At 45.4% G+C, this 144,179-nt stretch overlaps 4 protein-coding genes and 2 pseudogenes across 7 annotated transcripts; 4 read left to right on the forward strand and 2 right to left on the reverse strand.

The window, feature by feature from the left end:
• Positions 1–76,791: 76,791 nt before the first annotated feature.
• On the forward strand, positions 76,792–84,329 carry LOC123450384 (probable E3 ubiquitin-protein ligase ZFP1). Of its 4 annotated transcripts, XM_045127673.1 has the most exons (8): positions 76,795–77,065; positions 77,855–77,921; positions 81,143–81,968; positions 82,199–82,444; positions 82,544–82,578; positions 83,243–83,341; positions 83,447–83,602; positions 83,885–84,329. In XM_045127673.1, exons 3-8 carry the CDS (start codon positions 81,200–81,202, stop codon positions 84,041–84,043), a joined length of 1,464 nt encoding a protein of 487 aa, XP_044983608.1. In that variant the 5' UTR covers positions 76,795–77,065; positions 77,855–77,921; positions 81,143–81,199; the 3' UTR covers positions 84,044–84,329. The 4 variants fall into 4 exon arrangements, with proteins under 4 accessions (XP_044983616.1, XP_044983610.1, XP_044983608.1 ...); XM_045127681.1 differs by lacking the exon at positions 83,243–83,341 and having other exon boundaries at positions 76,792–77,065; XM_045127669.1 differs by having other exon boundaries at positions 76,796–77,065; positions 82,199–82,578.
• A 377-nt stretch (positions 84,330–84,706) lies between these two features.
• LOC123450422 (ras-related protein RABA1f-like) lies at positions 84,707–86,309 on the reverse strand. The gene is made up of 2 exons (XM_045127683.1): positions 85,942–86,309; positions 84,707–85,427 (listed from the first exon to the last, which is right to left on the reverse strand). Exons 1-2 carry the CDS (start codon positions 86,157–86,159, stop codon positions 84,995–84,997), a joined length of 651 nt encoding a protein of 216 aa, XP_044983618.1. The 5' UTR covers positions 86,160–86,309; the 3' UTR covers positions 84,707–84,994.
• A 738-nt stretch (positions 86,310–87,047) lies between these two features.
• LOC123450414 lies at positions 87,048–88,563 on the forward strand (annotated as a pseudogene).
• Positions 88,564–97,705: 9,142 nt separating this feature from the next.
• LOC123419637 (F-box protein At2g26160-like) lies at positions 97,706–99,509 on the forward strand. Its single transcript, XM_045107204.1, has 2 exons — positions 97,706–97,784; positions 97,975–99,509. Exon 2 carries the CDS (start codon positions 97,980–97,982, stop codon positions 99,192–99,194), a length of 1,215 nt encoding a protein of 404 aa, XP_044963139.1. The 5' UTR covers positions 97,706–97,784; positions 97,975–97,979; the 3' UTR covers positions 99,195–99,509.
• A 7,147-nt stretch (positions 99,510–106,656) lies between these two features.
• Positions 106,657–107,629, reverse strand: LOC123402256 (annotated as a pseudogene).
• Positions 107,630–134,328: 26,699 nt separating this feature from the next.
• Positions 134,329–135,571, forward strand: LOC123402261 (putative protein Brevis radix-like 5). Its single transcript, XM_045096165.1, has 4 exons — positions 134,329–134,409; positions 134,507–135,013; positions 135,101–135,411; positions 135,490–135,571. Exons 1-4 carry the CDS (start codon positions 134,329–134,331, stop codon positions 135,569–135,571), a joined length of 981 nt encoding a protein of 326 aa, XP_044952100.1.
• Positions 135,572–144,179: the final 8,608 nt, after the last annotated feature.

Raw genomic sequence — 144,179 nt, forward strand, 5'->3', positions numbered from 1 at the left:
AGTGACAATAGCCGATACCACTCCCGGAGATGACCATAGTATGAGGAGTTCATGTATTCACTTTATGCTAATGCTTTGTTTCGGTTCTCTATTAAAAGGAGACCTTAATATCCCTTAGTTTCCATGAGGACCCCGCTGCCACGGGAGGGATGGACAATAGATGTCATGCAAGTTCTTTTCCATAAGCACGTATGACTATATATGGAATGCGTGCCTACATTATATTGACGAACTGGAGCTAGTTACAAATCACCCCATGTTGTAACTGTTACATGATGAATGTCATCCGACATAATTATCCATCACCGATCCAATGCCTACGAGTCTTTTCCTACTGGTCCTTGCTAACTTACTTTACCGCTACTGCTGTCACTGTTGCTACTGTTACCGCTATTGTTGTCACTGTTGCTACTGTTACCGTTGCTACCATTGCTATCACACTACTTTGCTACTGAAACTTTGCTGCAGATACTAAGTCTTTCAGGTGTGGTTGAATTGACAACTCAACTGCTAATACTCGAGAATATTCTTTGGCTTCCCCTTGTGTCGAATCAACAAATTTGGGTTGAATACTCTACCCTCGAAAATTGTTGCGATCCCCTATACTAGTGGGTTATCAATCACTACTGTACTTTGGGTTTAATGTGATGATGAACTTGTATTAATTTGGTCATTTCTCTATTCATGATGTTCTGCAATGGTTTTTGATATACTTAATTTCATAATACAGATGAAGCGCCAATGGATGTACGGTGAACGATACACTTCGGAGTAGCTACTGCCGAGTTCCTTGTTTATCAGTAGCGCATATTATGAGGCCTGCGCTACTGCTAAGGACATTAGCAGTAGCGCTGGGAGGCATCCAGCGCTACTGCTTAATAGTAGCAGCGCTTTCTACTTTCCAGCGCTACTAATAGGCTCCTACCTATAAGGTTCTTCCTAGTAGTGCTTATCTCTATTGTGTTCCATCTCCTCTCCTCTTCATGGAAAAACTCAATGCAGTTTACGAGTAGCATGCTGGCACATCTTTACCATCTCCACATAAGTGCCCTTCACCCACACCGCTTTCAAGAGTTTGATGATCATCGCCTCGCCGTATTCAGCGAGAGGTCACCACCTCCGCCGCGGCCACTGCCACCACTCTAGAATGTGTCTTGCTGCTCGAAGGTCGTTGATGGTAGACAGGCCTACCTTTGAAGGGCCTCATCGCCCCTTCAGATCTGCATCTGCCATTGAAGTGGAAAAGCTCGAGCGGGGTGGTCTGTGCCGCTGGAAGTAGAGGATGTTTTGATGCAGGAGAAGAAAGGAAGCATGGCAGAGAAGGTATTAACCACCCTGGGTCTTTACAGGCTGGTGGAAACATGAATGGTCCACTTAACCGCTCCGTTAAGATCTTCATGTTTCGGCTCAATCGAGCCGTTGTGGACATGTGGGGTCTAACACTCAATTAATGGTGTCCCGCGAAATGCGGGGCACGATCTTTGTTTTGATAAGACATGCCAAGAGTTTCCTCAAATCGTTGTTCGAGTAAGTTATGACCGATATGCACAATGTCATTAACATGACGATTCGGGAAAAGTTATCAATACCTTGTTTCAGGATTGGTCTATGGTTTAGTCCTCGGTGCTCAGGTAACCACTTTGGGCAAAAGAAGGTGCCACACAGATGACTAGAGAACTGTTCAACTCATTTGTCGAGCCGAAGTCTGAAGAAGATTGTCCGATAAAGAACCTTATGCTCGGCATCGAAGACTAGTTCAAGGGATACTCAAGGAGTCCTGGACTAAGGGGTCCCACTTGAGGTGGACTAGTCCCTAGGCTGAGCTCGAGGCCCACCGTGGAGGAAGGATTTCAGAGGTCCACTAAAGGATTGTGAGCATATCAGATTCTACCAAAGACTTGGCGTGCACTCCAGGGAAAGGATGATTCGTTCGACATGTAATCCATAGATGGTATCCAACATTCATGTAACCCTAGATACTACTGGTGCCTACATAAACCGTGGGGTTTAGCCCATAGACGACACCCATATACACAACATCATAACCCCTAGGGTTTAGCCCACAAACTCACAATCTCGAGGTAGATCAACTCCGTAATTGCTACATCATCAATACAAAAAAGAGCATGACATAGGGTTTTACCTTCATTGAGAGGGCCCGAATCTAGGTAAAAACCTCATGTTCTTTGTCTCGTGTTACCGTCGATCCAATCTCATAGCTCGGGCCCCCCTACCCGAGATCTGCCGGTTTTGACATCAACACTGGGCGTGGCCCGTTTCATTTGGTGTTGTATCCGAGACGATCATTGTTCTAGCTAAAAGCGAGTGAAATACCTATTTGTCGTATTTTGCGTCAAACTGTTAACGAATTGCACATCACAAGCGCGCGAGCAAGCGATTCGGCAGGCCCATCTAGAGTTGTACATGTACATCTTTCACGTTCTAGTTTTGGGAATCTAGGGTTCACAGTGTTTTATCGTTTTTGGGAACCTTCTAGAAGGTTCACCTGTTTTTATATTTTCCTTTTTCCCTTTCTTGTTTTGTTTTTGTATCTATTTATTTTCCTTTTTCTTTTTAATTTTTAATTTTTGTTTTTTGTTTTAATTTCAGTTTTTCTCTTTCTTTTTGTCACTTCCATGTTTTTTATTTTTCATGTTTCTTTTTCTTGAAAATTTCAAATTATCTTTGGAATTTAAAAAATCTCACTTTCAAATTTGTTAGCACTTTGAAAAAAAAAATTGTTTCAGAATTTATTTAGGAATTTCAAAACATTTAGCCACTTTCTAAATTTGTTCACAATTTTCAATAAAAATCATGTTTACAAAAATGTTCAAGACTTTCAAAAAATGTTCTTGCTTTCAAAAACTGTTCATAGTTTCAAAAACGTTCAAGCTTCAATAATTTTTCAGGAATTTCAGAAAAGTTCTAGTCTTCAAATTTTGTGTACAATTTCTGAAGATGGTCTTGTTTCAATAAAGGTTTGGAAATTTCAAAAAATCTTGTTTTAAAAACTTGTTCGGAGCTTCTGAAAAATGTTCGTGTTTCCAAAAATGTGTAGAAATTTCACAAAGAAAATAACTGTTTCAACATTTCGTTCATAATTTAGTAAAATGTTCACATGTTCCATATTTCGCCCGAATTTTAAGAAAACTTAAAAACACATTTTGTTCGCATTTTCTGTATATATATTTTTTGCTCAAATATTAAAAAGTTCCTTTTTCCAAAAAAAAATCAAAATTCAAAAAATGTTCGTGATCTTAGAAAATATTCAAAAATTTCAAAAAATGATTGTGTTTTAGAAAAAAAACGTATTCAATAAAAAAATTCATATATTTATAAAAACAATGTGTCATGTTTTGAAGAAATATTCGTAAATTTGGTAAAAATGTTCGCAAAATTCATTCAAAATTCAAAATAAAAATAAGTTTTGCATATTTGAAAAAAAATGCCCGTGTTTGCATTAAAGGTTCAAATCTGGGAAAAAACTTTCATTTTTTAATGTTTACATTTATTAAAACCATTTCGAAATTTGAAAAATGTTCGTTTAAAAAATGCATTAGGTACCGTAACTATGTCGGTCACTATAGTATGTCCCTTTGAGGTTATAGTTCTTAAAACATCGGCCATGTGGGTGCCACGAGAGCTGATCGGGTTTGTTGGCAAGCAACGTGCTCACAACCGCGCGAGGTCACGGATTTGATGCCTAGCAAGCACATGACTTTTTTTTATTTTTGATCCCATGCTGGAATGCATGTTCATTATTGGACCGTCTCAGGGTGGACTCCCCCCGTGCGTTTGCTCGATAATATGCCGCAGAACGCGATATATAGGAGGTCCCGAAAGCGAGACATAGACGCGTCCATCATAGATAAGAAATTACATAGAGGTAAAGGAAGACTCAACTTAGCCCAATATTCATTTGGAAATTGACTAATAGCCCACTTATCTCAAAATATTGGGCCGCAACTAATTGCATGAGTGAGAAGAACTTTTTTTCGATTGAAGTGGCATCCGGCGTAAGTGAGATGTGGGACAGTGATCGTGGCAAAGTAGATTTGAGCTAGAGGTGGAGTGCACTATCAAACATCACATCCGATGTCACGTTGTTTCTCGAGTGCCGCTCCGATTTGGTTCCTCCTTCCTCACTATCCCCGTCCTTCCTTACAAAGGAGGCATGCACGCGCGTATGTGGGGGAAGGGAAGAAAGCTTCGGGTCGTTCCATCGATTTGCTGCCTCGAGCCAAATTTAATTATTACCCCACCTTGGCCCAAGAACTTGGGCCTGCAACTAATCGGGGGAGTGATAAGAACTTTTTTTGTTCAATTAAAGTGACACATGACAGTCCCTAATCGTGTGCAATGTAGTGGTGCCTAGGAAAAGCAATCCATACACGTAAGCGCGCGTACAACGCTGATATCTTAACAGTGCACGTAAGATGAATGTTGAGGTGGAGAAAAAAAGAAAGCAGAAAAAATAAAACATACATCTTCCCTTAATTAAGAGATGGTCTCTTAGCAACAAAGCTCTCATCAAATTTTTAGAAACTAACACATATGCCCATACAATGCATTGAGAGGGAAACCCGTTGGTTACATGCGAGCACAATGTCTTGTAGCAAATCCGCTATGGAGAAAATGGTATTTGTCTAGTTCACCAAAACAATTAATATTGCAACATCCAAGTGGTATGACCCGGTGACAGAGAGGTGTATCAGACATACATGAATCATATATGCATGTGCCTTCCAAAGGGGGAGAAATTGATTACGTGGAAGCACAACGTCACTATAAATATGCCCATGTGATGAAACGAATATAAGGGCATTTCTAATTGAACCCCAATAAATAGAGGAGTATACGATGGAGTAAACCCTTAGTGGAGTATTTTATATCATTAAGATTTGACCAGACCTAGCCGATCCCCTATATTTAACGGAGTAAATGTCTGCTTTTTTCTAAACTTTGCAATTCTAGTAGACATTGCAACTACATATTAGTAGACAAATAAAAATTAAACATAAATTTGAATGTTCAAGCAAATAACGAATAGAGTTTGCAAAACAAATTTAAAGTTTAAAAACCAAATTATTCAAATTTAAACACGCCGAATGGTCCAAATTTAGCAAATAGCATGTGATAGAACAACTAGGACTCGCTATGACATTTGCTAGTGATGCTCAATAAAATATTCTTGAAGTTGAGCATGAACTTTTCGATTCTCGATCTCGCAAAGCTCTTCAAAGAATGCCAGGATCCTATTCGGATCATACTCTAGCTCAACCGGAGCCCCGTTGGCCATGTACCGAAAGTACTCATGCATATCACTCTCGTCTTTAATGATCATGGTATGCAATATGATGCAACAAATCATGATCCTCCATTTAACCTTGGAGCTCCAATACTCGACAAGGTCACGAACAATTGCAAAGCGCCTCTATAGCACACTGAAAGCTCTCTCCACATCTTTCCTAGCAGCTTCTTCAGATTGGGCAAAGTAATATTTTTGTTAACTTTTGGAAGTAGAATTGTTTTGACCAAGATGGCCCATTGTGGATAGACGCCATCCCCAAGGTAGTAACACATCAAGTAGTTGTGCCCATTGACCGAGTTGTTGCAAGAAGGAGCATATCATGTAATAAGCCTAGAAAACAATGGTAATCTCGACAACACATTCAAGTCATTGTGACTTGTGAGAGCCAGGCAAACAAAAGAATGAATGTCATATCCAAAGATCCTTCGTTGCAACTGCCTCAAGAATGATCATTGGATTGTTGGTGTGGCTTTTGTACTAACCCTTCCACCCTGTAGGACAGTTCTTCCATCTCTAGTGCATACAGTTAAGTGATCCAAGCATCCCTGCCATCCTCTTGCGTCAGTCTATGTCATCAGCATCTGGGTATCTTCCTCTGTGGGTGCTCTCAAGTACTCGGGGCCAAAGACATCGATCCCTACTTTCGTGAACCTTTGAATGGCTTCCAAGATTGTGTATTCACCAATGCAGACATAGTCATCAATTGCATCGACAGAACACCCATATGCCAAGAATCGAACAGCCGCAATGCACCTCATTAATGGGCTTTCACTTATCTGTCCACTTGCATTTCTCCAGAGCTTGAACTAGTTATCATACCTCTCAACGACTTTTGCAATGGTCAAAGAAAGACTTGTGTGCATCCGAAAGCATCGATAAAAGTACTTCTCCAGATAGGTTATATTTGGATCAAAGGAATCTCTCATGATCTTGGCATGACCCTCCGCTCTATGATGGGTGATGTGTATGCAGCTAAACTAGGGTCATTTCTTAGGCAGCCGAATATCATAATTGAAAACCATGTATAAAACGGTTTCAAAGTCATCATCGTCTTCTTCCACTTCGAATGACGACGAGTCCTCGAAGACTATCTCCCTCAACATCTTGGTATACAATTCAAACGGCTACATTCAAACCGAACGGCTTGGTTAAAAAAGAAACAGAAAAAAAACTAACCTAGGGAATTCGTCAAAGACTTGCAGTGGGGTGGTGGTGCACCAGCCGATCGGTGTGGTTTACACCTAAACGGAAGGTGGTAACGCGTGTGATGACCTATAGCGGTGTGGAAGCAAGGTGAGATGCAGCGGCTGGCAGAATAGGAAGAAGCTTTAAGCAATTTGACGAATCAACAATGGCGACGGCAACAACGTTTCACCTTGATTCCAGCGAAGGCGACGGGGCTGAACAAGCTCAAGGCAACGAGGTAGTGACGGGGCCGGCGAGTAGTCGCCGGGAGGCGCACCGGCGAAGATAGAATGGTACCGGGGGCGGGGGGTGGGGGCGCGAGGGAGAGGCACGAATTTTACTCAGCCGCTAAGCAGTGAAGTATATTTAGGAAAAGGATCGGCAAGGTGCCGGTTAAAGGAGTGAAACCGAATTTTTACTCCTCCAACCGGTTATAGGGCATCGGTTAAAAATGACTTGAATAAATTATGCATGCTTAAATTTAATATGAATACACAAGCATCACATAATCGATAATTTGTTGTTTCCCTGCAGGTCATCGGCGCTTATGTAGGATATTTAGGCTGGTGAACCATAACCACGTTTGTATTTTTTCAAGCGAGGAGTAATCATTCGTTTCAAGCCGGCAGTATCAATCACTAATAGTTTGTTAGGTCTATGAACAACACGACCCAGTGCCCATATATTTGAACAACACTTGGAAGTCTTGGGCGCCTCTCAGGGTCAAGATTTTCCTATGGCTGGCGCTGGCAGATGTTGGACGGCCGACAGCTTGGCGCGTTGTGGCCTTCCCCACGCGCCTTTCTGCTTGTTCTGCGACCAGGAACCGGCCGGAGAGGATATGCAACACCTGCTGGCCGGTTGCTCCTTCTCGCAACAAGTTTGACATGAGATCCTCTCTCGGTGCCATGCCATAGTCACCCTGCCCAACTCGGACTGCGATTTTCGCGAGTGGTTTTCCGCCTCCATACATGACTTGCCGATCGCTCTTCGCCGTGGGCTTGCCACAATCATCGTCCTCGCTACTTGGAGACTCTAGAAGTTGTGCAATGATTGTGTGTTCAACGTCGACAGCCCTTCCGTCAACAGACTCTCTGACAGGTGCTCCTTGATTACATCAAGGAAGACCCCCGCGCTTGGGTGCACGCCGGGGCCAAGGGCCTTGGCCAACTGATTGACGAGACGTAGAGTTTTTCATTTTGGGTGCGCCCTTGTTCATCTCGTTCACAGCATCTCATTTGCGCATATCCTCACGAGATCAACCCTGTAACCATTTTATTCGTTTCCATCTATCAATGCAATGATACGCATATTTTTTGTGTATTCTCCAAGAAAAATATTTGCACTTACACTTTCAAAGAATCTCCAATCATATAGACGCACACACATGAGCACATAACCTTTCTTAGCTTCTTTGCATCAAATTCAACCAACAATTCGAATGTGATATCATGGAGCCTGCAAAGCACCTCCACTTTATATGCGAAGGATCCCGCTTAATTAGCTCACACCCGGAAATGATGTTGATGTATATAAATTGGTGAGAATTTGTTAAAAGGAGCCATGTGAGACTTTTCAACACGAAATATGCATACGCATTAATACCGCAATGTGTCACTCCTCGAAAGCATAGTTAGCTTTGTCTGGGGAAGGCCTTTCGAGATCAGCATATGGTCATTTGATGGCAGAGATAAAGTTCATTATGCAACAGTGAGAGTTTATTCTCATCAAAATCAAGGGTGAGCAAAATAGGGTGGTAGATTGATTGATGCCGTATGGTCGAGTAGAAAGTGGTATTATTGTATGGCTATGTAGCGCATCATCGTGTATAGAGGATCTTTTACCTCTCAATTGTAACCCTAATACGATGAAATAAAACTCTTTTCAGTAAAAGAAAATACTGCAATGTGTTAATTTTTCTTTTTACGTTGATGGTGCATGCGCACGCTGGTCAAACTGGCCCAACAGTTGGAGTGCAGGCCGAAGCACAATCCCCTTTATTTTTGGACGCCCCTATGTACGCGAGACAGAGGCAAGCCTCACGCCAGGGGAGCTCTATATTGGCCAGCCCAGCTGCGCGGGAGGCTACAACCTCATTTTCCTGTTTTTTATGTCTTTTGTTTTATTTATTTATTTATTAAATTTTGTTTATACTTCAAAAAATAGTATGAAAAAATTACAAAAAAAACATTTGAAAAATGTTAAGCAACCTTTAAAAAATGTCAAATGTGTATAGAGAAAATATTTACCAATTATATGAAAAATGTATTATAAAATTTAACATGTATTTAAAATATTAATCAAGCACTTGAAAACACATTTGAAAAATGTTAATCAAGCATTTTTTAAATGTCAAATGTGTATAGAAAAAATGCTGACCATGTATTAAAAATTAATGAAATGTTTGGATAATGTATATAAAATGTTTAAGCAAGCATTTGAAAAAATGTTGAAGAAGTATTTGAAAAATATTAATCAAGCATATGGAAAATGTTTAAAATGTGTATAGAAAAAATGTTGACCATGAAAATGATGATTGTTTTTATCATGTATATAAAAATATTAATCAAGCATTTGAAAAAATATCAGACATGTATTTGAAAATGTTAATCAAGCTTTTGAAAAGTGTTAAAAGTGTATAGAAAAAATGTTGAGCATGTATTAAAAAATGGTGAAAAAAGTTGATCATGTATATAAAAATATTAGTAAAGAATTTAAGAAACATGTTGAACAAGTATTTGAAAATATTAATCAAGTATTCTAAAAAAATTAAATGCGTATAGGAAAAATGTTTACCATGGGTTAAAATATTGTAAACTTGTATTGAACAAGTTAATCAAGAGTTTCAAAAACAATACGGAATGTGTATAGAAAAATGTTGACCATGTATTTAAGAAATGTTAATCTGGTATCTGAAGAAAACCAAAAAAACAAGAAAGAAAGAAAGAAGACCGAAAAAACAATGAAAAGAAAAGAGAAGACAGAGTGAAAACTGAGAAAGGATATGAAGAAAATCAAAGAAAGATAATGAAAAAATAAAGAAAAGGAAACCAATAAGAATTGAGAAAGTGGAGAAAATAATAAATAAAACTAAAAAACCCTGAAAAACCAGTGAAACCCTAGATGTTTTCTCGTCAAGTATGCTCATGCCTCGATGCCTAAAGCATCTCCAACAGCCGCGCTAAACTAGCGCCGCGCCGCAAAATAGCCCGTTTTAGCGCGCGCGCAACGCGGCGGGTAGCTCCAGCGGGCGCGCAAAAACGGCGCGCGCGGCATATGCAGTTCACCGCGCTGGTCGAAACGCAATCGCGCGCCGCTTATTTACTGCAACAGCTCCCGCGCGCTGGACTCTCCCGCGCTCGCTCCTTCACTCTCGCGCGCTCGCTCCTCCACTCTCTTGCGCTCGCTCCCCACTTCCACCCCCATCCGGTCGCGCCGCCGCCGCCGCTAGCGCCCCCCGGCGACCGTTCAGGCGCTTCCCCGGCCTATCCCCGTGCCGCCGTCGCCGCCCGCGCCCCCCGACGACCGTTCAGGCGCTTCCCCGGCCTATCCCCGTGCCGTCGTCGCCGCCCGCGCCCCCCGGCAACCGTTCAGGCGCTTCCCCGACTATCTCCGCTGTCGCCGCCGGCCGCGCCCCCCGGCGATCGTTTAGGCGCTTCCCCGGCCTCCCCGCGCCGTCGCGCTTCCGCCCCACCCCCTCCTAGTCCCGCCGGCCCTCGCGCGCCCCCGTCGTCCGAGGAACAGCGCCCGAGCGCTCGCTGCCGCAGCGCGCCCGCAAGGTGTTCGACAAAACGCCTACAAGGTATGTATTGCTCAAACTTATGAATTTGGTGCATGTTTTGAATTGTAGTTTTTATAGTATAGTATTGAACATTGTAGATGAGTTCGTCGTATGATTCTTCCGAAGAAGAATTTGATATGGAAGAGGAGGAGGATCTTGCAATGATCCTAGCTATGCATATCAATAAAAAACCGAAGCACGGTGGTTCGGTTATGGGTTGGGAGAAAATTTGGAGAGATAGGATTGATGCCCATAACAGATTGATGAAGAACTATTTTGTGGAGAATCCCACATACCCGGAGTCGTATTTTCGTCGCCGGTTTAGGATGAGCACTCACTTGTTCAAGCGCATTGCAGAGAAACTAGCGAGCCATGACCGGTTTTTCCAGCAAAGGAGGAATGCCGCCGGAGAGCTCAGGCATAGCACCTTTCTGAAGGTGACAGCCGCTTTGCGTATGTTGGCATACGGTATCCCGGCTGATCTAGTTGATGATCACTTGGCTATGGGTGAGGGCCAAGCCATCATGTGTGTCAAGCGCTTTGCAGTGGGAATTGTGCAAGTGTTTGGCGAGGAGTATTTGAGATCTCCCACTGCTGAAGACGTCACAAGGCTATTGGCGATGAACAAGGCTCGCGGCTTTCCTGGCATGCTTGGCTCAATAGATTGCATGTATTGGAGTTGGAAGAATTGTCCAAAGGCATGGCATGGGCAATTCCACGACCAAAAAAGGGTTACACTATAATCCTTGAAGCGGTGGCCGATTAGGAGACTTGGATTTGGCATGCATTCTTTGGAATGCATGGATCTTTGAATGATATCAATGTTGTCAACCGGTCACCACTGATGAATAAGATTGCAGATGGTGAGTTGCCACCGGTGCAGTTTGTAGCAAATGGTCGTACGTACAACTATGGCTATTATCTAGCGGATGGCATCTATCCAAAGTGGCAAACCTTTGTGAAGCCGTTGAAAAAGCCGGAGGGTAAGAAAAATCTTGATTTCCACAATGTTCAGGCGGCGGCTAGAAAAGATGTGGAGAGAGCATTTTGGATTTTGCAAGCCCAATTTGCTATTGTGAGAGGACCGGCTAGATTTTGGGATCAAAAATGCTTTGGTACATCATGCACGCTTGTGTGATCATGCACAACATGATCATCAAGAATGAGCGTGGCCAAGATTTAGACTACTCACAGTATGAGCTCTTGGGACATCCCGTGCGAGTGCGACGGAGGGCTAAAAGGGTAGCCCGTTTTGTTGCCTCCTATGATGCCATTCGGCGCCCCACAACGCACAATAAACTTTAGAAGGATCTGATTGAAGAGTGGTGGGCATGGCATGGACGAGAAAGAGCATGATTTCTGCATTCGACATTGTATTGTTCATGAACTATTGGTTGTGTTTATTGCATTATTTGTTGTACTAAACGATAAACTATTAGTTTGAGTTGTAATGACTATTTATTGTTGATTTATTTTGTTTATTTGATCATTTTTGCATCTATTTTTTGAAATGTATATGTGGTTTGTGCGTGCTGCGCGCGCTGTATTTTTGGGCGCTGCTGGAGCGGCGCGCGCGCTGCATTATAGCGCGGCCGTTGGAGCCAGCGCCTATCCCCGCGCTAAATCAGCCGAAGCGCGCGCGGCAAACACATTTTTTGGGCGCAGCGCGAAGCGCGGCTGTTGGAGATGCTCGAGGCATGGTCACTACTACGTCCACCATGCTAGAGCGGCGGGCTAGCCGTGTCGGTGGTTGGCCATGGTACGGACTCTATGGATATGGGGCTCCTGATTGAATGCGTCCGGCAAAACGGAGCTCGTCGGGACCTAAAGAGGAGGAGATGCCGCTGGTGGAAGCGGAGGGAGTGTGGCGTATGGGGGTCAGGGAGGTCTCGCTGCTGGGTCACGGCTGCTGCAACACGAGGAGGAAAGAATGTTTCGACGCACGGAGGCCCGCGGAAGTGGCGGCTGTTGCACCCTTGCTTGAGGATCAGGTGAAGTCAAGGTCGTTCTCCCTCATCCAGATAGCCAGTACCATCGGATCCGCTCGCCGGGTTGGATCACCCCCGGATGTGCACATGGAGTTGCGAGGGGTCTGTCGTCGCTGGCCTCGCCGCCGTCGCTTGCCTAGCGTGAGGCTTTCCCTCTGCTAGGGTTGGTCGCATGGAGGGTTGTGGGCCGTTTGTTCTAGGTTTTCATCGGAGGGAGCCCGGGGTGTTGGATGGGAGGCCCAACCAAGTTTTGGTTTTTGTTTCATGGACTTAGCGGCTCGGCCTGCCTTGATGACCCGTGAAGCGCAGCCAACGGTGGCTGATGCCACCGATCGCTTCCTTAAGTGGTGGTGGGTGTCTAGGGATGGCCCATCCACTCACTTATGGTTTGAAGCCGCAATCAGAGACATCGGGAGAGGAGCTAACACCGCTCACAAGATCCACTGTTCTCGCGCGCTCATCCTCGAGGCCTCGCTCGCGGCCATGGATGTGATAGGGCGGCTGGCAAGCATGCGTTCGAGGAGCATCATGCTGATTACGTGACCTACACATGGAGAGGGATATGTTGAATTAGATGTTGGGGGTAGAGGGCAGCCGCAAGAGGGGTCGAGAGGACGTGTTCCCCTTCTTCCAGGTGATCAATGCCCATGGGATCCCGAGGACAACGGTTGCTTCCTGGTGCCCTCCTTGCGCCACTTCAGGCGGTTGAGGTGTCCAGAGAGGGGCGACAATGACTCGCGTTGGTCGGACTAGGCCCAATAAAGAGATGCCGGGGACACTGCTTGGGATAGGGATAAAGGGAGCCTTGAGGACGACCAGTGTGGGAAGGGGGATTTGGATACTCCAAATGTGCTTCCCCTCACGACGACACATTGTTGGAAATATGCCCTAGAGGCAATAATAAATTAGTTATTATTATATTTCTTAGTTCATGATAATCGTTTATTATCCATGCTATAATTGTATTGATTGGAAACACAATACTTGTGTGGATACATAGACAAAACACTGTCCCTAGTAAGCCTCTAGTTGACTAGCTCGTTGATCAAAGATGGTCAAGGTTTCCTGGCCATAGGCAAGTGTTGTCACTTGATAACGGGATCACATCATTAGGAGAATCATGTGATGGACTAGACCCAAACTAATAGACGTAGCATGTTGATCGTGTCATTTTGTTGCTACTGTTTTCTGCGTGTCAAGTATTTGTTCCTATGACCATGACATCATATAACTCACGGACACCGGAGGAATGCTTTGTGTGTATCAAACGTCACAACGTAACTGGGTGACTATAAAGATGCTCTACAGGTATCTCCGAAGGTGTTCGTTGAGTTAGTATGGATCAATACTGGGATTTGTCACTCCGTATGACGGAGAGGTATCTCGGGGCCCACTCGGTAATACAACATCACACACAAGCCTTGCAAGCAATGTAACTTAGTGTAAGTTGCGGGATCTTGTATTACGGAACGAGTAAAGAGACTTGCCGGTAAACGAGATTGAAATAGGTATGCGGATACTGACGATCAAATCTCGGGCAAGTAACATACCGAAGGACAAAGGGAATGACATACGGGATTATACGAATCCTTGGCACTGAGGTTCAAACGATAAGATCTTCGTAGAATATGTAGGATCCAATATGGGCATCCAGGTCCCGCTATTGGATATTGACCGAGGAGTCTCTCGGGTCATGTCTACATAGTTCTCGAACCCGCAGGGTCTGCACACTTAAGGTTCGACGTTGTTTTATGCGTATTTGAGTTATATGGTTGGTTACCGAATGTTGTTCGGAGTCCCGGATGAGATCACGGACGTCACGAGGGTTTCCGGAATGGTCCGTAAATGAAGATTGATATATAAGATGACCTCATTTGATTACCGGAAGGTTTTCGGAGTTACCGGGAATGACGAATGGGTTCCGGGAGTTCACCGGGGGGGGGGGGCAACCCACCCCGGGGAAGCCCATAGGCATTGGGGGAGCCACACCAGCCCTTAGTGGGCTGGTGGGACAGCCCACAAGTGCCCAATGCGCCAAGAGAAGAAAAATCAAGAGGAAAGAAAAAAAAAAGAGGAAGGAGGTGGGAAGGAAGGGGGACTCCTCCCACCAAACCAAGTCCAACTCGGTTTGGGGGGGGAGTCCTCCCCCCCTTGGCTCGGCCGACTCCTTGGGGGTCCTTGGACCCCAAGGCAAGGCCCCCCCTCCCTCCTCCTATATATATGGAGCAATTAGGGCTGATTTGAGACGACTTTCTCACGGTTGCCCGACCACATACCTCCATAGTTTTTCCTCTAGATCGCGTTTCTGCGGAGCTCGGGCGGAGCCCTGCTGAGACAAGATCATCACCAACCTCCGGAGCGCCGTCACGCTGCCGGAGAACTCTTCTACCTCTCCGTCTCTCTTGCTGGATCAAGAAGGCCGAGATCATCGTCGAGCTGTACGTGTGCTGAACGCGGAGGTGCCGTCCGTTCGGTACTAGATCGTGGGACTGATCGCGGGATTGTTCGCGGAGCGGATCGAGGGACGTGAGGACGTTCTACTACATCAACCGCGTTCACGAACGCTTCTGCTGTACGATCTACAAAGGTACGTAGATCACTCATCGCCTCTCGTAGATGGACATCACCATGATAGGTCTTCGTGCGCGTAGGAAAAATTTTGTTTCCCATGCGACGTTCCCCAATAGTGGCATCATGAGCTAGGTTCATGCGTAGATGTCTTCTCGAGTAGAACACAAAAGTTTTTGTGGGCGGTGATGTGCGTTTTGCTGCCCTCCTTAGTTTTTTCTTGATTCCGCGGTATTGTTGGATTGAAGCGGCTTGGACCGACATTACTCGTACGCTTACGAGAGACTGGTTTCATCGTTACGAGTAACCCCCTTTGCTCAAAGATGACTGGCAAGTGACGGTTTCTCCAACTTTAGTTGAATCGGATTTGACCGAGGAGGTCCTTGGATGAGGTTAAATAGCAACTCATATATCTCTGTTGTGGTGTTTGCGTAAGTAAGATGCGATCCTACTAGATACCCTTGGTCACCACGTAAAACATGCAACAACAAAATTAGAGGACGTCTAACTTGTTTTTGCAGGGTATGATTGTGATGTGATATGGCCAATGATGTGATGTGATATATTGGATGTATGAGATGATCATGTTGTAATAGAAATATCGACTTGCACGTCGATGGTACGGCAACCGGCAGGAGCCATAGGGTTGTCTTTATACTAACGTTTGTGCTTGCAGATGCGTTTACTATTTTGCTAGGATGTAGCTTTAGTAGTAATAGCATAAGTAGCACGACAACCCCGAGGGCAACACGTTGATGGATGATCATGGTGTGGCGCCGGTGACAAGAAGATCGTGCCGGTGCTTTGGTGATGGAGATCAAGAAGCACGTGATGATGGCCATATCATGTCACTTATGAATTGCATGTGATGTTAATCCTTTTATGCACCTTATTTTGCTTAGAACGACGGTAGCATTATGAGGTGATCTCTCACTAAAATTTCAAGACGAAATTGTGTTCTCCCCGACTGTGCACCGTTGCTACAGTTCGTCGTTTCGAGACACCACGTGATGATCGGGTGTGATAGACTCAACGTTCACATACAACGGGTGCAAAACAGTTGCGCACGCGGAACACTCGGGTTAAGCTTGACGAGCCTAGCATGTGCAGACATGGCCTCGGAACACATGAGACCGAAAGGTCGAGCATGAATCGTATAGTTGATATGATTAGCATAGAGATGCTTACCACTGAAACTATTCTCGACTCACGTGATGATCGGACTTGAGATAGTGGATTTGGATCATGTACCACTCAAATGACTAGAGAGATGTACTTTTTGAGTGGGAGTTCTTAAGTAATATGATTAATTGAACTAATTGTCATGAACATAGTCTAATGGTCTTTGCGATTTACGATGTAGCTTGCGCTATAGCTCTACTGTTTTTATATGTTCCTAGAGAAAATTTAGTTGAAAGTTGATAGTAGCAAACTTTGCAGACTGAGTCTGTAAAACCGAGGATTGTCCTCGTTGATACACAGAAGGCTTATGTCCTTAATGCACCACTCGGTGTGCTGCACCTCGAGCATCGTCTGTGGATGCTGTGAACATCCGACATACACGTTTCTGATGACTACACGATAGTTCAGTACAAAATACTTAATGGCTTAGAAGCAAGGCGCCGAAAATGTTGTAAAACGTCACAGAACATAAGTGATGTTCTAAAGAGATGAAATTGTGATTTCATGCTTGTGCCCTTGTTAAGAGGTACGAGACCTCCGACAAGATTCTTTGTCCACAAAGTAAAGGAGAAAGGCTCAATCGTTGAGCATGTGCTCAGATTGTCTCAGTACGACAATCGCTTGAATCAAGTGGGAGTTAATCTTCCAGATGAGATAGTGATAGTTCTCCAAAGTCACTGCCACCAAGCTGTGAGAGCTTCGTGATGAACTATAACATATCAAGGATACATACAATGATCTTTGAGCAATTCGCGATGTTTGACACTGCGAAAGTAGAAATCAAGAAGGAGCATCAATGGTTGATGGTTTGTAAAACCACTAAGTTTCAAGAAAGGCAAGGGCTAGAAGGGATACTTCGTGAAACGGCAAAACAGTTGCTGCACTAATGAAGAGACCCAAGATTAAACCCAAACCCGAGACTAAGTGCTTCTGTAATGAGGGGAACAGTCACTGAGGCGGAGCAACTCTAGATACTTGGTAGATAAGAAGGCTGGCGAAAGTCGAAATAAGTGTATTTGATATACATGATGTTGATGTGTACTTTACTAGTACTCCTAGTAGCATGAGGGTATTGGATACCGGTTCGGTTGCTAAGTGATTAGTAACACGAAATGAAATCTACGACATAAACGGAGACTAGCTAAAGGCGAGGTGATGATACGTGTTGGAAGTGTTTCCAAGGTTGATATGATCAAACGTCGCACGCTCCCTCTACCATCGGGATTGGTGTTAAACCTAAATAATTGTTATTTGGTGCTTGCGTTAAGCATGAACATGATTGGATCGTGTTTATTGCAATACGATTATTCATTTAAAGAGAATAATGGTTACTCTATTTTCTTGAATAATCACCTTCAATGGTTTATTGAATCTCGATCGTAGTGTTACACATGTTCATGATATTGGAGCCACAAGATACGAGTTGATGATGATAGTACCACTTACTTGTGCCACTGCCGCTTGAGTCATATTAGTATAAATTGCATGAAGAGACTCCATGCTGATGGATCTTTGTACTCACCTGATTTCGAATCACTAGTGACATGCAAATCATACCACATGAGCAAGGCCTTGTTTTTCATTGAGATGAAATAAGATAGTAACTTGTTGGAAGTGATACATTTTGATGTATGCAGTCCAATGGGTGCTGAGGCACGCAGTGGATATCATTATGTTCTTACTTCATTGACGATTTGAGTAGATACAGGAGTATTTACTTAATGAATCACAAGTCTGAAATGTTGAAAAGTTCAATTCCGTTTCAGAGTGAAGTTCGTCGTAACAAGAGGATAAACTGTCTATGATATGATCATGGAAATGAATATCTGAGTTACAAGTTTTGGTACACAGTTAAGACAATGTGGAAATTGTTTCGCAGTTCATGCCACCTGGAACATCATAGTGTGATGATGTGTCTGAACGTCATAGCCACGCACTATTTGGTATGGTGCATACTATGATATCTCTTATCGAATTACCACTATCGTTTATGGGTTATGCATTAGAGACAACCGCACTCACTTTAAATAGGGCACCGCGTATTTCCGTTGAGATGACACAGTATAGACTGAGGTTTAGAGAAACCTAAATTGTCGTTTCTTGAAAGTTTGGGGTTTCGACACTTATGTGAAAAAGTTTCAGTCTGATAAGCTCGAACCCAAAGCGGATAAATGCATCTTCATAGGATATCCAAAACAGTTGGGTACATCTCCTATCTCAGATCCGAAAGCAAAGTGATTGTTTCTAGAAACGGATCCTTTCTCGAGGAAAGGTTTCTCTCGAAAGAATTGAGTGGGAGGGTAGTAGAAATTGATGAGGTTATTGAACCATCACTTCAACCAGTGTGTAGCAGGGCGCAGGAAGTTGTTCATGTGGCGCCTACACCAAATTGAAGTGGAAGTTGATGATAATGATCATTAAGCTTCAAATCAAGTTACTACAGACCTCGTAGGTCGACAAGGTCGCGTACTGCTGCAGAGTAGTACGGTAACCCTGTCTTGGAGGTCATGTTGTTGAGCAACAGTGAACCTACGAGTTATGGAGAAAGCGATGGTGGGCCCAGATTCCGACAAATGGCTGGAAGCCATGAAATCCGAGAGAGGATCCATGTGTAAAAACAAAGTGTAGACTTTGGTAGAACTACTTGATGGTCATAGGACTATTGAGTAAAATGGATCTTTAAAAGAAGACAGACGATGATGGTGATAAGTCACTATTAAGAAAAGCTCGACTTGTCGCAAAGATGTTTTCGACAAGATCAAACAGTTGACTATGATGAGACTTTCTCACTCGTAGCGATGCTAAAGGTCTGTTAGAATTATGTTAGTTTTTGATGCATTATTTATGAAATATTGCACGTAGGATGTCAAAACATTGTTTTCTCGACGGTTTCCTTGAGCAAACATTGTATGTGATACAACCAGAAGGTTTTGTCGATCCTAAAGATACTAGCAAGTATGCAAGCTCCAGTGATCTTTCAATGGACTGGTGCAAGCATCTCGGAGTTGGAATATACACTTTGATGAGATGATCAAAGATTTTGGGTTTGTACAAGGTTTATGAGAAACTTGTATTTCCAAAGAAGTGAGTGGGAGCACTATAGAATTTCTGATAAGTATATGTGATTGACATATTGTGGATCAGAAGTAATGTAGAATTTCTGTAAAGCATACAAGGTTGTTTGAAAGGAGTTTTCAAAGGAATACCTGGATTGAGCTACTTGAACGTTGAGCATCAAAGATCTATGGAGATAGATCGAAAGCGCTTAATGGAAGTTTCAACAAGATGCATGCCTTGACAAGTTTTGAAGGAGTTCAAAATAGATCAGCAAAGAAGGAGTTCTTGGTTGCGTTGTGAGGTGTGAATTTGAGTAAGACTCAAAACCCGACCCCGGCAGAATAAAGAGAATAGACGAAGGTCGTCTTCTATGCCTTAGCCGTAGAATCTAAAGTATGCCATGCTGTGTACCGCACCTGATGTGTGCCTTGACTCAAGGTATGTTGAGAGGTACAGAGAGTGATCCATGATTGAATCACTAGCAGCGGTCAAAATTTATCCTTAGTAACTAATGGACTAAGGAATTTTTCTCGATTATGGAGGTGGTTAAAGGGTTCGTCGTAAAGGGTTACGTCGATGCAAGCTTTGACACTAATCCGAATAATTATGAGTAGTGAAACGGATTCGTATAGTAGAGTAGATATTTGGAGCATTTCCGAATAGCACATAGTAGCAGCATCTATAAGATGACATAAAGATTTGTAAAGAACGCACGGATCTGAAAGTTTCAGAACAGTTGACTAAAACCTCTCTCACGAACAAAACGTGATCAGACCCCATAACTATATGGGTGTTGGATTCGTTGGAATCACATGGTGATGTGAACTAGATTATTGACTCTAGTGCAAGTGGGAGACTGTTGGAAATATGCCCTAGAGGCAATAATAAATTGGTTATTATTATATTTCTTAGTTCATGATAATCGTTTATTATCCATGCTATAATTGTATTGATTGGAAACACAATACTAGTGTGGATACATAGACAAAACACTGTCCCTAGTAAGCCTCTAGTTGACTAGCTCGTTGATCAAAGATGGTCAAGGTTTCCTGGCCATAGGCAAGTGTTGTCACTTGATAACGGGATCACATCATTAGGAGAATCATGTGATGGACTAGACCCAAACTAATAGACGTAGCATGTTGATCGTGTCATTTTGTTGCTACTGTTTTCTGCGTGTCAAGTATTTGTTCCTATGACCATGAGATCATATAACTCACGGACACCGGAGGAATGCTTTGTGTGTATCAAACATCGCAACGTAACTGGGTGACTATAAAGATGCTCTACAGGTATCTCCGAAGGTGTTCGTTGAGTTAGTATGGATCAATACTGGGATTTGTCACTCCGTATGACGGAGAGGTATCTCGGGGCCCACTCGGTAATACAACATCACACACAAACCTTGCAAGCAATGTAACTTAGTGTAAGTTGCGGGATCTTGTATTACGGAACGAGTAAAGAGACTTGCCGGTAAACGAGATTGAAATAGGTATGCGGATACTGACGATCGAATCTCGGGCAAGTAACATGCCGAAGGACAAAGGGAATGACATACGGGATTATACGAATCCTTGGCACTGAGGTTCAAACGATAAGATCTTCGTAGAATATGTAGGATCCAATATGGGCATCCAGGTCCCGCTATTGGATATTGACCGAGGAGTCTCTCGGGTCATGTCTACATAGTTCTCGAACCCGCAGGGTCTGCACACTTAAGGTTCGGCGTTGTTTTATGCGTATTTGAGTTATATGGTTGGTTACCGAATGTTGTTCGGAGTCCCGGATGAGATCACGGACGTCACGAGGGTTTCCGGAATGGTCCGGAAACGAAGATTGATATATAGGATGACCTCATTTGATTACCGGAAGGTTTTCGGAGTTACCGGGAATGACGAATGGGTTCCGGGAGTTCACCGGGGGGGCAACCCACCCCGGGGAAGCCCATAGGCATTGGGGGAGCCACACCAGCCCTTAGTGGGCTGGTGGGACAGCCCACAAGTGCCCAATGCGCCAAGAGAAGAAAAATCAAGAGGAAAGAAAAAAAAGAGGAAGGAGGTGGGAAGGAAGGGGGACTCCTCCCACCAAACCAAGTCCAACTCGGTTTGGGGGGGGAGTCCTCCCCCCCCTTGGCTCGGCCGACTCCTTGGGGGTCCTTGGACCCCAAGGCAAGGCCCCCCCTCCCTCCTCCTATATATATGGAGCAATTAGGGCTGATTTGAGACGACTTTCTCACGGTTGCCCGACCACATACCTCCATAGTTTTTCCTCTAGATCGCGTTTCTGCGGAGCTCGGGCGGAGCCCTGCTGAGACAAGATCATCACCAACCTCCGGAGCGCCGTCACGCTGCCGGAGAACTCTTCTACCTCTCCGTCTCTCTTGCTGGATCAAGAAGGCCGAGATCATCATCGAGCTGTACGTGTGCTGAACGCGGAGGTGTCGTCCGTTCGGTACTAGATCGTGGGACTGATCGCGGAATTGTTCGCGGGGCGGATCGAGGGACGTGAGGACGTTCCACTACATCAACCGCGTTCACTAACGCTTCTGCTGTACGATCTACAAAGGTACGTAGATCACTCATCCCCTCTCGTAGATGGACATCACCATGATAGGTCTTCGTGCGCGTAGGAAAATTTTTGTTTCCCATGCGACGTTCCCCAACACACATGCTACAACTATGGAGGAACGAGCATTACCAAGCGAGGTGCCACTTCCTGGCGATCTGCTTCACCTGTAAGGAGGGCCACACCTTATCCGTGTACCGCAAAAGGATCCAGAAACCAAAGCTTTTTATGTACGGTTTTGGCACGAGAGAGTTGGGGGTTTACCTTCTAGAAGGGGGCTCGGACGTGGCGGAGGTCACAATTCCAAATGTGGCCTCAATCACCATCTTCAAGGGGACGGCTTCACTGGAATCATTAGCGTTGGACCTGGTTGGCCTCGACGAAAGCTAGTACTGGCACATTAAGAGGGTGAAGCCGAATATGTTCATGGTCGTCTTCCCTTCCAAGGAATTCTTCAGGATCACCAGGAATAGTGGGACCATAACCACGTCGTGAGCAAGTTGAAATCCATGGTGCGTTACCCGCTCGCTAAGCCTTTGGTCACCTCTAGGCTAAAGGAAACCTAGATCCACATCTTTGTCGTTCCTTAAAGGGTCTGCAGTGTTCCGCTGAACTCCGAGTTCAGCAAGAATGTTGATGGCTTGAGAATTTGCGATGTTTTCATAGTAATTCCCATTTAGTTTTGTTGTTTTTTTTATTCTTCGAATACTTATAATGCTAATCCAACAAAAGAGGGGAAATTTTGCTTTGTTCTTTGGATGGCAGGAAATAACATATTTGGAAGGAAACCACAGGAGATTGCTTCAAATCAATCCAATTGGAGCAACTTTCCTGAAGAGAGTTTGTCAATAGGCACACCAGAGTGAAAGACGACGTTCCATACGACCGCACGCGCTCACTTGAGCGATCATTTAGAGTGCCCAGAACTCCTCCTCGTTTATAGAAGCAACTTTCGTGAAGGGACCACAGGGAGAAGAGAACCCTAGCCGCCGCCATACGATCTAGAACAGGAGAAGACAGGATGTGAAGAACTCACGAGGGTCATCATAGTCTTTAGTCCTTTCATCCCCATCATCATCAACACTTCCTTTGCTATTATAAGAGGGATTGGAACTTGTAATCTATACTCCATCTCATATGAGATCAAGACTATTTGAGTACTGATACGTCTCCATCGTATCTACTTTTCCAAACTCTTTTGCCCTTGTTTTGGACTCTAATTTGCATGTTTTGAATGGAACTAACCTGGACTCACGCTGTTTTCAGCAGAATTGCCTTGGTGTTATTTTTGTGCAGAAACCAAAGTTCTCCAAACGTCCTGAAAATTTACGGGGATCAGTTTTGGAAAATAAGAAAAATATCTGCGCCAAATTCCACCTGAGGGGGTGGGCCAATGGGCCACGAGCCCTGGCTCCACCACCACCCCCTGGTGGCGGTGGGCAGGCTTGTGGGGCCCACACGGCTCTGCCGCCCCCAACGTCAGGTCTATAAGTCCCCTTTCATCCCAAAAAAAATAAAAAGAGAAGTTTTCATCGCATTTTCGATACGGAGGCGCCGCCACCACCTGTTCTTCATCTGGAGGGCAGATCTGGAGTCCGTCTTGGGCTACGGAGAGGGGAAATCGTCGCCATCGTCATCATCAACCTTCTTCCCTCTCCAATTCCATGAAGCTCTTCGTCGTTCGTGAGTAATCTATTCGTAGGCGCGCTGGGCGGTGATGAGTAGGATGAGATCTATCATGTAATCGAGTTAGTTTTGATGGGGATTGATCCCTAGTATCCACTATGTTCTGAGATTGATGTTGCTACTAGTTTGCCATGCTTAATGCTTGTCACTAGGGCCCGAGTGCCATGATTTCAGATCTGAAATTATTATGTTGTCACCAATATATGTGTGTTTTAGATCCGATCTTGCAAGTTGTAGTTACCTACTATGTGTTATGATCCGGCAACCCCGGAGTGACAATAACCGGAACCACTCCCGGTGATGACCATAGTTTGAGGAGTTCATGTGTTCACCAAGTGTCGTGGTTTTGTCACGGCAGATGTCCTCGTGAAAGGACTTAGTACTGGAGCCATCGCACCTTGGTGGCGACTCAAAGGGGTTAAGCGGGAGAGACACGGCGATTTACCCAGGTTCGGCCCCTCGTGAGGAGGTAAAAGCCTACGTCCTGCTTTGGTTTGTATTGATGTGGTTTCGATTACAAGGAGGGTGTAACTCGCCGAACCTAGCACTCGATGATTTCTAACTTGCCCTCTCCTTCCCTGGGACTCGCCTTTATATACAGGTCAAACCCTTAAGGTTTACAAGGATACTTTCCTTCCTACAAATCGTGACCCCTGTAGTCTCTAAGTCGCCCTCTTTCAAAGCTTGGAGACCTTCCAGAAATCATAAACCGCCATACGGCCTTGATCCGGCCAGGCCAAGGCCCAAATCACTGTTTAGGTGAATCGCCTGATTGGTGACCCGGCCCAACTAGGGCGGGTTATTAACAGGTAATATCCCCAACATTAGGCCCCAGATTGACTTGAACTCTCTTCATGCCAATACTTCTGCTCAGTTGAAGGCGATTCATTCTTCAGTTTTCTCCATACGTCAAAAATTGTAACCCGCCATCTGGCACCGAAAAATCTTTAAGTCGCCGAACCATTTCCTGTTGGCATCTTCTTATCCCTCGATTTTCGGGAAGACTGACATAATCCCAACGGATCCTGGTGCATCGTTATCCCAAAATCTTCGGAACGCTATTATGGCGAATCTTTTCATTCCCCGGCGGTTCCTGCTCACGGCGCCTCGATTCCAGCGCCCGCCCTGTTAAATAGATGGGAGGGGACAGGACTGGTGCTTCCCACCTACCAGTCTCGTCAATCTCCTCCCCATTATCACAGCGAGGAAGTCTCATCGCCTCCCGAGAGCTCCGCCGCTGACCGCACGTTCCTTCTTCATCCGAGAGGCTTTGGCGTCGCCCATAGATCTTCGCCGTCGTCAAGCTTCGCACCGCGCCCGATCCGTCCACCGCCATTGACCACCGCATCGTCGTCGACCGTCTCGTCGCTCGCCAAGAACTCCGCCGTCGTCGAAGATCTCTTCGCTCGACGGGACCTCCGTGCTTCTCCAACAACCTCCGTCACTGTCGGCCTTTTCCGACCGAAAGCATCAGGTTAGGCCACCGCCCATTTAAGAGCAGATCTAATCTCCGTTCGAAGCTCCAGTACTGCCATGTTCTTGATGTTCTTCACGAGCATTTGTTGCCTATCCTGGACTGATTAGCACAAATGTCGACGAGATAGCCAATGCTTTGAATACCTTCATTTATCCGCTCTTACTTGCGAATCTAGAGTAATGTTTCATCAAGCGAAGGGCATCACCTTGCCCTAGTAATAAATTGCTGCATCGAGCCACTTTTCTCATGTTTTTTCATCTGTCTAGTAGATCCATAATTTACCTACTGTTTTGCAAAAAGTTGTTTGTAGTCTTCACATTTTGATGTTTTGAACGAACGTCTCCATCATCTTTAGAACGCAGCTCTCTTAAATAACCAAATTTCGTAAGTCGCCATAGCAACCCAACTCGGCTCTTGATATGGCGGGTCAAGTTTTTCCCTCAGTCCGTGGACAAATTACTTGGCGAGTTAAATGAACTTATTTCACCCCTTACAGTAGATGTTCGAGGCGTGTAAATTCATCCATACTTCACTTCTTTGTAGCATGGGCGCCGTCTTCAAAAGTGACTGGCTTCCTACCAAAGTCAACGACACCATACTAGCAGACTATGTGAAAACGGGCAACTTGGACCCTCAGAATGTTATCGGCTGGCGTACCGGGTTCGAAGAGGATCTCCCCAACCCCAAAGAAGGGGAGATAGTCGTTTTCGTTGAACACCTGGAGCGAGGTTTTAAGCTGCCCGGACCGAAGTTTCTTAGAGACGCCATGGCTTTCATGAACGTCCGCCTCCAGGATCTGGGACCTAACTCGATAAGTAACCTATGTCAATTCCAAGTGTTCTGTGAGGCTTATCTGCGGATTGAACCCTCTGTCCCCTTATTCTGGCACTTTTTCCATCTGAATCGCCAAACGGAATTTCACAATGGCCCCAGCCTGGAACTCGGCGGTGTCAACGTCCAGCGCCGCAGGGATAGCCCATTTCCCTCACTCGCCATGCCCAGCCATCCCAAAGGTTGGGGCGAGTCTTGGTTCTATTGTCAAGAGACCTCACCTGCAGGCGAAAACAAGCCTCTGGGCTATAGAAAAGATCGCCTTCCAATGAACTTCAAGCTTCCAGACAAGCTCACCGAGGAGGAGGAATCAGAATTCATCCCAGTATTGTCCGAGTTAAGATCTTTGACAAACAATGGCCTTACTGGGGTTGACCTGATCCGCTGCTGGGTCGAATGGCGCATCCTCCCTCTGAGTCGCCGGGACGGGCTAATGTGCGAATTTGATGGCACCTTAGATCATCCTCAATGTTATTTCCATACGGCTTTAACAGAAAAGGATATCGTCACCATCATCAAGAAACTGACTGGCGAGCCTCCGGGAAAATGCGGCCAAATCGGCCTCAAGCCTTTCTGCAAAATTAATCCGGTGCCCAAGGTGAGCAAATCTAACCCGCCTTTTGTCTTTACTTCTTATGTTTCACTTGTATTGTGGTTTTTGTAACATATGCTATTTCAGAAAGGCGATAAATTTTGGTCCAAGAAACCCAAAAGGCCAGCCATGAGAAATGTTAAGCCGCCCTTAAAGAAAACCAAGGGCAAGGGCAAAGCTGCTGCGGCTGAGCCATCCGAAGTCGATGAGTCTCAAGTCGGCGATGCACTTTCGGAGGTAAAAACCTATCCTATTTTCACTCGCCATCCACAACTTGTTAACTTTGTATTTATATCTCTGCCTCTCTTGAATAGAATGAAGACAACGAAAGCCAGGAGGACTCTGTTGAGGTAATTTCTGTTTCCTCCGATTCATCTCCTTCTCCACCTAAGCCGGCCAGGAGAATTTGTGGGGAAGTTCCCTTCTCACACCCAAATGCTTGTTTGGACCCAAATTTCCTACTGAAGAAAGCACAGCATACTTCAAATCGGAAAACCCGAAGTCATTCCGGTGATCTGGTGTCCGGCTTACCACCAACGAACAAGAGGAAACCAAACGAGGTACTTTATGAATAACAATTCTTCCTGTTTCTTTGGATCACGTCTGTAACCTGCCTATATTTTTGATGTATAATTCTTGCAGAACTCTCCTCCTACATCTGGCGACTCAGTGATGTCGACACTTCCGCCAATGATTCGAGTCCCTGGGTAAGTCTTTTGATAATCTTACTCTGAACCTGAGGGTAATAAACTTTAGTTTCCTTAATGCGCTTCTCCCTTCTTTTAGGGCACAGGCCAAGAAAAGGAAAACCAGCGGACCCACTCCTGTCGCAACTTCAGAGCCCATCAAAGAGTCAGTGCCGATTCAGGACAACCCGGACCAAGGCGAGCCCGAAAATCAAATGGATCTTCCCAACTCGCCCAAGGAAACAATGGATGCCCCTAAGCCGCCAAGTCCATTGATGACAACAGAAGACCCGGATGCTGTAGTTATTACTGGTACCGGCTTCTCCAAACCGGCGGCAACGGTTTTGTCAAGGCATGTGGCATCCTCCTCTCAAACCATTCCTGAGTCTGGACTCTCCAAGGATAAGCTTTCTGAATATGAAAATCTGGAGTTCAAGGAGCTCTGCTCTGGTTTTGCAAGTCGCCTGGAGGTGAGTTATGAGATGGAGAAAAGCCTGCTGCGGATGCTAAAAAACAAACATGAGGTAAGTTTTGTTATATTATATTACTCCCATTAACCCCCAAGGGCCGGGTCATCAGTAAAAAGATGAGTCAGGTCTTGATACATTTAGAAAAAACTTTCGACCAGTAACCCCCAAGGGCCGGGTCATCAGTAAAAAGATGAGCCGGGTCTTGATAAATTTAGAAAAAACTTTCGACCAGTAACCCCCAAGGGCCGGGTCATCAGTAAAAAGATGAGCCGGGTCTTGATATTGTATAATTTCATCTGAAAAGAAAAAATTATACATTAGCCCCCAAGTGTCAGGGATATTGCTTGCAATAGTTCTGAGACTTGCCCCTTTGTTTGTACTTTCAACAGGAAACTCTTGCTCAGACTGAATCGGCGCTTGGCGAATTAAAGAAAAACTTATATGGTGAGCAAGATGCTCGAGCTAAGTCAGAGGAGAAGTATCAATTGGTCCTGGCTGAGCTGGAAAAACTCAAAGCCGGTTTGAAAAGAGCTCAAGCTGACCAAGATGCTGCCACAAAAAGAGCAGAGAAGGCTGAAGCCAGGCTGGCTACTGTGCAACAAGAATTGTCCGGCTTGAAGCATCATATCTCAAACATGACGCAAGCCGTCTTTGGTAAACTTACTCAAACTTTTGATCTTTTCTCCCTTTTTTTATATAAATAACTCTTATTGTAAGTCGCTGATTATCATGACCCCTTACACAGGTCCGAGAGCCGCCAACCTTCAGGAAGACTGTGTGCTGATGCTAAAGGCGATTTACACGCTGACAGAGCAACTGTACACCGGCAGTGTTTTAACTGTTAAAGCTGTGATGGGTGCCAAAGAGCCTATAACTTCCGTAAAGAAGGTGCTTGGCTGCCTATCCACGCTTCCCCCTCAGATTGGCGAGCTAACTCGGTCAGCCGCCCGAAAGGGGGTTCTGACTGCCTTGAGTCGCTGCTTGGCGTATGCTCCAGAGATCAACCCGGAAGAGGTAGCGGCAGGCTTTCCTCAACTCAAAGATGATGGTTCAGAATTCGTTGAAGAGGACTATCAACGTGTTGTCATGGACTCCCGACTGGCAGCAACCCAACTCGCAGCAAGTCTGGATTTATCAAAGTATCAGGCTGCTTATGATAGCAAGAACAAGAAAGTCAACCCGCCAACCTTTGTGACGACCAGTTTAACTCCTCGGCGACCCAAGAACCCTTTTGACTTGGAAGCAGACCTGGCATCAATCCTGACTGATGAAGATGACTTCGCAGCTCTGGCCAAGTTTAACTGGGTACTGGGCGACTTGCAAATTGAGGTCGACCAGAGCTCGCAGCAAAATGATCCGAAGGCGCCAACAGAATAAACCTCATCGATTTGGCCTGAGAGCCATGTAATAGGTCTTTTTCATAAGTCGATACTGTTTTTGTGATACTCTCGAAAGAATCTTTATATCGCCCTTAAGGCGATTTGAAATATTTGACCCGTCATTTGAGAATCCTTTATAATGCTTAATCCGCCATGGATGAAGTGATTCTGATCATCAACCTGATTTAGGCTTTGAAAACATCATATGTGAAACCAAATAAATGATAACAAATATTTTCAAGAGGAATCAAAATAGAAGGTTTTGAAAACCCTCGAGGCTATGCCACGAAGGATAATACAAAACAGCAATCTCGTCGGCTCATAAGGTCGCGACAGGATGGGGCGAGTCAGAAAGCTCGAGCACACACCCACAATGATGGTTTCGTCGGCTCATAAGGTCGCGACAGGATGGGGCGAGTCAGAAAGCTCGAGCACACACCCTAAATGATGATGGTTTCGTTGGCTCATAAGGTCGTGACAGGATGGGGCGAGTCAGAAAGCTCGACCACACACCCTAAATGCTGGTTTCGTCGGCTCATAAGGTCACGACAGGATGAGGCGAGTAAGAAAACTCGAGCACACACCCTAAAATGCTGATGGTTTCGTCGGCTCATAAGGTCGCGACAGGATGGGGCGAGTCAGAAAGCTCGAGCACACACCCTAAGATGCTGATGGTTTCGTCGGCTCATAAGGTCACAACAGGATGGGGCGAGTCAGAAAGCTCGAGCACACACCCTAAGATGATGATGATTTCGTCGGCTCATAAGGTCGCGATAGGATGGGGCGAGTCAAAAAGCTCGAGCACACACCCTAAGATGATGATGATTTCGTCGGCTCATAAGGTCGCAACAGGATGGGGCGAGTCAGAAAGCTCAAGCGCCACCCTAAAATGCTGGTTTCGTTGGCTCATAAGGTCGCAACAGGATGAGGCGAGTCAGAAAGCTCGAGCACACACCCTAAGATGATGATGATTTCGTTGGCTCATAAGGTCGCGACAGGATGGGGCGAGTCAGAAAGCTCGAGCACACACCCTAAGATGATGATGATTTCGTCGGCTCATAAGGTCGCGACAGGATGGGGCGAGTCGGAAAGCTCAAGCGCCACCCTAAAATGCTGGTTTCGTCGTCTCATAAGGTCGCGACAGGATGAGGCGAGTCAGAAAGCTCGAGCACACACCCTAAGATGATGATGATTTTGTCGGCTCATAAGGTCGCGACAGGATGGGGCGAGTCAGAAAGCTCAAGCGCCACCCTAAAATGCTGATTCTGTCGGCTCATAAGGTCGCAACAGGATGACAAAATTGTTCTTTTAAAGAAGAAGCCCCCAAGTCGGGGAGTATTTTTAACTTTATTACTTCATAATGAAACTGAAAAACTTACAAAATGCAGAGCTTAAGAGCTCAAGTGTAATAAGGCCGCAGGTGGGTAATATTCCAGGAGCGAGTTGACTCAGCCTCCGTGGTTGGCCGGTCAGGCCGGAGATCCACCAAATAATAAGAGCCATTGCGGAGATTCTTGCTGACGACGAACGGCCCTTCCCAAGGTGGTGACAACTTATGCATGGCTGCACGATCTTGTATCAACCGAAGAACCAAGTCGCCTTCCTGAAAGGTCCGACTCTTAACCCGGCGGTTGTGATAACACCGTAGATCCTGCTGGTAGATAGCTGAACGGGCCGCAGCCAGGTCACGTGCCTCCTCTAAGGCGTCCAAAGAGTCTTGACGCGCCAGCTCATTGTCTTGTTCCACATATGCGGCTACTCTAGGTGAGTCATGCCTTATATTAGTAGGAAGGACAGCTTCTGCTCCGTAGACCAGAAAGAAAGGGGTGAAACCCGTGGACCGGTTCGGGGTAGTCCGAATACTCCATAGTACTGAAGGTAATTCTTCAACCCAACACCCTGGGGTTTTTTCCAGGGGAACCATGAGTCGGGGCTTAATTCCTCGCAAAACCTCCTGATTCGCCCGCTCCGCCTGCCCATTAGATTGTGGGTGAGCGACTACAGAAACATCAAGCCGGATATGTTCTCGACGACAAAACTCCTGCATCGCCCCTTGGGACAAGTTAGTACCATTATCAGTAATGATACTGTGCGGATATCCAAACCGTAAAATCAACTTCTTCAAGAATTTGACCGCTGTTTCCGCATCGCAAGCTCCAATAGGTTCCGCCTCAACCCACTTGGTGAACTTATCAACCGCCACCAGCAGATGGGCCTTCTTGTTAGAGGACATTTTAAAGGGGGCGACCATGTCAAGCCCCCAGACCGCAAAAGGCCAAGTGATGGGGATCATTCTTAATTCTTGAGCCGGCACATGAGCCTGTCGCCCATAACGCTGGCATCCTTCACACCGGCGAACTATATCTTCTGCATCTACATGAGCCGTCAGCAAAAGAAACCATGACGGAAAGCCTTTGACACCAAAGACCGTGACCCGGCATGATGCCCACAGTCTCTGGAATGAATGTCATTTAAGATTATGCATCCTTCTTTGGAGGAAACGCATCGCTGAAAAACTCCAGAGGCGCTCCGCTTATATAACTCGCCATTGATGATGACCATGGATTTGCTGCGACGAATGATTTGACGAGCTGAAACTTCGTCTGCTGGTAACTCGCCCCGAGCGAGATAAGCCAGATAAGGAAGAACCCAATCCAGCATGACGTGGAGAGCCGCCACGAGCTGAGACTCAGGATCTGGTATTGCCAATTCCTCCTCCGATGGTAGAATCACGGATGGTTTATGCAAGATATCCAGAAAAACATTGGGAGGAACTGGCTTTCGCTGGGAGCTAAGTCGTGAGAGGGCGTCAGCTGCCTCGTTGAGGCGCCGATCAATGTGGTCCACCTGATAACCATGAAAATGACCCGCCACATCAGACACAGCTCTTCTGTAAGCCGCCATCATGGGGTCCCGAGAATCCCAGGTACCTGAAACTTGTTGTGCCACCAAATCAGAGTCGCCAAAGCATCTGACTCGCGTTAGATTCATCTCCTTGGTGAGTCGCAAGTCATGAAGCAAAGCTTCGTATTCCGCCGCATTGTTAGTGCACGGAAACATGAGTCGGAGAACGTAACAGAATTTATCTCCTTGAGGGGATACCAACACCACACCAGCCCCCGAGCCTTCCAGCTGCCTAGATCCATCAAAGTAAATAGTCCAGTAAGTGAGATGAGGCCTATCTTCCGGAGCCTGCAACTCCGTCCAGTCGTTGACGAAATCAACTAAAGCCTGAGACTTGATGGCTGTACGGGGGGTATATTGTATGTGATGCGGCCCAAGTTCTATTGCCCACTTGGCAATCCGCCCTGTTGCCTCCCGATTCTGGATGATGTCCCCAAGGGCGGCAGAGCTAACCACTGTGATAGGGTGTTCTTGGAAAGAATGCTTAAGTTTTCGACTCGCCATAAACACCCCATATACCAACTTCTGCCAGTGTGGGTACCGCTGCTTGGAAAGAGTTAACACCTTGCTGATAAAATATACCGGGCATTGCACTGGGTATTCCTTCCCTTCCTCCTTTCTTTCAACGACCACTGCCACACTTACTGCTTTGGAATTTGCCGTGATATACAGAAGCATGGGCTCTTTTTCAGTCGGGGCGGCCAGGACCGGCGGGTTAACCAATTGGCGTTTCAGGGCTTCGAGCGCCTCGTCTGCCTCATTCGTCCAAACAAACCGATCAGATTTCCTTAATAACTGATAAAGAGGAATCGCCTTCTCACCCAGGCGACTCACAAAACGACTTAGGGCCGCAATGCGACCCGCCAGTCGTTGAACTTGATTAACGTTCGCCGGCTTTCCAAGGGATGTAACTGCTTCGATCTTGTCCGGGTTAGCTTCAATGCCGCGCTCCGATACCAGGAAACCCAGCAATTTCCCTGCAGGCACACCAAAAACATACTTGGTGGGATTTAGCTTCATCTGATATACCCGTAGATTATCGAACGTTTCCTTGAGATCCTCCAGTAGTGTCTCCCCCTGGCGGGTTTTGATCACAATATCGTCGACATAGGCATGGACGTTGCGACCGATTTGGTTGCGGAGGCAATTCTGGATGCAGCACTGATAAGTCGCCCCCGCACTCTTGAGTCCAAAGGGCATGGACACATAACAAAAAGCCCCGAAGGGGGTTATAAAGGCTGTTTTCTCTTGATCCTTGACGGCCATCTTGATTTGGTGATATCCTGAGTAGGCGTCCAAAAAGCACAATCGTTCGCATCCCGCCACCGAGTCAATGATATGGTCGATGCGGGGAAGAGCGAAGGGATCTTTTGGACAAGCTCTGTTGAGGTCTCTGTAGTCAATGCACATACGAAAGGTACCGTTCTTCTTGAGTACCAAAACCGGGTTAGCCAACCATTTGGGGTGAAAAACTTCCACGATGAATCCGGCGGCTAAAAGACGGGCAACCTCTTCCCCAATCGCCTTGCGTCGCTCCTCGTTAAATCTGCGAAGGTACTGCTGGATGGGTTTGCTCTTTGGGTCAACATTAAGATGGTGCTCAGCGAATTCTCTCGGCACACCAGGCATGTCAGAAGGTTTCCATGCGAAGATGTCCCGATTCTCACGGATGAATTCGATGAGCGCGCTTTCCTATTTGGGGTCCAGACCTGTCCCAATGGTGAACTGCTTGGATGAATCGCCAGGAACGAAATCGATTGTCTTAGTGTCATCCGTTGGCTTGAACTTGAGGGGCGACTCAGAATCTGTAGTCGGCTTCTTTAAGGGTGACATGTCCGCTGGGTCAACATTGGCCCGATGGTGTTTGAGCTCTTCCGCAGTGCAGGCGACTTCCGCACAAGCCGCGTCCCCTTCTTCACATTCCTTTGCAATCCTTCTATCTCCATCAACCGTGATAGGTCCTTTGGGACCAGGCATTTTGAGCTTGAGGTAAACATAGCACGGGCGAGCCATGAAGTGGGCATAACCCGGCCGCCCAAACAACGCATGGTAGGGGCTTTTCAATTTGACCACCTCGAAAATCAGCGACTCCGACCTGTAATTTTGCGCAGTTCCAAACGCCACTGTGAGCCTGACCCGGCCTATGGGGTAGGCCGACTTGCCCGGTACGATTCCGTGGAAAACCGTGGTTGAAGGCATCAGGTCCTTTTCCAATAGGTTCATCCTTTGGAAAGTGTCAAAATATAAGATATTGATGTTGCTGCCACTATCCATTAGCACTTTGGATAGGGTGTAACCCCCAACTTGGGGAGCCACGACCAACGCTAAATCGCCTGGGTTGTCAACTCTCGGCGGGTGATCCTCCCTGCTCCATGTTATGGTTTGCTCAGACCAATGGAGGTATCTCGGAAGCGCCGGTTCAGATACACTGTACGCCCGGTGACACACCTTCTTATCGCGCCTGCAAGCATTGGTGGTGAAAACATGATATTGCCCATTACTTAACTGTTTGGGGTTGCTGCGGAAACCCCCATTATCGTCCTGACCCTGCGGAGCCCCCTGTGGGGGTGGCTGCTGAAAGGCTCCTGGCGGGTTATACCGCCGCTGGTGGTGCACCGGGTATTGGCCGCCGCCTGGCTGTGGGCCTCCCTGAGCCCCCTATTCGGGAAAGCCGCCGAAGGGATTCTGTCGTTGGTTGGGTGCGGTGAATTTCTCCTGGCGCTGGTCCGGATCATCGTTTTGACTTTTCTTGATCGCCTCCGCCCGAAACTCCCGCATTACGAAGCAGTTCTCCCAGGAGTGAGTCGCCGGACCGTCTGCCGTGGCATGGTGCGGGCAAGGGCCTTTGAGTAGCTCTTCATAGTTACCCGGCCTCTTCCCGCTAAACCCCCTATTTTTCTTCTGGCGTTGGTTGCCGTTGTTGGCGTTGGTATTGGCGACTAAGTCTGAGGGCTCTTCTTGCGGTCTTCGCTTGCCATTGGCCCCTTGATTGTGGCGGTTACGTCCCTGGAACCGGGTATGATTTTTGGATGACTCGCCCTTTTTGGGCGAATTAGCCTTACCGTCCTCACCAGGATCTTTGGTGTCATCTGCCTCAGCGTACCTAGTGAGGGTGTCCATCAGCTCTCCCATGTCTTGGACCTTTCGCTTGAGTCGCCCCCATTTTTGCACCAAGGGTTCGTAATGGCAATTCTGCTCGAGGATCAGCACAGCTTGAGCCGCCGTAATACCATCTGACGAATGGATAATTTCTGCAACCCGTCGTGACCAATGGTGAGCCGACTCATCCGGGCGCTGAACACAATGCTGTAGATCGACGATCGTCATCGGACGTTTGCAAGTTCCTCGGAAGTTTTTGATGAAACGCTCTTTTAACTCGGCCCAGGTCTGGATGGAGTTGGCAGGTAAGTTTTTCAACCAAGTGCGTGCTAACCCCTCGAGCATCATCGTGAAGTATCTGGCGCAAACCGCCTCGTTCACGTCAAGCATGTCCATGGCGATTTCATAACTCTCGATCCACGATGCCGGCTCAAGGTCCGGGGTGTAATTAGGCACCTTTCTTGGTCCCTTAAAATCTTTGGGCATCCTTTCGTTATGAAGAGCGAGGGCCAAGCATGGTACCCCTACTCGCCCTCCGCCCCCGACGAGGGGGACCGGGGCGTCTTGGGTGTTCGGGAGATCCCGGCCCGGCGGGTTCTGTTCAGGCGGGTTGTCATGTGGGACGTGTCGCGGACCGCTGTTTACGGCGGGCTGGTCCTCTGGACGGCTCCTGGTGTAACTTTCCTAGGGGGTGGAATGCAACCTCTCGAGGCTATGGGGGAACTGGGTGTTTTGAACCACCGCCGTCTTCAACATCTCGATGGCATTCCTTGCTTCTATCTCGGCAGGAGTGTTGCCATGAATCGGAAGAGATTCCAGATGGCGAGTTGCGGCAAGGACATTGTCCACCAAGTTGGAAAAGTGGCCTTGAGGCGTCCGGAATCGGGGAATGCGATCCTCAGCCGGCTGAACCGGCGGGTTAGGTGGGCGACCCGGCCCTCCCCCCGGGGCGGCTCCCGACCCAGGGGTTCATGGAGTGTCGAACAGGCAGGTCGGGTTAAGGTCATGGGGCAGGCGACCCTGGTGTCTCCGTTGATGGACGGCGTCAGATGCGCGCTGCTGTCTCTCGAGCCGCCAGTTGTTAATGTTTAAACGCATCCTTTCGGCCGTAATTTGAGCTTGCCGAGTCTCGATCCTGGCGGTCTCCACCTCGGCGTCCCGATGAGCCTTTGCCACTGCCTCTTTGAGTTTCGCCAACTCCGTGTTTATCTCCTCCTGGTTTTCTGGTGTAAGGGGAGTCGCCATCAGCCTTGTGATCTCCGCCGCTAAATCCACCAGGACTGCGGCCGGGCTTCTGGACGTCTCGCCGGCTCCCTTGCCTCCGGTAGGGTTTTGTGTGGGTTGAGTCGCCCCTGCCATGTAGATGGCGATCTGGCGGCGGGTTCGGTCAAGGACTTCGGGGTCCATGGCCAGCGACAAGCCCCCAAGACAATCCCCATGCAGAGACCGGATTGAATCTGAATCGCCCATGGATGATTCGTCATCAGAGTTGACCGGTGTAGTTTCCTGAGTCGCTGAGCGCTCTGGCTTGTCCGATCCCTGCGTGAACCCCACAAAGACCGGGCGAGTCAGATTTTGCGTTATCACTGGGTGGACGTACCTGGCCGGCTCGACGATGTCGGTGGAGATGTCCGGCTCACGCACGGATGATCCGATCATGCCGATGAAGATGTTGATCTTGCCGAAGAGGACCCTGTAACCAGATTCAATTGAATCCGCTTCAGGCCCCCATCGCTGGTTGTCGATGTAGGTTTTCCCGCGGCGGCTCCGTGTCATGAGTCCCATCACGTAACTCCCAAACCCTGGTAGAGCTCCCTTTGAGAACTCAACTCCACCGTGTGTAGGCCCCACGGTGGGCGCCAACTGTCGTGGTTTTGTCACGGCAGATGTCCTCGTGAAAGGACTTAGTACTGGAGCCATCGCACCTTGGTGGCGACTCAAAGGGGTTAAGCGGGAGAGACACGACGATTTACCCAGGTTCGGCCCCTCGTGAGGAGGTAAAAGCCTACGTCCTGCTTTGGTTTGTATTGATGTGGTTTCGATTACAAGGAGGGCGTAACTCGCTGAACCTAGCACTCGATGATTTCTAACTTGCCCTCTCCTGCCCTAGGACTCGCCTTTATATACAGGTCGAACCCTTAGGGTTTACAAGGATACTTTCCTTCCTGCAAATCGTGACCCCTGTGGTCTCTAAGTCGCCCTCTTTCAAAGCTTGGAGACCTTCCAGAAATCATAAACAGCCATACGGCCTTGATCCCGCCAGGCCAAGGCCCAAACCACTGTTTAGGTGAATCGCCTGATTGGTGACCCGGCCCAACTAGGGCGGGTTATTAACAGGTAATATCCCCAACACCAAGTGCTAATGCGTTGGTCCAGTTCTTTATTAAAAGGAGAACCTTAATATCCCGTAGTTTACTTTTGGACCCCGCTGCCACGGGAGGGATGGATAATAGATGTCATGCAAGTTCTTTTCCCTAAGCACGTATGACGACACACAGAATGCATGCCTACATCACATTGACGAACGGGAGCTAGCCACATATCTCTCCATGTTATAACTGTTGCATGATGAATATCATCCAAACAAATCACCGACCCATTGCCTACGAGTTTGTCCTGCTGCTGCTACTACTGTTGCTACTGTTGTTACTTGTCTTGCTCTGCTGCTGCTACTACTGTTGCTACTGTTGTTACTTGTCTTGCTCTGCTGCTGCTACTACTGTTGCTATTGCTGTTACTTGTCTTGCTCTGCTGCTACTGTTGCTACTACTGTCGCTTGCTACTGTTGCTACTTGCTACTACTATCACTACTGCTTTTCCTTGCCGCTGCTATTGCTCGTTAGACCGTCGTTACTCGCTACTTTGTTGTTACTACTTTGCTTGCAGATACTAATCTTTCAGGTGTGGTTGAATCTGAAAATTCAACTGCTAATACTTGAGAGTATTCTCCCACCTCCCGTCGTGCGAATCAACAAATTTGGGTCGAATAATCTACCCTCGAAAACTGCTGCGACCCCATGCGCTTGTGGGCCGTCAACAACATTCTTCTAGTTTCGATTGCCAGGGAGTGCTAGCAGCAGTCTTCTGGTGTCGTTGCAAAGGGGAAGAACAGTTGGCATCAAGCATTTTTCTGGCGCCGTTACCGGGGAGGTATTGCTATATTCTCTGAGTCACTTGGGATTTATATCTGCTGATTACTATGAAGAATCTGAAGGATCCGAAGACCAAAGTCTTGCCCTCAACTACGAGGGGAGGTAAGGAATTGCCATCTAGCTCTGCACTTGATTCACCTTCAGTTATGAGTAAGTTTGCGACATCACCTCCTGCTAGAAATCTTGATATGTCGCATGTGCTTGATGATGATTATGATGCTACTGCTAGAGATGCTATGCTTGATACTATGCCTGATGATACTATGCTTGATACTATGCCTGATGATACTATGCTTGATACTATGCCTGATACTACTAGAGATGCTATGCTTGATACTATGCCTGATGATACTATGCTTGATACTATGCCTGATGATACTATGCTTGATACTATGCCTGATACTACTAGAGATGCTATGCTTGATACTGCTAGAGATACTATGCTTGATACTGCTTTGCCTGATGATGCTAGAGATGCTATTTTGCCTGATGATGTTATGCTTGATACTGCTAGAGATGCTACTTTGCCTGATGTTCCACTAGGAGTGTTCCTTGATGCTCATATTGCTAGAGTTACTGCCAATGCTCGTGATGCATCTGATACTGTCGATACTATTGAGATAGAACCTCCTTTTGCTCCTGCTAGATCTAGCTCTCCTAGATATGAATTGCCTAATATACCTGAGGCTTACGTTATGGAGGGAGAGATAGCTGAGGATTTTCTTGCGTGTAAGGATGCCTATGATGCTGAGAAATTACTTCTCAAGTGGAAGGAAAAATCTCGGGAAGCTAAGATGAAATATCACCCGAAGTTTGCCACTTCACCTATCTTTATCACCGATAAGGATTATGAATTTTGTGTCGATCCTGAGATAATCTCTCTAGTCGAATCTGATCCTTTTCACGGTTATGAGTCTGAGATGGTCATAGCCCATCTTGCCAAACTACACGATATAGCCAACCTTTTCACTAATGAGGAGAAGATCCGCCACTACTATATCCTTAAGTTGTTTCCTTTCTCTCTAAAGGATGATGCTAAAGCCAGGTTCACCTCTCTTGCTCCTGGATGTGTGTGTAGTCCCCAGGAGATGGTCTATTACTTCTGTGAGAAATATTTCCCTGCCCATAAGAAGCAAGCTGCCTTGCAGGAAATATACAACTTTGCTCAACTCCAAGAAGAGAGTCTTCCACAAGCTTGGGGAGGCTCGTCCAGCTACAGAATGCTTTGCCTGATCACCCTCTTAAGAAGAACGAGATACTTGATATCCTCTATAACGGACTTACCGATGCCTCTAGAGACCACCTAGATAGTTGTGTCGGTTGTGTTTTTAGGGGACGAACTGTAGAACAAGCTAAGACCCTACTCAATAACATCTTGATCAACGATAATGCTTAGACTATTCCCGAACCACCTCCTAAGCCAACTCCTAAGAAAAGAGGTATTCTATTCCTCAGTCCCAAAGATATGCAAGAAGCCAAGAAATCTATGCAAGAGAAAGGCATTAGATCTGAAGATGTCAAAATCTACCACCTATCGAAGAGATCCATGGTCTCGATAACCCGATACAGGTAGTAGAAGTGAATTCTCTGTGTAGGTTTGATGAGAGTGATATTCCTTTTGATAAACCTGCTAGCCTATGCTTTGATGAATTTGACAACTTTGTTGCCAAACAACAGAGTTTCAATGATTAGTTTAGCAGACATTTGGAACAAAGTACTCGTATTCTTAGCCATTTAAGTGCTTGTGTAGACAGAAATGTCAATGATCTGAAGCTTCTGAGTAAACATGCCTCTATGATTACTACTCAGGTAGAACAAGTACTTAAAGCTCAGAATGACTTGCTCAATGAATTAAATGACAACTCTGTTAGAGTCATTACTAGAGGAGGCAAAATGACTCAGGAACCTTTGTATCCTGAAGGTCATCCTAAGAGAATTGATCAAGATTCTCAAGGAATCAATGCTGATACACCCAGTCATCCTAAGGAGAAGAAGAAGGATGATAGAAACCTACATGTCAGTTCACCAAATATTGTCACACCTGAAGAACCTAATGATATTTCTGCGTCTGATGCAGAAACACAATCTGGTGATGAACATGAACCTGGTGACAATCTGGACAACGATGTTCATAATAATGCTCAACCTAGCAATGATGAGGATGTGGAGATTGAACCTACGGTTAATCCTGATAACCCACAACCTAAGAAATACGATAAGAATGACTTCACTACTAGGAAGCATGGTAAAGAAAGGGAGCCATGGGTTCAGAGACCTATGCCCTTTCCTCCTAAGCTGTCCAAGAAAAAGGATGATGAGGATTTCGAGCGCTTCGTTGAGATGATAAGACCCATCTTTCTGCAGATGCGGTTAACTGATATGCTCAAGATGTCTCCGTATGCCAAGTACATGAACGATATCGTGACTAATAAACGGAAGATACCAGATCTTGAGATCTCCACCATGCTTGCCAACTACACTTTCAAGGGTGGAACTCCTAAGAAACTTGGTGATCCCGGAGTGCCCACTATACCTTATTCCATTAAAGGAAACTACGTAAGAACCGCCTTATGTGACCTTGGAGCCGGTGTTAGTGTTATGCCGCTCTCTCTTTATCGTAGACTTGGGTTGGATAAGTTGACACCCACTGAAATTTCTCTGCAAATGGCCGACAAATCAACTGCTTTCCCTATCGGCATTTGCGAGGATGTGCCTATTGTGGTTGCTAACACCACTATCTTAACAGACTTTGTTATCTTGGATATTCCCGAGGACGATGCCATGGCTGTCATCCTCGGAAGACCCTTTTTAAACACTGCAGGGGCTGTTATAGATTGCAACAAAGGCAATGTCACTTTCCATGTCAACGGTAATGAGCACACAGTGCACTTTCCAAAGAAACGATATCCAGTACATTGCATTAATGCTATAGAAAAGACTTCATCGATTCTCATTGTGAGCTTTGAATGCCCTCTTCCTCGTGTCGAGATGAAGTATGATTTGCTTGTTGGGGAGATACATATCCCCATTGAGGTGACTTAGTGGCTATTAGAAAATTCTCTGTTCTCCCTTGCGATTCGAGAAGGTTTTGTCATAAGGACTTGATCAACCCCATTGACGGATTTCTTGCGATGACCATGAAATGGATGAATCAAAGGGTCACACACCTCTGTTTTAAAGCTTTCATTTTCTTTTGCTTGGAAGAAAAATGATAGAATTAGTTTAGTTTTTCCTGTTTCCTGTTTTAGCGTCCCGGAGAAAAATACCTGGGAAATAAAAGTTCTCTGATGGTCCTGAAAATTTAGTATGATTTTTTCTGGAATTTTTGAAAATTTCTGGGCCTCAGAGCTGTTGGGTAACGTAGCATAAATTCAAAATTTTCCTACGCATATTCAGATCTTCCTATGGAGAGACCAGCAATGAGAGAGGGGTAAGAGCATCTTCATACCTATGAAGATCGCTAAGCGGAAGCGTTGCTAGAACGCGGTTGATGGAGTCGTACTCGCAGCGATTCCGATCTAGTGCCGAACTACGGCACCTCCGCGTTCAACACACGTGCAGCCCGGTGACGTCTCCCGCACCTTGATCCAGCAAGGAGGAGGGAGAGGATGGGGAAGAACTCCAGCAGCACGACGGCATGGTGTCGATGGAGAGACGAGGTCTCCCGGCAGGGCTTCGCCAAGCACCGGCAGAGAGGAGGAGAAAGAAGGGCAGGGTTGCGCCGAGGGAGAGGGAAAAGGCTAATCTCCAATGGCCAAAAGTGCCCACTATATATAGGGGGAGGGAGAGGCTGCGCCCCCTTGAGGGTTTCCCTCTTCAGGGGGGGAAGCCCTAGATGGGGGCTGGTGCGGCGGCCAAGGGGGGGAGGAGGGGTGTGGCGCACCCCTGGTGGGCCTTAGGCCCACCTGGCTTAGGGTTTGCCCCCCCCCCCTTTTCTCTTCCCCACGCATTGGGCTGAGTGGGGAGGCGCACCAGCCCACCTAGGGGCTGGTTCCCTTCCCCACTTGGCCCACCTTACCTCCCAGGGTCGTTGCCCCCCTTCGGTGGACCCCCGGGGCCACCTCCGATGGTCCCGGTTGTCCCGGTACGTTACCGGTGATGCCCGAAACACTTCCGGTATCCGAAACCATCCGTCCTATATATCAATCTTTACCTCCAGACCATTCCAGAGCTCCTCGTGACGTTCGGGATCTCATCCGGGACTCCGAACAACTTTCAGTAACCTCGTATAACAATTCCAGATAACCCTAGCGTCATCAAACCTTAAGTGTGTAGACCCTACGGGTTCGGGAGACAGGCACACATGACCGAGACGCCTCTCTGGCCAATAACCATCAGCGGGGTCTGGATACCCATGGTGGCTCCCACTTTCTCCATGATGATCTCATCGGATGAACCACGATGTCAAGGATTCAATCAATCCTGTATACGATTCCCTTTGTCTGTCGGTATAGAACTTGCCCGAGATTCGATCGTCGGTATACCTATACCTTGTTCAATCTCGTTACCGGTAAGTCTCTTTACTCGTTCCGTAGCACGTCATCGTGTGATTAACTCCTTAGTCACATTGAGCTCATGATGATGTTCTACCGAGTGGGCCCAGAGATACCTCTCCGTCACAAGGAGTGACAAATCCCGATCTCGATTCGTACCAACCCAACAGACACTTTCGGAGGTACCTGTAGTGCACCTTTATAGTCACCCAGTTACGTTGTGACGTTTGATACACCCAAAGCACTCCTACGGTATCCGGGAGTTGCACAATCTCACGGTCGAAGGAAAAGATACTTGACATTAGAAAAGCTTTAGCATACGAACAATACGATCTAGTGCTATGCTTAGGATTGGGTCTTGTCCATCACATCATTCTCCCGATGATGTGATCCCGTTATCAATGACATATAATGCCCATGATCAGGAAACCATGATCATCTATTGACTAACGAGCTAGCCAACTAGAGGCTTGCTAGGGACACATTGTGATCTATTTATTCACACATGTATTACTGTTTCCTGTTAATACAATTATAGCATGAACAATAGACGATTATCATGAACAAGGAAATATGATAATAACCATTTTATCATTGCCTCTAGGGCATATTTCCAACAGTCTCCCACTTGCACTAGAGTCAATAATCTAGTTATATTGTGATGTATCGAACACCCATAGCATTATGGTGTTGATCATGTTTTGCTCGTGGAAGAGGTTTAGTCAACGGGTCTGCAATATTAAGATCCGTGTGTACTTTACAAATATCTATCACTCCACTCTGGACATGGTGCTGGATGGAGTTGTAGCGGCGTTTGATGTGCTTCGTCTTCTGGTTAAACCTGGGCTCCTTGGCTATGGCAATGGCCCAAGTGTTATCACAGAAGAGTGTCATTGGACCCGACGCGCTTGGAACCACTCCAAGGTCGGTGATGAGCTCCTTCATCCAAATTCCTTCATGAGTTGCTTCTGAAGCAGCTATGTACTCCGCTTCACATGTAGATGCTGTCGCGACTTCTTGCTTGCTGCTGCACCAGCTCAATGCCCCACCATTCAACACATATACGTATCCGGTCTGTGACTTAGAGTCATCCGGATCTGTGTCGAAGCTAGAATCGACGTAACCCTTTACGACGAGCTCTTCGTCACCTCCATAAACGAGAAACATTTCCTTAGTCCTTTTCAGGTACTTGAGGATATTCTTGACCGCTGTCCAGTGTTCCATATCGGGATCACTTTGGTACCGCCCTGCCAAGCTTATGGCAAGGTTTATCTCACGTCTGATACACAGCATGGCATACATTAGAGAGCCCACGGCTGATGCGTAGGGGACAGAACTCATCTTCTCTCTATCTACTGCCGTGGTCGGCGACTGAGTCTTACTCAATCTCACACCTTGCAAAGCTGGCAAGAACCCTTTCTTTGAGTTTTCCATATTGAACTTCTTCAATATCTTGTCAAGGTATGTACTTTGCGAAAGACCTATGAGGCATCTTGATCTATCTCTATAGATCTTGATGCCTAATATGTATGCAGCTTCTCCAAGGTCCTTCATTGAAAAACTTTTGTTCAAATAGGCCTTTATGCTCTCCAACATCTCTATATTATTCCCCATCAATAATATGCCATCCACATACAGTATGAGGAAAGCTACAGAGCTCCCACTCACTTTCTTGTACAGACATGCTTCTCTGTAAACCTGTATGAACCCAAATGCTTTAATCACCTCATTAAAGCGAATGTTCCAACTCCGAGATGCTTGCACCAGCCCATAGATGGAGCGCTGGAGCTTGCACACTTTGTTAGCACCCTTAGGGTCGACAAAACCTTCTGGTTGCATCATATACAACTCTTCCTTAAGGTTCCCGTTAAGGAACGCTGTTTTGACGTCCATTTGCCAAATTTCATAATCATAAAAGGTGGCAATTGCTAACATGATTCGGACTGATTTCAGCTTCGCTACGGGAGAGAAAGTCTCTTTGTAGTCAATCCTTGAATTTGTCGAAAACCCTTTGCGACAAGTCGAGCTTTGTAAACGGTTACATTACCGTTTGCATCAGTCTTCTTCTTGAAGATCCATTTATTTTCTATGGCTCGCCGGTCATCGGGAAAGTCCACCAAAGTCCATACTTTGTTCTCATACATGGATCCTATCTCGGATTTCATGGCTTCAAGCCATTTGTTGGAATCCTGGCCCGCCATCACTTCTTCATAGTTCGAAGGTTCACCGTTGTATAACAACATGATTTCCATCACAGGGTTGTCGTACCACTCTGGTGCGGAGCGTGCCCTTGTGGACCTTCGCGGTTCAGTAGTAACTTGATCCGAAGCTTCATGATCATCATCATTAACTTGCTCTTCAGTCGGTGTAGGCGCAACAGGAACAACTTCCCGCGCTGCGCTACTATCCTATTCGAGAGGGGGTGTAATTACCTCATCAAGTTCTACCTTCCTCCCACTTACTTCTTTCGAGAGAAACTCTTTCTCTAGAAAGGATCCGTTCTTGGCAACAAAGGTTTTACCTTCGGATCTAAGATAGAAGGTATACCCAATTGTTTCCTTAGGGTATCCGATGAATACGCATTTCTCCGCTTTGGGTTCGAGCTTTTCTGGTTGAAGTTTCTTCACATAAGCATCGCAGCCCCAAACTTTAAGAAACGACAACTTAGGTTTCTTGCCAAACCATAGTTCATACGGTGTCGTCTCAACGGATTTAGACGGTGCCCTATTTAAAGTGAATGCTGCAGTTTCTAATGCGTATCCCCAAAATGATAGCGGTAAGTCGGTGAGAGACATCATAGATCGTACCATATCTAATAAAGTGCGATTACAACGTTCAGACACTCCGTTGCGCTGCGGTGTGCCGGGCGGCGTCAGTTGTGAAACGATTCCACACTTCCTTAGGTGTGTGCCAAACTCGTGACTCAAATATTCTCCTCCACGATCGGATCGTAGACATTTAATTTTTCTGTCATGTTGATTCTCAACCTCACTCTGAAATTCCTTGAACTTTTCAAACGTCTCAGATTTGTGCTTCATCAAGTAGATATACCCATACCTACTCAAATCATCGGTGAGAGTGAGAACATAACGATAACCACCGCGAGCTTCAACGTTCATTGGACCACACACATCAGTATGTATTATTTCCAATAAGTCGGTTGCTCTCTCCATTATTCCTGAGAATGGAGTCTTAGTCATCTTGCCCATGAGGCACGGTTCGCATGTGTCAAATGATTCAAAGTCAAGAGACTCTAATAGTCCATCAGTATGGAGCTTCTTCATGCGTTTAACGCCGATATGACCAAGGCGGCAGTGCCACAAGTATGTGGGACTATCATTATCAACTTTGCATCTTTTGGTACTCACACTATGAATATGTGTAACGTCACGATCGAGTTTCATCAAGAATAAACCATTCACCAGCGGAGCATGACCATAAAACATATCACTCATATAAATGGAACAACCATTATTCTCTGACTTAAATGAGTAGCCGTCTCGCATTAAGCAAGACCCTGATACAATGTTCATGCTTAAAGCTGGTACTAAATAACAATTATTAAGGTTTAAAACTAATCCCGACGGTAGATGTAGAGGTAGCGTGCCGACGGCGATCACATCGACCTTTGAACCATTCCCGACGCGCATCGTCACCTCGTCCTTGGCCAGTCTCCGCTTATTCCGCAGTTCCTGCTTTGAGTTGCAAATGTGAGCAACAGCACCGGTATCAAATACCCAGGAGCTACTACGAGCGCTGGTAAGGTACACATCCTGATCAGCCGTAGCGGGTGGTTCATCTCCTAGCGCAGCATTAAGGACATAATCCTTCTTTCCAGCTTGTAAGATTAGCTTAAGATTACGAGCCCAGTCTACAAAGTTGCTTCCATCATCTTTCAACTTAGCTTTCTCTAGGAACGTATTAAAATTGAGGATGACACTAGCGTGAGCCATGATCTACAACACAAATATATTCAAAGTGGACTTTAGACTATGTTCAAGATAATTAGAGTTCAACTTAATCAAATTATATGCTAAACTCCCACTCAAAAAGTACATCTCTCTAGTCATTTGAGTGGTTCATGATCCACTTACACTATCCCAAGTCCGATCATCACGTGAGTCGAGAGTAGTTTCAGTGGTAAGCATCCCTATGCTAATCATATCAACTATATGATTCATGATCGACCTTTCGGTCTCATGTGTTCCGAGGCCATGTCTGCACATGCTAGGCTCGTCAAGCTTAACCCGAGTGTTCCGCGTGCGCAACTGTTTTGCACCCGTTGTATGTGAACGTTGAGTCTATCACACCCGATCATCACGTGGTGTCTCGAAACGACGAACTGTAGCAACGGTGCACAGTCGGGGAGAACACAATTTCGTCTTGAAATTTTAGTGAGAGATCACCTCATAATGCTACCGTCGTTCTAAGCAAAATAAGGTGCATAAAAGGATTAACATCACATGCAATTCATAAGTGACATGATATGGCCATCATCACGTGCTTCTTGATCTCCATCACCAAAGCACCGGCACGATCTTCTTGTCACCGGCGCCACACCATGATCTCCATCATCATGATCTCCATCAATGTGTCGCCATCGGGGTTGTCGTGCTACTTATGCTATCACTACTAAAGCTACATCCTAGCAAAATAGTAAACGCATCTGCAAGCACATATGTTAGTATAAAGACAACCCTATGGCTCCTGCCGGTTGCCGTACCATCGACATGCAAGTCGATATTTCTATTACAACATGATCATCTCATACATCCAATATATCACATCACATCGTTTGGCCATATCACATCACAATCATACCCTGCAAAAACAAGTTAGACGTCCTCTAATTTTGTTGTTGCATGTTTTACGTGGTGACCAAGGGTATCTAGTAGGATCGCATCTTACTTACGCAAACACCACAACGGAGATATATGAGTTGCTATTTAACCTCATCCAAGGACCTCCTCGGTCAAATCCGATTCAACTAAAGTTGGAGAAACCGTCACTTGCCAGTCATCTTTGAGCAAAGGGGGTTACTCGTAACGATGAAACCAGTCTCTCGTAAGCGTACGAGTAATGTCGGTCCAAGCCGCTTCAATCCAACAATACCGCGGAATCAAGAAAAGACTAAGGAGGGCAGCAAAACGCACATCACCGCCCACAAAACCTTTTGTGTTCTACTCGAGAAGACATCTACGCATGAACCTAGCTCATGATGCCACTGTTGGGGAACGTCGCATGGGAAACAAAAATTTTCCTACGCGCACGAAGACCTATCATGGTGATGTCCATCTACGAGAGGGGATGAGTGATCTACGTACCCTTGTAGATCGTACAGCAGAAGCGATTAGAGATCGCGGTTGATGTAGTGGAACGTCCTCACGTCCCTCGATCCGCCCCGCGAACAATCCCGCGATCAGTCCCACGATCTAGTACCGAACGGACGGCACCTCCGCGTTCAGCACACGTACAGCTCGACGATGATCTCGGCCTTCTTGATCCAGCAAGAGAGACGGAGAGGTAGAAGAGTTCTCCGGCAGCGTGACGGCGCTCCGGAGGTTGGTGATGATCTTGTCTCAGCAGGGCTCCGCCCGAGCTCCGCAAAAACACGATCTAGAGGAAAAACTATGGAGGTATGTGGTCGGGCAGCCGTGAGAAAGTCGTCTCAAATCTGCCCTAAAAGCCCCATATATATAGGACGAGGGAGGGGGACCTTGCCTTGGGGTCCAAGGGAACCCCAAGGGGTCGGCCGAGCCAGGGGGGAGGACTCTCCCCCCCCCCCAAACCGAGTCCTACTTGGTTTGGTGGGAGGGAGTCCTTCCCCCTTCCCACTTCTTCCCCTTTTTTTTTCTTCCTTTGATTTTTCTTCCTTGGCGCATAGGATTTGGTGGGCTGTCCCACCAGCCCACTAAGGGCTGGTGTGACCCCCAAAAATACCTATGGGCTTCCCCGGAGTGGGTTGCCCCCCTCCGGTGAACCCCCGGAACCCATTCGTCATTCCCGGTACATTCCCGGTAACTCCGAAAACCTTCCGGTAATCAAATGAGGTCATCCTATATATCAATCTTCGTTTCCGGACCATTCCGGAAACCCTCGTGACGTCCGTGATCTCATCCAGGACTCCGAACAACATTCGGTAACCAACCATATAACTCAAATACGCATAAAACAACGTCGAACCTTAAGTGTGCAGACCCTGCGGGTTCGAGAACTATGTAGACATGACCCGAGAGACTCCTCGATCAATATCCAATAGCGGGACCTGGATGCCCATATTGGATCCTACATATTCTACGAAGATCTTATCGTTTGAACCTCAGTGCCAAGGATTCGTATAATCCCGTATGTCATTCCCTTTGTCCTTCGGTATGTTACTTGCCCGAGATTTGATCGTTAGTATCCGCATACCTATTTCAATCTCGTTTACCGGCAAGTCTCTTTACTCGTTCCGTAATACAAGATCCCGCAACTTACACTAAGTTACATTGCTTGCAAGGCTTGTGTGTGATGTTGTATTACCGAGTGGGCCCCGAGATACCTCTCCGTCACACGGAGTGACAAATCCCAGTCTTGATCCATACTAACTCAACTAACACCTTCGGAGATACCTGTAGAGCATCTTTATAGTCATCCAGTTACGTTGCGACGTTTGATACACACAAAGCATTCCTCCGGTGTCAGTGAGTTATATGATCTCATGGTCATAGGAATAAATACTTGACACGCAGAAAACAGTAGCAACAAAATGACACGATCAACATGCTACGTCTATTAGTTTGGGTCTAGTCCATCACGTGATTCTCCCAATGACGTGATCCAGTTATCAAGCAACAACACTTTGTTCATAATCAGAAGACACTGACTATCATCGATCAACTGGCTAGCCAACTAGAGGCATGCTAGGGACGGTGTTTCGTCTATGTATCCACACATGTAAATGAGTCTTTATTCAATACAATTATAGCATGGATAATAAACTATTATCTTGATACAGGAATTATAATAATAACTACACATTTATTATTGCCTCTAGGGCATAATTCCAACAGTAAGGTACACATCAATAACATGTATATCACATATACCTTTAACGTTGCCGGCCTTCTTGTCCGCTAAGTATTTGGGGCAGTTCCGCTTCCAGTGACCTTTTCCCTTGCAGTAGAAGCACTCAGTCTCAGGCTTGGGTCCGTTCTTTTTCTTCTTCCCGGCATCTGGCTTACTGGGCGCGGCAACAGCTTTGCCGTCTTTCTCGAAGTTCTTCTTACCCCTGCCTTTCTTGAAACTAGTGGTCTTGTTGACCATCAACACTTGATGCTCCTTCTTGATTTCTACTTCTGCAGACTTGAGCATCGAGTACAACTCGGGAATGGTTTTCTCCATCCCTTGCATGTTGTAGTTAAGCACAAAGCCTTTGTAGCTTGGTGGGAGAGACTGGAGGATTCTGTCAATGATGGCATCATCCGGAAGTTCGACTCCAAGCGAAGTCAGACGACCGTGTAACCCAGACATATTGAGTATGTGCTCACTGACAGAACTGTTCTCCTCCATCTTACAGCTGAAGAACTTGTCGGAGACTTCATATCTCTCGACACGGGCATGAGCTTGAAAAACTAGCTTCAGCTCTTGGAACATCTCATATGCCCCGTGTTTCTCAAAACGTCTTTGGAGCCCCGTTTCTAAACTGTATAACATGCCACACCTGACCAGAGAGTAGTCATCACTCCGCGCTTGCCAGACGTTCAGAATGTCCTGGGCTGCTGCGGGAGCGGGAGGGTCACCTAGTGGCGCATTAAGGACATAAGCCTTTTTAGCTGCTTCAAGGATGAGCTTCAGGTTGCGAACCCAGTCCGCATAGTTGCTACCATCATCTTTCAGCTTGTTTTTCTCTAGGAATGCGTTGAAGTTGAGGTTGACGTTGGACATCTACAATATTTGTAAAGACAACTTTTAGACTAAGTTCATGACAATTAAGTTCATTTAATCAAATTAAGTATGAACTCCCACTTAAATCGACATCCCTCTAGTCATCTAAGTGATACATGATCCATGTTGACTAACCCGTGTCCGATCATCACGTGAGACGGACTAGTCACCATGGTGAGCAACTTCATGCTGATCGTATTCAACCATACGACTCATGTTCGACCTTTCGGTCTCTTGTATTCGAGGTCATGTCTGTACATGCTAAGCTCGTCGAGTCAACCTAGGTGTTTCACGTGTGTAAATCTGGCTTACACCCGTTGTATGCGAACGTTAGAATCTATCACACCCGATCATCACGTGGTGCTTCGAGACAACGAACCTTCGCAACGGTGCACACTTAGGGGAATACGTTCTCGAAATTTTAAGAGGGATCATCTTATTATGCTACCGCCGTTTTAAGCAATAAGATGTAAAACATGATAAACATCACAATGCAATCATATAGTGACATGATATGGCCATTATCATCTTTGCTCTTTCGATCTCCATCTTCAGGCATCGCATGATCATCATCGTCACCGGCGTGACACCATGATCTCCATCATCATGATCTCCATCATCGTGTCTCCGTGAAGTCGTCACGCCAACTACTACTATCACTACTACTATGGCTAACTGTTAGCAATGAAGTAAAATAGTAAGCACAAGGCGTTGCATCTCATACAATAAATTAAGACAACTCCTATGGCTCCTGCCGGTTGTCATACTCATCGACATGCAAGTCGTGAAACCTATTACAATAACATGATCATCTCATACATCATACATGCAACATCACAACTTTGGCCATATCACATCACATGTCAAACCCTGCAAAAACAAGTTAGACGTCCTCTAATTGTTGTTGCAAGATTTACGTGGCTGATTTGGGTTTCTAGCAAGAACGCCTTCTTACCTACGTGACAGCCACAACGATGATATGCCAAAGCTATTTACCCTTCATAAGGACCCTTTTCATCAAATCTAATCTGACTAGAGTAGGAGAGACCGACACCCGCTAGCCACCTTTATGCACGGTGTGCATGTCTGTCGGTGGAACCAGTCTCACGTAAGCGTACGTGTAAAGTCGGTCCGGGCCGCTTCATCCCACAATACCGCCGGAAAAGAATAAGACTAGTAGCGGCAAGCAAATTGAAAAATCATCGCCCACAACTTTTGTGTTCTACTCGTGCATAGAATCTACGCATAGAAAACCTGGGTTTGATACCACTGTTGGGTAACGTAGCATAAATTCAAAATTTTCCTACGCATATTCAGATCTTCCTATAGAGAGACCAGCAACGAGAGAGGGGTAAGAGCATCTTCATACCTTTGAAGTTCTCTAAGCGGAAGTGTTGCTAGAACGCGGTTGATGGAGTCGTACTCGCAGCGATTCCGATCTAGTGCCGAACTACGGCACCTCCGCGTTCAACACACGTGCAGCCCGGTCGTGTCTCCCGCACCTTGATCCAGCAAGGAGGACGGAGAGGTTGGGGAAGAACTCCAGCAGCACGACGGCGTGGTGTGCATGGAGAGACGAGGTCTCCCGGCAGGGCTTCGCCAAGCACCGGCAGAGAGGAGGAGAAAGAAGGGCAGGGCTGCGCCGAGGGAGAGGGAAAAGTCTAATCTCCAATGGCCAAAAGTGCCCACTATATATAGGGGGGAGGGGCTGCGCCCCCTTGAGGGTTTCCCTCTCCTGGGGGGGAAGCCCTAGATGGGGGCTGGTGCGGCGGCCAAGGGGGGGAGGAGGGGTGTGGCGCACCCCTGGTGGGCCTTAGGCCCACTTGGCTTAGGGTTTGCCCCCCCTTTTCTCTTCCCCACGCATTGGGCTGAGTGGGGAAGCGCACCAGCCCACCTAGGGGCTAGTTCCCTTCCCCACTTGGCCCACCTTACCTCCCGGGGTCGTTGCCCCCTTTCGGTGGACCTTCGGGGCCACCTCCGGTGGTCCCGGTGGTCCCGGTACGTTACCGGTGATGCCCGAAACACTTCCGGTATCCGAAACCATCCGTCCTATATATCAATATTTACCTCCGGACCATCCCAGAGCTCCTCGTGACGTCCGGGATCTCATCTGGGACTCCGAACAACTTTCGTTAACCTCGTATAACAATTCCCTATAACCCTAGCGTCATCGAACCTTAAGTGTGTAGACCCTACGGGTTCGGGAGACAGGCAGACATGACCGAGACGCCTCTCCGGCCAATAACCATCAGCGGGGTCTGGATACCCATGGTGGCTCCCACTTGCTCCACGATGATCTCATCGGATGAACCACGCTGTCAAGGATTCAATCAATCCCGTATACGATTCCCTTTGTCTGTCGGTATAGAACTTGCCCGAGATTCGATCGTCGGTATACCTATACCTTGTTCAATCTCGTTACCGGTAAGTCTCTTTACTCGTTCCGTAGCATGTCATCGTGTGACTAACTCCTTAGTCACATTGAGCTCATGATGATGTTCTACCGAGTGGGCCCAAAGATACCTCTCCGTCACACAGAGTGACAAATCCCGATCGATCTCGATTCATACCAACCCAACAGACACTTTCGGAGGTACCCGTAGTGCACCTTTATAGTCACCCAGTTACGTTGTGACGTTTGATACACCCAAAGCACTCCTACGGTATCCGGGAGTTGCACAATCTCACGGTCGAAGGAAAAGATACTTGACATTAGAAAAGCTTTAGCATACGAACAATACGATCTAATGCTATGCTTAGGATTGGGTCTTGTCCATCACATCATTCTCCCAATGATGTGATCCCGTTATCAATGACATCTAATGCCCATGATCAGGAAACCATGATCATCTATTGACTAACGAGCTAGCCAACTAGAGGCTTGCTAGGGACACATTGTGATCTATTTATTCACACATGTATTACTGTTTCCTGTTAATACAATTATAGCATGAACAATAGACGATTATCATGAACAAGGAAATATGATAATAACCATTTTATCATTGCCTCTAGGGCATATTTCCAACAAGAGCTGGCCTGGGGACCTGACCAGTGGGCCACAAGCCCTGCCACCGCCACCTACCCCCCTAGTGGCGGGGTGCAAGCTTGTGGGGCCCACAGGCACCCCTCCACTCATTCCAGCTCTCAACCTCTTCTTCCACCTCCAGAAAAAATTGTTTCGTAGCTCAAACCCGTGTTCTTGCTCATTTGGCTGTGATTTTCGATCTCCTTGCTCAAAGCACCATTCTCCGAACCGTTTTGGGGAAATTACTCCTTGGTAAGTGACTCATCCATTGGTCCAATTAGTTTTTGCTCTAGTGCTTTATCCTTCGCGTATTCTTGCTACCTTGGTGACCCTGTTCTTGAGCTAGAAATGTTGATTTTAGCTGGTCCCAAGTAGTTTTAGCGCGTGATACGGTCTCTAGGCACTAGTAGGAGTAGTTGCTACAAGGTATGGTGGGTCTTTATTCACTTATTCTCTTAAACTTCAAAAAATTTAGCAAAAGGAAATTATGTTCAGGAGGAAGTTTCATGGTGGTTCCTCAAGTAAGAAGGGTCCTCGTCTTTCCTTTCGGGAGCCCAAACCTTTTTCAACTAAGGGACGCACCGGTACAACCATGTGAATGGCCTTCCGATGAGTTCATGATCGAAGCAGGTTTCAAGGATGAGTTTGATACACTTGTCCACAATGTCAGGTTAGAAGAATTCCTCTCAGATAAATGTGAACAGTATGCTATGCTCACTGCCTCTTTCGTGCGTAGATTTAAATTTTCGGTTGGCCGTGACTCATCCATACTGTTTGATCTGTACGATAAATCCTATACCATGGATTTGGAGGATTTCAATAGGATTTGCAAGATACCCGATGGGGGTAGTATTAATGATCCTTCTGTTGGAATTATGCCCTAGAGGCAATAATAAATATAGTTATTATTATAATTCTTGTATCAATATAATCGTTTATTATCCATGCTATAATTGTATTGAATGAAGACTCATTTACATGTGTGGATACATAGACAAAACACTGTCCCTAGCAAGCCTCTAGTTGGCTAGCCAGTTGATCAAAGATAGTCAGTGTCTTCTGATTATGAACAAGGTGTTGTTGCTTGATAACTGGATCACGTCATTAGGAGAATCACGTGATGGACTAGACCCAAACTAATAGACGTAGCATGTTGATCGTGTCATTTGTTGCTACTGTTTTCTGCGTGTCAAGTATTTGTTCCTATGACCATGAGATCATATAACTCACTGACACCGGAGGAATACTTTGTGTGTATCAAACATCACAACGTAACTGGATGACTATAAAGATGTTGTACAGGTATCTCCGAAGGTGTTAGTTGAGTTAGTATGGATCAAGACTGGGATTTGTCACTCCGTGTGACGGAGAGGTATCTCGGGGCCCACTCGGTAATACAACATCACACACAAGCCTTGCAAGCAATGTGACTTAGTGTAAGTTGCGGGATCCTGTATTACGGAACGAGTAAAGAGACTTGCCAGTAAACGAGATTGAAATAGGTATGCGGATACTGACGATCGAATCTCGGGCAAGTAACATACCGAAGGACAAAGGGAATGACATACGGGATTATATGAATCCTTGACACTGAGGTTCAAACGATAATATCTTCGTAGAATATGTAGGATCCAATATGGGCATCCAGGTCCCGCTATTGGATATTGACCGAGAAGTCTCTCGGGTCATGTCTACATAGTTCTCGAACCCGCAGGGTCTGCACACTTAAGGTTCGACGTTGTTTTATGCGTATTTGAGTTATATGGTTGGTTACCAAATGTTGTTCGGAGTCCCCGATGAGATCACGGACGTCACGAGGGTTTCCGGAATGGTCCGGAAACGAAGATTGATATATAGGATGAGCTCATTTGATTACCGGAAGGTTTTCGGAGTTTCCGGGAATGTACCGGGAATGACGAATGGGTTCCGGGAGTTCACCGGGGGGGCAACCCACCCCGGGGAAGCCCATAGGCCTTGAGGGTGGCGCACCAGCCCTTAGTGGTCTGGTGGGACAGCCCAAAAGGGCCCTATGCGCATTGGAAGAAAAATCAAAGAGAAAGAAAAAAAAAGGAAGAGGTGGGAAGGGAAGGAAGGACTCCCACCCACCAAACCAAGTCCAACTCGGTTTGGGGGGGAGACCTTCCCCCCTTGGCTCGGACGACCCCCTTAGGGCTCCTTGAGCCCCAAGGCAAGGCCCCCCCTCTCCCACCTATATATACGGAGGTTTTAGGGCTGATTAGAGACGACTTTTCCACGGCAGCCCGACCACATACCTCCACGGTTTTTCCTCTAGATCGCATTTCTGCGGAGCTCGGGCGGAGCCCTGCTGAGACAAGGTCATCACCAACCTCCGGAGCGCCGTCACGCTGCTGGAGAACTCTTCTACCTCTCCGTCTCTCTTGCTGGATCAAGAAGGCTGAGATCATCGTCGAGCTGTACGTGTGCTGAACGCGGAGGTGCTGTCCGTTCGGTACTAGATCGTGGGACTGATCGCGGGATTGTTCGCGGGGCGGATCGAGGGACGTGAGGACGTTCCACTACATCAACCGCGTTCACTAACGCTTATGCCGTACGGTCTACAAGGGTACGTAGATCACTCATCCCCTCTCGTAGATGGACATCACCATGATAGGTCTTCGTGCGCGTAGGAAAAATTTTGTTTCCCATGCGACGTTCCCCAACAGTGGCATCATGAGCTAGGTTCATGCGTAGATGTCTTCTCGAGTAGAACACAAAAGTTTTTGTGGGCGGTGATGTGCGTTTTGCTGCCCTCCTTATTCTTTTCTTGATTCCGCGGTATTGTTGGATTGAAGCGGCTTGGACCGACATTACTCGTACGCTTACGAGAGACTGGTTTCATCGCTACGAGTAACCCCGTTGCTCAAAGATGACTGGCAAGTGTCGGTTTCTCCAACTTTAGTTGAATCGGATTTGACCGAGGAGGTCCTTGGATGAGGTTAAATAGCAACTCATATATCTCCGTTGTGGTGTTTGCGTAAGTAAGATGCGATCCTACTAGATACCCATGGTCACCACGTAAAACATGAACAACAAAATTAGAGGACGTCTAACTTGTTTTTGCAGGGTATGCTTGTGATGTGATATGGCCAACGATGTGATGTGATATATTGGATGTATGAGATGATCATGTTGTAATAGATAATATCGACTTGCACGTCGATGGTACGGCAACCGGCAGGAGCCATAGGGTTGTCTTTATACTAATGTTTGTGCTTGCAGATGCGTTTACTATTTTGCTAGGATGTAGCTTTAGTAGTAATAGCATGAGTAGCACGACAACCCCGATGGCGACAAGTTGATGGATATCATGGTGGGGCTCCTGTGACAAGAAGATCGTGCCGGTGCTTTGGTGATGGAGATCAAGAAGCACATGATGATGGTCATATCATGTCACTTATGAATTGCATGTGATGTTAATCCTTTTATGCACCTTATTTTGCTTAAAACGACGGTAGCATTATGAGGTGATCTCTCACTAAAATTTCAAGACGAAATTGTGTTCTCCCCGACTGTGCACCATTGCTATAGTTCATCGTTTCGAGACACCACGTGATGATCGGGTGTGATAGACTCAACGTTCACATACAACGGGTGCAAAACAGTTGCGCACGCGGAACACTTGGGTTAAGCTTGACGAGCCTAGCATGTGCAGACATGGCCTCGGAACACATGAGACCGAAAGGTCAATCATGAATCATATAGATGATATGATTAGCATAGGGATGCTTACCACTGAAACTATACTCAACTCACGTGATGATCGGACTTGAGCTAGTGTAAGTGGATCATGAACCACTCAAATGACTAGAGAGATGTACTTTTTGAGTGGGAGTTTAGCGAATAATTTGATTAGGTTACACTCTAATTATCTTGAACATAGTCTAAATCCACTTTGAATATATTTGTGTTGTAGATCATGGCTCACGCGACAGTCACACTGAATTTTAATACGTTCCTAGAGAAAGCTAAGTTGAAAGATGATGGAAGCAACTTTGTAGACTGGGCTCGTAATCTTAAGCTAATCTTACAAGCTGGGAAGAAGGATTATGTCCTTAATGCTGCGCTAGGAGATGAACCACCTGCTACGGCTGATCAGGATGTTAAGAATGCTTGGTTAGCACGTAAGGAGGACTACTCAGTAGTTCAATGTGCAGTCTTGTATGGCTTAGAACCGGGACTTCAACGTCGCTTTGAGCGTCATGGAGCATTTGAGATGTTCCAGGAGTTGAAGTTTATCTTTCAGAAGAACGCCCGGATCGAGAGGTATGAGACCTCCGATAAATTCTATGCTTGCAAGATGGAGGAAAACTCGTCTCTCAGTGAACATGTGCTCAAAATGTCTGGGTACTCAAACCGTCTAGCTGAGCTGGGGATTGAACTCCCGTAGGAGGCTATCACTGACAGAATCCTTCAATCACTGCCGCCAAGCTATAAAAGCTTTGTGTTGAACTACAACATGCAAGGGATGAACAAGTCTCCCGGCGAGTTGTTTGCGATGCTGAAAGTCGCAGAGTCTGAACTCCGTAAAGAGCATCAAGTGTTGATGGTGAATAAGACCACTAGTTTCAAGAGAAACGGCAAAGGCAAGAAGGGTAATTCAAAGAAGAGCGGCAAGCCTGTTGCCAATCCGACGAAGAAACCCAAAGCTGGACCTAAGCCTGAAACGGAGTGTTACTATTGCAAGGGTATGGGTCACTGGAAGCGCAATTGCCCCAAGTATCTGGCAGATAAGAAGGCGGCCAAAGAAAAATCAGGTATATTTGATATACAAGTTATTGATGTGTACTTAACCGGCTCTCGTAGTAGTGCCTGGGTATTCGATACCGGTTCTGTTGCTCATATTTGCAACTCGAAACAGGAACTGCGGAATAGACGAAGGCTGGCAAAAGATGAAGTGACGATGCGCGTAGGAAATGGTTCCAAGGTTGATGCAATCGCCGTCGGCACAGTTTCACTTCAGTTACCATCAGGATTAGTTATGAACTTAAATCATTGTTATTTAGTGCCTGCGTTGAGCATGAACATTATATCTGGATCTTGTTTATTGCGAGACGGTTACTCTTTTAAGTCAGAGAATAATGGTTGTTCTATTTCTATGAGTAACATCTTTTATGGTCATGCGCCCAATGTGAGAGGATTGTTCATATTGAATCTTGATAGCGATACACACATACATAACATTGAGACCAAAAGAGTTAGAGTTAACAATGATAGCGCCATATTTTTGTGGCACTGCCGCTTAGGTCATATTGGTGTAAAGCGCATGAAGAAACTCCATGCTGATGGACTTTTGGAGTCACTTGACTTTGATTCACTTGACACGTGCGAACCATGCCTCATGGGCAAGATGACTAAGACTCCGTTCTCCGGAACAATGGAGCGTGCAAGTGACTTGTTGGAAATCATACATACCGATGTGTGTGGTCCGATGAGCGTGGAGGCACGCGGCGGATATCGTTATTTTCTCACCTTCACTGACGATTTGAGTAGATATGGTTATGTCTACTTGATGAAGCACAAGTCTGAAACATTTGAAAAGTTCAAGCAATTTCAGAGTGAAGTTGAAAATCATCGTAACAAGAAGATCAAGCTCCTATGGTCTGATCGTGGGGGTGAATATCTGAGTTTCGAGTTTGGTGCTCACTTAAGACAATGTGGAATTGTTTCACAGTTGACACCGCCTGGAACACCACAGCGTAATGGTGTGTCCGAACGTCGTAATCGTACTTTATTAGAGATGGTGCGATCTATGATGTCTCTTACCGATTTGTCGTTATCGTTTTGGGGTTATGCATTAGAAACAGCTGGATTCACTTTAAATAGGGCACCATCAAAATCCGTTGAGACGACACCATACGAACTGTGGTATGGCAAAAGGCCAAAGTTGTCGTTTCTTAAAGTTTGGGGATGTGATGCTTATGTCAAAAAGCTTCAGCCTGAAAAGCTGGAACCCAAAGCGGAAAAGTGCGTCTTCATAGGTTACCCAAAAGAGACAGTTGGGTACACCTTCTATCTCAAATTCGAGGGCAAAGTGTTTGTTGCTAAAAACGGAGCTTTTCTCGAGAAGGAGTTTCTCTCGAGAGAATTGAGTGGGAGGAAGATAGAACTTGACGAGGTTGTCGAACCTCTCATCCCTCTGGATGGTGGCGCAGGGCAAGGGGAAACCTCTGTCGTTGTGATGCCGGTTGAGGAGGAAGTTAATGATGATGATCATGAAACTCCGGTTCAAGTTTCTGTCGAACCATGCAGGTCGACGAGACCACGTGCTGCTCCAGAGTGGTACGGTAATCCCGTCTTATCAATCATGTTGTTGGACAACAATGAACGTGCAAATTATGAAGAAGCAATGGTGGGCCCAGACTCCAACAAATGGCTAGAAGCCATGAAGTCCGAGATAGGATCCATGTATGAGAACAAAGTGTGGACTTTGTAGGTACTGCCTGAGGGCCGCAAGGCTATTCAGAACAAATGGATCTTTAAGAGGAAGACGGACGCTGACAGCAATGTGACCATTTATAAAGCTTGAGTTGTGGCAAAGGGTTTTTCACAAGTTCAAGGAGTTGACTACGATGAGACATTCTCACCCGTAGCGATGCTTAAGTCCGTCAGAATCATGTTAGCAATAGCTGCATTTTTCGATTATGAAATCTGGCAGATCGATGTCAAAACGGTGTTCCTTAACGGTTTCCTTAAGGAAGAATTGTATATGATGCAACCCGAAGGTTTTGTCGATCCTAAGAATGCTAACAAGGTGTGCAAGCTCCAGCGATCCATTTATGGACTGGTGCAAGCATCTCGGAGTTGGAACAAACGCTTTGATGAGGTGATCAAAGCATTTGGGTTTATACAAGTGGTTGGAGAATCTTGTATTTACAAGAAAGTGAGTGGGAGCTCTGTGGCGTTTCTAATATTATATGTGGATGACATATTGCTGATTGGAAACAACGTAGAGTTTTTGGAGAGCATAAAGGATTACTTGAATAAAAGTTTCTCTATGAAGGACCTAGGAGAAGCTGCTTACATTCTAGGCATTAAGATCTATAGGGATAGATCAAAATGCCTGATAGGACTTTCACAAAGCACATACCTTGATAAAGTTTTGAAGAGGTTCAAAATGGAATAGTCCAAGAAGGGGTTCTTGCCAGTTTTACAAGGTACGAGATTGAGTAAGACTCAGTGCCCAGCAACTGATGAGGATAGAGAGCATATGCGCTCCGTCCCCTATGCTTCAGCCATAGGCTCTATCATGTATGCAATGCTGTGCACTAGACCGGACGTTAGCCTGGCCATAAGTATGGCAGGTAGGTTCCAGAGTAATCCAGGAGTGGATCACTGGACAGCGGTCAAGAATATCCTGAAGTACCTGAAAAGGACTAAGGAGATGTTTCTCGTGTATGGAGGTGACGAAGAGCTCGCCGTAAAAGGTTACGCCGATGCAAGCTTTGGCACAGATCCGGACGACTCTAAGTCGCAAACCGGATACGTATTTATTCTTAATGGGGGTGCGGTAAGCTGGTGCAGTTCCAAGCAAAGCGTCGTAGCAGATTCTACATGTGAAGCGGAGTACATGGCTGCCTCGGAGGCGGCTAAGGAGGGTGTCTGGATGGAGCAGTTCATGACGGATCTTGGAGTGGTGCCAAGCGCACTGAATCCAATAACCTTGTTCTGTGACAACACGGGTGCCATTGCCTTAGCAAAGGAACCACGGTTTCACAAGAAGTCCAGACACGAGGGCTAGATTATTGACTCTAGTGCAAGTGGGAGACTGTTGGAATTATGCCCTAGAGGCAATAATAAATATAGTTATTATTATAATTCATGTATCAAGATAATCGTTTATTATCCATGCTATAATTGTATTGAATGAAGACTCATTTACATGTGTGGATACATAGACAAAACACTGTCCCTAGCAAGCCTCTAGTTGGCTAGCCAGTTGATCAAAGATAGTCAGTGTCTTCTGATTAGGAACAAGGTGTTGTTGCTTGATAACTGGATCACGTCATTAGGAGAATCATGTGATGGACTAGACCCAAACTAATAGACGTAGCATGTTGATCGTGTCATTTTGTTGCTACTGTTTTCTGTGTGTCAAGTATTTGTTCCTATGACCATGAGATCATATAACTCACTGACACCGGAGGAATACTTTGTGTGTATCAAACGTCGCAACGTAACTGGGTGACTATAAAGATGCTCTACAGGTATCTCCGAAGGTGTTAGTTGAGTTAGTATGGATCAAGACTGGGATTTGTCACTCCGTGTGACGGAGAGGTATCTCGGGGCCCACTCGGTAATACAACATCACACACAAGCCTTGCAAGCAATGTGACTTAGTGTAAGTTGCGGGATCTTGTATTACGGAACGAGTAAAGAGACTTGCCGGTAAACGAGATTGAAATAGGTATGCGGATACTGACGATCGAATCTCGGGCAAGTAACATACCGAAGGACAAAGGGAATGACATACGGGATTATATGAATCCTTGACACTGAGGTTCAAACGATAAGATCTTCGTAGAATATGTAGGATCCAATATGGGCATCCAGGTCCCGCTATTGGATATTGACCGAGAAGTCTCTCAGGTCATGTCTACATAGTTCTCGAACCCGCAGGGTCTGCACACTTAAGGTTCGACGTTGTTTTATGCGTATTTGAGTTATATGGTTGGTTACCGAATGTTGTTCGGAGTCCCAGATGAGATCACGGACGTCACGAGGGTTTTCGGAATGGTCCGGAAACGAAGATTGATATATAGGATGACCTCATTTGATTACCGGAAGGTTTTCGGAGTTACCGGGAATGTACCGGGAATGACGAATGGGTTCCGGGAGTTCACCGGGGGGGGCAACCCACCCCGGGGAAGCCCATAGGCCTTGAGGGTGGCGCACCAGCCCTTAGTGGGCTGGTGGGACAGCCCAAAAGGGCCCTATGCGCATTGGAAGAAAAATCAAAGAGAAAGAAAAAAAAAGGAAGAGGTGGGAAGGGAAGGAAGGATTCCCACCCACCAAACCAAGTCCAACTCGGTTTGGGGGGGAGAGACCTTCCCCCCTTGGCTCGGTCGATCCCCTTGGGGCTCCTTGAGCCCCAAGGCAAGGCCCCCCCTCTCCCACCTATATATACGGAGGTTTTAGGGCTGATTAGAGATGACTTTTCCACGGCAGACCGACCACATACCTCCACGGTTTTTCCTCTAGATCGCGTTTCTGCGGAGCTCGGGCGGAGCCCTGCTGAGACAAGGTCATCACCAACCTCCGGAGCGCCGTCACGCTGCCGGAGAACTCTTCTACCTCTCCGTCTCTCTTGCTGGATCAAGAAGGCCGAGATCATCGTCGAGCTGTACGTGTGCTGAATGCGGAGGTGCCGTCCGTTCGGTACTAGATCGTGGGACTGATCGCGGGATTGTTCGCGGGGCGGATCGAGGGACGTGAGGACGTTCCACTACATCAACCGTGTTCACTAACGCTTCTGCTGTACGGTCTACAAGGGTACGTAGATCACTCATCCCCTCTCGTAGATGGACATCACCATGATAGGTCTTCGTGCGCGTAGGAAAATTTTTGTTTCCCATGCGACGTTCCCCAACACCTTCTAAGTCTTCGGTCAGAGAATTTGTCTCCAGTATAACTGTTGGAGAAACCAGAGATATCACGCAAGCCACCATAGGAAGCATCCATTTCCCTGCCTTACACTACATTGCCCTCTTCATAGGTAGGTGCATTAACGGCAAGGGTGCACATTGTCACCTATGCGCTTCCGACCTTAGTATCCTTAAGAGCGCAGTAACAGGTGACAGGAGCTTCAATATGGGAACTATAATAGCAAGGAGGCTGAATAAAAATGCCAGTGAGGGGGATTTCTTTGGTGGAGTTTATGCTACACGCTTAGCAAATTTTCTTGGAGTATCCATCCGTCCAGAAGACCCTCCTCTCCGTACAGCCTACCTTGATCGTGCCGCTCTAACATAGTACTAGTTCCTTGAGAGAGATCATGGATCCCTCCTATACCGCTTGATATTTAACCGGAGCGTGTTTTCCATATTACCCTTCCTGCTCCTGCTTTCTTTGACTTTCAGGTAAAACGAAGATACTACATAACCATAGGAGAGGCAGAGGAGTATGAGAGGGAGGCGACTGCTGCTCGACTTCGTGAGGCAGCTATTCAGGCAGTGGCTGCAGCGATCCCGTATAACACCCATTATGATTTTGGGTTTCGCCAGGATCATCTTTGGGAGTAGACCAAGCTAGGCCAAAAGCCTAAGCTTGGGGGAGTACGTGTTCTCACCGACTTTACATTCATGCTTATGCTTTCACTTTGTTAGCCGGTGTTTACACTTTGCCACTGTATTATCCATGCTAGTTTATTTTCGTTTTCTTGTTTTCTAGTTTTGTGTCCTTTTGAGAAAACCCAAAAAGATTTTTCTTTCTTCTTTTGCTTGTTGGGAGCTTTCCCGTGTAAATAGTTTTATTTTTCTTTGTGTCAAGGTAGAAGATATTGGTTACCATGTTTATTGGTTCTTACATGCTTACCTGTTTAGCTTTCAAAGAGCCATATTACTTTGTCTTCTCCTTTGTGTTTGCCTGCAGATTCAGCTTAGTCCAATGCTCTTATTATCGTTCACATCGTTCGATCGTGCAAATGAAAGGCAACAATGATGATATATGATGAAGTGACTGAGACTAAAAAGCTGGTATGAACTCTAGCTATTTTGTTTTTGTAAATATGACTAGCTTGTCAACCCAGATTTAGCTTTGTTGTGAGAGAACCATGTTTGCAATGACAACTTAGAGATCATAGTTTTTGATGCCATGCTTATTTAGCTGAGAGCTTATAATGGTTTGTCTTGAATGCCAACATAGATTTTGAGATGACTATGATGTAGTATGATAGGATGGTATTCTCCTTTGAATGTTTCAAGTGGCTGGACTTGGCGCATGTTCATGCATGTAGTTGAAACAAAATCAACATAGCATCTATGATGTTCGTGTTCATGGTGATTTATATCATGTTCATGCTTGCATTCAATGTTAGTCAAACTCATTGCATCTTGATGACTGTTGTCGCTCTCTAGTTGGTCGCTTCCCAGTCTTTTGCTAGCCTTCACTTGTACTAAGCGGGAATACTGCTTGTGCATCCACTTCCATAAACCCAAAAGTTTTTCCATGAGAGTCCACCATACCTACCTATTTGCGGTATCTACCTGTCGTTCCAAGTAAATTTGCATGTGCCATTCTCTAAACCTTCAAGAAATAATCTGTTTTGCATGCCCGAACCGCTCATGTGGTGACAGAGGGCTATTGGTATCTGCCATGCTAGGAGTGTTATCCTCGACATGTGTTTATTCACAGTCATTCACGAGAAAGGGGCCGGTAATTGGAATGCCCAGTTCCACGCTTAAATCGAAAACATAACTGTAAAACAAGACTCCCCCTGGATTGATGTTAGTATGGACGGTACCCGAGGATTCGGCTAGCCGTGGAGTGTGATTGATTGGTGGTGGGGGAGTTAAAACTTTACTTTTCTGTTTGGGAACCGCCTATAGCATGAGTAGCATGGAAGATATTGAGAACTCTTGGTCATTGCGTTGACAATGAAAGCATGCCACCCAAAATTATTATCTCTGTTTTCAAAGCTTGAGCTCTGGCACCTGTGCAAATCAATGCTTCCCTCTACGAAGGGCATGTCTATTTATTTTCCTGTTGAGTCATCCTCCTCTTATATAAGCACCAATTAGAGAGCACCTCTGTCATTTTTATGCTTTGATTTTGATTGATATTGAGTATGACTATGACTGGATCTTCGTTGCTATGAATTACAATGTTTAGTCAGCCCTTGATCTTTGAAAGTGCTCTGTATTTATGTTTTCCGGTCTCAGAAAGAGCTAGCGAGATACCACCTATTCATATTGCTTCATGCTTGTTTTGATTGAAGTGTTGGTATTTGAAACTCATTATTATTTGCTCGTTAGTTGATTATGCCATTGATATTAGTTTACCGTGAGACCTTTGTGTCATTTGCTTATGTGGTTAACTTGTGATCTTGCTGAAATTCTGGTTATGAGTTAGACATAGTTGCAACAACAAGATCAAACAGAGTTTGTCAAAGTTTTTCTTTCTCTCTCAGTTTGTCAACTGAGTTGCTTGAGGACAAACAAGGTTTTAAGCTTGGGGGAGTTGATACGTCTCCATCATATCTACTTTTCCAAACTCTTTTGCCCTTGTTTTGGACTCTAATTTGCATGTTTTGAATGGAACTAACCTGGACTGACGCTGTTTTCAGCAGAATTGCCTTGGTGTTATTTTTGTGCAGAAATCAAAGTTCTCCAAACGTCCTGAAAATTTACGGGGAGCAGTTTTGGAAAATAAGAAAAATATCTGCACCAAGTTCCACCTAAGGGGGTGGGCCAGTGAGCCACAAGCCCTGGCTCCGCCACCACCCCCTGGTGGCAGTGGGCAGGCTTGTGGGGCCCACACGGCTCTGCCGCCCCCAACCTTAGGTCTATAAGTCCCCTTCCATCCCAGAAAAAATAAAAAGAGAAGTTTTCGTCGTGTTTTCGATACGGAGGCGCCGCCACCACCTGTTCTTCATCTGGAGGGCGGATCTGGAGTCCGTCTTGGGCTCCGGAGAGGGGAAATCGTCGCCATCGTCATCATCAACCTTCTTCCCTCTCCAATTCCGTGAAGCTCTTCGTCGTTCGTGAGTAATCTATTCGTAGGCTCGCTGGACGGTGATGAGTAGGATGAGATCTATCATGTAATCGAGTTAGTTTTGATGGGGATTGATCCCTAGTATCCACTATGTTCTGAGATTGATGTTGCTACTACTTTGACATGCTTAATGCTTGTCACTAGGGCCCGAGTGCCATGATTTCAGATCTGAAATTATTATGTTGTCACCAATATATGTGTGTTTTAGATCCGATCTTGCAGGTTGTAGTTACCTACTATGTGTTATGATCCGGCAACCCCGGAGTGACAATAACCGAAACCACTCCCCGTGATGACCATAGTTTGAGGAGTTCATGTGTTCACCAAGTGCTAATGCATTGGTCCGATTCTTTATTAAAAGGAGAACCTTAATATCCCGTAGTTTCCTTTTGGACCCCGCTGCCACGGGAGGGATGGACAATAGATGTCATGCAAGTTCTTTTCCCTAAGCACGTATGACGACACACGGGATGCATGCCTACATCACATTGACGAACGGGAGCTAGCCACATATCTCTCCGTGTTATAACTGTTGCATGATGAATATCATCCAAACAAATCACCGACCCATTGCCTACGAGTTTGTCCTGCTGCTCCTACTACTGTTGCTACTGCTGTTACTTGTCTTGCTCTGCTCCTGCTACTACTGTTGCTACTGCTGTTACTTGTCTTGCTCTGCTGCTGCTACTACTGTTGCTACTGCTGTTACTTGTCTTGCTCTGCTGCTACTGTTGCTACTACCGTCGCTTGCTACTGTTGCCACTACTGCTTTTCCTTGCCGCTGCTATTGCTCGTTACACCGCCGTTACTCGCTACTTTGTTGTTACTACTTTGCTTGCAGATACTAATCTTTTAGGTGTGGTTGAATCTGACAATTCAACTGCTAATACTTGAGAGTATTCTCTCACCTCCCGTCGTGCGAATCAACAAATTTGGGTTGAATACTCTACCCTCGAAAACTGCTGTGATCCCATGCGCTTGTGGGCTGTCAACAACATTCTTCTAGTTTCGATTGCCGGGGAGTACTAGCAGCATTCTTCTGGTGTCGTTGCAAAGGGGAAGAACAGTTGGCATCAAGTACCATTTCATCTCATTGTGGATCCCCTCAATATTATCAATTTGGTTTTCATGTTTTTTCTCTTTGGTGTGATTGATTCCCTTCTTATGATGTGTGAGTAATTCCCGTAGGTGTGGGAGATATAGGTAAGTGGTAAGATTGATATGTGCGTATCATATATGTCGTCACTTGAATTCGTTGTAGTATGATGTATTTAGTATGTTGTTATACTATGGTGAACTCTATGTGTGTCGTCCAAATGGCCTAGGCAACATGATCTCAGGACCTACACAAGTGACACATATTGTTTAGGAACTATGCGACCTTTGACGTGACAGGTGGAGATATCTATAAGAACTCAAGACAATATGAGATAACGGTGAATCATTGAACTTGATGCTTGGTTCCGGTCTTATGACCTTAATTGTGGAAACGACCACTCTGTGGAAACGGAGAAGCGGGACCAAAGAATAAAGTGTAACCCCTAATGGAGAAGTTTCAGGACTGTAGGGAAAAACGCCTAAAGAAAGCTTATATCAAATACTATGAGTACAATACAAGGTAACTGGTATTACCGTCGCTCTAGCACAATTCATATATTCTTACCATGAACTGAAATCTCTCTGCGCCTAATCTCTTCATTGTAGAAAACACCATTTACATTTTAAATTCTTGTTATTTACTTTCATTATTTATTTAGTAGACACCTTTAAATCCTCTTTTTACTAGCATATTTAGTTTATCACTTAGCCGGGACAGTAACATTATTTGCAGAAGCTCAAACAGTAGTTCACACAAGAACCGTGACACCTTGTGTGTGTGACAGAAACACATCCATAAATACTCTTCTCCGCTCTTTGTTGGGAAAATTACTCTTTGTGTGTGTGACAGAAACACATCCATAAAGTGCTACACTACCCTGTTTGGTCTGCACGTACCAAGGCATTTTCTGGCGCCGTTGTCGGAAAGCTAAGCGACGAGTATTTGTTTCGTAATTGTTTCTTGTAAGTATTGTTATTCTAGATGCTTTATGTAACACACATGGTATCTACTCGTTCAGGGAGAACATATTTACCAGGTTACGTTACTCGTTTCCCTCAGGAGGAGCAAGCTTCATGAAAAAGAGAAATACAAAAGTAGTGAAACAGTTGAGCTTAACACTTTGTTCGCATAAATAGCCATTACTCGAAAGCCCAAGAAGAATATTAGGGGTCAATGTGCTCTAGTACTTCTCTCTAGATCTCCTATAGTTTATCCTACTAATTACGCTCAAGAGTATTCGATTGACTGTGACCTTATTGCAAATATAGAAACCATGCTTTTGCTAAAACTGAAGATGAGGACCCTCAAGCACATTTAAATTTGATGATGTTTGACACTTTACGTGGGACATTTAAGTTAAAAGATGTTTCACGAGAATTTGTACTATTGAGACTCTTTAGGTTTTCTCTAAAAGATGATGATAAGAAGTGGTATAATCGATTGCCTCAAGACGGTATAACTACCTCGAATATGTGTGCTCAAACGTTTATGGCTAAATTCCTCCCAAACTCAAAGATTATTAAATTAAGAAAAAACTTCACTTCATTTATCCAAGAAAATGGTGAAACACTATATAAATCTTGGGAGAGATACTCCAACATGATGTTCATGGTAAACTCAAAAGGCATACTTCATGCGCATTCAGAGCATCTAAACAGTCACCACCTCCACCGGTTCACCCATTGCTAGCCCCGTCGTCCATCGTTCCTCGCCACCATTTGTCGTCTTCCATCGCTCCTCCTCGCCCCTTACTCCTCGACCCTCCTCTTCCTCTTCGTATTCGGCCTACCATCCATCCAAGGATCCCCACATGAACAAATCCTAGGTTGTTGTGGCATGGTTGTGAATGCTAGAAGTCGAAGGCGTGCGCCCCACGAAGGCAGTGTGGGATTCAAAAAAGTTTATCGAATCAAAAATATTCATGAATTTTAGAAATAAAAATAATGAATTTAAAAATGTTTCCAAATTTTAAAAGAAATCGTAAATTCAAAATATGTTAGCAAATTTCGAAATCTGCTAGCAAATTATTTAAAAAGGTTGATTCAAAAAATGTCCACAAATTTAAAAATGTTTGCTGAAAATTGTTCCCAAAATTATAAATATGTTCATCGGTTCAAAAAAGTGTTCACAAAGTTCAAAAAATGTTACAAATTTTTTAAATACTCACACAATCAAAACATATTTGCGAATTCCAAAAAAAGTCTTGATTTCCATAAGATATTGATATGATAAATTTTAAAAGAAAACAAATGCAGAAACAAACACATAAAAATAAAATCCAAAAAATTCTAGAACCTTCACAAAACTGGTGGAAGAGTGGCCTGTGAAAATCGTTAATATGGACTAACTCATTTATGAGCGACCGGTCGGGGGTGTGCGCATTTGGTGTCTATTCCCTGACCCACAAGGAAAACAGGAGCTAACATTTCATATGGGTGAAATCACTAGTTAAGGAACACTCTTTTTGAAGGTCACTTTTATTTTTTTCAGGTTGCGATTAAGTGTCACACGTGGCTGCGGCTGAGAGCTAAGCCCGTCCCAAGCGACCCTTAAGAAGGCTTCCGAAAGAATGCTCTCTGATTAGTTGATTAATGAATCCCTCGTATGGGAGCTCGTAATAGGCACCTTATGCGTCGGCCATTAGTTCTGGCGCACACTAGCTGCAGCAATGGGCTGGCCCATTACACCATTCACGATGCAATCCAACGCCATGACGCATATACAGTTAACTTTTGGGGTAAAAGTACGATTAATTTTTTTATTTTTGCAATAATTTGGTAAAAATTCAAAAAGGTTCATGGGTTTTGAATATTTTTTCACAAACTTCAAAAAAGTCATCATTTTGATCAATTCATTGATTTCTAAAAGTTCATAAATCATTAAAATTTTGATTTATTTTGAAAAAAAGGTTCATTGATTTTGAAAATAGTTCATCAGATTCATAAATAGTTCATCAACTTTGAAAAAAAATCATCAGATTTGAAAAAAATGTTAAGCTAATTTTCAAAAAAGTTGATGAAATTTTAAAAAGCTCATTGATTTGAAAATATTCATGAATCTTAGAAATTAAAATGTCAATTTTATGAAATGTTCCCCAAATTCAAAAGAAGTTCGTGAATTCAGAATATGTTAGCAAATTTCAACAATTCTTATCAAATTATTTAAAAATAGTTGATTAAAAAAATGTCCACAAACTTAAAAATATTTGCTGAAAATCGTTCCCAAAGTTTTAAAAATTTCATCGATTTAAAAAACTGTTCAAAAAATTCAAAAAGTGTTATCAAACTTTCTGAACTGCTCACACAATCTGAAAATATTTGCGAATTTAAAAATAACTAAATTTCATAAGATATTAATATGATAAATTTTGAAAGACAGTAAATGCAGAAAAAACACATAAAAACCCAGAAAGCTCTAGAACCTTCAGAAAACTGATGAAAGAATGGCACGTGAAAATCGTTAATATGGGCCGACACATTTATGAGCGACCGATCGGAGGATGTGCGTATTTGGTGTCTATTCCCTGACCCACAAGGGAAATACTGGTTATCATTCCGTATGGGTGAAATCACTAGTTAAGGAGCATTTTTTTCAAAAGTCACTCCCATCTCCCATAAGTGTCGTCACTTGACGGAACCTGGTAGTTTTCCCCTTTTTCGTAGATTCGTTTATTATATACGTTTTGTCTCTTAAACAGTGCGTTTAAATTTTGAATCGTTTTCACCGTTGGATTCCTAACATGTAGATCTTCAAAACTAGATCCTTTGTTGATAGGTTTTTACAAAAAAAAATTCTAAAAAAATGTACGAAAAAAGGAAATCGAGAGCATGCTTTTCCTTTTCTGAGAGGCACGGCCGCACCCCTCACGTAAGTAAATATGCGCCTCCACGAAAAGTAAATCCGTGTCTGACCTAATAAAATAAAGGTTTTTATTCTTTTACGAGAGGCACGGTGACACGGATATTATCCATGGGTATACCAAGAGCAAAGATTATCCGTCTCCAAAACATTTGGGGGCCGCCTGGCCCCCAAGGCGGCTGGCAATAGCCGACCCGCTCAGCCAACACGCGCCTGGTCGCGTGGTGAAAGTCGGCCCCTTCGGCCAACAAGTCACCGTCTGGCTGGATCCGACTCGCCGGTTGGCCCGCCGCCAGTCGGACGACCGGCTCCCGTCCCATCCGACCGTACCATCGTACGAAGACAAGATAAGACGAATGATCATAGGCTATCATAGCAGTAGTACGCGCTGACACAATCAGCATGGCTGCGGCGTGATGATGGGAGGGTCAGCAAGACGGGGCAGCCGTGTAAGCACGATCACTCCACATGCACGCGCCCTGTAGCCACGATCCCTCCACATGAACGCGCCTTGACAACTCGACGCATCAGCCGCTGATGCACACGGCCGGCGGGCCTCGCGGCAAGATTTGACAATCGGCCCCCGCCTCATGTCCTATCCTCACTACTGTACCCCCTTGGCTGCACTATAAAGCCTCACCCCTGCCCACCGAGAGAGGCAGGTTCACACAGAGGCAGAAACACGGTCAGGCGAGACACAGAGAGAGAGACACGCAGGACACACACATAGAACACCATTGAGGCAGCGAGACCGGAAGCCAGAGCTCCGTTTCCCTCCCCACAAACAGCTCAAGGAGCAACCTTTGTATTGTGATTCTCATATAGTCACATAGGCAGGACTAGGGGTTTTACATCACCGGAGGGCCTTGAACTTGGGTAAACCGACGTCATGTGTGTTGCGCCTACACCCGTTCCCAGACGTCGTCAGTGCCCATCGGCCCCAAACTACGAGTTAAGCCACCCCATGACATCTGTCCCGGAAATACCACGACATACGGCCATGCCTCTCGCTTAAGCAAATCCGTGCTTCCATGAGAAGTAAATACGTGCCACTCGCAAAAGGTAAAAAAAACATCTTTCGGATGGGCACACACGTGGCTCCCGCAGAAGCAAATTTGTGTCTCTACGAGAAGTAAATCCATGCCTCTCGAGCCTCTGAAAGCAAATTCATACTTCTTGCGAAAGAAAGAAAAACCACGTTTTTCACATCATTTTTTTCCAAAAAAAAAAATTGGTCCAATGCCAGGGTGCATTTGATTCGTTGGTCAATGATTGATCGATAAACAATAGACTTTTGATAAAAAGTACGATTTAAAAACATTCTTTTTGCAATAAATTGTAACAAATTCAAAATGGACCATGTTTTTTGAAAAACATCACAAACTTAAAAAAAATCAGAAACTTGAAAATTCATTGATTTCAAAAAAGTTCATAAATCTATAAAAAGTTGATCAATTTTGCAAAATGGTTCATTGATTTTGAAAATAGTTCATCAGATTTGAAAAAAGCTCATCAACTTTGAAAAAAAAACTTCATCGAAGATGAAAAATTCCATCGTTTTTGAAAAAAAAATGTTCAGCTAATTTAAAAAAGAAGTTCATCAAACTGAGAAATGCTCATTGATTTTGACCCAAAAAAAAAAGGTTCATACAGAAGGGTAAGAGATAACCCAGCATGGCCCGACATTCATATGACAATCAAAATATTGGTCCATCCTGGCCCAGAACCTCGGGCCCCCAACTGATTGCACGAGTGCGAAGACCTTCTCCTATTTTTTTCCATTTCGAAAAGGAGCACTGCTCCAAAAAAATAAAAATCGAAGAGGGGTGTCATGTCCAACACACATACGAATACGAGAACCCCATGCAAAAAAAAAAAAAAAAACGTAAATGCCGCGGAGGGGAGTGGTCCGGTCATCATCTGGGCAAAAGTATCTTTGAGCCGGAGATGCAGTACACACCATCAAACACGACGCGGCCGGCCGGACGCCAGCCAGCGACCCGGGTTCCTCGCAACGGAGGCCGGCGCGCGCGCGGGAAAACGGAAGAAAACCCGTTGGCGCCGGGCAGCGGAGGGTGGCGTCCCGATCCGGCCTCGTCCCCCTTCACGCTCGCCCCGGGACAAGCCAAAAACGGCAGTCCGGCTTGCCGGACCGCCGTTGCGGCCGACGTGGCCAGATAACACCCATCAAATACCATTACGTGCAAGCCAGCACGCTCCATCCATCCATCCATACATCCATCCGTGAGCCGCCCGCGTCGCATGGCCCGTGCATGCAATGCATGCATGGCCAGGCGGTGCTCCAGAGTCCAGGCCCGACGCGACGCAGCCCCAACAAACGAACCGAGGCTTTCGGCCGCCACGTACGCGCTACTACCCGGCAAGCACTGCCCACGCACATACGGACACGCATTTGTACTCGAGCGCGAGCGGCTTTTTGGCCACGGCGATCGACGCGGCTGGAAAGCGTGCGTGCATGCGTTTCTGACTTTCGAGTGACAAACACGCCCACGTGTTTTGGGGGGAGGAGGAGGTGTGTCCATGACGACGCGCAACCTATTTCGTTGGGGTCGAAACGTGCCGGCCTTTTTTGCTGGTAGAGATAGATGGATAGAGAGGAGTGACGACCTGCGTGCGTGAGGACGAAATGCAGGTGCGTGGCTTCCGGTTGGGGATGTATATCCTTTGCTGCTCATGAATTAATGCCGTGTAAGTATTAATTGTTTTCCTTTTTTTGCTTTTGCTATTTATCGGTGAGGGTGAATGGATATGTCCTGCTCACATCCGCCCGTTACTTATACTGTTGGGAATTACGCCTTTGCCCTCCTCCCCGCACCCACCAGAAAAAGGAATAGCATTTTTGCAGAACAAAAGGGAGAACAGCAAAAATATATAAAATGATCGCCCGATTTTGAAATGTGGAGAGTATTCTATCTGAAATTTAGTTGTTTCTCTGATAATGTATATATATATGCACACACACACACGTTCGATATTAAAAGAAGTATGCAAGATCACAACTGAGACGCAAGGCTTTTGTATTCTCCAGTCTATTTGATCCTCATCGAGGTATGGATTATGGAAATGCATTCATGCGGGGCATGCGCCTTGTGCCAGTATGCGACGGTGAAAGAAATAAATAAATGATCGGTGCCTCGGTAGTAAATAGTTGCCCTCTCTCGGTCCACTTCTACGCTTCATACATCCGCCTCCCCCTTTTACCCCAGTCCCCTTCTTCAAAACCTCCTACCGTCCAACACCCTTCCCCTTCTTCTCCACACGTTTGTCCACCCTTCTTCTCACCCCACCCATCCAGTCCACCCCACAGCCGCACAGTGGAGATCCACCCCCTCCTCCTCGCGTCCATACTTCCGGTCCACTCCATCGTCGCGCAATGCAGATCCACTCCTTTTCACCCCACCCATCCATTCCACCCACCGTTGCGCAATGGAGATCCACCTCCTTCTTCGCCTCACCCATCCAGTCCACCCCACCGTCGCGCAATGGAGATCCATCCCCTCCTCCTCGAGTCCATACTTCTAGTCCACTCCACCGTCACGCAATGCAGTTCCACTCCTTTTCACCCCACCCATCCATTCCACCTACCATTGCGCAATGGAGATCCACCCTTCTCCTCGCGTCCATACTTCCACTCCACCACCGCGCAATGCAGATCCACCTCCTTCTTCTCGCCTTACCCGTCCAGTCCACCCCACCGTCGCACAATGGAGATCCACCTCCTTCTTCTCGCCACAACCATCCAGTCCACCCCATCGTCGCGCAATGGAGATGCACCCTCCTCCCCGCGCCCATCCTTCCAATCCACCACACCATCGCGCAAATGGAGATTCACCTCCTTCTTCTCGCCTTACCCGTCCAGTCCACCCCACCGTCGCGCAATGGAGATCCACCTCCTTCTTCTCACCTCAACCATCCAGTCCACCCCACCGTCGCGCAATGGAGATGCACCCTCCTCCCCGCGCCCATCCTTCCAATCCACCACACCATCGCGCAATGGAGATCCACCTCCTTCTTCTCGCCTCACCCGTCCAGTCCACCCCACCGTCGCGCAATGGAGATCCATCCTCCTCTCTACACCCATCCTTCCAATCCACCCCGCCGTCGTGCAAATGGAGATCCACCTCCTTCTTCTCGCCTCACCCGTCCAGTCCACCCCCATCGTCGCGCAATAGAGATCCACCCTCCTCCCCGCGCCCATCCTTCCAATCCACCCCACCGCCGCGCAAATGGAGATCCACCTCCTTCTTCTCGCCTCACCCGTCCAGTCCACCCCACCGTCGCGCAATGGAGATCCATCCTCCTCTCCGCACCCATCCTTCCAATCCACCCTACCGTCGTGCAAATGGAGATCCACCTCCTTCTTCTCGCCTCACCCGTCCAGTCCACCCCCATCGTCGCGCAATGGAGATCCACCCTCCTTCCCGCGCCCATCCTTCCAATCCACCCCCACCTCGCGCAAATGGAGATCCACCTCCTTCTTCTCGCCTCACCCGTCCAGTCCACCCCATCGTCGCGCAAATGGAGATCCACCTCCTTCTTCTCGCCTCACCCGTCCAGTCCACCCCATCGTCGTGCAATGGAGATCCACCCTCCTCCCCGCGCCCATCCTTCCAATCCACCCCATTGTCACGCAAATGGAGATCCACCTCCTTCTTCTCGCCTCACCCGTCCAGTCCACCCCCATCGTCGTGCAATGGAGATCCACCCTCCTCCCCGCGCCCATCCTTCCAATCCACCCCACCGTCGCGCAAATGGAGATCCACCTCCTTCTTCTCGCCTCACCCGTCCAGTCCACCCCATCGTCGCGCAAATGGAGATCCACCTCCTTCTTCTCGCCTCACCCGTCCAGTCCACCCCATCGTCGTGCAATGGAGATCCACCCTCCTCCCCGCGCCCATCCTTCCAATCCACCCCACTGTCGCGCAAATGGAGATCCACCTCCTTCTTCTCGCCTCACCCATCCAGTTCACCCCATCGTTGCCCAATGGAGATCCACTCCCCCCTTCTTGCGCCAATCCTTCCAATCCACCCACTTTTGCGTAGTGGAGATCCACCCCTCCATCTCGCACACATCCTTCCAGTCCACCCGACCGTCGCACAATGGAGATCCACCCCTTATTCTAGCCATCGAACCCCAACGAAGACCACTATCTGATTCAATGAGCAACCTACTGCCCCGTCCGCCTCGAGTTGAGAGCTGCTCCCCCCACCCACCCACTCCAAAAAATACGTCCACAACAACCGAATGCCCATGGGCAGATCTAGATGCGCGCACAGGAATTCTAGAGCCCGATGGGGGTGTAGCTAGGCACAGATGAAAAGAGATGATGTTACTTGGGAACCGACGCCCGACAAATCCGGGCAGGGTTGACCGAGACAACAAGGTGAGACGGCGGTTGGGAGTGGCGTGACGGAGGAGAAACAGGGCACGACGGTGGCGGCGAGAGGGCGCACGAACGGCGATAGGGAGGCGGGGGGCGCTCACGTCCAGATCCCAATGATGCCACCGTCGCCGGTCACCCCCCTCCCCCTCCTCCTCATCCCTCCACCAGATTACTAACTCTAAATATTTTCTATTTTCTCAAAGCAAATACCAGGAGCTTGAAAAGGAAGGTTTGATCAGCCCAAGGAAAAGAAAGAGCACATCGGGGTGTTTTAGTATTTTTCCAATCCCCGATTTCTGCCCCTGTATGGTAATTCGTTCACCTATTTAATTAGCGAAATGCCGCCGTCCACCGAGAGTCAGTGGCCATAATACGAACTGCCGCCCCATGGCTTCCTCCTCCTCCCGTACCCTTTCGCCCTCCTCCCCCTGACCCGCCCCAATCCGGCCTCCGCCCCGCCGCGCCCAGCTCCGTTCGTCCGCCGTCCCCCGCCCTCTCGCCGCCGCCGCCGCCGCCGTTCCCTGCCCCTCCTCCGCCGCGCCCCTCCCAATCGCCGCCCCGCCTCGCTGCCTCCTCCACCGACCCGCCCGGATTTTCTGGGCACAGGTTCCGAGGTAAACATCATCCTCTCACCCGCGGCTGGCTAAACCCCGCGGGGCTCTAGGATTTCTGCGCGCGCGTGTAGATCCGCCCATGCGCATTCGGTTGCCATGGGCGGTTATTTTTGGAGCGAGTGAGGGGAGAGCAGCTCTCAGCTCGAGGCGAACAGAACAGGGCAGTAGGCTGCTCGTTGAACCGGGTAGCGGCCTTGGCCGTAATTCGAGTCATGACAACGGATTTCACGAGATTGATTGTCTAGAGGTTTTTCATTTCATTTCCCTGGATCGTGTTTCTGAAAATTCGGGGCTGGTCAGGAGGTGTTGCTGTCTGAATAGGTGTTCATGCTTGGGTCGACGCCGTTCAAAGTTGAAACGGCTGTTTGCGTGATGCCAGCGCCGCTAGAGCGGCCTGTGGGCTGTGGGGTCTCTGTTGATTTGTGCAACCGTGGTGTGCACTATGGACTGCATCATACATGCAGTGCTCTGCTCTTGACTGGGCATTTGTTTTCACACAAGGCTGGCTTAGAAGTTAGATCAGTTACTGATTACTGATGAACTAAGATGACGTGTGAATGCAGATTATCAGGTGGCGCGCTTCCTTTTCCTTCGATGCATCCCGTTGCTTGTCTGCAGTAGCTACCACAGCCATGACCTTATCCGGGTGGGGGTTGGGTGGGGGATGTGCACGCTTTGCTTGCGTGTGCCTAGTTAATTAGCTATTAATGCTGCTGTTTTTGGCTTTTTGCAGTGAACAGTCGATATAGGGTAGAACTGCTTAATGATACACATGAGTCTGATTTTCAGGTGGCTAAACACTCTTGTTTTTACTCTTCGTCTAAGTGACAGCAAGCTGTTTCAATCGCCAATTGCTGTATGTTCTCTCCCTCATCTTGATTTTATTACTGCACTTTTTAAGCCTGGAAAATTACCAAGACCCAAGGGTATTGCCTGAACAGAGTAATTGAGTTCTAAATCTGCCACCATGTTTAATTATTAGTTCCAGGTTTGTTCTTAATCAATAAATGATGTTATGGTTCATCCTTGTCTGTGCAGGAAATCTACACCTCATTTCCGTTTTTATGATGATAATTTATTCCTCTGCAAACTATTCCAAAATGCTATGAGATTAAAACATGTGAACCTCATATGTCCCGATTTTATTCATTTAATGCTTTGTTAAAGTTTATGTTTTGTGTATGTTCTTAGGCTGGCATTATTAGTGTACAATTTTTTGTCGGCATTGTGTTCATCAAGATTGCTGATGCTATCTACAGCTGAAGAATGCCTGTTCTTGCCAAATTGTTATGTGCATTATTTGCTTAGAAATGTTCCAACATAAGAATATGTATTAAGATTAGTATGCAATCAAATGTTATTAAATTGATCTTATAATTGCAATTCCCGATAAATGTTCTTGGGAGCACCTTGCCTAAATGCGAGCACGGGCATTAATTGCATCATATTAGATATTTCGAAGAAAGAGGCTGGAGTATTACTGGATACAGGGTAACCAACTGGTTTTACCATATCTTTTTTTAGAAAAGGAGGATTACCTCCGGCCTCTGCATCAACACGATGCATACGGCCACTTTATTAATAATAAGGCAAATAAATTGCGGTTCAACATAGTCTCTGGCAAAATAAATCAGAATGAAAGGTAAATATAAAAGTGCCACAACCGGCAAAATAGGCCTAGATGTCTACTCATCTATCCTATTACTGGACTGCCATCCAAACTGGTTGAAGATATCCCGCGCTACCGTCTCCCATCGGGTAGACCCAGTAACCAAAGGCTCCCTGGTTTCTGCAGGAGTGAGTAATGACCATGTATGGATCAATGCCGCAGCTCTGTGTAGTACCTGTAAAAAATGTATGTTTGTATGTCTGTGAAAAACCACATCATTCCTACAGTTCTATATGGCCCAAAATAGTGCACAAACTCCAATACGAATGTGTCTAGCTATAATCTTATCCACTCCATCTAGCCACGTTCCAAATAACATGTCAATACTGTCCGGAGGTATAATATTAAAAGCTATACGAACCGTGTGCCAAAGAACTCTCGCAAGTGGATAGTGGAGAAAGAGGTGTGAGATGTTTTCCTCGTTATCACAGAAGCTACACCGAGTACTACCCCCCCAGTTTCGTTTAGCCAAGTTATCCTTAGTTAGAATCACCTTCTTGTGCACAAACCACATGAATACTTTGATCCTTAAGGGTACTTTGACTTTCCAAATATTCCTTGACTTGGGGATAGTAATCGTGTCAATAAGATTTAGATACATCGATTTGACTGTAAAAATTCCGCTATTCGTAAGCTTCCATTGCACCCTATCAGTTTCGTCCGATAACTGGATATCCATGAGTCTCCTAACAAGGTGTAACCAATCAGCCCATCTATGTCCAATGAGTGACCGCCTGAATTGTATATTTAGAGGATGTGACTGTAAGATTGTGGCTACGTACGCATCCTTGCGTTGCGCAATATTATAAAGGGCTGGATATTGCGTGGCTAAAGGTGTCTCCCCCAACCACGAATCCTCCCAGAATCTAGTACCCTCACCATTTCCAATAATAAATTTGATTCTATGGAAGAAGGATGACCTTACTTTCATCAATCCCTTCCAGAATGGTGAATCATTGGGTCTCACATTTACTTGTGCTAATGTCTTAGAATGTAGATATTTATTATGCAAAATTTGTACCCACATTCCTTCTGTCTCTACTGACAGTCTGAACAGCCACTTACTTAGCAAACATCTATTCTTCACCTCTAAATTCCCAATTCCCACACCACCTTGGTCTTTAGGCCTACAGATAATGTCCCATCTGGTTAATCTGTATTTCTTCCTATCCTCATCACTCTGCCAAAAGAATCTAGATCGATAAAAATCCAATCTTTTACGTACCCCTACCGGTACCTCAAAGAAGGATAGGAGGAACATAGGCATACTCGTAAGCACCGAGTTAATCAAAATTAGTCTTCCTCCATAAGAGAGCAGCTTGCCCTTCCAGCAACTTAACTTTTTCTCAAATCGATCTTCTATGCATTTCCACTCACTATTGGAAAGCTTCCGGTGATGAATAGGTATACCTAAATAGCTGAACGGTAAACTCCCCATTTCACATCCGAACAATTGTTTATACGTGTTTTGTTCATCTTTTGCTTTCCCAAAACAAAACAACTCACTCTTATGGAAATTTATTTTCAGACCAGACAACTGTTCAAATAGACATAGTATCAGTTTCATATTCCTAGCCTTTGCTATATCATGCTCTTCTTTTTTTGCATGAGGGATGAACGACCATACCTGCCCAGTTAAATGGCGCAGTTGTTCTTTCCAAGATTGATGGTCTGCTACTTTGAAGGACTCAAAAGTATATGCAAAAAAGTGTGCATAAAGATGGTTAAATTTAGAGTTAGCATTACTTGAACAAATGAGTAGTCAAATAATACTTCGCATGTGGAATTTGGTAAGGGGTAAGGTATGATTTGTTAATTACCACAGCTCATAGTGGACTAATGCTGTCTAACTGTGAAACTTGAGTTGCAAATTTAATACTCCCTCCGTTCCTAAATATAGGTCTTTTAAGATATTTCACTAGGAGTCTACATACGGAGCAAAATGAGTGAATCTACACTCTAAAGTATGTCTATATACATCCGTATGTAGTCCACTAATGAAACCTCTTTAAAGACTTATATTTAGGAACGGAGGGAGTAGTAATATATGAAATTGTGATTTGGCATCTTTAGGAGAGCGAAACTGGACAAATATGTATGCTGATTGGTAACTCTGCAACTCTAGTAAGTTAAGGCATGAGCTATTTTGTTTGTACATGATCAATACCTTTTATTTCTTGTTGGTCCACCTAATTTGTCCAGAATGTGTAAGCTATTTTGTTCAATCAGTATGTTGGCTGGAGGATAGGTCATTTCATGCCTTGCATTATCAATCATTGACATATCTCTGTGAAAGTTTTTGTCCTGTACCACGACTACTTAAAAAAACATGCTTTCCTTGCATTTTGCATGTCTACTTACAGAGTTTGGACTGACTGCTGACCATATTTAGTTAATCTGATTTGCAGCAAGAGTTAATGAAAAAGCATTGTTGATCCATAAGCAAGGGAATTGTGGTTGGCATCATGTCACAGAGAAATATGTCTTGGACACATCAGGGTGCTAATCCTGAAACAGAGGAAGGACAACTTCAGCCTGAAAATTCCAATAATGGTGGCACTGGCAGTAATTTATCCAATCAGGGCGTGCAAGTTGCTCTTGGTGTTCCAGGAAATACTGCTAATGATGGAGTCCGTGATTCACGGAGTTACTATGAGAGCATTAATAATCACCGCCAGCATGCTCAGAATTTATACCCATATGCAGGCGTTGATCCGAGTTTTGTCTACCCATCGAATATGTACAATCCCGGCATGCCAACACCATCTGCGAACAGATATGTCCCTCATGCAAGTTTTGGACAGGGCAATCCGCCACCCTCACCTTCATATCATCAAGTTGCCACAGGAACTATGGACGAGAGTAGCAGCAGTAGCAGTTTTGGTGATGCCACCAGAGAATCCATGAAAACGAAGAATGCGGTAGCTGAGAGTGGCCATCATTTTGATCATGGATTTGCAAGCTCGAGTTCATCTGCTCATGTGCCTCAGCATCCTGCACAAGGGACATGGGGTCCTTCATTTGAATCACATGGTGCACCAAATGGCTCTTCTGCTGATGGACCGAACAGGTCAACACAAATGGCTACTCACCCAGCATTGGTGCGTCATGGTAACTATGTATTTCCAGCTGGTCACATGGGCCAGGGCAATACATGGAATACACAGCCTGTAAATGTTATTGCTGATGGAGTGCCACACTGGGCATACAACAATTCAGTCCACAATCCTTCAGGTAAGTAAACCTTCTTGATTAATAAAAATGAAATTGTTTTGCTAAGTGATGATTCAAGGCACTTTTTTATGGCTGTCAGTAGTTTTCATTGAATAATTAGTGGCTTATATTCTTGGTAGGTTTCATTAGTTAGAATAACTGCAACCTTTTATAAGTTATGGCTTGGCTATAGGATATAATTCTGTGAAGTGAGATGTGGAGAGATAACCGAAAATCTTGCTTCTTAACAGGTCAGTTTGCTCATCCAGGAACAATGGGCATGCCAAATGGTCGTCTTCAAGATTATCAAGCTGGCCCTTCTGCTACTTTTCATGGGTCTTTACCTCATTTCAACCAGATTCCTGTGCATAGCACGCAAACTCCTGCTATGCTTAATCATATTCAGATGCAAGGGCCTCAGCGTCAGAGCAATGTAGTGCAAGGTGCAAATCCTTCTGGAATGGTGCAGGGTGCAAATCCTTCTGGAATGGTGCAAGGTGCAAATCCTTCTCGAATGGTGTTCACCTGGGATCCATGTCTGCCTTTCTCCAGTTCTGGACATACTAATGGACCTCCAGTTCATGCATTTTTGACAGATCAAGTTTACCATGGGAGTATAAGATTTCTTCAGGTGATTCACATTTCCATACATTTTTCTTATGGAATGATAGCATGCATGTAGCTCTAATTGCATGATAAATGCTGAAAAAATAATATCTTAGATAATTTGTTTGCGTCTACCTGGTGTTTCTTGTGAGGCATAGAAGATGCATGTATAATTTGGACTTGAATCCTTTATTCTGCAAGGATATGCATGCTTCATACTTATGCCGGAAACACAATTTCATTTTAGAAGAGTAATCAATTGATGTAAGAATTTAGTCATAAAAGATCTGTGGATATTTTTTTCAAGAAAACATTGCCAATTATTGCGCTTAGTTGCTGAAGTGCTGCACATTTATTTTGCTTGAAATCTTCAAAATATGCCTGTCATCAAGTTTTAGAAAATCAAATTATCCAAACATTTTTTATGAGCCCTTTACCATATGTTTTCCCCCTGCAATCTGTGTTGCATGAATAGCATGCCCCAATTTTGGCCAAGACAAATGAAACCATACTTTCCATTGCTGTGATACGTGATTATCATGTTTCTGTTGTCTTGCTTGCCTACTGCCTCTATTAGTATCTACAGACATTAAAATTTGCTCCATACCTCACTAATATGACTGGGCTTACTTTTATGAGTGATTTCCTTTTGAATATGGATATCTGATGTAATCAATCTGTCCATACAGCAAGCTGCTATGGCGACTATGTCAACATTTTATGATGCAATACATCTTATTGATGAACAGTGGGATATGGGGCTAGATATAGACAGCATGACGTATGAGGTATGGAGCAAATGACCAACTCACTAGATTGTGAGTTTCTCACAGACACTTTTGCGGGTTTGCATGTATGTAAAACTGATAAAATGCGGTCCTGCTCTCCTGCAGGAGCTTCTAGCATTGCAAGAACAGATTGGAGATGTCAATACCGGTTTGCCAGAAAGGCACATCCGTCAAAATCTGAGGGTAGATCCGTATGTTGTTCCCGGGGCAGCTCGCGGGTCTGATCAGTCTGTGGAGAAGGACGCTTGCATTATATGCCAGGTATTTTCACTTGATCTCTTTTGTTAATAACACCACTGGATTTTTTAAAAAATTAAACACCACTGGATCTTAATATCTAAGTTTGGTACTAAACAATTAACCTGACAATATTTACATAGTAATAATATTATAGCTCCTTATCCTTTTTAGAAGCAGCTCATTTACCTAGAATAGTCAATACACCCCTTTGTCACTATCGACGGCTAGATTAACCAGATATACAGTTTTGCTGCCCATACCTTTCTCTGGTTTCTAAAGTGGGTTTGCTCCGTGTCTTTGCAGGAGGAGTATGAGGCAGAAGAAGTCGTAGGGACCCTCGACTGTGGCCACAAGTACCATGCCGCGTGCATCAGGCAGTGGCTGATGATGAAGAACTTGTGCCCCATCTGCAAGGCAGCAGCATTGCCAGCAGAGAGAAGCGGGGGTGACCGGCGCCAATAAATCATTTGCCGCGACTGAGATTCAGCTCAGTTCGTTGTACATAAGAGATGTTGGATGATTGTGTTATTTACCTGTAATTTCCTGTTCGGTTTGTTGCGGACATAGCCTGCCCCAAAACTGTATAGCCAGAATGCATGGTTTCGTTTCCTAGACTGCTCTTAGACCCCCCCCCATGGTGCCTGAACTTCTCTCATCATGGCTTTCCTAGATTGCCCCTTTTATCCATTTGTACATTGTAATTAAACCTATATATTTCCCTTTCAAAAATCAGAATTGAAAACTCAAATGGTTCTTTCTTCTGGATGCTCTATGGCTTTCTTGGTTCTGCAGTTTTGGTTTCTATGGTATAGGGGTGTTTTGGTTGCTTTTGGAGTTTGGTTTATAACCAGAAAAAAACATCTATTTTATGCCTTTATAGCTTTGGTTTTTGGCTTTTAACTGGATTTTTTTTGAATTGTTTGGCTTTTAACTGGTTATTGTTACATGATGGTATAAGTCAAAATCACAAAAAACATACCATTTGTTTTGTATAAACCAAACTCTAAAAGCTCAATTTTTGCAGAACATATAGTGTAGCAATGGTTTTTGGCTTTTAACTGTAATTTTCATGATGGGAGTCGCCAAAAAATTTGGTACAGTAACAGTTTACCATGACAAATCCCCTGAACGAAATGGAATTGTATAAATAAGCAGATTCAGGAATACACAGACCCAAGAGGTAGAAACACATCCAAGGAAAAGGCCTATAAGAAATTCACGATAACCTCACACTTCCAAACCCCTAAACTATACCAGCAAAAGCTGTAGTCGTGAACGAATCAAATGTATGAAAAATATGGCAAAATGAACATTGAGACACTCGATAGCGCATGAATACAAATGAGGACTATGACTGCAATAACATAGTGCCCTCCCCCCTACTGTATAAGATGCCACCATCCTGAGCTTAAGCTAAGACGAGCAGCAGGTGGATTTCTTCACCGCGGACACGTCGTCCTTGGAGCCGACGCTGATGGTCTTGCCCTTGGGAGGCGCGGCGGGGTCGTCGCCGATGTCGAGGGCCTTCTTGCTCACCACGTGGTAGATCTGGGAGAGCACCTCGGTGAAGGCGTCCTCGACGTTCATGGCCTCCAGGGCGGACGTCTCCATGAAGAAGGTGTTCTCCCTCTCGGCGAACGCCTTGGCGTCCTCGGAAGGGACGGCCCTGAGGTGGCGCAGGTCCGCCTTGTTCCCCACGAGCATGATCACGATGTTGGCGTCCGTGTGGTCCTTGAGCTCCCTCAGCCACCTCTCGACGTTCTCGAATGTGACGTGCCTCGTGACGTCGTAGACGACCAGGGCGCCGACCGCCCCGCGGTAGTACGCGCTCGTGATCGCCCGGTACCTGCAGGCGCAGCGCAAATCGATGATCAGCCGGTGGTGCAGGTAACAGTTTGAACAGCAAATTAATGAGCATGTATGGTCGCTCTCATTGAACACGGGCAATTAAATTAGTCGCTCTCATTGTCTAATTGATGATTACAAATTGTTGAGCACAGGAGTTGTAATTGATGGCTACAAGATGTTTCCTCGTCAATTACTAGCAAGCATGTTTTCCCAAACCCCATATATGCTCGAACAGCTGGGGTGCATGTACAGTCTACATCAGGGTCAGCTCCTGGACCCTACACAATCCTCAACAACTGCAAGTAGCAGCACATTGCTACAAATGTGATGCCCAATCATGGAAAGCTACTACGTATGGATCGAGACAATGCCAAATCTAATCTCAGCATCCAGTGAAGCATTTCAATCAAACACAGCAGCGTATGCTGAAGGATCGCCGACAAGAAGGGGTGATGAGATCCACATGCCACACGGGCTGCTGTAACGATGAATGGATCTGGGGGGATGGGTACCTCTCCTGGCCGGCGGTGTCCCAGATCTGGGCCTTGACGACCTTGTCGTCGACGTGGATGCTGCGGGTGGCGAACTCGACGCCGATGGTGGACTTGGACTCGAGGCTGAACTCGTTGCGGGTGAAGCGGGTGAGCAGGTTGGACTTGCCCACCCCGGAGTCCCCGATCAGCACCACCTTGAACAGGTAGTCGTAGTCGTCCTCCGCCCTGTACGCCATCTCCCTCTCCCCTCCCCTCCCCTCCGGCCGCCTTCTTCTTCCTCGTCGGCGGCGGGCGGCCTCGGCTTCTCCTCCCTCCTCGCTGCCGCTGCTTCCTGTTGGCTGGATAGATCGTATCGCTATGGCGGCCGTGGTTGTTGAGGGGGGTTCCGCTCCGCTAGTCGGACGTGGGTGGGCCCAGGGAATGGGAAATGCAGGCCCCGAGCGACCGGGCGGCCCAGCCCGTTCGGACTGGCTGGGCCTGGGCTGCACTGCACTCACCTGGTTCACTTCACTCGGGCAGCCAGCAATCCCACACTCCACTGACAGCAGCGGCAGCTGGAGCGGCGAGTCTACCCCAGCTCCGGCACCGAGACGACGGCGCTGCTCTCTCTCTCTCTCTCTCTCTCTCTCAGGTATCTCACTCCCCCTCATCCTCGCGCCTCTTCCGCATTCCTCTCCCGTTCGCTCGGAGGGCTTGGGTGTTCCTCCCCGCGCCCGCCCGCCGTGCCTCTGGCCATGCGGCGCTTACGGACACGGTAGATCGACGCCCGCTCCGGCCAAGGGACGCCTCTGCTCTCTCTACTTGTATCTTGCTCGCGCGGGGTGTAGGTCTGGCCGTCTGGGGTTCCGTCCGTCACAGCTCTCGCCGCGTCTGCGTTCGCCGGCCGTGCGCGCCAGGCGTTCGACGCATTGCCTCTGCGCAACCAAAGTGCTGCTGCTGTCACTGGCGGAGCCTTGTGGGGGACAATTAGGGGCTGTGGCCACCCCTTTCAAAAGCCCAAATTATCTTGCTTCACGCTTCGCCGCTGGCTGCTGTGCCGTGATCCTTCTCCTTGTGTTTGGTTGGATGCTTGGTGTTCGATGAAAGGGCAGTGGCCGCTGTCTCGCCGATGACGTTGTTTCTTTGCGCCTGCAGGGCCGATGTCAGCGGGGAAGAAACCGCACTCCCTGCAGCCGGCGCTGTCGTGGTCGTCCATCCCGCTCGACCTGCCAGGCCGGGTGCTCGGCCTGCTCCCCACGTATGCCGACCGCGCCCGCTTCGCCGTGGTGCGCCCACAGTAGCGGGCCGCCGTGAGGCGGCAGCAGCAGCTTCCCGCACCACTGCCACTGCTCGCGCTGCCGGACGGCACCTTCTACAGCCTACCGTATTACAAGCCCTTCCGCTTCCCTGGCTGCGGCTTTGCTGGGTATCAGAGTGCCTGTGGCAGCTGGCTCGTATTCCCCCGGGATGACGGATGCTTCCTGGCTGACCCTTTCTCCAGGGCCACCGTCACGCTCCCTGCTCTCTCCAGCGTACGGCTTCGGCCTCCAAATGCAGTCGCTAAATGGTCAGAGGAAGGCACGCTGAAGTATGCAGACCCTTACACTACATGGATGCATATCAATACATCTGAGAAGCTGCACATAAGTAAGCTAATCCTGTGCTCGCCAAATCTCGTTGCTGCACTAGTCGGCATCGGATACGCCAGTCAGATTCTAATGTGCCAGCCAGGGGCCTTGTCGTGGTCAGTACGCGCGTATGATCCGTGCAGGAGGTTCGAAGACATGTCATTTTACCAGGGCAAGCTCTACGCCATTATCAATAACGAGAACCTTCTTGTGGTGAACATCAGCGAGGACCAAAGCACCGGCGATCCGCAGGTCTCTCGGATTGGACAAGTCATCGAGGGTGAGCCATGGTATCCAGTTGTGTTCGAGGACAACACTATGCCTTGCAAGAAGCTCTACCTGGTTGAATGGCAGGGGGCGTTGCTGATGGTACGGAGGGCAGTTTGGTGCCAGGTACCTGAACCTGGAGTGCGCGGTGAAGTTGTTGCTCGAGAGAACAGCTTTGAGGTTTTTAAGGCTGACTTTGAGCATTCACGGTGGGTCAAGGTGTCGGCTTTGGGGGGTTTGATGTTTCTAGGGCGAAGGTGCTCCAGGGTTTTGTCCTTGTCTCAGTACGGGGTCCCGGATGATCACATCTTGTTCTTGGATGATGATGAGGAGAATCGTATGGAGTATAGATATGACGAGGAGAACACTTCCTACGGCACCTATGACATGAGATCCGGCAGGATCCGTTCTGTTCATCCAAACATTTCCTGGAAGCGTGGCGATGAAATGCGTCTGGCAGCATGGCTCTTCCCTCAGGACTGAAGCGGCGATGTTGTTCGATGGTTATTTTGCAAGCTGCTCACTTGTTATCTATCTGACCGTGGTATGTATGGTGGTTGGCGTGGTGTTCAGTTCAGTGGAACCCATGAAATGCATTACTAGTAGTATTTATCTGAACTAGGTTACTTTGTTAACTGTCGTGGTGTCTGAAGCAATTGTTGTGGTTACTATGCAAGCTGTTAACTGCGTCGGTTTCCAACTGGTACCGTAGTTGTTGCTGTGCCTACGAAAAATCTTAAAATGCATCACTTCTCTGTATCTTTGACATGGTGGTCTCTTTTATCTGAACTAGGTTACTCTGTTTGTTGCAGTCTCGCAGAGCATCAGCAATTGTCTGAACTAATTTGTGGTCATTACTGTGCAAGCTGTCAATTGCATTGGTCTTCAATTGGTACTCTGATTGTTTCTGTGCTTACGGAAGATGTTTAAAACTCATAACTGCTTATATGTATCATTGGTGGCGTGGTCTTTTTTTTTCCCTATTCTGCGATGATTTGGTTTGGTGGTGTGTGACTCCCTGCAGTATTGATTTATTTTTAGCTGAAGTAGCTATCTTTTGTGATGATCCTTTCGCAGTTGTGCTGTTAGTGTGGCTTGAACACATATTTCAGCAACTTTTTCATGTATGGAGCATTTATTTTCCTGTCAAAGGAATCGTTAGACGGTGGGACATGTTTTTAGATAATTTTTCGTATGGAATTGTTATAATTGTTAAGAAGTTCTAATAGTTGCCAGAACATTTTGTGGTCCTTATGGACTTTGAAACATATTTAAAAACAATTGTACTCCCTCCGTCTCGGTGTATAAGTCATTTTATGAAAATCAAATAATCTCAAAACACTTAGGCGTGATACATTAACTTTCACATCGTTTCTTGTTTTTCTACATGAATAAAAGAATCAACTAATAGGAGGCGTGGGCCGTATATGTTTTTAATGACTTGAGACTAACTAGCACGACATGGAGTGGTCAATTCATTACATGCAATGATATTATTTAGCAAATTAATATTAATTACTCTCGTTTTCCTCTTCGTCTTGGTCGTGATGAACAACCTAAGATGACTTATACACCGAGACGGAGGGAGTACAAAATATTTACTGAAAATTTTATTATCATGTTAAATATATTTTTGTCAACCCCGTCTATGAATTATTTATTGATTCAAAATGTTAATAACAGTCAATAAAACATTCAAAATGTTAATAACAGTCAATAAAACTTGATCTTGCCTTCTAACCCACAACATGGCTAAAGAAGTACCCCACAAAGAAAAGATGGCTAAAGAAGAGATCTAATGTTCCCATCGTCATATGGGATTCCTAATGGAAATGTTTTTTTTTCCTCCCAGGATCACATGATCCGTTTGAAAACAACATTTAGTCATTTGAATGTGACATTTTCCAAAAATATGGTTGACTAAAAGGATAATCCTCCACGGACATACACTTACTTTGAAAAGAAAAGTCATCTGCGCACATGCTCCGATTGCTGGGCCACCCAACAAATATTCCTTCTTTATGCCTTCCATCTCCCTCTACTCTCAATGTGTTTCTTGAAAATTTATTTTGATGTCTCTTCTCATTCCATTATTTGTTTATCATCTTCTCTAAATTGCATCCTTTTATTTTTCTTGTCCTTCAAATATACATAAGGTGTTGATATTTGTTTTACAAAATGTTTAGATGATAATTGTTTGTTGGAAGAGTTCAAAAATAATACTCCCTCCGTCCCGAAATATATGACGCTGGGGAGTTTTAAGACATCCCCTCAAAATCGTCCAAAAGACATGTCTACCCCTCAGATCCATTACAGGGGCGAATCGTTACACTAAAAAAAAGGAATCGTACAACAATTTTGAATCGCCCCCCACCTCCATCGCCCCCACCTCCAGCGCCCACCTCCATCGCCCCCACCTCCAGCGCCCACCTCCAGCGCCCCCACCTCTAGTGCCCACCTCCAGCGCCCCCCACCTCCAGCGCCGCCCACCTCCAACGCCCACCTCCGCCCAACAGATCCCCTCCCATCTCGCCGCCCAGTATATCCCCCTCCCATCTCGCGAGCTCGTGCTGCAGATCGCCTCTCCCTGTGCCGGAGAGGACCTGGCCAGCGCCAAGCCACCTCCTGTCCTCGAGGTTTCCTGGCCAACGCCCTGCTGCATATCGCCTCCACCTTCCTAGGGCCTCGCCAGCTCCACCTCCAGGTATCGCAGATCACCGCCGGCTCCACGTCCTACTTACGAGCAATTCAGTAGCATGCTGTTGAGGCCGTATCAACAAATCTTAGCATCACAAAAATTAGTACTGGAGCATGATGTTGGAGTAGTTGCATGATGTTGGAGCATGACAAAAATCAGTGCATTACTACTCCATAGGCAGTACTGGAGTAACATGATGTGGAGTATGGTTACATGATGCAGTGCTACAGGAACAGAATCACTTTTACTCAGTGGAGTATAACATCATGCAACATAATTTTCATGACAGGAGTACAGTTACATGATGTTGGAGTACCACAGTTCTTGATGTTGCATTAACTTACATTGTGGCAGTATCTGAACAGGCTCCAGGTCCAGCAGGTCTAACTCCATGGTCCAGAAGAGGTAGCAGCTGAAAAAGCAGAGACATAATCAGGGCAAAGGCATGGAGTTTGATCTCAATTGTACTCCAGCCCAAGAAGAAGACATACTCCAAGATGATATCAACATGGAAGAAGAAGAAGAGGGCATTGATCCCGGTCATGATGCAAACGGTGTCGAGCAAGGTACATATCCAATGCTGGTCTGTGGCGTATTAACATGAACTGGATTAGTTTGAAGCCTGGACTCATTTACACTTGACTATGCAAATCCAATGCTGGTCTGTGGCGTATTAACATGAACTGGATTAGTTTGAAGCCTGAACTCATTTACACTTGACTATGCAAATCCAATGCTGGTATGTGGCGTTAGTCAATGAACGTCATAGTGTCAATGCTGGTGTGTTTTGTTTCTATTCATCCCGTTGGCTATGTAGCATGATTCTGGTACCATTTGGAGAGTAGAATTTCAGACGTTTCCCGTTGGCTATGTAGCATGATTCTGGTCTACAGCAAATATTTTTTACAAAGACCTTGGCTAAGTTGGAAGAAATGCAACGCTTTCAGTATTAAAGAGAAAGCTGAATATATCTAAAAGGTACTACTGCTTTGAAAAAGTATTGCAGCTGCAAATATCTTTTATGTTAAGAATCTTGAGATGGCATTTCTCTGCAGTGTTTCGCTTGTCAAAAATATTTGCTATATAGTTTTTTCTAGGAAGTATTTTCTTGTTGTAATATTTCTTTTGATCATTTGATAATTTCAGTGGGACTAATATATTTTCTTGGCTGTTGCAGTTGTTGAGCAAGGAGTTACAAAAAGGAAAACCCTCAGCGACCAGGGAAAATATGCTGCTTATGTAGCACTGCATACATTGTGTATGAGTAGAGGCGGAAAGTTCAAGAGAAATGACAAGAAAGACGTTGCACAATTTTTTAAGGTAGATGTGAGGAGTATACAAAGAGTTTGACAGAAGGCCATGAAGCAAATTGCAGATGGTTTGGAGGTAGATGTTTCCAACCAAAAAAAGGGAAGATGTGGAAGAAAGCCAAAGAACATCAACCTAGAGCGGATCCCAACAATACCACTGAACAAGAGGTCGACTATAAGATCACTAGCTTGGCAACTGGGTTGCAGCCCTAGCACACTTCATAGGAAGTTCATGTTGGGGAACGTCGCATGGGAAACAAAAATTTTCCTACGCGCACGAAGACCTATCATGGTGATGTCCATCTACGAGAGGGGATGAGTGATCTACGTACCCTTGTAGATCGTACAGCAGAAGCGTTAGAGAACGCGGTTGATGTAGTGGAACGTCCTCACGTCCCTCGATCCGCCCCGCGAACAATCCCGCGATCAGTCCCACGATCTAGTACCGAACGGACGGCACCTCCGCGTTCAGCACACGTACAACTCGACGATGATCTCGGCCTTCTTGATCCAGCAAGAGAGACGGAGAGGTAGAAGAGTTCTCCGGCAGCGTGACGGCGCTCCGGAGGTTGGTGATGATCTTGTCTCAGCAGGGCTCCGCCCGAGCTCCGCAGAAACGCGATCTAGAGGAAAAACTATGGAGGTATGTGGTCGGGCAGCCGTGAGAAAGTCGTCTCAAATCTGCCCTAAAAGCTCCATATATATAGGAGGAGGGAGGGGGACCTTGCCTTGGGGTCCAAGGGACCCTCAAGGGGTCGGCCGAGCCAAGGGGGGGAGGACTCCCCCCCCAAACCGAGTTGGACTTGGTTTGGTGGGAGGAGTCCCCCTCCCTTCCCACTTCCTCCCTCTCTTTTTTTTCTCTTTTCCTTTGATCTTTTATTCTTGGCGCATAGGCCCCCTTGGGGCTGTCCCACCAGCCCACTAAGGGCTGGTGTGTCTCCCCAAAGCCTATGGGCTTCCCCGGGGTGGGTTGCCCCCCCCCCCCCGGTGAACTCCCGGAACCCATTCGTCATTCCCGGTACATTCCCGGTAACTCAGAAAACCTTCCGGTAATCAAATGAGGTCATCCTATATATCAATCTTCGTTTCCGGACCATTCCGGAAACCCTCGTGACATCCGCGATCTCATCCGGGACTCCGAACAACATTCGGTAACCAACCATATAACTCAAATACGCATAAAACAACGTCGAACCTTAAGTGTGCAGACCCTGCGGGTTCGAGAACTATGTAGACATGACCCGAGAGACTCCTCGGTCAATATCCAATAGCGGGACCTGGATGCCCATATTGGATCCTACATATTCTACGAAGATCTTATCGTTTGAACCTTAGTGCCAAGGATTCGTATAATCCCGTATGCCATTCCCTTTGTCCTTCGGTATGTTACTTGCCCGAGATTCGATCGTCAGTATCCGCATACCTATTTCAATCTCGTTTACCGACAAGTCTCTTTACTCGTTCCGTAATACAAGATCCCGCAACTTACACTAAGTTACATTGCTTGCAAGGCTTGTGTGTGATGTTGTATTACCGAGTGGGCCCCGAGATACCTCTCCGTCATACGGAGTGACAAATCCCAGTCTTGATCCATACTAACTCAACTAACACCTTCGGAGATACCTGTAGAGCATCTTTATAGTCACCCAGTTACGTTGCGACGTTTGATACACACAAAGCATTCCTCCGGTGTCAGTGAGTTATATGATCTCATGGTCATAGGAATAAATACTTGACACGCAGAAAACAGTAGCAACAAAATGACACGATCAACATGCTACGTCTATTAGTTTGGGTCTAGTCCATCACGTGATTCTCCCAATGACGTGATCCAGTTTATCAAACAACAACACCTTGTTCATAATCAGAAGACACTGACTATCTTTGATCAACTGGCTAGCCAACTAGAGGCATGCTAGGGACGGTGTTTTGTCTATGTATCCACACATGTAAATGAGTCTTCATTCAATACAATTATAGCATGGATAATAAACTATTATCTTGATACAGGAATTATAATAATAACCATACATTTATTATTGCCTCTAGGGCATAATTCCAACAGTTCAAGCTGAAGCTCATAGAGACATACAAATACCGTGAAGCCTGTTCTGAAGGACAAGAATAAGATTAGTAGGATGAAATTCTGCTTGTCAGTGCTTGATGAGACAACAATAGAAACACCAAGGCTTAAATTCAAATCTATGCACAACATTGTCCATATTGACGATAAATGGTTTTATATGACAAAGAGAAACAGGAACTATTATCTCTTGGATGGGGAGGAAGAGCCTACAAGAACTATACAAAGCAGCAATTGTATTGGAAAAATCATGTTCTTGACGGCAGTTGCTAGGCCAAGATGGGATAGTGAAGGAAATGTGATGTTCTCTGGGAAAATTGGTATTTGGTCATTCGTGAAAGAAGTTCCAGCTCAGAGGAAAAGTGATAATAGACCTAGAGGCACAATAGAGACAAAATCAATAAAAGTCGACAGAAAGGTGATGCGGGAATTCTTGATAGAGAACGTCTTGGCAGCAATACAAGTTGTTTGGCCTGAAAGTGATGTTGGGCAGACAATCTATATACAACAGGACAATGCTAAGCCCCACATACTGCCTACCGACCCGGAATTTTTAGAAGCCGCTTCAAGAACTGGAATGGACGTCAGAATAATACAACAACCCTCCAACAGTCCTGATTTGAATGTGCTTGACCTTGGTTTTTTTGAAGACTATGAGGTTTAATTAATGGAGTGTTGGAGGAATTTGAAGACTATGAGGTTTACAAACTGAACAGAGTTTTCCTATCTCTACAGGCTTGTATGATAGAGATCTTGAACAATGCTGGTGGCAATGAGTATAAAATACCCCATGTGAACAAAGAAAGGCTGGAAAATCTTGGAATTCTACCTCTACGGCTTTCATGCCCTCGAGAGGTGTATGCAAATGCTCTACACAATTTAGGGCTAATGGAGAGAGTTCACTAGTGCTTAACATGACGCTTGTTGAGATGCTTGAGGAGTGAGATGAGGCTTGTTGAGATGCTTGAGGAGTGAGATGAGGCTTGTTGAGATGCTTGAGATGAGGCTTGTTGAGATGCTTGAGATGAGGCTTGTTGAGATGCTTGAGATGAGGCTTGTTGAGATGCTTGAGGAGTGAGATGACACTTGTTCAGATGCTTGAAGAGTGAGATGAGGCTTGTTCAGATGCTTGAGATGAGGCTTGTTCAGATGCTTGAGGAGTGAGATGAGGCTTGTTGAGATGCTTGAGGAGTGAGATGAGGCTTGTTGTGATCATTTGTATTCCTTGTTGCATTTTGTGATGAGACATTCTCTTGTTGTGTTGCATCCTTGTGATTATGAGCTCATGTGGAGTATGATCATTTGAACTCCTCGTGTGTATAACTCCTTGTTTGTATGATAAGTTTTTGAATTTTCTCATTTTTATGATCATTTGGACTCTTCAAGTTTAATTTTAATTTTAATTAAAGAAAATCTTCTAGTTTAATTTTAATCAAAGAAAATTAAAATAATGGAGGGCACAAGAGGGGTACTTGGAAATAAGAGAAGAGAAAAAAAGGAACTAAGCTACTCTTACACTACTCCTACACTACTCCAAAACAGGTCTACAACTACTGTTGTAAGGAGAGAAGAGAGGAGTATTGCTGCAGCAAAATGGTTGGTTTCTTTGTGTTCCTGGGCATGCAGCAAATTGGGAGCGAAAAGCTAAGCTAAGCTCAAAAATTAACATGCACCATTCATATCAATCCTTGCTGCAACGACGATGAAATCACAAGGACAAGAGAGGGGTGCAAGCATACCCGGTAGCCGACGATGCCGCGGAGGCTGCTGGGAAGAAGTCGAAGAAGAACCTGGATTGATTCGTTGCAAATTGACCCAACAACAAATACTCATTTGCTGCATGCCCAGCACCTGGGAAGAAGTCGAAGAAGAACCTGAAACCTAGAGCATTTACAAACTTTAGGCTAGCTAGCCATGAAATGTGAAAAGTTGCTGACATTTCTGAAGGAACATACTTTTGTTTGCGTGCCTCGAGGCCCAAGGTGGGGGAGGAACTGAATCCGCAGTCTTTGCCGCCGGTGTAGAACCACTGGAAGAAGCCCCAGCTGAAGCTCATCGCGAAAAACTTGCCCAACGTCTTCACCTGCAACCTGCATGCAACAGCAATCCAGTCCAGTCCAGTGCAACAACCGGTAATTAATTAAATTGGCAAGCATGCAAATTCAGACAAGGACTGTACAAATTTAGTTACGGACAATTACTTGACGAGCTTTGCACCCTGCGGTGTGTGGAAGCTGTTGATGGGGTGGCAACCAGCCGCGGCGGGCGCCACCACCCCTGGTGCCTCGCCCACCATGCCTCCGCCACAGCGCACGTGCCGTGCAGCGCGAAGAAGGCCGTCGCCTCCCCGGTGGGCGGCCACACCATGTCCTCCCCGGTGGGTAGAACATGAGCTCGTGCACCAGCCCGGACACCACGAACGCCGCGAGCACCCCGGCGGCCGGGCCCAGGCGCGCGCGCACGGGGCGGTACACGCACGGCTGGAGCACGACGGGCACCGACAGGTTCCAGCGCCGGCCCCAGAAGTCCCGCAGCGACGCCGACAGGTACGGCCGATCGAACTGCGGCTCCAGAACCATGCCCAGCACCAGCAGCGCGCGCTCCTGCTAGCAGCCTCTCCACCAACCTCCCACCAACCTTCTTGCAAGCCACGCCGCCCGCCGGATCTGCCCCAGCTTCCTTGTCCCCGATTCAAGATGAGGAAGAAACGAGGTGCCCCTCCTGCTAGCAGTCTTGCTCCACCAGCACTGTCCGCCATCTACTCCGTCGAGGAAGAAGCTCGTCGTCGGTGCCTAAAAAAATCAAACTTTTGACCAGGGTGAGCAGCGGGAGGAAACGGGGTGCGCGGTGGGAGGAAACGGGGTGCGCGGTGGTTGGGGGAAAGGAAGGCGATGAGAGGCCGGTGACGACTGAGAGGAGAGGACAACGACGACGGCGAGGGAAGGTCGGCGATGGTGTGGATCTGGAGGGGAGCGACAGGGGGTGGGTGAGAGGGGAACGAGAGTGAGCCAGAGGCGGTCGAGGGGAACGAGAGAGCGAGCGGTGGTGGGAGGGCATTTCTGGAAAGTGGAAAATGTCCGTAGTGTTACAAAATTTACACATCAAACCCTTTAACGTCATATATTTTGGCACGGAGGGAGCAAATGTTTACTGTTAACTGGCCTGTATAACATCCTCCTGATATAAGTATGTGTTCTTTTGTCAGAAGAGATCAAATAACCATGGTATACAACCCATCTTTGATTGTGGAATATAGAACATTATTAACAATTTGCGTGTTTCTTAAATACATAAACATATTTTATAGATGGTACACCATTTCACTATTTTTTTTTGCTACACGAACATGAAAATTCACCGGAATATTTTATACTCCCTCTGTAATGTAATATTAGACTTCTTTGGATCAGTAGTGATCTAGAAAAGTCTTATATTACTCCCTCAGTTCCGTAAATATAATATTTTTTTTAATGGACCCCGGACATATTAGCAACATGTTTTAGAATTTCCTTGAGCATTTTATTTTCAAACACATACAAATGTGTTTGTTCAAACTGTATTGCATAAATATGGGGAAAATATACCGAAATTAATCTCGAAGTCGGCAAGTTCCAGCTGAAATCGATATTGTTCCTCTTTGAAAAGGAGAAGGCGGGAACTCATTTTTTTATGCTGGCGGGGGCCCTTTTTTTCAGCGAGTGAGCCTGCGGCCCATACGGCTTGGCTGGGCCTGGGCCTGGGCCTGCGCATCCACAGCCAGTTGGACTGGTACTTACTCGGTTCGGGGCTTCGGGCAGCCACACACTCGACACTCCACTCCACACTCCAGCTCCGGCGTCCGGCGCGGACGGCAACTCGGCCCCCTCTCCGGCAGCGGGACGGCGCTGGTATCTCAGGTACCCGCCTCTCTCTTCACGGCCCTTCCTCCTCCCTCCCTCCCTCCCTTGCTCGTTCGGGGATTTGGGTCCCGCACTCCCCAATCCCCAATCTCGCCGCTTCCGCTGGCAATGCACGCCAGATGTTCGACGCATTGCCTCCTCGCTGGGGAATGCTTCTCATTGGTGTCTTTGCTTTCTTGTTTTGAAGGGTTGATGGCGGCCGAGAAGAAACCCCACCTGCAGCCGCCGGCGCTGTCGTGGTCGTCCATCCCGCTGGAGCTGGCCGGCCTGGTGCTCGGCCTGCTCCCCGCGCAGGCCGACCGTGCCCGCTTCGCCGCGGTGTGCCCGCAGTGGCGTGCTGCCGCGAGGCGGCAGCAGCAGCTGCCCCCGCCGCTGCCGCTGATCGCTCTCCCCGACGGCACCTTCTACAGCCTGCCGTATTCCAAGCCCTTCCGCTTCCCCGGCTGCGGCTTCGCCGGGTACCAGAGCACCTGCGGCAGCTGGCTCGTCTTCCCCCGTGACGACGGGTGCTTCATGGTCGACCCCTTCTCCCGGGAAACGGTGACGCTCCCTCCTCTCTCCAGCGTCCGGCTCCGGCCTCCAAATGCGGTCGCTAAATGGTCGTATGAGGGTGGGGCGAAATTGGCCGACCCTTACGTCACGTGGATGCATATGAAGGACTCGGACAAGCTGCACATAAGTAAGCTGGTTCTCTGCTCGCCGAACCTTGTTGCCGCACTTGTTGGCATTGGACACACCAGTCAGATTCTAATGTGCCAGCCAGGGGCCTTGTCGTGGTCAGTACGTGCGCACGACCGGTGCAAGCGGTTTGAAGACATGTCATTCTACCAGGCCAAGCTCTACGCCCTCACCAAAGACGAGGACCTTCTTGTGGTGAACATCAGCGAGGACCATGCCACCGGGGATCCACAGGTTTCTCGGATCGGACAAGTCATCAAAGGTGATCCATGGTTTTCAATTGGGTTTGGCGCCACCACCATGCTCTCCAAGAAGCTCTACCTGGTTGAATCCTGTGGGGCAATGCTCATGGTACGCAGGACGATTTTCTGCCGGTTTCCTGATGACGGTGCAGCTATTGCTGGACCAAGCGCGTTTGAGGTTTTCAAGGCCGACTTTGAGCATTCACGGTGGATCAAGGTGTCGACAGTTGGGGCTGACCAGGTGTTGTTTCTAGGCCGAAGGTGCTCCAGGTCATTGTCCTTCTCTCAGTATGGGGTCCCGGGTGATCACATCTTGTTTTTGGATGATGATGAGGAAAATCGTACGGAGTATGGCTATGACGAGGAGAGCACTTCTTACGGCACCTATGCCATAGGATCCGGCAGGTATCGTTCTGTCCATCCAGACATTTCCTGGAAGCGTGGCGATGAAATGCGTCTGGCAGCATGGCTCTTCCCTCGTGATTGAAGCACTGTTACTTGCTTCTATGCAAGCTGCTACCAGGTTATCTGACCATGCGTGCTATAGATGTTGTTGTTCAGTGGTTCTTCTGCAAGCTGGTCACATGCTATCTATCTGACCGTGATATGTATGGTGGTTGGTGTGGTGTTCAGTAGAAACCATGCAAGACATGAAATGCATTAGTAGTATTTATCTGAACTAGGTTATTCTGTCAGTTTGCCATGTACCATCAGTAATTCTCTTAACTAATTATGGTGGTTACTATGCAAGCTGTTAACTGCGCCGGCTTTCAACTGGTACTATCTTTACTTTTATCTGAAATGCATTGTAAGATATACTTTTTTCTATTTTGCGATGATTTGGCATGGTGGCCTCTGACCCCTTGTAGTGGTACATTTCCTTTGCGCTCAAGTAGCTATCTCCCTTGTGATGAGCATTGTGCAGTTTTGTGGGACATCTTTTGCTGTCTACACAGTTACTCCCTCGGTACTAGAGTTAAGACACTTATTTTGGGACAGAGGGAGTATTAGATAGTGGGACATATTCCTAGATAACACTATGTACCATTGAATATTTTTATTTGTCAACAAATTTCTAAATGTTGTGAGAATTTGTATTGCCATGCATATTTTAAATAGATGTTGAAACATATTTCAATACAGCCGTACAAGATCTTTTCTGGAAAATCTATGATTATGAATATACTTTTATCAAACACAGTTTATGGAATATTTATTTATTGAAAACTGTAATAGTCAAGAAAAAAGTAATCTTGTCCTCCATCCCACGGCATTACTAAAGAAGGGATCTAGCGCACCAATCATGAAAGGAGATTGCTAGGAGGTGTTTGTTTCACCAACTGGTAACAGGACTGATAATGTAATGTGGTGACGGTGGGATCGAGCTGTAACAGGTCTACTAGCTGGTTTGTTTGTTTTCCACATGTAAAAGTATTCAGTTGCATCCAGGTGTTTGGCTATGCAAGGTAATCAGAATGCAGCACTAGCGCTTTGGCAATCTGTAGATTATAGGTGCGTAAGCAAAAGTACAAAACAAATGATTTCAGTCAACTAGCTTAGCTTGCTGATAAAGCTCGGCACAATTTCAAATCCATCAATTTGGCACAGAATTTAAAACCAATTCGCATGGACAAACACACATATATCACTACAAAATACTCACCAGGATTTGAACACACTTCTAAATAAATAGAATGACATTATTCAAGGACAGTTGAGAGGTTTAAGTCAGCATTAAGCCATAGCTGCAAATCCATAATTTAACAAATTTTTAAGCTAATCTATAGAATCAGTTCTTGTAAGTATTTTAACAAAAGCAATTGTAACGTTTTGACGAGCCGAGTCCAGGGTCTTGCAGTTCAAATATCTCCTTCATCTCGCCATATCACCGTCTTGCAAGAAAAAAAGAGACTTTCTTTCTCACCAACCATGCCTATTTCTCGCATCTGCTAATAAGAATGGGTTGTATAAAAATAATTACAAAAATAATAAACATATGAATACATCATCGCCGGTTATCAACTCTCTGGATAAATAAAAATCACCCCTTGTCAGGGTCGAATGCATGCATATGGATTATCATGCAAGAGCAATTAAATGAAAGCAATCTTTTAGTTTCCATTTACACAGCAAACAAAAACAATGATACTAGAATTACATATACTGACACAAACATATATTAGTTTGTTAAACAATAATGAAAAACATATACTCCAATATATATCAGGCAGTGATATACACTTGGACATTGAAACACGATGATTTGCTGTATGCATTACAACACTTTGACAAGACAACAATAGCAAAAGGCGGGGGGTTTTGTACACACCAATCATGTCGCACCACTGTTAGAAAAAGTCCTTTGTGTCCCATCAACCTTGCTTCTTTCTTTCATCTGTCAATGAGCAGCCAATACTTACATACAAGGAAAAATACTTCATCAGAGCAACTTCAATGGGGCGACCCATTTCGTCCGCCGCCGTCCGTTTGGGTCGACGCGGACAAAAATGATGGTCCAACGCGCCAACCCATTTTGAAAACATGTCCGCTCCATGTACGCGCCGATCCATTTCCGGCCCAAATTTGGGAATGAAATCCGTCGGAGCGGATGCACGCGCGCCCTCTCGGTGTCCGCCCCCAACCACAACGGTCAACATTATTTATGACGGCCGCCATCCTCAGGCCCACGCGTCAGCGACCGCGGCCGGCCTTTTTTAATCCGAGCATGGGGTGGGTTCCGTCATCAGAGCAACTTCGATGGGGCGACCCATTTCGTCTGCCGCCGTCCGTTTGGGTCGGCGCGGGCAAAAATGATGGCCAATGCGCCGATCCATTTTGAAAACATATCCGCTCCACGTCCGCGCCGACCCATTTTCGGCCCAAATTTGGGAGTGAAATGCGTCAGCGCGGACGCGAAGCGGATGCGCGCACCCTCTTGGTTTCCGCCCCCAACCACAACAGTCAACATTATTTATGACGGCCGCCATCCTCGGGCCCACGCGTCAGCGACCACGGTCGGCCTTTTTTAATCCGAGCGTGGGGTGGGTTCCTCCATCTACTTCCAGAACCCCGCCCGTCCACATCCCGCCACCTCCTCGGCGACAACAACCCTAGCACCATGGCCGGCGCCTTCCCAAATAAGGACAAGGCCCCGCTGTACCCCGCGCCATCTCCCCGCCGTGGTCTTCCAGCCGGCCTCGCCAGCGTGTGAGCGTCCCGGTGCACCAAACGCGGTGGCACTGGGAGCACCGCGTGCCGTTCCCTTACTCCGATGTCACGTTGCCGCACGGCTGGCATCTGGATCCGGAGAGGATTCCGGTGCCGGCCGTGCCGCGGTCGGCGCGGGTGCATGCGGAGGAGGTGAGCCGCCGTCGGCGTCTGCTGACGACGGAGCAGCGGCGAGACCCTGCGTACGCGGCCGACTCCCCTAACTGAGAGCTGTGCTTCGTGGTGGAGCAGGAGGAGCAACGCCGTCGTGGCGTGCGCGAAGTGCAGCCAGGAGGCCCTCCGCCGCCCCCGCCTGTCGTCAGCGACGAGGACCAGGAGGCTGAGGCCGCCTGGTAGGCGGCTGACAAATGTTCTCCGCGACAGCGAGGAGGAAGCGCGACGCAGGGCCGAGAGGAGGCGGCGTACAACAGCAGCTCACGGAGGCCATCACGCTGCCGGCCGCCGACGAGTGCGTCGTGCCACCTCCGTCGAAGCCCGAGCCCACGGAGCCGCGGGAGGTCTACCAGTGGACCGTCAACGAGTTCGTCAGTGCGCCGCCCATCTGGCTGGGCGCGACACCGCAACAGGAGCAAGCCTACCTCGAGCACTGGAGGGCGCAGCACCTGCGGGCGGAGCGCGCCGAAGGCCTTCGGCTGATGGAGCTGGAGAAGGAGGCGGAGGAGGAACGACGAGAGTTGGAGGAGGAGGAGCGTGCCCTTGCTACTGCGCCGGCAGGACAGACGACAGAGGCGCATGCAGCTGAGCTGTGGAACACGACGTTTCCCTGGGCCGTCCCTGCGCCTACGCTGGTCGACCTCACCGGCTCCGACGATGCCGCCGCCGCCTAGGGCTGCCCTCGTAGTTTTAGTTTTTTTAATGTTTAATTAGTGTAATGCGGATGCGTGGACTCTCGCCGGCCTTCGTGGCCGATTTTTAATGTTTAATTATGCACTTATATATTTTTTCCGCACGCCGGCAAAAAATAGATCCGGCCAGCGTTGGACGCATACCCCGACCCATTTACGGAAGCGGATGTTCGTGTCCGCCTGACCGACCCAAACGGACAAAATCGCCGTCCATTTGGGTCGGCCCGTTGAAGTTGCCCTCAAATGCATGACCAGTAAGAAATTTGCATCACGAGATAGTACAGATTAAAAAGATGGTACATATTATGAAAGCCTTACCGACATAAATGTCTCACCGAAAGATACTATAAAGAGGGTGAACATGGGCAAATGTTACCAATAATATGCAAGTATATACAGTACAATATAGGGAGGGTATGATATATCAACTTTTGATTCAAGAATCAGGACATGTGGGCATTTCTTTTTAGAAATATATCATAAGATAGTACATATTATCAAAGCTAACAATCATGTTGAGGTTTCATGTGCTGGAGCCTATTATCAAAGGTAAACAGAAAAAGAGTTTAGAAACAAGGAAACCAGATAGCATTTTGAGGACGAAGTCCCTCCTAAGGACTTCTGGAAGCACAAGCATCATGTTCATGTGTTCTGAAGCTTTAGCAAATATTGCTGCAACTTCAACGATCTCGCTCCTAGTGAATGCAAGCCTAAAAAATTCACTAGTTGCCTTTTCTCTTGATTTCTATCAAGGGTTCTCTTGTGCTGCTTCTCGCACTATTGCTGCTGGGAATGTTGTTGCCATTGTACCGACATGTTGTGTCACGCTGTTCAGCTGGCTGTTGACATCGTGTAGCATGGCCGCAAAAGGATCGCTTGGTCGAGTCGTCTTCTTTGGCCTTGGCTCCTTCTTCTACCTCTTGGAACTAGTACTTGTATCAATAAGGCAAGTGCCAATGGACCGTCTAGTTGTCCCTGTTGAGATCAGACCCTCTTCCTCATTTTCTTGTTCCTCCATAGCTATTTCCTATTCCAAGTTTCCCGCTGCCTCTCCAAAGCCTTCAGCACTTCCCCTGCTCAAAGTATGGAAATGAAACATTTGTGATACATGATCTTTTTCATCTAGAAAACAAGTACCATGGATCATTTGTAACATATTTAAACAAGAATAGATGCTACTATATATGGACAAGGCCTACTATAAGAATAAATGCTACTATGAAACAAGAACTACTATGAATCATGATCTTCTGATGTTCCTTGCATTATCGGCTCGTCAATATCAAGTGGGTCGAAAGGCATCTCTTGCGAAATAAGATTATACAAGAATGCACATGCCATGCATGATGATACAACATTGGGTCTTCGAAGGAAAAAAAGGATGGGGACCTCAAAATCCCCCACCGACCCTTGAGCCTTCCAAAGTACATGAGGTTGTAGAATGTGCCGTCGGTGAGTGCCAGCGACGGCAATGGTGGCGGCTGGAGTTGACTCGCGGCGGCACGCCACTGCGTACATGCATGGGAAGCAAGGTAAGAGGCGGCCCGAGCGAGAAAAGGGGGACAATGGGGAGGTGAGGTGAGAAAGAGAGAGGGTACGTCCACCAGAGAGACCGCGACGCGCCGGCCGTTGAGTAGGCCGCCGCTCCTGCTGCTGCTCTCGTGCGGGAGTTTTGTTTATCCACACCTCTAAAGTCCAAACCTCGAAGATAAATTAGACAGTAGGCCCAATACCTCGAAGATAAATGTGAACATTCGTTAAGATAAATGTGCACAGAAAGTAAGGAATCTTGGAACATGCATTTCCTCACAAAAAGTGTGCTTTTGATAAACAAATATAATTCCTTTACAAAAATGTATATGATATTAATTAATATGTCACCATGATGTCGCTAATCATGCGGGCGGTTTTTCTCTTTCCAGGATGCTTTTGAATCTGAATTAGGCCCTGTTTGGAACCACTCAGATTATATAATCTGGTTTTTATAATCTACTGTATTTCCAAACAGGACAATTTATATTGTAGATTTTATAAACTAGATGACCAGATTATTATAATCTCATAATCTGCTCTACCCCAGCTAAAATAAGATTATGAATTACAAATAACGTGTTACCCTTGTAAACTTCAAGAGAATTACGCAGTGCCATCGCCACTTTCCTATTTTTCCTTGTAAACAGAGGACAAACATGTCATTGTACAATTTAAAAACTGATTTACAGTTTATATAATCTGACCTCCAAACATGCCCACCTGGATTATTTTTATAAACCAGATTATGTAATCTATATTCATAATCCAGATTATCATAATCTATTATGGTTCCAAACAGGGCCTTAGGCGCGTGTATTGAAGGCTTATCCTTGGCATTATTACCCACTGACCTGCCGGTGGTAACTGAAATGGACTCTTCACGCATTTGATAGATCACTTTACTCTTCTTTGGTGAAGGAGATAAATTACCTCTTGAGTCTTTGTAAAACTAGTATTATTCATATTAGCCGGCCTGAGAACAACGTTGATTGTAATCTTGTGTGATGTGAGTAATACAAGTTTTATCCGTAAAAAAAAAGAAAAAGAAGGCTCATCACAACTTTGTACTCTTCAAATCCACAACACGGTAACACGGCCTGGCAGCTTAGCACGCATAGTAATTTCAATTTATCTCGCCTTTGACCGGTGAAGGGGGCCGAGAAATTAACTGCGCCTGCACAGATAAACTACTCAGTCTCAAGCAGTGACTGAATCCCCAAATTCAGCCAAACCACACAAGCAAATCTACCAATTCAGAGTGCAAAATTCTCGCAAAAGAAGAGATCACCAAACCAAAGATACATATAAGCAATGATGCATTTTAAGATCATTTACTCACACATCAATGACCACAATACTACTTGAAAACTATGCAGTTAACAGCTTCCATAGTAAACACCATATTAGGTCCAGCCGTCCAGGCATTTTACTGATAGTACATGGCAACTAACGGCATAAGCAAGTTATACTAACGCATTTCACGGCTTGCATGAGACCACCCAACACTATAATCAACCGCCATATACCACAGTCAGATGGATTAACCTGTGAGCAGCTTGCAAAATAAACATTTATAGCATGGTCAGATAAACACTATAATCAACCGCCATATACCACAGTCAGATGGATTAACCTGTGAGCAGCTTGCAAAATAAACATTTATAGCATGGTCAGATAAACACTATAATCAACCGCCATATACCACAGTCAGATGGATTAACCTGTGAGCAGCTTGCAAAATAAACATTTATAGCATGGTCAGATAAACACTATAATCAACCGCCATATACCACAGTCAGATGGATTAACCTGTGAGCAGCTTGCAAAATAAACATTTATAGCATGGTCAGATAAACACTATAATCAACAGCCATATACCACAGTCAGATGGATTAACCTGTGAGCAGCTTGCAAAATAAACATTTATAGCATGGTCAGATAAACACTATAATCAACCGCCATATACCACAGTCAGATGGATTAACCTGTGAGCAGCTTGCAAAATAAACATTTATAGCATGGTCAGATAAACACTATAATCAACCGCCATATACCACAGTCAGATGGATTAACCTGTGAGCAGCTTGCAAAATAAACATTTATAGCATGGTCAGATAAACACTATAATCAACAGCCATATACGGATATAACACAGTCAGATGGATTAACCTGTGAGCAGCTTGCAAAATAAACATTTATAGCATGGTCAGATAAACACTATAATCAACCGCCATATACCACAGTCAGATGGATTAACCTGTGAGCAGCTTGCAAAATAAACATTTATAGCATGGTCCGTCAGATAACATGGGAGCAGCTCAACAACAATATAACACCTTCAATTCAGTCCTGGGGGAATAGCCATGCTGCCAGACGTATCATTGGATGAGGGGAAGAGATGTCGCCGAGTCTCATGTCATAGGCACTGCATGATGTGCTCTCCTCGATGTAACTGTAGTCCATACGATACTCGTCATCATCATCCAAGAAGAAGATGTGATTGCCCAACAACCCGTACTGAGACACGGCCACAGCCCTGGAGCACCTTCGACGCATAAACAGCACCTGGTCATCCCCCATGGTCGACACCTTCACCCATCGCGAGTGCTCAAAGTCAGCCTCGAATACCTCAAGCTTGCTTCGTCCAGCAATAGTTTTACGAGGCCCTCCAGGTCTAACTTGAGGAACCTGGCACCAAATATCCCTGCGTACTAACAGCAACACGCCACGCGATTCAACCAGATAGAGCTTCTTGACGGGCATACCGTTCTCTTCAGAGCCAACATGGTATAACCTGAAAACCACCGTGCCCTCAATGACCCTTCCAATCCGAGAAACCTGTGGATCGCCGGTGCTTTGGTCGTGGCTGATGTTCACCACAAGGAGGTTCTCGTCATCGTCAAGGGCATAGCTAGAGCTTTCCCTGGTAGAATGCCATGTGTTCAAAATCCTTAGACTCATCACACGCGCGTACCGACCACGACAAGGCCCCTGGCTGGCAGATTAGGATCTGACTGGTGTGTTCAACGCCGACCAGTGCGGCAACAAGGTTTGATGAGCACAGGATTAGCTTAATTACGTGCAGCTTCTTCGAGTCATTGATATGCATCCATGTAGGGTAAGGGTCCGCAAATTTTGACCCATGCTCGAGTGACCATTTAGAGACTGCATTTGGAGGCCGGAGTCGGACGCTCGTCACGACCGCCCTGGAGCAGCGCCGTCCCGGTGGCAGAGCGGGGATCGATCTACCGTTCGCGCCGGCGGCAGGCTGCCACTCCTCTTGCTGCTGTCGTGTGGCCGTGTGGGACGGGCGCATATATCTTGCTTACAGCGAGACCTAAGGGAGCGATATGGGCCGGCGCAGGCGCGATGGAGGCACAGCCTCATTCTTTTCACGTTTTTCTATTTTTTATTTCTTTTATTTTTTACTTTTCATACTTCCAAATGTGATAAATAAATCTATTAAAAAACTACATTACATAAAAATTTCAAAAAAATTGTTAACCAAGATTTAAAAAAATGTTAACAAAGTCATGTTGCAGAAAACTTTTGTAACATAGGTTTGGTTGCAGGAAAAATTCCTCATCTTTTTGCAACATTGGTACTATTGCGGAAGAAACTTTTGCAACAAAGGTCATGTTGAAGAAAACTTTCACGATATAGATCAGGTTTTAGAAAAAATTCTTTGTTTTTTGACAACTTTGGTACTATTGCGGAAGAAATTTTTACAACATAAATGATGTTGCAGAAATTTTTACAGTGGAGATGATGCTCTAGAAACGTCGCTCGCCATTGCCGACGCATGTCATAATAGCACCGCCTTTTGCAATGAATGTAATGTTGCTGCAACAAATGCATGAATGTGGGAAGGAAGAAAACGTGTGGTTAATGTGCTTCGCTGAAGAGATAAGACAGAAAGGGATATAAACTGATTAGGCCCTGACCACGTGGCAAGCAAAAGAGACGACGGGCGAAAATAAGCCGGTTGATCCAAATATTTTCTCTTAAGAAAATGTTAATATTTTATTGAAAAATGTTAATCAAGCATTTGAATTTGTTTAAATATGAATAGAAAAAACATTAACCTTATTTTAAAAATCTTCTATTTGAAAATTTTGAATCAGGCATTTGGAAAAACATTAAACATGCATATAATTTTTTGAAGAAGTCCATTTTATGAAAATGGGTGTTTCACATAACCCCCCGATCAATTTTTTGCATAGTTGTCATTTTTTCTCCTCCCTTAACCCCCTCATCGTTTCATTATCGTTAAGAAATCATCCTTGGTCGGTTTGCTAGGTGGTTTGCTTTTTTGACGTGGTCAAAGTGGTGGGTGGGTCCCCTCATCAGGTGAGATGTGTCATTTACATGTGGGACCCACAGTGGTCGCTTAAATTGGCATTTTCGTGCTAGCATGAGGGAGAGGATGGTGTCTGACGCGCACCAATGAGCTTGACGGTGCTAGGGGCTCAATGAAGGGGGGGATGCTAGGTTGCTGGGAGGGCTCGTGGACCGGGGTGCTACACGCGGGCGAAGATGGGGTCGCAGCCGACGACAACCTCTTATCTCGCAATGATGACTGCATAACCAACTCGTTCTTCTTCGTATGGGGCTACACCTTGCGCAAAGGACCACACATCTGTTGGAAATATGCCCTAGAGGCAATACTAAATTAGTTATTATTATATTTCTTTGTTCATGATAATCGTTTATTATCCATGCTATAATTGTATTGATTGGAAACACAATACTTGTGTGGATACATAGACAAAACACTGTCCCTAGTAAGCCTCTAGTTGACTAGCACGTTGATCAAAGATGGTCAAGGTTTCCTGACCATAGGCAAGTGTTGTCACTTGATAACGGGATCACATCATTAGGAGAATCATGTGATGGAGTAGACCCAAACTAATAAACGTAGCATGTTGATCGTGTCATTTTGTTGCTAATGTTTTCTGCGTGTCAAGTATTTATTCCTATGATCATGAGATCATATAACTCACTGGCACCGGAGGAATGCTTTGTATGTATCAAACGTCACAACGTAACTGGGTGACTATAAAGATTCTCTACAGGTATCTCCGAAGGTGCCTGTTGAGTTAGTATAGATCAAGACTGGGATCTGTCACTCCATGTGATGGAGAGGTATCTCGGGGCCCACTCGGTAATACAACACCACACACAAGCCTTGCAAGCAATGTGACTTAGTGTATGTCACGGGATCTTGTATTACGGAACGAGTAAAGAGACTTGCCGGTAAACAAGATTGAAATAGGTATGCGGATACTGACGATCGAATCTTGGACAAGTAACATACCGAAGGACAAAGGGAATGACATACGGGATTATATGAATCCTTGGCACTGAGGTTCAAACGATAAGTTCTTCGTATAATATGTAGGATCCAATATGGGCATCCAGGTCCCGCTATTGGATATTGACCGAGGAGTCCCTCGGGTCATGTCTACATAGTTCTCGAACCCGCAGGGTCTGCACACTTAAGGTTCGACGTTGTTTTATGCGTATTTGAGTTACATGGTTGGTTACCGAATGTTGTTCGGAGTCCCGGATGAGATCACGGACGTCACGAGGGTTTCCGGAATAGTCTGGAGACGAAGATTGATATATAGGATGACCTCATTTGATTACCTGAAAGTTTTCGGCATTACCGGGAATGTACCGGGAGTAACGAATGGGTTCCGGATGTTCATCGGGGGGGGGGGGGGGGGAGCCCACCCGGGGGAAGCCCATAGGCCTAAGGGGTGCCACACCAGTCCTTAGTGGGCTGGTGGACAAGCCCAAGAGGGCCCTTGCGCAGGAGAGAGAAAAAATCAAAGAAAAAAAAGGGAAGTGGAAAATTAGAGAAGGACTCCACCTTCCAATCCTAGTTGGACTAGGATTGGAGGAGGAATCCTCCTCCCCCCACTTCGGCCGACCCCTTGGGGCTCCTTGAGCCTCAAGGCAATGTCCCTCCCCTCCCTCCTATATATACTGAGGTATTAGGGCTGATTTGACACAACTTTGCCATGGCAGCCCGACCACATACCTCCACGGTTTTTCCTTTAGACCGTATTTCTACGGAGCTCGGGCGGAGCCCTGCTGAGATAGATCACCACCAACCTCCGGAGCGCTGTCACGCTGCCGGAGAACTCATCTACCTCTCCGTCTCTCTTGCTGGATCAAGAAGGCCGAGATCATCGTCGAGCTGTACGTGTGCTGAACGCGGAGGTGCCGTATGTTCAGCACTTGATTGCAACGGATCGCGAGATGGTTCGTGGGACGGATCGCGGGACGGATCGTGGGACGGATCACGGGACGGTTCGTGGGACGGTTCGCGGGGCGGATCAAGGGACGTGAGGACGTTCCACTACATCAACCGCGTTTCTTAACGCTTGTGTTGTGCGATCTACAAGGGTACGTAGATCGGAAATCTCCACTCGTAGATGAATATCACCATGATAGGTATTGCGTGTGCGTAGGAAATTTTTTGTTTCCCATGCGACGTTCCCCAACAGTGGCATCATGAGCTAGGTTCATGCGTAGATGTTATCTCGAGTAGAACACAAAAGTTTTGTGGGCGGTGATGTGCGATTTGTGTTGGGGAACGTCGCATGGGAAACAAAAAATTTCCTACGCGCACGAAGACCTATCATGGTGATATCCATCTACGAGAGGGGATGAGTGATCTATGTACCCTTGTAGATCATACAGCAGAAGTGTTAGTGAACGCGGTTGATGTAGTGGAATGTCCTCACGTCCCTCGATCCGCCCCGCAAACAATCCCGCGATCAGTCCCACGATCTAGTACCGAACGGACGGCACCTCCGCGTTCAACACACGTACAGCTCGACGATGATCTCGGCCTTCTTGATCCAGCAAGATAGACGGAGAGGTAGAAGAGTTATCCGGCAGCATGATGGTGCTCCGGAGGTTGGTGATGACCTTGTCTCAGCAGGGCTCCGCCCGAGCTCCGCAGAAACGCGATCTAGAGGAAAAACCGTGGAGGTATGTGGTCGGGCTGCCGTGGAAAAGTCGTCTCAAATCAGCCCTAAAACCCCACTATATATAGGAGGAGGAGGGGGGAGACTTGCCTTGGGCTCCAAGGACTCCCAAGGGAGTCGGCCGAGCCAAGGGGGAAGGTCTCCCCCTCCCAAACCGAAATCCACTTGGTCTGGAAGGTGGAGTCCTTCTTCCCTTTCCCACCTCCTTCTTTTTCTTTTCTTTTCCTCTTTGATTTTCTTTCCTATGCGCATAGGCCTCTCTTGGGCTGTCTCACCAGCCCACTAAGGGCTGGTGCGGCACCCCAAACACCCATGGGCTTCCCGGGGGTGGGTGGGCCCCCCCCGGTGAACTCCCGGAACCCATTCGTCATTCCCGGTACATTCCCGGTAAATCCGAAAACCCTCCGGTAATCAAATGAGGTCATCCTATATATCAATCTTCGTTTCCGGACCATTCGGGAAACCCTCGTGACGTCCGTGATCTCATCCGGGACTCCGAACAACATTCGGTAACCAACCATATAACTCAAATACGCATAAAACAACGTCAAACCTTAAGTGTGCAGACCCTGCGGGTTCGAGAACTATGTAGACATGACCCGAGAGACTCCTCGGTCAATATCCAATAGCGGGACCTGTATGCCCATATTGGATCCTACATATTCTACAAAGATCTTATCGTTTGAACCTCAGTGCCAAGGATTCATATAATCCCGTATGTCATTCCCTTTGTCCTTCGGTATGTTACTTGCCCGAGATTTGATCGTTAGTATCCGCATACCTATTTCAATCTCGTTTACCGGCAAGTCTCTTTACTCGTTCCGTAATACAAGATCCCACAACTTACACTAAGTCACATTGCTTGCAAGGCTTGTGTGTGATGTTGTATTACCGAGTGGGCCCCGAGATACCTCTCCGTCACACGGAGTGACAAATCCCAGTCTCGATCCATACTAACTCAACGAACACCTTCGGAGATACCTGTAGAGCATCTTTATAGTCACCCAGTTACGTTGCAACGTTTGATACACACAAAGCATTCCTCCGGTGTCCGTGAGTTATATGATCTCATGGTCATAGGAACAAATACTTGACACGCAGAAAACAGTAGCAACAAAATGACACGATCAACATGCTACGTCTATTAGTTTGGGTCTAGTCCATCACATGATTCTCCTAATGATGTGATCCCGTTATCAAGTGACAACACTTGCCTATGGCCAGGAAACCTTGACCATCTTTGATCAACGAGCTAGTCAACTAGAGGCTTACTAGGGACAGTGTTTTGTCTATGTATCCACACATGCACTGTGTTTCCAATCAATACAATTATAGCATGGATAATAAACGATTATCATGAACTAAGAAATATAATAATAACTAATTTATTATTGCCTCTAGGGAATATTTCCAACAGTCTCCCACTTGCACTAGAGTCAATAATCTAGTTCACATCACCATGTGATTCCAACGAATCCAACACCCATATAGTTATGGGGTCTGATCACGTCTTGCTCGTGAGAGAGGTTTTAGTCAACGGTTCTGAAACTTTCAGATCCGTGCGTTCTTTACAAATCTTTATGTCATCTTATAGATGCTGCTACTACGTGCTATTCGGAAATGCTCCAAATATCTACTCTACTATACGAATCCGTTTCACTACTCGTAGTTATTCGGATTAGTGTCAAAGATTGCATTGACGTAACCCTTTATGACGAACTCTTTAACCACCTCCATAATCGAGAAAAATTCCTTAGTCCATTAGTTACTAAGGATAAATTTTGACCACTGCTAGTGATTCAATCATGGATCACTCTCTGTACCTCTCAACAGATCTTGAGTCAAGGCACACATCAGGTGCGGTACACAGCATGGCATACTTTAGATTCTACGGCTAAGGCATAGAAGACGACCTTCGTCTATTCTCTTTATTCTGCCGGGGTCGGGTTTCGAGTCTTACTCAAATTCACACCTCACAACGCAACCAAGAACTCTTTCTTTGCTGATCTATTTTGAACTCTTTCAAAAACTTGTCAAGGCATGCATCTTGTTGAAAATTCTATTAAGCGCTTTCGATCTATCTCCATAGATCTTTGATGCTCAACGTTCAAGTAGCTTAATCCAGGTACTCCTTTGAAAACGTCTTTCAAACAACCTTGTATGCTTTACAGAAATTCTATATTACTTCTGATCCAGAATATGTCAACCACATATACTTATCAGAAATTCTATAGTGCTCCCACTCACTTCTTTGGAAATACAAGTTTCTCATAAACCTTGTACAAACCCAAAATCTTTGATCATCTCATCAAAGTATATATATTCCAACTCCGAGATGCTTGCACCAGTCCATTGAAGGATCGCTGGAGCGTGCATACTTGCTAGTATCTTTAGGATCGACAAAAACTCCTGGTTGTATCACATACAATGTTTGCTCAAGGAAACCGTCGAGGAAACAATGTTTTGACATCCTACGTGCAATATTTCATAAATAATGCATCAACAACTAACATAATTCTAACAGACCTTTAGCATCGCTACGAGTGAGAAAGTCTCATCATAGTCAACTGTTTGATCTTGTCGAAAACATCTTTGCGACAAGTCGAGCTTTTCTTAATAGTGACTTATCACTATCATCGTCTGTTTTCCTTTAAAGATCCATCTTTACTCAATAGTCCTATGACCATCAAGTAGTTCTTTCAAAGTCTACACTTTGTTTTCATACATGGATCCTCTCTCGGATTTTATGGCCTCCAGCCATTTGTCGGAATCCGGGTCCACCATTGCTTTCTTCATAACTCGTAGGTTCACTGTTGCTCGACAACATGACTTCCAAGACAGGGTTACCGTACTACTCTGCAGCAGTGCGCGACCTTGTCGACCTACGATTTTTGTAGTAACTTGATTCGAAGCTCAATGATCATCATCATCAGCTTCCACTTCAATTGGTGTAGGCGCCACATGAACAACTTCCTGCGCCCTGCTACACACTGGTTGAAGTGATGGTTCAATAACCTCATCAAGTTCTACTACCCTCCCACTCAATTCTTTTGAGAGAAACCTTTCCTCGAGAAAGGATCAGTTTCTAGAAACAAACACTTTGCTTTCGGATCTGAGATAGGAGATGTACCCAACTGTTTTGGATACCCTATGAAGAAGCATTTATCCGCTTTGGGTTCGAGCTTATCAGACTGAAACTTTTCACATAAGTGTCGAAACCCCAAACTTTCAAGAAACGACAGTTTAGATTTCTCTAAACCTCAGTCTATACTGTGTCATCTCAAAGGAAATACGCGGTGCCCTATTTAAAGTGAGTGCGGTTGTCTCTAATGCATAACCCATAAACGATAGTGGTAATTCAATAAGAGACATCATAGTATGCACCATACCAAATAGTGCGTGGCTATGACGTTCAGACACATCATCACACTATGATGTTCCAGGTGGCATGAACTGCGAAACAATTTCCACATTGTCTTAACTGCGTACCAAAACTCGTAACTCAGATATTCATTTCTATGATCATATCGTAGACAGTTTATCCTCTTGTTGCGACGAACTTCACTCTGAAACGGATTTGAACTTTTCAACATTTCAGACTTGTGATTCATTAAGTAAATACTCGTGTATCTACTCAAATCGTCAGTGAAGTAAGAACATAATGATATCCACTTCGTGCCTCAGTACACATTGGACTGCATACATCAAAATGTATCACTTCCAACAAGTTACTATCTTATTTCATCTCAATGAAAACAAGGCCTTGCTCATGTGGTATGGTTTGCATGTCACTAGTGATTCAAAATCAGGTGAGTACAAAGATCCATCAACATGGAGCCTCTTCATGCAATTTATACTAACATGACTCAAGCGGCAGTGCCACAAGTAAGTGGTACTATCATTAACTCGTATCTTTTTGGCACCAATGTCATGAACATGTGTAACACTACGATCGAGATTCAATAAACCATTGAAGGTGATTATTCAAGAAAATAGAGTAACCATTATTCTCTTTAAATGAATAATCGTATTGCAATAAACACGATCCAATCATGTTCATGCTTAACGCAAGCACCGAATAACAATTATTTAGGTTTAACACCAATCCCGATGGTAGAGGGAGCGTGCGACGTTTGATCATATCAACCTTGGAAACACTTCCAACACGTATCGTCACCTCGCCTTTAGCTAGTCTCCGTTTATGCCGTAGCTTTCATTTCGTGTTACTAATCACTTAGCAACCGAACCGGTATCCAATACCCTCATGCTACTAGGAGTACTAGTAAAGTACACATCAACATCATGTATATCTAATATACTTCTCTTGACTTTTGCCAGCCTTCTTATCTACCAAGTATCTAGAGTTGCTCCGCCTCAGTGACTGTTCCCCTCATTACAGAAGCACTTAGTCTCGGGTTTGGGTTTAATCTTGGGTCTCTTCATTAGTGCAGCAACTGTTTTGCCGTTTCACGAAGTATCCCTTCTAGCCCTGGCCTTTCTTGAAACTTAGTGGTTCTACAAACCATCAACTATTGATGCTCCTTCTTGATTTCTACTTTCGTAGTGTCAAACATCGCGAATCGCTCAAGGATCATTGTATGTATCCTTGATATGTTATAGTTCATCACGAAGCTCTCACAGCTTGGTGGCAGTGACTTTGGAGAACTATCACTATCTCATCTGGAAGATTAACTCCCACTTGATTCAAGCGATTGTCGTACTCAGACAATCTGAGCACACGCTCAACGATTGAGCCTTTCTCCTTTACTTTGTGGACAAAGAATCTTGTCGGAGGTCTCGTACCTCTTAACAAGGGCACAAGCATGAAATCACAATTTCATCTCTTTAGAACATCACTTATGTTCCGTGACGTTTTACAACGTTTTCGGCGCCTTGCTTTTAAGCCATTAAGTATTTTGCACTGAACTATCGTGTAGTCATCAGAAACGTGTATGTCGGATGTTCATAGCATCCACAGACGACGCTCGAGGTGCAGCACACCGAGTGGTGCATTAAGGACATAATCCTTCTGCGCAGCAACGAGGACAATCCTCGGTTTTACAGACCCAGTCTGCAAAGTTTTGCTACTATCAATTTTCAACTAAATTTTCTCTAGGATCATATAAAAACAGTAGAGCTATAGTGCAAGCTACATCGTAATTCGCAAAGACCATTAGACTATGTTCATGACAATTAGTTCAATTAATCATATTACTTAAGAACTCCCACTCAAAAAGTACATATCTCTAGTCATTTGAGTGGTACATGATCCAAATCCACTATCTCAAGTCCGATCATCACGTGAGTCGAGAATAGTTTCAGTGGTAAGCATCTCTATGCTAATCATATCAACTATGCGATTCATGCTCGACCTTTCGGTCTCATGTGTTCCGAGGCCATGTCTGCACATGCTAGGCTCGTCAAGCTTAACCCGAGTGTTCCGCGTGCGCAACTGTTTTGCACCCGTTGTATGTGAACGTTGAGTCTATCACACCCGATCATCACGTGGTGTCTCGAAACGACGAACTGTAGCAACGGTGCACAGTCGGGGAGAACACAATTTCGTCTTGAAATTTTAGTGAGAGATCACCTCATAATGCTACCGTCGTTCTAAGCAAAATAAGGTGCATAAAAGGATTAACATCATATGCAATTCATAAGTGACATGATATGGCCATCATCACGTGCTTCTTGATCTCCATCACCAAAGCACCGACATGATCTTCTTGTCACCGGCGTCACACCATGATCTCCATCATCATGATCTCCATCAACGTATCGCCATCGGGGTTGTCGTGCTACTTATGCTATTACTACTAAAGCTACGTCCTAGCAAAATAGTAAACGCATCTGCAAGCACAAACGTTAGTTATAAAGACAACCCTATGGCTCCTGCCGGTTGTCGTACCATCGACGTGCAAGTCGATATTAACTATTACAACATGATCATCTCATACATCCAATATATCACATCACATCGTTGGCCATATCACATCACAAGCATACCCTGCAAAAACAAGTTAGACGTCCTCTAATTTTGTTGTTTGCATGTTTTACGTGGTGACCATGGGTATCTAGTAGGATCGCATCTTACTTACGCAAACACCACAACGGAGATATATGAATTGCTATTTAACCTCATCCAAGGACCTCCTCCGTCAATTCCGATTCAACTAAAGTTGGAGAAACTGACACCCGCCAGTCATCTTTGAGCAACGGAGTTACTCGTAGCGATGAAACCAGTCTCTCGTAAGCGTACGAGTAATGTCGGTCCGAGCCGCTTCGATCCAACAATACCGCGGAATCAAGAAAAGAATAAGGAGGGCAGCAAAACGCACATCACCGCCCACAAAAACTTTTGTGTTCTACTCGAGAAGACATCTACGCATGAACCTAGCTCATGATGCCACTGTTGGGGAACGTCGCATGGGAAACAAAAAATTTCCTACGCGCACGAAGACCTATCATGGTGATGTCCATCTACGAGAGGGGATGAGTGATCTACGTACCCTTGTAGATCGTACATCAGAAGCGTTAGTGAACGCGGTTGATGTAGTGGAACGTCCTCACGTCCCTCGATCCGCCTCGCGAACAATCCCGCGATCAGTCCCACGATCTAGTACCGAACGGACGGCACCTCCGCGTTCAACACACGTACAGCTCGACGATGATCTCGGCCTTCTTGATCCAGCAAGAGAGACGGAGAGGTAGAAGAGTTCTCCGGCAGCGTGACGGCGCTCCGGAGGTTGGTGATGACCTTGTCTCAGCAGGGCTCCGCCCGAACTCCGCAGAAACGCGATCTAGAAGAAAAACCGTGGAGGTATGTGGTCGGGCTGCCGTGGAAAAGTCGTCTCAAATCAGCCCTAAAACCCCACTATATATAGGAGGAGGAGGGGGGAGACTTGCCTTGGGGTCCAAGGACTCCCAAGGGAGTCGGCCGAGCCAAGGGGGAAGGTCTCCCCCTCCCAAACCGAAATCCACTTGGTTTGGAAGGTGGAGTCCTTCTTCCCTTTCCCACCTCCTTCTTTTTTTTCCTCTTTGATTTTCTTTCCTATGCGCATAGGCCTCTCTTGGGCTGTCTCACCAGCCCACTAAGGGCTGGTGCGGCACCCCAAACACCCATGGGCTTCCCCGGGGTGGGTGGGCCCCCCCGGTGAACTCCCGGAACCCATTCGTCATTCCCGGTACATTCCCGGTAACTCCGAAAACCCTCCGGTAATCAAATGAGGTCATCCTATATATATCAATCTTCGTTTCCGGACCATTCCGGAAACCCTCGTGACGTCCGTGATCTCATCCGGGACTCCGAACAACATTCGGTAACCAACCATATAACTCAAATACGCATAAAACAACGTCGAACCTTAAGTGTGCAGACCCTGCGGGTTCGAGAACTATGTAGACATGCCCCGAGAGACTCCTCGGTCAATATCCAATAGCGGGACCTGGATGCCCATATTGGATCCTACATATTCTACGAAGATCTTATCGTTTGAACCTCAGTGCCAAGGATTCATATAATCCCGTATGTCATTCCCTTTGTCCTTCGGTATGTTACTTGCCCGAGATTTGATCGTCAGTATCCGCATACCTATTTCAATCTCGTTTACCGGCAAGTCTCTTTACTCGTTCCGTAATACAAGATCCCGCAACTTACACTAAGTCACATTGCTTGCAAGGCTTGTGTGTGATGTTGTATTACCGAGTGGGCCCCGAGATACCTCTCCGTCACACGGAGTGACAAATCCCAGTCTCGATCCATACTAACTCAATGAACACCTTCGGAGATACCTGTAGAGCATCTTTATAGTCACCCAGTTACGTTGCGACGTTTGATACACACAAAGCATTCCTCCGGTGTCTGTGAGTTATATGATCTCATGGTCATAGGAACAAATACTTGACACGCAGAAAACAGTAGCAACAAAATGACACGATCAACATGCTACGTCTATTAGTTTGGGTCTAGTCCATCACATGATTCTCCTAATGATGTGATCCCGTTATCAAGTGACAACACTTGCCTATGGCCAGGAAACCTTGACCATCTTTGATCAACGAGCTAGTCAACTAGAGGCTTACTAGGGACAGTGTTTTGTCTATGTATCCACACATGCACTATGTTTCCAATCAATACAATTATAGCATGGATAATAAACGATTATCATGAACTAAGAAATATAATAATAACTAATTTATTATTGCCTCTAGGGCATATTTCCAACAATTTGCTGCCTTCCTTAGTCTTTTCTTGATTCCGCGGTATTATTGTATCGAAGCGGCTCGGACCGACATTACTCGTACGCTTACGAGAGAGTGGTTTCATCGCTACGAGGAACCCCGTTGCTGAAAGATGACTGGCGAGTGTCGGTTTCTCCAACTTTAGTTGAATCGGATTTGACCGAGGAGGTCCTTGGAGAGAGGTTAAATAGCAATTCATACATCTCCATTTTGGTGTTTGCGTAAGTAAGATGCGATCCTACTAGATACCCATGGCAACCACGTAAAACATGCAACAACAATTAGAGGACGTCTAACTTGTTTTTGCAGGGTATGCTTGCGATGTGATATGGCCAACGACGTGATGTGATATATTGGATGTATGAGATGATCATGTTGTAATAGTTAATATCGACTTGCACGTCGATGGTACGGCAACCGACATGAGCCATAGGGTTGTCTTTAAACTAACGTTTGTGCTTGCATATGCGTTTACTATATTGCTAGGACGTAGCTTTAGTAGTAATAGCATGAGTAGCACGACAACCCCGATGGCGTCACGTTGATGGAGATCATGGTGTGGCGCCGATGACAAGAAGATCGTGTCGGTGCTTTGGTGATGGAGATCAAGAAGCACATGATGATGGCCATATCATGTCACTTATGAATTGCATGTGATGTTAATCCTTTATGCACCTTATTATGGTTAGAACGACGGTAGCATTATGAGGTGATCTCTCACTAAAATTTCAAGATCAAATTATGTTCTCCCTGACTGTGCACCGTTGCGACAGTTCGTCGTTTCGAGACACCACGTGATGATCGGGTGTGATAGACTCAATGTTCACATACAACGGTTGCAAAACAGTTGCACGCGTGGAACACTCGGGTTAAACTTGACGAGCCTAGCATGTGCAGGCATGGCCTCGGAACACATGAGACCGAAAGGTCGAGCATGAATCGTATAGTTGATATGATTAGCATAGAGATGCTTACCACTGAAACTATTCTCGACTCACGTGATGATCGGACTTGAGATAGTGGATTTGGATCATGTACCACTCAAATGACTAGAGAGATGTACTTTTTGAGTGGGAGTTCTTAAGTAATATGATTAATTGAACTAATTGTCATGAAGCTAGTCTAATGGTCTTTGCGAATTACGATGTAGCTTGCGCTATAGCTCTACTGTTTTTATATGTTCCTAGAGAAAATTTAGTTGAAAGTTGATAGTAGCAACTTTGCGGACTGAGTGTGTAAAACCGAGGATTGTCCTCGTTGCTGCGCAGAAGGCTTATGTACTTAATGCACCACTCGGTGTGCTGCACCTCGAGCGTCGTTTGTGGATGTTGTGAACATTCGACATACATGTTTCTGATGACTACGCAATAGTTCAGTGCAAAATACTTAATCGCTTAGAAGCAAGGCGCCGAAGACGGTTTTTGAAACATCACGGAACGTAAGAGATGTTCTGAAGAGATGAAATTGTGATTTCATGCTTGTGCCCTTGTTAAGAGGTATGAGACCTCCGACAAGATTCTTTGTCCACGAAGTAAAGGAGAAAAGCTCAATTGTTGAGCGTGTGCTCAGATTGTCTGAGTATGACAATCGCTTGAATCAAGTGGGAGATTTTGGGAGTTAATCTTCCAGATGAGATAGTGATGGTTCTCCAAAGACACTGCCACCAAGTTGTGAGAGCTTCGTGATGAACTATAACATATCAAGGATAGATACAATGATCCTTGAGCGATTCGCGATGTTTGACACTGCGAAAGTAGAAATCAAGAAGGAGCATCAATAGTTGATGGTTAGTAAAACCACTAAGTTTCGAGAAAGGCAAGGGCTAGAAGGGATACTTCGTGAAACCAAAAAACAGTTGCTGCACTAATGAAGAGACCCAAGATTAAACCCAAGCCCGAGACTAAGTGCTTCTGTTATGAGGGGAACGGTCACTGAGGCGGAGCTACCCTAGATGATTGGTAGATAAGAAGGCTGGCAAAGTCGAAAGAAGTATATTTGATATACATGATGTTGATGTGTACTTTACTAGTACTCCTAGTAGCACGAGGGTATTGGATACCGGTTCGGTTTCTAAGTGATTAGTAACACGAAATGAAAGCTACGGAATAAACGGAGACTAGCTAAAGGCGAGGTGACGATAAGTGTTGGAAGTGTTTCCAAGGTTGATGTGATCAAACGTCGCACGCTCCCTCTATCATCGGGATTGGTGGTAAAACCTAAATAATTGTTATTTGGTGTTTGCGTTGAGCATGAACATGATTGGATCGTGTTTATTGCAATACGATTATTCATTTAAAGAGAATAATAGTTATTCTATTTTCTTGAATAATTACCCTCAATGGTTTATTGAATCTCGATCGTAGTGTTACACATATTCATACTATTGGTGCCAAAAGATGCAAAGTAATAATGATAGTATCACTTAGTTGTGGCACTGCCACTTGAGTCATGTTGGTGTAAAATGCATAAAGAAGCTCCATGCTGATGGATCTTCGTACTCATTCATTTTTGAAACGTTTGAGACATGCAAACCATACCTGTTGGTATAAATGCATGAAGAAACTCCATAGAGATGGATCATTTGGACTCACTTGATTTTGAATCACTTGAGACATGCAAAACATGCCACATGAAACAAGAGAGTAACTTGTTGGGAGTAATGCATTTTTGATGTGTGAAGTCCAAGGAGTGCTAAGGCACGCAGTGGATATCGTTATGTTCTTACTTCACTGACGATTTGAGTAGATACACGAGTATTTACTTGATGAATCACAAGTCTGAAATATTAAAAAGTTCAAAGCAATTTCAGAGTGAAGATCGTCGTGACAAGAGGATAAATTGTCTATGATATGATCATAGAGATGAATATCTGAGTTACGAGTTTTTGGTACGCAGTTAAGACAAAGTGAAAATTGTTTCACAGTTCATGCCACCTAGAACACCATAGTGTGATGATGTGTCTAAACGTCATAGCCACACCTTATTTGAGATGGTGCATACTATGATGTCTCTTATCGAATTACCACTATCGTTTGTGGGTTATGCATTGGAGACAACCACATTCACTTTAAATAGGGCACCGCATATTTCCATTGAGATGACACAGTATAGACTATGGTTTAGAGAAACCTAAGCTGTCGTTTCTTGAAAGTTTGGGGCTGCAATGCTTATGTGAAAAGGTTTCAGTCTGATAAGCTCGAACCCAAAGCGGATAAATGCATCTTCATAGGATATCCAAAACAGTTGGATACATCTCCTATTCAGATTCAGAAGCAAAGTGTTTGTTTCTAGAAACGGATCCTTTCTCGAGGAAAGGTTTCTCTCAAAAGAATTGAGTGGGAGAGTGGTGGAACTTGATGAGGTTATTGAACCGTCACTTCAACCAGTGTGTAGCACGGCGCAGGAAGTTGTTCCTGTGGCGCCTACACCAATTGAAGTGGAAGCTGATGATAGTGATCATTGGAGCTTCGGATCAAGCTACTACAAACCTCGTAGGTCGACAAAGGTCGCGTACTACTACAGAGTGGTATGGTAACCCTGTCTTGGAGGTCATGTTGTTGAGCAACAATGAACCTACGAGTTATGGAGAAAGCAATGGTGGGCCCGAATTCCGACAAATGGCTAGAGGTCATGAAATCCAAGAGAGAATCCATGTATAAAACAAAGTGTAGACTTTGGAAGAACTGCTTGATGGTAGTAAGACTATTAAGTAAAGATGGATCTTTAAAAGGAAGACAGACGATGAAGGTGATAAGTCACTATTAAGAAAAGCTCGACTTGTCCCAAAGATGTTTTCGACAGGATCAAAGAGTTGACTATGATGTGACTTTCTCACTCGTAGCGATGCTAAAAGTCTGTTGGAATTGTGTTAGTAGTTGCTGCATTATTTGTGAAATATTGCACATAGGAAGTCAAAACATTGTTTCCTCGACGGTTTCCTTGAGGAAAGATTGTATGTGATACAATCAGAATGTTTTGTCAATCCTAAGGATACTAACAAGTATGCAAGCTCCAGCGATCCTTCAATGGACTGGTGCAAGCATATCGGAGTTGGAATATACACTTTGATGAGATGATCAAAGATTTTGGGTTTGTACAAGGTTTATGAGAAACTTGTATTTCCAAAGAAGTGAGTGGGAGCACTATAGAATTTCTGATAAGTATATGTGGTTGACATATTGTGGATCAGAAGTAATGTAGAATTTTTGTAAAGCATAAAAGGTTGTTTGAAAGGAGTTTTTCAATGGAATACCTGGAATGCACTACTTGAACGTTGAGCATCAAGATCTATGGAGATAGATCGAAACGCTTAATAGAAGTTTCAACAAGATGCATGCCTTGACAAGTTTTTGAAGGAGTTCAAAATAGATCAGCAAAGAAGGAGTTCTTGACTGTGTTTTAAGGTGTGAATTTGAGTAAGACTCAAAACCCGACCACGGCAGAATAAAGAGAATAGACGAAGATCGTCTTCTATGTCTTGGCAGTAGACTCTGAAGTATGCCATGCTGAGTACCGCACCTGATGAATGCCTTGCTACAAGTCTGTTAAGAGGTACGCAAAGTGATCCAGGATTGAATCACTGATCAGCGGTCACTGTTATCCTTTGTAGCTAATGGACTAAGGAATTTTTTCTCGATTATGGAGGTGGTTAAAGAGCTCGTCGTAAAGGGTTACGTCGATGCAAGCTTTGACACTAATCCGAATAACTACGAGTAGTGAAACGGATTCGTATAGTCAGTGGCGGAGCTGGTACCCGGCGACCCGGGGCACCTGCCCGGGCTCATAGCTGAGCTGCAGTTTAATCTCAACTACCATGATGCCTAGTGATTAGCTTAATTTAAAGTTATTTGCCCGGGCAAAGGCCTTACTCCAGACACTCTGTATGGGCCTTGATTGGTGTGCCTTAAAATATTCTGTTTTACTCCTAGGCCCATGCAATCAACCTCTAATTAGCATTCACGTTCACGCTGAATTAGGCCTATGGCTAGCAAGCCTGGTTAGCCCAAATCGCTAGGAAATAGAGCCTGACTGGCTGATTCCTCGTGTTCTTTGGATTGACTGACGACAGTTTTGAGTCGCTCGACCGCTAGGGCTTCGGCGGTCGCCATCTCGTAGAGGCAGATCGCCAGACGCCAGGCACAGTGGCCAGAGCGAGATCGCAGAGGCAGACCGCCGGGCACGGGCGTCACTGCTCCTGGCGGAAAGGACGACAATTCACAACATATCGAGCAGCCGTGGCTTCGCTTCTATTCTAATCAGGAGAGGAATTCGGGTGGGTCTAGGGCTTAGACAAACTGAGAATTCGCTATTACGTCTCTTCTCATAATTGGGAATCTCAATTCAGCTTGTAATTTTCTGCTATAGGAAGTTAAGAGTTCTATCATCGCAAGCAGATTGATTGAAGGGAAATCGGTCTTCACTTCTCATAGGTATTGTCAATTTTCTTTGAACACCTCTAACCTCGTTTTTATTAATCTTTTCAATCATTGCAAATCATCCCCACTTTAATTGTAAGTTATTAAATTTCTGATATGAGGAGGTTTTTGGTTCCTAGAATAAGTATTGAGAATGCAAATGTTGTGCAGCCGGAAGCAGAACAAGAACCTCATATTCATGTTGCCAACAATACCGAGTTTAATCCGGCCGAAATTCAATCTGATCCCGGAGGAAACAGATTTCTGAATATGCACCAGATGATGATGTTATTACTCGAAGGTTTCAGGCCATGAAGGCTCGAAAAGGGATTTTACCGAGGCATCATTAGCATTTTGTTGGTATGTTCCGTGTCTTTCAATTAAGTTTTTCTAATGCCGATCTTTTGTCCTCTAGGGTCCTTTTTGGTGTGCTTCATCGAACATTTGGATATTTAGTATTTTATTCATGCATGAGTGCTATTTCAATTAGTTGTCGTATTTGATTTCAGTTTTTGATAAAGTGTATGAACAATACAATACTGGTTGTTTCACTTCGTAACTATTGCAATTTTACGGCACTCTAGATGTTTTGTAGTTGCTTAGCGAAATATCCGGTTCGGATTCGCCAATTTTATTTTACCTTGTAGCCCGCCCCGGCTTCTAATTTTTCCTGGCTCCGCCACTGCGTATAGTAGAGTAGATATTTGGAGTATTCCCGAATAGCACGTAGTAGCAGCATCTATAAGATGACATAAAGATTTGTAAAGAACACACGGATCTGAAATTTCAGAACCGTTGACTAAAACCTCTCTCACGAGCAAGACGTGATCAGACCCAGAACTATATGGGTGTTGGATTCGTTAGAATCACATGGTGATGTGAACTAGATTATTGACTCTAGTGCAAGTGGGAGACTGTTGGAAATATGCCCTAGAGGCAATAATAAATTAGTTATTATTATATTTCTTTGTTCATGATAATCGTTTATTATCCATGCTATAATTGTATTGATTGAAAACACAATACTTGTGTGGATACATAGACAAAACATTGTCCCTAGTAAGCCTCTAGTTGACTAGCACGTTGATCAAAGATGGTCAAGGTTTCCTGACCATAGGCAAGTGTTGTCACTTGATAACGGGATCACGTCATTAGGAGAATCATGTGATGGACTAGACCCAAACTAATAAACGTAGCATGTTGATCGTGTCATTTTGTTGCTACTGTTTTCTACGTGTCAAGTATTTATTCCTATGACCATGAGATCATATAACTCACTGGCACCGGAGGAATGCTTTGTGTGTATCAAACGTCACAACGTAACTGGGTGACTATAAAGATGCTCTACAGGTATCACCGAAGGTGCCTGTTAAGTTAGTATGGATCAAGACTGGGATTTGTCACTCCATGTGACGGAGAGGTATCTCGGGGCCCACTCGGTAATACAACATCACACACAAGCCTTGCAAGCAATGTGACTTAGTATATGTCACGGGATCTTGTATTACGGAATGAGTAAAGAGACTTGCCGGTAAACAAGATTGAAATAGGTATGCGGATACTGACGATCGAATCTCGGGCAAGTAACATACCGAAGGACAAAGGGAATGACATACGGGATTATATGAATCCTTGACACTGAGGTTCAAACGATAAGATCTTCGTAGAATATGTAGGATACAATATGGGCATCCAGGTCCTGCTATTGGGTATTGACCGAGGAGTCCCTCGGGTCATGTCTACATAGTTCTCGAACCCGCAGGGTCTGCACACTTAAGGTTCGGCGTTGTTTTATGCATATTTGAGTTACATGGTTGGTTACCGAATGTTGTTCGGAGTCTCGGATGAGATCACGGACGTCACGAGGGTTTCCGGAATGGTCCGAAGACGAAGATTGATATATAGGATGACCTCATTTGATTACCGGAAAGTTTTCGGCATTACTCGGAATGTACTCGAAGTGACGAATGGGTTCCGGATGTTCACCGGGGGAAGGGGGGCAGCCCACCCGGGGGAAGCCCATAGGCCTTAGGGGTGCCGCACCAGCCCTTAGTGGGCTGGTGGGCAAGCCCAAGAGGGCCCTTGCGCAGGAGAGAGAAAAAAAATCAAAAAAAGGGGGAAGTGGGAAATTAGAGAAGGACTCCACCTTCCAATCCTAGTTGGACTAGGATTGGAGGAGGAATCCTCCTCCCCCCACTTCGGCCGACCCCTTGGGGCTCCTTGAGCCCCAAGGCAAGGTCCCTCCCCTCCCTCCTATATATACCGAGGTATTAGGGCTGATTTGACACAACTTTGCCACGGCAGCCCGACCACATACCTCCACGGTTTATCCTCTAGATCGTATTTCTGCGGAGCTCGGGGCGGAGCCCTGCTGAGATAGGTCACCACCAACCTCCGTAGCGTCGTCACGCTGCCGGAGAACTCATCTACCTCTCTGTCTCTCTTGCTGGATCAAGAAGGCCGAGATCATCGTCGAGCTGTACGTGTGCTGAACGCGGAGGTGCCATATGTTCGGCACTAGATTGCAACGGATCGCGAGATGGTTCGTGGGACGGATCGCGGGACGGTTTATGGGACGGTTCGCGGGGCGGATCGAGGGACGTGAGGACGTTCCACTACATCAACCGCGTTTCTTAACGCTTCTGCTGTGCGATCTACAAGGGTACGTAGATCGGAAATCTCCTCTCGTAGATGAACATCACCATGATAGGTATTGCGTGTGCGTAGGAATTTTTTTGGTTCCCATGCGACGTTTCCCAACAACATCAACAAGAGAGCACCGAGCGCAAGCCATGGATGTGAGGATGCACATCTTGGCATGCTCATCATGGTGGCGGCATATCATTGGGTCTATGTAGGGGACGGGGCCTTCCCGACTCGATTTCCTCGCACATTGACTTAATTAGAGTGAAGGGGAGAGGGTTAGCATGCCGAGAAAGGAAGTGATTGGGACGACGTGCTGAATCGACCACTCGTCGGTGCCCGGCCTACGCACCACAATCTCCTCGTATTGCGAGCCCTCGACCTCTTCCTTAGCATCCTCGGGTCATTGTGGTTTCTACTAAAGATGCACATGTCCTTCTCATTGAGTCGCGCGACCGTGAGCAACAAACCCCGTGAGCTCCGGACTCCGTCGCTGATGTTCTCGTCCATGGTGTCGTAGTCGAGCCTCTCCAGCCTCGCTGGCCTCTCTAGTGAGATTTCGGTGTTACAACAACCTCTTTCCCCTTTCCCTTATGCTCTCCAGTCGTCCCACAGCCAATGTCGTCACGAACTCTCTTCGCTTTTGACCATGTATTAAAAAAGGTTGTATTTTAAAAATATTAAACATGTATTAGAAAATAATATTATATATATATATATACCAAGAATATACAATGAGTATGAAAAAAGGTAGACAAAAAAGATCACGCCATGAGATTTCGGTGTTACAGCAACCAAGGTAGACAAAAAAGATCACGCCATGAGATTTCGGTGTTACGACAACCTCTTTCCCCTTTCCCTTATGCTCTCCAGCCATCCCACAGCCATTGTCGTCATGAACTCTCTTCGCTTTTTACCATGTATTAAAAAAGGTTAACTTTGTATTTAAAAAATATTAAACATGCATTAAAAAATAATATTATATATATATACCAAGAATATACAATGAGTATGAAAAAGGTAGACAAAAAAATCACCCCATGAGATTTCGGTGTTACAACAACCTCTTTCTCCTTTCCCTTATGCTCTCCAGCCATCCCACAGCCAATGTCGTCACGAACTCTCTTCGCTTTTGACCATGTATTAAAAAAGAGTAATTTTGTAATTAAAAAATATTAAACATGTATTAGAAAAATATATTAGATATATATACCAAGAATATACAATGAGTATGAAAAAAGGTAGACAAGAAAGATCACGCCACGTGAGGTATAGATGTGGGGCGCGCCTATGTCGCGCTTGAAACGAGAAAGTAGGACATCTCGCTTCAAGCAGCCGCCCAACTGGGCTGGCCAAACGCGGACACAAACTTCCAGTGCTTTTTTTCGTCCATTTTCTCACATTTCCACATTTTCTCTTATTTTGCTTGTATTTTTAAATATCTGAATATATCTATTATAAATCATTTTAAATACAAAAAATTTAAAAATGAGAAGCATGCATATTGAAAAGGTTAAATGTGTATAGGAAAAATGCCTCCAATATATACAGAAAATGTACAATGCGTATGGGAAACACAGAAAAAAAAAGATATAAGTTTTCATTTTTCAAAATGTTAATCATGCTTTTAATTTTTTGAAATGTGCATAGGAAAACTTTTTCGTGTATTCCCTCCGTTCCTAAATACAAGGTGTTTTTGGCATTTCATTATAGACTATAAACGAAGCAAAATAAATGAATCTACAATCTAAAATTGTTCTATATACATCTGTATGTAGTTCATATTAAATTCTCTAAAAGGTCTTATATTTAGAAATGGAGGGAGTATATAAAAAATGTAAACATAAAATGTACATTGTGTATGAAAAATAAATACACACAAAAATTATAACATTTTTATCAAAAATGTTAACATATATTTGTATAGTGTTAAATGTGTATATAGAATATGTTCTTAATGTATAAAAATAAGTAGAATATGTATGGAAAAATATAACATAAAAACAATATTTTTTGGGAAAATATTAATCACACATGTGGAAAATCTTAAATGTGTATACATAAAATGTTTGTGATGTACTCCTATATAAAAAATATACAATATACATGGAAAAAGTAGAGAAAAATTAAATGTTTTAAAAAAATGTTAGTCACGAATTTAGAAAATATTAAATGTGTATAGAGAAAATGTTCCTGGTTTATACAAAAAATATAGAAATTGCACTGAAAATGTGGACAAAAAACAACTATAAGGTGTCAAATTTTGTAATCGTCTATTTGAAAAATGTTAAACATGTACATGAGAAACGTTCCCGGTGCATACAAAAGTATACAAAGAAAACATACAAAACAAATGAAAACGAAAAAACCCGTAAAGAAACAAAGAAATCGAAACGTAAAATAAGAAAGATGAGAGAGAAGGATAAAACGAAAAATCTATACTACTAATAAAGGAGCAAACAAAAACTTTACTAACTACACACAACTATTGCTCCCACAAAAAACAAACACCCATCACCACCATACAAATAGTCCACAAATATCAATCTAATGTCCATCCACCATCCATGCAGCACCACGGTGTGCACTTAGCAAATCCACCTGACTGACCGTGCTCCACCTCCACCATCCAGCCACGAGCACCACGTTACCAGCAAATCCACGGAACATCGCGTGCCCACAACGGCTGCAATCGCGGAAGCCAAGAACAAAATAAACTGATCCCCTTCACGGGAGGCGTGCATGAGCCCGGAGGTACTGCGCGTCGAACATCACTGCGATGTGGACGAGGCACGGGTAGCACACCCGGCGCCGGCGACCACCACTGGGCACCCCTCCCTGCGTGACCTCCGGGGGCTTGCACTAACCTCGGCAGCGCCCCCGCCCCTGCCCCCGCCCCACATCAGCCCCACCCCCAACCCGGCCTGTTGCATCACTTCGAGCACCGCTCGCTGACGGAGCCCCGCGCCAGACCCGCCCGCCGCCACTTCACCCGCTCCTTTTCTGACGCCTCTGCTTTGATGGATTTTACTGATTGTGCATTTTGTGCAAAGGATTCGAGAAGGTGAAAGTCCATGCCGCCGATCGTCGAACACCACGCGATGCCACAAGCGGTCATTGGTCAACATGTCTCCGACCTTCAGCACTACGCCGCTGTCAGCAGGTCCGCGCATCGCTGCCGCTGGCCCACACCCGGTGAGACAGCGACCCGACGCGGGGGGCATGGATGCCGCATGGGCACTACGGTGGGAAGGTAGATCCTATTTCTGCTGATGAATTCCGGAAGAGATGGCCCTGATGGAGTTATTCGAGGTTTCCATGTAAATTGTGCTATGAAGGAAACCGGTGTGGCTGTGGCAGTCATCGGGCTCGGAGAAGACGACTGCAAAACTATTGTCATTGGGCTGAGAGGCAACACCAATGGGTGCTCCGGTCATCCATCCGCCCTGCGGGAGTGCCGCAGGGCGCACGGGAAATGGAGGTGGACGGCTGCAGATTAATGAGCAGTCGGGTGCTGCAGAGACACGACAGAGTCTCGGCATTAGCTTGGATGCAGCGAGCGGAGAAGGGGCGAAACGGAGCCATGAGCCTTGTGAGCAGTTAGGGGGGAGCCAACAACAACGATTGGAGAGAGGAGAGCAAAGATCGGGAGCGGCCTAGCTAAGGTGCATTTTCGTTCTTGTCTCTATGATATAAAATATTCAAAATAAGTACTCCCTCTCCGTTCTTGTCTCTATTTGATTTATGCATGACAAATATTCAAAATTATTTTTGAAAGTACATTCATTGCACCATTGTGTTCATGTTGAGCATATTCTTGTGTTTCTGCTCATAGCCGTATTAACCATTTACAAGTGTGTGCTTGCTTCATGAAACGACAAAATAAGTACTCCCTCTGCGTTTATATTGCAAAATTAGTGATATAAACATTTTTATATTAGTTTACGAAAGAAGTACCAATTTGTCCATGCCAAGAACCATATGCTTGTCTACCCAGCGTGATGGACAGAACTACAGAGCACCATGGTTAGTGCATGATAGTATTTTTTTCAGAGGCACTTCAATGTGTTGCTCAGGTGGAATTGGAGGTTGGTGATCCGTTTGTCCATGCGCCTTTTCGGATAACTGTGTGCAATGTATCAAGCCATCATAATACTTTGTAAACATTTGTTAAGAAGGTTTTTGTCTGGCTTTGGTCATCCTAAACTTTTTGTGGATTCTTATTTATTTCCTAGTAATTATTGTAGCCTATGATCTGATCATGGACAATTTTCTTATTGTGAAATTTGCATTTTAGAACAGTACCCTTTTCCAGTGCTAAGATGTTCATAGCATGCGGCATGTTTAGATCATGTTCAAGCTTGCTGGAACTAAGCTTAGTTTACAAACAGTGTGGCTTGCAGGCATCCATGCCATATAGAAAATGAAGCTTATGTTTTATTGATTTGTTTTTGGCTTCTAATTTTTTTTGAAACTAATACAAAAAGGATACAATATGTCTAAATCGTATTTCCTGTCAAGGAGAAGATTGAGATAAACTAAAAATGACAACAAAATTGTCCCGGTTACCGCCATACTCTTCGAACTCACAAGCTCACTGACGATACCCCATGTCACTAACATGGGTGGCCTCACCTCTTTCGTTGAGCCTTCAAGCTCTCAAGATAACAAGCAACACAAATCCAAAAAAAAAACTAATTCTATTCTGCCAAGACTACTATTATTTTGTTGTAACTTTGTTCAAATTAGTTTGCATCTCCACCATGCTCCCTTGGATAATGTTTATATGTTCTTTTCAAGTTCACCCAAGAAAAGTAGGCTTTGCGGAACCTTCATCAGATATTTGATTCTATTTTTACTATACAATGGACTCAATATGCTATGCCCTATCTTCTCTATGATGAAATTGTTCATCTGGTTTATATTTATCCTTGGTCTACGACGATTACCATATGATTGTGGTTTCTTCTTGGTCCGCTTGAACTTCTCATGACATCCTCGAAAGATAATTGATGGATTTGTACTTCCTCTTTTCATTAGAGAGAAAGGTAATGTTATAATAGAAATTTAGAACTTTATGCTCACATGAACTTCATAACTTTGATTAAGACGTGCGTTGCATGTACACGTTTACTTTGGCGTCTTCCTTCTACTCTAGGGGGGGGGGGGTATTTTGGTGGGCAGTCTATTTGGAATCGCTAATGGATCCTCTGTATCTATGTAACTAAAATTGGTGTTTGTTCTTACTTTGGCGTCTTGGCTATGAATTGCTGAACAATTCGACATTTGGGGTTCAACACCATAAGATTATCAGACCAATGTGCTATAATTTTATATATAATAAGATCTAAAGGCTAGCAGTTCTATCTAACTCCACTAATTCACTTGTATGTCAATACTGGTCTGCAACTTAGCAATAAATGACACAAATGACACAACTATGAGGACACTATGTTATCCTCCCTGTTTTCTGTTTTGGTGATCAGAGGTATGTGGATCACACTCCTTTGTATACTTCTTTACCTCGGAAGTGAAGATTTATGTTTTTAATGTCATCTGAGATGCATTTTTGTTTTGTTAAGAGAATATTAGAACTGGACTATTTGTTTGGACAAAAACGACAAGGGATCTTCTTATTGCGCATATACAAACTATGTAGTAAAAATACAAAAAGCGAGCCACAAGATCCAAGTTGTACCATGTTGTGTGTTCACTGCATCAGTTAGCCTTAGTGCAGAGAATATGTGTAGAATGTAAGAATTGTTTTCCCTGAACTTTAGCCGCATTGATACCATTTTCATGAGGTTGTAATTAAGCATTACTTACTCATAATCTTCTTTTTTTGTGAATTTAGTTACTCATAATCTGGGACGTTGAATTTGTTATTGCTTCAGGATTATTGCATGTCTGTTTATGTTCCTTCTCAAATTTAAGCCATTTTTCTCCTGATGCTATATGATGTATCTCAAGATATTGTTGCTCTTCGTTCTGAATTTTTGATCTGCAAAACAGAAAAATACGATGGCCTGAAGTCAGCCTGAACACTTCATTCATATACAGAAATTTACTTGTAGGGGATTCTATTTGTTTGGGAATTACATATCGAAAAAGGGTGTATATTGGTAAGAGAATATATAATTGATGCTACAGAAAGGAAACATGGCTTGATATTCGTATTTTGTGCCATACCGATTAAAAAAAAGAGGCATGCTGATTCATGAAGAATAATATTTCTAATTGTTTGTCTATCAAATTTGCGTACTATGCACTTTGTCTAAATGTCAAATTTCAAGATATTTAAAATATTGTATGATTGTCTAGACGTGCGCGTGCACTTGTACTAGTAATAATAATATAAATGTTGGAAACCCATATGAGCGAGCGAGCGACCGAGCTAATGGGCCATACGCTCGAGCGGTAGGCGGTTCGGAATGCGCGTAAGTGGCGCTATATACACTTTGGCCGTTCGAAATCCGAAATCCAACAACGATGGACTCGAAATCCGAAATGTCCGCGCCGCCCACATAATTCGCCCACCAACATAGCCAAGTATTACGCCATCTCCATTAACTTCGCCTGCCTATGCGCACAACGCAAGCCTAGCCAGCTGGGTTCAAATTTTCATCTTCTTCCCAATCCAACTCCGACTTCGTCCGAGGCACCGAGGCAGGTGTGCAGCCAGGAGAGGAGGGGCTGCCGGCCGGCCGGCGATCGAGATGCACGTGTGCTTCCGCGGCGGCGCCGGCGACAGCAGGGCCGCCAAGTCCATCAGCGTCGTCAGGGGCTTGGCCAAGAACGTACGTTGCGCGTGACCGCAGGCGCGCGCGGATCGGTTGCTGTTTGCTTGCTTCGTGTTGCCTGCTGATTCCTATAGTTTGTCTTGTGTCTCTGCAGATGAAGGCCATGTCTCTCAGGGCGAAGGCGGCCGGGGGTGCCGGTCATGCGCGGCGGAGGCAGCGGAAGGAGGCAGACTGCGATCGTCACAAGGATGGATCAGGAGCGGCGTCGGCCAAGATCACGCCGGCGCAGCTGCAGGACGATCGCCGACATGATCGTCGGCTGCACAAGGAGGAGGACTGCGGCAAGTGCTGCTCTCCTTTGCTGGACGACGGCGGCGCCGACGATGCGGGTGAAAAGGACGACGACGGCGCCGGCGAGTGGGTGGCGGAGCCGGAGCCGGGCGTACTGATGACGCTGGCGCCGCGCCCCGACGGCACCAACCGGCTCCGCAGGGTGCGGTTTAGGGGCGAGCTGTTCGACGACTGGGCGGCGCAGAGCTGGTGGGCGGACAACCACGACCGCATAGTCGAGCTCTACAGCGTTGTCCAGCCCGACGACGAGGCGGCGGCCGCCACGCCTGTCACCCCATGCCAGCAGTCCGACGAAGAAGAACCGCCGCCGGTACGGTATCCGTATGCATGGCATGGTTGCCCTTTGCTTGATCCGATTGGACCTCAATTGCAATGCTTGTGGGTTTAATTGGTACAGGAGGAGCAGTTGGGGTCGCCGTCGACGTCCAGCTTCTCCGGCGAGCCGTCCACCGGGAGGAGGTCGAGCGGCACGGCGGGGTCGCCGATACTGGGCCTGGTCACCGCGCCCGACACCCTCGGTGCCAAAACGCTACCAACAATGACGCAAAACGTCACCAACAATGACGACGGCGAGGAGGAAGGCGGCATCAGCGACCAGCAGAGCGGGGCGCAGTGGAGGGAGTGGGTCGAGGAGTACGAGCCCGGCGTGTTCATCACCGTCCGTGCCTACCCCGACCACCCCCTACAGCTCCGGCACGTCGAACTCAGGTACCATTGCCTTGTCGATCTATCTTTCCAAGATGAACAGATTGAATTGAATTGGGGTGTTGCATTATTGCATTGCAGCCGTGAGAAGTTCGGCGAGGTAAAAGCGAGGGTGTGGTGGCAGGAGAACATGGACAGGCTGCGCAGCTTCTACTCCTTCTGAAGCCGCCCGCATCCATCCATGTCCTCGATCCGGTTACAGATATTCAGCATTGCAAGATGAAGAAAAGGGAATAATGGAATTAAAGTATTGTGCCTGTACAAATACTATTCAGCGTGTGAGTAATGGCAAGAGAAGGAAAAAGTTATTTCCCTCTTTAGAGGCGAATGACAGCGTCGATAAGAGCATCTTCAACAGGAACGCGCGTGGCCGCTCTAGCTACAATTTTCACGATACATCAATTGTAATGACTGTGGGGGGATGACCGTCCGCTTACCTTCGGATTCTTCTCCAGTCTCACTGTCTGCGTCGCTACCGTTGTAACTGCGGGGGGATGTTGAGTATATTGATTATTAGGAAATATGAGATCGACTAAGATTTGTCCTATTTTGTCTTGTACTCTAAGTTGATCATTGTACTCCTATATATATATATATATATATATATATATATATATATATATATATATATATATATATATATATATATATATATATATATATATATATATATGTCCGTAAGGCTCAATCCATACAACAACTATTCCATCAATCCATGTATTCCCTCTCAACATCTACTATCAAGAAAAAACATATCAATCGATCCTTATAAGGAACAACAAAGCAACAAGCTCCTTGATTTTTATTCCTTCACACATCAAACTTGACTATGGGCAAGTCGTTTGTTTTAGAGTTTTAAGTGCGCATTTGTAAGCTGAACGTACATATGCCTAGGACCAAAACATGTCTGACATTTGGTGCTCTAATATACATATGCAGTTCTCACAGAACAATCTAACCTGCATACATAGACCAAATGATGTAATCGTTAAATTATTTGTTGTTCAAAAGTTCGCCTCAACATTGGTTAATTTGGTTATTACCAAAACCGAACCGAAATAAAATGGTTATTACCGAAACCGAACCGTATTTACGTATAAAATCGTATAAACCGAAGTATAAAAACCGTATAAACCGAACCAAATAAAACCAAAAAATCGAATGCACACCATGATCAAAAATCGAATGCACACTAAAAAAGGTACCGAAGTTGGATAATAGTGATATGCTGAAAGCTTTTGGAAAATTGATCGTCAATGAGCATTTCTTCGAAGCACTCATGGTGCTACCCGAGGAGTTTAGGAAGACATGGCTCTTGAACTTGGATTGATTGTTGCTATCATGTTTAGTTGATGTATGGACTACTATGTACTTTGTTGTTTGTGACATAAACTGTCCATTTGTGCTATGAGTAACAAACATAAACTATTTATTTGTGTTGTGTGTAAGAGACATAGACTACCAAAATTATTATCCATGATGTATTCTGGGCACTTGAAAACTATTTTATGTCATTTTTTTATTCCATGTTTATCTGTACTTGTGTTATTATGTGTGCAAAACAATATATAAATATTCAAATATACACATAATAGTATTTTTCATACATGTACAAAAGTTTATATTGTGCAAACTCAAAAAACATCCAATTCCATGGTATGTACATCCAAACAACAATTAGAATTGGGTGCTACCCTATGATTCCAACAGTAAAATTTCATGCACAACCAAACAGTAGAATCCAAATTGGAGTCCATTTCCTTTCCACCTTGGATTTGGAATTATCGGTCCAATTCAATTCCAAGCAGATTTTCCTACATATGCAATTTTATCATGAGTTTGAGGCAATTGCACAACGTTATTAGTTCATATGAAAAATTCCAAGTAGGTCATATGGAAAGTAATTGTTCAACCATTATTAGTTCATCATGAGTTTTATGCGCAGAAATTAGATTACCGTTTGCCCATTATCAATGGTAATGTTGTCTCTTAGTTCTGTGCTACTAATATCGGCCCAGGTCTCTATGTTGAACAATTGCAAAATAACTCTTCCAAAAACATTTCAGAATGCTTGATATTTTTGGAGGAACTGAATTTAACTACAAAGTGATTTGGAATCATTTTGTCATATCTGTAGCAATTTGTTATTTACCTCCTACCCTTGTTTTGTCATAAAAGCTTGTGAAGAAACTCCATCCAGATACAAATAAAGGTGATGTTGATGCAGAAAGAAAGTTTCAAGAGGTTAGGAAAGCTTATATGAGGTGCTTGATATTTGTCCTCTTCACTGAAGCCACCACTGAGATGGCAACGTTTGATGCCACTGATACAGTCCTTCAAGAATTCGGGTTAATATATGTCGTTTCTAGAAATTACTATGATTTGGTGCAGGTATGAGGATGTTTCTGGCCAGAAAACTTGCAACCTCTACTTATACAACGGTTTGGCTTTGTTTGTCGGATGGCTGATATAGTACTCGCTGCTCTCATGATTTAACAACCATCAGCCTTTTCTATTGGTTTCCTGAAGTCGTATTATTCATTAAACTTGCATGTTAGAATTCTCAATAATCGTTGATAGAAAGTCATGTTTTCCTGGAGTAATAGTTACTCCCTCCGTAAAGAAATATAAGAGCATTTAGATCACTAAAGTAGTGATCTAAACGCTCTTATATTTATTTACAGAGGGAGTACTTAGTAAGGATACATTGCAGAAAGTAAACTTGCTCAGTTATATTTGAGAGCATGTATATGAAGGTTGTTTCTTGGTAAAAAAAAGCTAATCTAGAAGGTCTCACGTACTGTGATTTTGATCAACTTCTGTTCCAGAAAAGTGTTTTGTTGGTTGCTAATGAAAAAAATCAGTTACTATCTCTATTATGTAGCATCAAATTGATGCTTTAGTAGCTTGCCCATCACATCTTTGTTGAAATGATAAGCTAAATGTGTTGTGTGTATTAGTAATGCCTCTTTTGTATCAGTACTATAATATCTATTTAGATGTGCTCAACTCTCTGTTGCATGATAGTTTCTGTAAAATGGTTTACACGGATTTTGAGTGAGCAAGAACTACACATGCCCTTATCTTCATGGCAATCGAACTCTAATTGAGGGAATGTCGGCTAAGGAGATGTTTCACAAGCACTGACAAACCGTGGAGGTTATGATTTGGAAGTAGTCGATGTGTGGTCGTGGTACGTTACTGAGAAAGTCAGTCTTATGATTTGGATTTAATTATATGAATCATTTGTTCTGTTTTTCTGATTCTACCGCCACCACGGTTTAGAAGGCACAGTTAAACTTACGTGCATTTTCAGACAAGGTTTAAGACGCATTGCATTTACTCCTAGCTGCTAATTAGTACTTCACTGTACTACTTCTATATGCATGCGTAGTATGAATGCTATGTTTTACCGCATCTCATAGTCAATCAATAACCACCTAGGTTACAAAGAATTTCCAAATACGCCTTCTAAACCGTGACAGAGGGAGTAGTTGTTTCCTCTATCCAACAAGAGGTTATTATGATAATATCATTTATTGTCTTGCATTGGATGGTTGTCGAGTAACATGCTTTTATGAGGAAACATTGATGTTTAGATCTCCGATGATGCACCAGGTGATAGAGTCACACACCCAATTTATATGATATCTTGAGAAGATCAATTCAACCATACTGCAATTGTTGCACCTGGACACAGAACTGGATGTGCTCTTCTTTTGGATCATCTTCCTTACATTGGTTAGTGAATACTTGTTGCTACTTTTAGCCTTCGTTTACTTGAGAACATGTTCAAAGTGTAGATAAAAAAACTTATGTAGCTATAGATGGATATATGGCATTCAGTAAAACACCAAAAACTTCTAAAAAATGTATATATTTTACCATTTCTAAGTTCTTCGGGTACTATCATGATAACAATAACATAACCTCACATGAGTTTGTTAGCATTTGAGCTATTCTATTGGTGAAATGTTTAGTTCTTCCGAGGCAGCTAATTAACAACTTCTCTCTATTTTTTTGGATTGCTATATGCGTAATATTAATACGAGATATTAGTTTTGAACTTGTTCCTTTCTCCGATGATATAATTCTCTGTGCAAGTACATCGACAGCAAAAGACGAATATTCTTTTTCGGTAAAACATGACCCTTTGATTGATTTGGCTTCACACCTAACTTTGTAATGGTTCCTCATACAACTTCCACCTTTGATAAATCTCCGTTGGATGGATTTAGTTCTGTATTATTGTTTGTTTCCAAATATTTGTCACTAGGGTTTCTGATAACTGTAGTGGGTGTTGGTAGCTGCAATGCGGCGCATATCAAGTGGTGCAAGGTGGTGTTGATGTGGGACATTGCAGTTGCTCCCAGATCAATTTCATGCCCATTTGAATTTTTTTAGTTCATCTATGCTTTTGATTATATATTTTACAGAATAATGGGGTTATACTTATTCCCGAGGGTCTTGTGGAGAGTATTCTGAATTGTATTCATTGCTTCATGTACATGTCTTATGAGTATTCACCTATAAGAGGAGGAGATGTATACGTGTTTGCTCAAGTATTTTCATTGAACTACATATTGTACGTTAAAAATTGTGGCAGCAAGATTAGCGCGCATCATCCCGCATCAAGAGACGCGCCTGGGCGCGTCCCTGCCACTAGTTTTCTTCTAAAAGGGAAATCCTCCACCACCCCCTCCCCGCACGTTTCCGTGTTTGATGGGTCGCCCAATGATCTTCCTTTTCCTTTTTTTTAACTTTCCTTTCTGTTCTCTCTTCTCTTTTTTTGTTTCTTCTATTTTTATTATATCTCTTCTCTTATCATTATTTGATTGTCATCTTCTTTAAATTACATTTCGTATGTTTCTTGTCCTTCGCCTATACATAAGTCATTGATGTTTGCTTTACAAATTGTTTCAGGTGATAGTTTCTTATTGGTTGATTTAAAAAATAATTTGTTTAGTGACTTGTTCAACATAATATTTTTTTGTAAGAGAAGAATGTGTTTTTTGGTCAGAAAAGGTAAAACTAACACGACGGAGCGTGTTTCTTAAATAGATAAATACACATCTTTCTTTCTTTTGTCGGGAAAAGATAACCCCATTTCAGAGACTAGCACTTCAACTACAACAAAAATAATCCATATGGAACATTTAAATATATTTTCTAGACCGTCTGTATATTCAAACCATGTTAGGATATTTATGAACATTTATGTTTCACGTACACACGAATTTGTTTCAATTATACTTCCTCCGTATCTAAATAATTATAGTTGACGAAATCTAGACTAGTTTTCTTCAACTATAATTATTTAGGTACAAAAAAATATTATATAAATATATGAAAAAATATTTTCTCTCTCAGAGAAGAGAAGTCGGGAACCTCTTTTTTTTCATGCACACACCTCAAGCGGGAACCTCTTTTTTAGTATCTTGTTTTGTAGTGTGTTTTTATCCGGAAATTGCTTTTGGAGCTCGGCCTCCATGGAGGCCTTTAAATTTGAAATTCAAATTTGATGAAAATTCATATTTTTACATTACAAAAAATTCTGAAAAAAATACAGGGATAAGTGAAGGTGTAACACACATGTGTATAAATTTTCAGAAAAAATACATTAAAATGAGGGTTGTACAAAAAAGACAAATCTGAGGCTTTTTTACACATGACACTATTGACCGTTTCAGGTCATGATTTTGTCTTTTTTGTGCAGATCGTATTTCAAAATATTTCATCCTAAAATTTTACACACATACACATAACATCCTTTTTTACTTGCATATTGTTTTTCATATTTTTTTGAAACCGGAAAATTTTGAATTTTGAATTATTCAAAAATTCCGGCCACCATGGAGCTCGGCCTTCAAACGTCCGTTCTCGTTTTTATCAAACTATCTTGTTTTGTAGTGAGTGAGCATGCAGCCCATACGGCTTGGCTGGGACTGGGCTTCACGCGCTCAATTGGTTCGCACGGCCGCGTTCGGGCAGCCACACTCTCCACTCACACACTACCCCGCAGCAGGCGTAGATCAGCAGACGGGGCGCAGCGGGTGTTACCAAATAAGCCACGGCAAGCATACCAATGCGTCTGCGTGTTGGGCTTGTGGGGCGCTGGTTCGAGCCACACCGGGTCTATGGCCATGCATACATGTGTGTGTCTCGACATTATATGGGCAATGTAGTCATTGTTTGGGCATTATTCGAGTAGTGTATGGGTAGTGTATGACCAACGTACGTAGCATGCGTGAGTGTGTGTCTGTTAGTTAGATAGTCGAGGAGGTGACCGCGTCGCCGCATTGGAAACGGCCGCGTTGTTCGCGTTGGAGCGCGTCGGGTGCGATGGCCGGGGAGTGCGGAGCGTGGCGAATGCAATGGAGGAGCCAGACGTGGACACCGAGTCCTGTGGTGGAGTTCGTGGCTCCATGCAGACGACTCGGCTGAAGAGCGCGTACATGCGTGTAAAGGTCGCTGGAGTTTTGTAACGACCAAGATGCGGTCCTTTCCGATCTGGGGGTCGAGGCCCCCGAATAGGAAAGAAGCGCATCTAAGCGTTTCGCAAGCAAGTAACATAGCACAAATAATAATACAAGTAGCTAATTCGGGATTCAATTGTCTTCTTATTAATAACTCAGAGTGCATCACAGATACAATCAAGGTAGTTCCGCTACGGACTACAAAACATGGAAATGCTATGCTACCCTGCCTGCAGGCCCACGATCACGACCACGCCTCAGTCCTCTGGATAGTTCACCTAGAGGCGGTCTGTCTCCTCGTCGTACTGCCACGCCAGCTGGGTGCCGTCGGGATCATCTGTCTCTGGGGTACCTGTACCTGCTGGGAGTTTCGGAGGAATACGTGAGCCATGGGGACTCAGCAATCTAAGACCTTGGTGCCAGAACTAGTCATGTTATTAGGTAGGGTAAGGGTGAAGTGTAACAGGCTGCAGCATCCTAAGCTTGATTAGGTGGCTAACTTACGCAAAGTAGAAATGAAGGTGGCCTATACTAGCGGTCGGAACTACTTGATCACTAAGTGATCCTGAACACCTACCTACGGCATTCATAACCCCACCGTGTTCCCGATCGAAGAGAGATCTTCGAAGGGTCAGTCGCGGTTACGCACACAGTTGGCAATTTTATTAGTTTATGTTTAAGTTTTCTAATACCGGATGTTAACAAAATATTTCAAGTTGCCACATAACCGCGGGCACGGCTTTCCGAAAGATTAAACCCTGCAGGGGTGCTCCAACTAGTCCATCACAAACGAACACAGGCCGCAAAGGCATCCTCTATCACGAATCTCGTGATCTCGTCGGATTCCTTAGGGCCTTGTTTGGTACTAGTGTATTTTAGGGAATTTGTGGGGATTATCTCGGTCAAACCCCTCAATCCCCACACATCCCATAACATCATTTGGTTCTAGTGTATTTGACATGTTTCATCCCCACATTTCCTCTCAAATTCCCAAATTATAGTGCATTTTTCTCAATACCCAATACACTACCCCTACCTAGTGTATTGGGGATAAATAGGGATTTGAAGGGATTGGGTGAAGGTTGGGGTTTCACCCAATCCCTTGAGGGATTATCCCCACCAATCTCCTCAAAAACACTAGTACCAAACAAAGCCTAGAGGAAAACCTCAACTCTGGGGGAAACCAAAGTTTTACTGGGATTCCTATATACGCAAGATATGCCGCTAATGTAAGGCAAGGCTAGCAGGACCTCCCGACGTGTCGACGACCCCGATAAGAGCCACGTATCTCAGTCTCAGGACACGCCGGATGAGCTACACGTACAGTGGCCTGATAGAAATCTCTCAAGTTGCCCTGAGTTGGCCCCGCACAGTGCTCAGTTTGGACCAACACTCATGAGGAGCACTGGCCCGGGTTGTTGATTAAAGTCCTCGGGGTAGCTATTCCCTATGCAATTTATTATTAAGTGATTAGCAAATTAACACCAATGTTGGGTCCTGCCGGACAAGCCTTAGCACTACGCGATTTATCGAGGGGGTCCCGTAACAACCCCGAACGTGTTAGGAGCGATCATTATGGAATCAAACACCGGTAACCGGTAACTAAGGCGGCAATAACGGAACAAAGCACCCGGCAAAAGGCTAGGCCTCCCGTCATTTACCAAGTATATAGGTGCATTAAACAAATAGCAGAATTTAAGATAATGATATCAAGCTCATGTTATCACATGAGACAAAGCACCTGCATCTAGCAACGCTAATATTAGTAGTTGAGCAAAGCCTACTTAGCCATACATGTTTGCTAGGAAGGAGAACGGTGTTTGGGATCATCGCATATGAAGAGGCAATTTAATTTGAGGGGTAGGCAGCGAGCAATATGACATGGAAACGAAACTAGCATAACAAGTCTAGAGATGGAATCAAGGTCATATCATCTTGCCTGTGATATCCTCAGCTTGGAATGGTTCTGGTTCGTCCTGCACGTACTCTCCTGACTCCACGTATTCGTTCTCCGACCCTGGTGCTACCCAACATGAGAATAACAGCTAATGAACAGCAGCACTACAAGATGCAACAATCACATGATGCATGAGATGAAAATTGAGCATGCACCACTATTTCTATCACTAGCACAAGCAAAATAAACTACTGCAAGTTTCTGGACAGAACTGTACACTAAGCTATTTTTACATGCATGAGGATGGCATGAACAGATGCGGCTCATGAAAACGATGCAAAACCATATAAAGAACATTGCAAACGGAGCTACGGATCAACGGGAATCAACGATACAAG

Source organism: Hordeum vulgare, chromosome 1H, assembly GCF_904849725.1.
Source record: "Hordeum vulgare subsp. vulgare chromosome 1H, MorexV3_pseudomolecules_assembly, whole genome shotgun sequence".
NCBI lineage: Eukaryota > Viridiplantae > Streptophyta > Magnoliopsida > Poales > Poaceae > Hordeum > Hordeum vulgare.

Coding starts and splice junctions, on each gene's coding strand:
- LOC123450422 (XM_045127683.1), bottom strand. CDS start 86,159: ATGGCGTACAGGGCGGAGGACGACTACGACTACCTGTTCAAGGTGGTG. Junction 85,428..85,941: donor GACACCGCCGGCCAGGAGAG/GTACCCATCCCC, acceptor CTGCGCCTGCAG/GTACCGGGCGATCACGAGCG.
- LOC123450384 (XM_045127669.1), top strand. CDS start 81,200: ATGTCACAGAGAAATATGTCTTGGACACATCAGGGTGCTAATCCTGAA. Junction 82,579..83,242: donor GGAGTATAAGATTTCTTCAG/GTGATTCACATT, acceptor CTGTCCATACAG/CAAGCTGCTATGGCGACTAT. Junction 83,603..83,884: donor ACGCTTGCATTATATGCCAG/GTATTTTCACTT, acceptor GTGTCTTTGCAG/GAGGAGTATGAGGCAGAAGA.
- LOC123419637 (XM_045107204.1), top strand. CDS start 97,980: ATGGCGGCCGAGAAGAAACCCCACCTGCAGCCGCCGGCGCTGTCGTGG.
- LOC123402261 (XM_045096165.1), top strand. CDS start 134,329: ATGCACGTGTGCTTCCGCGGCGGCGCCGGCGACAGCAGGGCCGCCAAG. Junction 135,014..135,100: donor ACGAAGAAGAACCGCCGCCG/GTACGGTATCCG, acceptor TAATTGGTACAG/GAGGAGCAGTTGGGGTCGCC. Junction 135,412..135,489: donor CTCCGGCACGTCGAACTCAG/GTACCATTGCCT, acceptor ATTGCATTGCAG/CCGTGAGAAGTTCGGCGAGG.